The following is a 130,575-nucleotide window of genomic DNA, read 5'->3' as shown; positions in this document are numbered from 1 at the left end:
GGCCCCTCACCCGGCGTCTCGAGTCCAGAATAGCTCGTACAGCGTACGCCGGGGACCCCTCGATATCCAGAGGGGGCGGAGGGACCTCCGGCACCTCACCTTCCTGAAGGGGACCAGCTACCACCGGCCTGAGGAGAGACACATGAAACGAGGGGTTAATACGATAGTAAGAGGGGAGTTGTAATCTATAACACACCTCGTTTATCCTCCTCAGGACTTTAAATGGCCCCACACACTGCGGCCCCAGCTTCCGGCAGGGCAGGCGGAGGGGCAGGTTTCGGGTCGAGAGCCAGACCCTGTCCCCTGGTGCGAACACAGGGGCCTCACTGCGGTGGCGGTCAGCGCTCCTCTTCTGACGCTCACTGGCCTGCCTGAGAGAGGCCTGGACTGCCCGCCAGGTCTCTCTAGAGCGCTGGACCCACTCCTCCACCGCAGGAGCTTCGGTCTGGCTCTGATGCCACGGAGCCAGGACCGGCTGGTACCCCAATACGCACTCAAATGGCGACATGTTAGTTGAGGAGTGGCGGAGTGAATTCTGGGCCAACTCTGCCCACGGAACGTACCTTGCCCATTCTCCAGGCCGGTCCTGGCAATACGACCTCAGAAACCTACCCACTTCCTGGTTCACCCGTTCCACCTGCCCATTACTTTCAGGGTGATACCCAGAGGTAAGGCTGACCGAGACCCCCAGACGCTCCATAAACGCCCTCCATACCCGGGACGTGAACTGGGGACCTCGATCAGATACGATGTCCTCTGGCACCCCGTAGTGCCGGAAGACGTGGGTAAAAAGAGCCTCCGCAGTCTGTAGGGCCGTAGGGAGACCAGGCAATGGAAGGAGACGACAGGACTTAGAAAACCGATCCACAACGACCAAAACGGTAGTGTTCCCCTGAGAAGGAGGAAGATCAGTCAGGAAATCTACCGATAAATGAGACCATGGCCGTTGTGGAACCGGGAGGGGTTGTAACTTCCCTCTCGGTAGGTGCCTAGGAGCCTTACTCTGTGCGCATACCGAGCAGGAAGAGACATAGAGTCTCACGTCCTTAGCCAAGGTGGGCCACCAGTATTTCCTCCTAAGATCCCGCACTGTTCTCTCAATCCCCGGATGACCCGAAGAAGGTAGTGTATGAGCCCACCGAATCAAACGATCACGAACACCAAGCGGTACGTACCTACGGCCAGTTGGACACTGGGATGGCACAGGTTCTACCCTTAACGCCCGCTCGATGTCCGCGTCCACCTCCCATACCACCGGGGCCACCAGACACGAGGCTGGAAGGATGGGAGTCGGATCGATGGACCGGTCATCCGTGTCATAAAGACGTGACAGCGCGTCAGCCTTGGTGTTAAGGGAACCTGGTCGGTAAGAGATCTTAAATCTAAAACGAGTAAAAAACATGGCCCACCTAGCCTGACGCGGACTCAGTCTCTTCGCCTCTCGGATATACTCCAGATTTCGGTGGTCAGTCCAGATGAGAAAAGGGTATTTGGCCCCCTCAAGCCAGTGTCTCCACACTTTCAGGGCTTTTACCATAGCTAGTAACTCCCGATCCCCCACATCATAGTTCCGCTCCGCCGGCTCCAGCTTCTTAGAAAAGAAAGCACAGGGACGGAGCTTCGGTGGCGCGCCCGAGCGCTGGGATAGCACGGCTCCAACACCAGCCTCGGACGCATCCACCTCCACTATGAACGCTAACGAAGGGTCCGGATGCGCCAACACGGGAGCCTCAGTAAACCTTGCCTTCAACTGGTTGAAGGCTCCATCTGCCTCAGCCGACCACCGTAAACGCACCGGCCCCCCCTTTAGCAGTGAGGTAATTGGTGCCGCCACTTGACCAAAACCCCGGATAAACCTCCGGTAGTAATTGGCAAACCCTAAAAACCGCTGCACCTCCTTTACCGTGGTTGGAGTCGGCCAATTACGCACGGCGTTTACGCGGTCACACTCCATCCTCACCCCCGAGGTGGAAATGCGATAACCCAGGAAGGAAACGGCTGGTTTGGAGAACACACATTTCTCAGCCTTGACGTATAGGTCATGCTCCAGCAGTCGCCCAAGCACCCTGCGCACCAGGGAGACATGAGCGGCGCGTGTGGCAGAATAGATCAAGATGTCATCAATATATACTACCACACCCAGCCCCTGCAAGTCTCTGAGAATCTCATCTACAAAGGATTGGAAAACGGCTGGAGCATTCTTCAACCCATACGGCATGACGAGGTACTCATAGTGGCCTGATGTGGTACTAAACGCTGTTTTCCACTCGTCTCCTCCCCGAATACGCACCAGATTATACGCGCTCCTGAGGTCCAGTTTTGTGAAAAAACGCGCTCCGTGGAATGATTCCATCGCCGTAGCGATCAGAGGTAGTGGATAACTAAATCCCACTGTGATTGAATTTAGACCTCGATAATCAATGCACGGACGCAGTCCTCCCTCCTTTTTTCTCACAAAAAAGAAACTCGAGGAGGCGGGTGACATGGAGGGCCGAATGAACCCCTGTCCCAGAGCTTCCGTGACATATGTCTCCATAGCCAACGTCTCCTCCTGTGACAAAGGGTACACGTGACTCCTGGGAAGTGCAGCGTTCTCCTGGAGGTTTATCACGCAATCCCACCGTCGATGAGGGGGTAATTTAGTCGCTTCCTTCTTACTAAAAGCGATAGCCAAATCGGCATATTCTGGGGGAATGCGCACAGTGGAAACCTGGTCTGGACTCTCCACCGATGTGGCACCGATGGAAACTCCCACACACCTACCTGAACACTCATCTGACCACCCCTGAAGAGCTCCCTGTCGCCAGGAAATGAGGGGATTGTGAATGGCTAGCCAGGGAATCCCCAACACCACTGGAAAACCAGGTGAATCAATAAGGTAAAAAGCTGATCTGCTCCCTATGATCCCCCTGGGTTACCATGTCCAGCGGAATCGTGGCCTCCCTGACCAGTCCTGACCCTAACGGTCGGCTATCTAGGGAGTGCACGGGAAAAGGTGGGTCTATCTGCACCAGTGGAACACCCAACCTACGGGCGAGTCCGCGATCCATAAAACTCCCAGCTGCGCCTGAGTCGACTAGCGCCTTATGCTGAAGAGAGGGAAAAAACGCAGGGAAAAAAATAACCAAAAACATATGACCAACAGGGAGCTCTGGGTGAGTCTTGTGCCTACTCACCTGAGGTGGCCGAGGAGTATTCCGCCTGCCATCCCGACTCCCAGATGGACTCCTCCAGCACCGGTCCGAAGTGTGTCCTCTCCGGCCACAGTAGGTGCAGGAAGAGCCACCTCCTCCGGTCCCCCTAGATGCAGCTCCTCCCAACTCCATCGGAGTTGGAGCGGGAGAGCTGGGAGGTGGAATGGACAGGACCCCCTCTGAACGCCCGCGGGCAGCTAGCAGGTTATCCAGTCGAATCGACATGTCGATTAGTTCATCTAGAGATAGTGTGGTGTCCCGACAAGCTAGCTCCCGACGGACGTCCTCCCGAAGGCTACAACGGTAATGGTCTATTAAGGCCCTGTCATTCCACCCCGCTCCAGCAGCCAAGGTCCGGAACTCTAAAGCGAACTCCTGGGCGCTCCTCGTCTCCTGTCTCAGGTGGAACAGACGCTCACCCGCCGCTCGGCCCTCTGGTGGGTGGTCGAACACAGCCCGAAACCGGCGGGTGAACTCTGCATAATGGTCCCGAGCAGAGTCTGGGCTGTTCCATACCGCGTTGGCCCAGTCCAGGGCTCTCCCCGATAAACAGGAGACAAGGAGGCTTACACTCTCTTCCTCCGAGGGAGTCGGACGCACGGTAGCCAGGTATAGCTCAAGCTGGAGCAAAAACCCCTGGCAACCAGCCGCTGCTCCATCGTACTCCTTCGGTGGGGTGAGACGCAATGAGCTGGTCCCAGCCGATGACCCTGTGGGAGTGGGTTGTGTCGTCTGCAGGGGAGCTGTAGGGGGCGTCGGGAGACCACTCCTCTCCCATCGTTCCATCCTCTCCATCATCTGGTCCATCGCTGATCCGATACGCTGAAGTACAGCTGTATGATGCTGGACACGCTCCTCCATAGTTGGGAGAGGGGTGGTCGTGGCTCCTGCTGACTCCATAGGGGGTGCGAGCTTCTGTCAGAGCTACTAGGAGTGCTGGGTGGAATGGAGTCAAACGCAGAGAGCAAAGTTAAGGTACGTGGATTTATTTTCCAATGCACGGGAAAATCATGCCCTAACACATACGGGCACATCAGAAAAGTCCAATAACACCAGACTAAACTGTTCCGAGGAAAATAACAAAATCCACTACAAGATCCTACACCAACATAACAGAAAGTAAGCCCGCACAACAGCCAGCGGGCTACCTAACCTTATATAGCCTACCCACCAAACTAAACTCAAAACAGGTGCACCCAATCAGCCCAAATTAACAGAAACCAAAAAGAAAGAAACGATGGCAGCTAGTAGGCCGGTGACGACGACCGCCGAGCCCCGCCCGAACAGGAAGAGGCACCATCCTCGGCGGGATTCGTGACAGGTAAGGCCTAAGAGGGTTTTATAAATAAGCATCAACCAGTGGGTCTTCCGACGGGTATACAGAGATGACCAGTTTACAGAGGAGTATAGAGTGCAGTGATGTTTCCAAATCTGATGGCCTAATGGTGAAGAACATCTAGCCGCTCGAGAGCACCCTTACCTGCCTATCTATAAATGATGTCTCCGTAGTCTAGCATGGGTAGGATGGTCATCTGAATCAGGGTTAGTTTGGCAGCTGGGGTGAAAGAGGAGCGATTACGATAGAGGAAACAAAGTCTAGATTTAACTTTAGCCTGCAGCTTTGATATGTGCTGAGAGAAGGACAGTGTACCGTCTAGCCATACTCCCAAGTAGTTGTATGAGGTGACTACCTCAAGCTCTAAACCCTCAGAAGTAGTAATAGCACCTGTGGGTAGAGGGGCATTCTTTTTACCAAACCACATGACCTTTGTTTTGGAGGTGTTCAGAACAAGGTTAAGGGTAGAAAAAGCTTGTTGGACACTGAGAAAGCTTTGTTGTAGAGCATTTAACACAAAATAAATTGATGAGAGAGCTTCCTTCTGCCTGAGCTATGTTGTTGATGTAAATTGAGAAGTGCGTGGGGCCTAGGATCGAGCCTTTGGGTACTCCCTTGGGGACAGGCTGAGGCTGAGACAGCAGATTTTCTGACTTTATACACTGCACTCTTTGAGAAAGGTAGTTATCAAACCAGGCCAAAGACCCCTCAGACACACCAATACTCCTTAGCCGGCCCACAAGAATTGAATGGTCAACCGTATCAAAAGCTTTGCAATAAAAATAGCAGCACAACATTGCTTAGAATCAAGGGCAATGGTGGAATCATTGAGGACCTTTAAGGTTGCAGTGACACATCCATAACCTGAGCGGAAACCAGATTGCATACACGGGAGAATACTATAGACATTAAGAAAGCCAGTCAGTTGATTATTGATACATTTTTCCAACACTTTTGATAAACAGGGCAAAATAGAAATAGGTCTATAACAGTTAGGATCAGCTTGATCTCCCCCTTTAAATGAAGGACGAACCGTGGCTGCCTTCCAAGCGATGGGAACCTCCCCAAAAAGGAGAGACAGAAAGGAGAGAAAGGTTGGAGATAGGCTTGGCGATGATAGGGGCTGCAACCTTAAAGAAGAAAGGGTCTAAACTATCTGACCCAGATGTTGTTTTGGGGGTCAAGTTTAAGGAGCTCCGTTAGCAACTCGGACTCAGTGACTGCCTGCAGGGAGAAACTTTGTAGCGGGGCAGGGGGAAAAGAGGGAGACGCATCGGGGATAGTCGCATTAGAAGGGGTGAGAGATGAGGAAATGTTGGACGGGCAAGGAGGCATGGCTGAGTCAAATAGGATTCCTGACTTAATGAAGTGGTGATTAAAGAGCTCAGCCATGTGCTTCTTGTCAGTAACAACCACATCATCAACATTAAGGGACATGGGCAGCTGTGAGGAGGAGCGTTTATGCTCCAGGTCTTTAACCGTTTTCCGGAACTTCTTGGGGTTAGACACACAGAGAGAGACCTGCTCCTTAAAGTAACTAACTTAGGCCTTCCGGATAGCCTGAGTGCACTTATTTCTCATTTGCCTGAACGAGAGCTAGTCAGCCTGGGTATGCATGTGCAGAGCCTTTTGCCAAATGCAATTCTTGAGGTGGAGTAACTCTGCAAGGTCACGGTTGAACCAGGAGCTGAACCTGTTAAATTGTCATTTTCTTTATGGGGGCGTGTTTGTTAACAATACCACTGAGGCCTCCCGGGTGGCGCAGTGGTCTAGGGCACTGCATCGCAGTGCTAACTGCGCCACCAGAGTCTCTGGGTTCGCGCCCAGGCTCTGTCGCAGCCGGCCGCGACCGGGAGGTCCGTGGGGCGACGCACAATTGGCATAGCGTCGTCCGGGGTAGGGAGGGTTTGGCCGGTAGGGATATCCTTGTCTCATCGCGCTCCAGCGACTCCTGTGGCGGGCCGGGCGCAGTGCGCGCCAGCCAAGGGGGCCAGGTACACGGTGTTTCCTCCGACACATTGGTGCGGCTGGCTTCCGGGTTGGAGGCGCGCTGTGTTAAGAAGCAGTACGGCTGGTTGGGTTGTGCTTCGGAGGACGCATGGCTTTCGACCTTCGTCTCTCCCGAGCCCGTACGGGAGTTGTAGCGATGAGACAAGGTAGTAATTACTAGCGATTGGATACCACGAAAATTGGGGAGAAAATGGGATAAAAAAATATATAAATAAATAAATATATATATATATATATATATATAAAAAATATATATAAAAAAAACAATACCACTGAAAATATAAAAAAAGAAGGTCCAAGCGTCTTCGACAGAGGGGATCAAGCTGATTCTATCCCATTTTACAGAGGCCAGTTCACGAAGGAATGATTGCTCATTAAAGTTTTTTAGCAAGCATCTATGACAAATCAGGACAAGTCATTTCACTGTGCAGCCATTATGAACACAGGCTGTAAAACAGTGATCACTAAGGTCATTACAGAAAACACCAGACTGATACCTATCAGGATTATTTGTGAGGATAACATCGAGAAGAGTAGCCTTTTCTGGGTGTTTGGAGTCATACCTTATGGGATTAGTAATAATCTGAGAAAGATTTAGGGAGTCTCATTGCTTTAGGACTTGGTCAGGTGGGTTAAGCATGTCCCAGTTTAGGTCACCTAGCAGGGCAAATTCAAACTTAGTGTAAGGGGCCAGGAGAGAGCTTAGGGCAGGTAGGGTACAGGCTGGTGCTGTTGGAGGACGATAGCACCCAGCAAAAGTCAACAAAGAGCTATTTGAAAGTTTAATGCTTAAAAGCAGCAAATCAAATTGTTTGGGGACAGACTTGGTGGAGACAACCGAGCACGGAGGGTGATCCTTGGTGAAGATTGCCACTCCCCACCTTTGGAAGATCTGTCTTGCCGAAAAAGGTTATAACCAGAAAGGTTAACATCAGTATTCATAACACTCTTCCTTAACCACGTCTCCGTAATGACCAACACATCTGGATTGGAGCTGTGAACCCACACTTTCAATTGATCCATTTTAGGTAATAAGCTTCTAGTGTTTATGTGCAGAAAACGCAGGCTTTTACGAGAGCAGAAATCAGTGAAGCAGATATCAGAGCACAAGTCAGAATTGGGGCTAACAACTGGTAGATGATGGGCCAGGGTGTACATGCACATTTCCAGATATCATCAACAGTAATACAATCAAGGCACGGCAGAGGAAAGGGAGAGCTCTGCAGTGATGATTTATGACATCTGAATGTGCATCAGGTGGCAACAAGATCATATTGTACAGCAATTTTGTCAGGTAACATGAATACAAGCCGGCGAGAGGTGGTTAGAGCTGGATGGGAGGCCAAAAGACTGTGTAACCAATATAGAGTCAGAGTCCCGAGTGTGGGAACAAACATAGTCAACAAAGTATGCAGGAGTCATGTAATAGCAAAATAGCAAAATGCACAAGAAAAACATAAAATATATAACAACTTGGGGCTAGCCATTGTAAGTTCAGAGTCACTCGCCCCAACAGTGCTTGTGTGTTGGAGGCGAGCGAAAGCTCGGGAGAGAAGGGTGAGTGTGTTGGAGGTACCTGTACCAGACAGGGGGAGACAGGCCAGGGCAGACGGTGAACAGAGAGGGGGGAGTGTGGTGGAGGTACCTGTACCAGACAGGGGGAGACAGGCCAGGGCAGACAGTGAACAGAGAGGGGGGAGTGTGGTGGAGGTACCTGTACCAGACAGGGGGAGACAGGCCAGGGCAGACAGTGAACAGAGAGGGGGGAGTGTGGTGGAGGTACCTGTACCAGACAGGGGGAGACAGGCCAGGGCAGACAGTGAACAGAGAGGGGGGAGGGTAGTGGAGGTACCTGTACCAGACAGGGGGAGACAGGCCAGGGCAGACAGTGAACAGAGAGGGGGGAGTGTGGTGGAGGTACCTGTACCAGACAGGGGGAGACAGGCCAGGGCAGACAGTGAACAGAGAGGGGGGAGGGTGGTGGAGGTACCTGTACCAGACAGGGGGAGACAGGCCCGGGCAGACAGTGAACAGAGAGGGGGGAGTGTGGTGGAGGTACCTGTACCAGACAGGGGGAGACAGGCCAGGGCAGACAGTGAACAGAGAGGGGGGAGGGTGGTGGAGGTACCTGTACCAGACAGGGGGAGACAGGCCAGGGCAGACAGTGAACAGAGAGGGGGGAGTGTGGTGGGGGTACCTGTACCAGACAGGGGGAGACAGGCCAGGGCAGACAGTGAACAGAGAGGGGGGAGTGTAGTGGAGGTACCTGTACCAGACAGGGGGAGACAGGCCAGGGCAGACAGTGAACAGAGAGGGGGGAGTGTGGTGGAGGTACCTGTACCAGACAGGGGGAGACAGGCCAGGGCAGACAGTGAACAGAGAGGGGGGAGTGTGGTGGAGGTACCTGTACCAGACAGGGGGAGACAGGCCAGGGCAGACAGTGAACAGAGAGGGGGGAGTGTGGTGGAGGTACCTGTACCAGACAGGGGGAGACAGGCCAGGGCAGACAGTGAACAGAGAGGGGGGAGGGTGGTGGAGGTACCTGTACCAGACAGGGGGAGACAGGCCAGGGCAGACAGTGAACAGAGAGGGGGGAGTGTGGTGGAGGTACCTGTACCAGACAGGGGGAGACAGGCCAGGGCAGACCGTGAACAGAGAGGGGGGAGTGTGTGACAGACAGGGGAGACAGGCCAGGGCAGACAGTGAACAGATCGCCAGGTGGAATCCAAGCAGCAGTGCAGCAGGCAATGGGAGTAGGTGTCACACCCATTTAGGAGAAGCTTTTATTTCTGGAGGCAGATTTCTTGCCAGTGAATGCCAGTGAATGCCAGTGAACAGCAGGAGGGGGCTTCAGAGGACGCTTCAAATTCTCCTTCCACTTGTTGGGCCCAAAGGCCTCAACACCTTTTACTTCACACCTTAGTGCTAATTGAAGTTGTATCTGGTCTGTCCTTGCAGGCCTGGCAGCCTTTACTCAGCATTCAGTCCCCATAAAGTAAATTATATCATTGTAATGTACTTAATTTTTTATTTAATTTTTTCTTGTCTTTCAAAATAGCATCAGACCAAACACTAGTCACTCAGTTCCAGGTTGGATGGTGTCCTCAGGTCTCTGCTGCTTGTTCTCTACAGCACTCTACGTATAGCTTGGAAACAGGAAACCATGGAAGCAGTAATCTCTCCGGTAAATCTTAGTTCAAAATGAGGTTTTAAGTTTGGAGTTTTGATCTGGAGCGAAGGCCATGCTGAGGAAGGTAGCATCCTGCATAGGTACCTGCCGAAAAATCCAAGTTTATCTAACTCCAAATCTATCCTTTTGAAAAAAGTTGTTGAAAAATTTGAGAGCTCACAAGTACTGTGTCTCTCTCTCTCTGAGGGGGGCGTGACCTAATTACTGTAGTGTTGCGGAGATGACTGTAGAATACTGTAGTATTTACAGTTTACTATAGTATAAATCAGTGGAGGCCGCTATGGGGAGGACGGTTCATAATAATGGCTGGAACGGAGCAAATGGAATGGCATCAAACACATGGAAACCATATGTTTGATGGATTTGATACCTTTCCACTTATTCCACTTCAGCCATTACCACGAGCCCATCCTCCCCAATTAAGGCGCCACCAACCTCCTGTGGTATAAATACTGTATTCAAAAAACAAGTATATACTATAGTAATTACAATAGTGTTTTTGCGGACTGTAGTGTTTTTGCGGACAATACAGTAGAATTTTCTGAAGTATACTGCACAATTCTATAGTAAGTCTTATACATTATCGAGGGATACTACAGTGTGTAGTCAACACTGAGTTTACAAAATATTAGGAACTAATATTGAGTTTCACACCCCCTTTGCCCTCAGAACAGCCTCAATTCGTCGGGACATGGACAAGGTGTCGAAAGCGTTCCACATGGATGCTGACCCATGTTGACTCCAATGCTCAGTTGACAGCCTCATTTATCTGCTTTTATAGTAGGCCTACTGTTTGTCTACTTGCATTTATTCTACATTGATTGAAGTGTAATTAACAAGTGACATCATTAAGGGATCACAGCTTTCACCTGGATTCACCTGGTCAGTCTGTCATGGGAAAAGCAGGTGTTCCTAATGTTTTGTAAACTCAGTGTAGTGTTCTACAGTGTACTACAGTTTACTACAGAATTATATAGTAAATACTGTAGTATTCTATATTAAACTGTAGTATATTATCATATGGGTTTGCTCCTCTAATGCCTTATCTGACTCCCTCTGTCTGGTCTTTGCCCTCATTAAACAGGCCTTGAAATCTATCTGAGATAATCTAGATAATCCAACCTACCCGGTAATAATCTATCTAACTGTACCATAATCTGGGCCACTAGCCTAGTAGCTCAGACACTCTGCTGATGTCATCGGCCATAAACTGAAACTGCCGTGTCTCGCTCTCTCTCTCTCTCTCTCTCTTTCCCTCTCTCTCTCTCTCTCTATCTCTTTTCTCTCTTTCTTGGTCTCTTGCTCTCTATCTTCTGTTCTCTTTCTCCCTCTCTCTCTCTTGGTCTCTCTCACTCGGTCCCTCTCTCTCTCTTTGTGTCTCTCCCTCTTTCTCTCTACCTTCCAGAACAACAAATGCTAGCATTTCACTTGTACGCAACAGTGTTAAGGTTGGTGAGTCACTGACACAACTCTGATGTGCGCCATGTGTTGACTGTGTGTAACGTATCTGTGTCTGTGTCCCCTGGAGCCTACAGGGAGGAGTTGGGGTGAAAAGCTTTAAGTTCCTCGGCGTACACATCACTGACAATCTGAAATGGTCCACACAGACAGTATAGTGAAGAAGGTGCAACAGCGCCTCTTCAACCTCAGGAGGCTGAAGAAATTTGGCTTGGCCTGAGACCCTCACAAACTTTTACAGGTGCACCATTGAGAGCATTCTGTTGGACTGTATCACCGCCTGGTACGGCAACTGCACTGTCCAGGTGTCACAGGAAGGACAAGAAGACGACCTCAGCCACCTGAGCCACAGCCTGTTCACCCCGCTATCATCCGGAAGGCGAGGTCAGTACAGGTGCATCGAAGCTGGGGCCGAGAGACTGAAAAACAGCTTCTATCTTAAGGCCATCAGAATGTTAAATAGCCATCACCATCACCTCCACCCAGTACCCTGCCCTGAACTTAGTCACTGTCACAAGCCGGCTACCACCCGATTACTAAACCCTGTACCTTAGAGGCTGTTGCCCTATGGACATAGACATGGAACACTGGTCACTTTAATAATGTTTACATACAATTTTACCCAATTCATATGTATATACTGTGTTCTAGTCAAGTCCATCTTATTCAACTATTGCTGGGCATTTACTATTCTATCCATGTATTCTTCAGCTATACTATATATTCTGTCCACATACTGTCCATAATATATATATATACAGTTGAAGTCGGAAGTTTACATACACCTTAGCCAAATACATTTAAACTCAGTTTTTCACAATTCATGGCATTTGATCCGAGTAACAATTCCCTGTTTTACGTCAGTTAGGATCACCACTTTATTTAAAAAATGTGAAATGTCAGAATATTAGTAGAGAGAATGATTTATTTAAGCTTTTATTTCTTTCATCACATTCCCAGTGGGTCAGAAGTTTACATACACTCAATTAGTATTTGGTAGCATTGCCTTTAAATTGTTTAACTTGGGTCAAACGTTTTGGGTATCCTTCCAATAGCTTCCCACAATAAGTTGGGTGAATTTTGGTCCATTCCTCCTGACAGAGCTGATGTAACTGAGTCAGGTTTATAGGCCTCCTTGCTCGCACACACTTTTTCCAGTTCTGCCCACAAATTTTCTATAGGATTGAGGTCAGGGCTTTGTGATGGCCACTCCAATACCTTCGCTTTGTTGTCCTTAAGCCATTTTGCCACAACTTTGGAAGTATGCTTGGGATCATTGTCCATTTGGATGACCCATTTGCGACCAAGCGTTAACTTCCTTACTGATGTCTTGAGATGTTGCCACATAATATATCCACATAATTTTCCTGCCTCATGATGACATCCATTTTGTAAAGTTCACTAGTCCCTCCTGCAGCAAAGCACCCCCACAACATGATGCTGAAATCCCCGTGCCTCACGGTTGGGATGGTTTTCTTCGGCTTGCAAGCCTCACCCTTTTCCTCCAAACATAACAATGGTCATTATGGCCAAACAGTTAAATATTTGTTTCATCAGACCAGAGGACATTTCTCCAAAAAGTTCGATCTTTGTTCCCTTGTGCAGTTGCAAACCGTAGTCTGGCTTTTTTATGGTGGTTTTGGAACAGTGGCTTCTTCCATGCTGAGCGACCTTTCAGGTTATGTCGATATAGGACTTGTTTAACTGTGGATATAGATATTTTTGTACCTGTTTCCTCCAGCATCTTCACAAGGTCCTTTGCTATTGTTCTGGGATTGATTTGCACTTTTCGCACCAAAGTGCGTTCAGCTCTAGGAGACAGAAGGCGTCTCCTTCCTGAGCGGTATGACGGCTGCTTGGTCCCATGGTGTTTATACTTGCGTACTATTGCTTGTACAGATGAACGTGGTACCTTCAGGCGTTTGGAAATTGCTCCCAAGGATGAACTAGACTTGTGGATGTCTACATTTTTTTCTGAGGTCTTGGCTGATTTCTTTTGATTTTCCCATGATGTCAAGTAAAGAGGCACTGAGTTTGAAGGTAGGCCTTGCAATGCATCCACAGGTATGCCTCCAATTGACTCAAAAGATGTCAATTAGCCTATCAGAAGCTTCTAAAGCCATGACATCATTTTCTGGAATTTTCCACACTGTTTAAAGGCACAGTCAACTTAGTGTATGTAAACTTCTGACACACTGAACTCGTGATACAGTGAATTATACATAAAATAATCTGTCTGTAAACAATTGTTGGAAAAATTACTTGTGTCATGCACAAAGTAACCGACTTGCCAAAACTATAGTTTGTAAACAAGAACTTTGTGGAGTGGTTGAAAAACGAGTTTTAATGACTCCAACCTAAGTGTATGTAAACTTCCGACTTCAACTGTATAAATATATATACACACACATACACACACACACACACACACACACATACAGTACCAGTCAAATGTTTGGACACACCTACATACTCATTCCAGGGTTTTTCTTTGTTTTTACTTTTTTCTACATTGTAGAATAATAGTGAATAGATCAAAACTATGAAACAACACATATGGACTCATGCAGTAACCAAAAAAGTGTTAAATAAATCGAAATATATTTTAGATTTTAGATTCTTCAAAGTAGCCACCCTTTGCCTTGGTGACAGCTTTGCACACTCTTGGCATTCTCTCGACCAGTTTCACCTGGAATGTTTTTCCAACAGTCTTGAAGGAGTTCCCACATATGCTGAGCACTGGTTGGCTACTTTTCCTTCACTCTGCGGTCCAACTCATCCCAAACCATCTCATTTGGGTCAAGGTCAGGTGATTGTGGAGGTCAGGTCATCTGATGCAGCACTCCATCATTCTCCTTCTTGGTCAAATAGCCCTTACACAACCTGGAGGTGTGCTGGGTCATTGTCCGGTTGAAAAACAAATGATAGTCCCACTAAGTGCAAATTTGATGAAATTGCATATCGCTGCAGAATGCTGTTGTAGCCATGCTGGTTAAGTGTGCCTGGAATTCTAAATAGATCACAGACAGTGACACCAGCAAAGCACCCCCACACCACCACACCCCCTCCTCCATGCTTCATGGTGGGAACCACACATGCGGAGATCATCCGTTCACCTACTCTGTGTCTCACAAAGACACGGTAGTTGGAACCAAAAATCTCACATTTGGACTCATCAGAACAAAGGACAGATTTCCACCGGTCTAATGTCCATTGCTCGTGTTTCTTTGCCCAGTCAAGTCTCCTCTTATTATTGGTGTCCTTTAATAATGATTTCTGTGCAGCAATTCGACCATGAAGGCCTGATTCACGCTGTCTCCTTTATAATCTGTACAATCTGTAGACATTATGAGAATAGAAAGGTTCATAACCTTTGTGAAACATCACAGCACAGTTGAAAAATATATGGCAGATAGAAATCCAATATGGATAGTGTTAAGAGATAGATGGAAGGGGTTGAATGGAGCTGAAGGGTGGGACTAATAACAAGAAGATAACAAATGTAAAACATACTGTGTCCGTAAGATGTATATAGGCTCAGAACTTTTGTGAAAGAAATAGAGGGGAGAGATTAAGGTTAGAGGAAGGACAGGAGTAAAAACAAACAAAATATAACTATTGTAAAATAGACTGTGCCCGTAAAATGTATATAGTATGTATAAACTGGAATTATAATCCTAAGTGTTGTTGTTCACTAGTTTACTCCAATTAGGGGAGGGGTGATAGGGTTAGAAATTAATAAAGGAACATTTAGTTTAAAAAGATATGTAAATGTATGTACGTATATGTATTTGTATGTATGTATGTATGTATGTATGTATGTATGTATGTATGTATGTATGTATGTATGTATGTATGTGTGTGCGTATATATATATATATATATATATATATTTGCAAAAATGTATTAATATATTTATACTCCAGACTATATTTCTTAATTCCATTATTTCACTACATACTTAGATTTGTATGTATTTGTCACACCAGCCTTCGCTTTGGCTCCCCCTCCTGTCCAGCTCAGGCGTTCGGTGTCCCTGGCCTTCTAGCTGCTGCCGAACCTGCTGCTGGCAAACGCCCTTCACTTATTAACCCCGGACGTCATCATTACACACACCTGGTTCCAATCCCCAATCTATCACTGTATATCTACTCCCTCTGTCATTTGTCTTTGTTGATCATTAAAAATGTTGTTTGTTTTCCTGAGAGGAATCTCTCCTACTATTTCCTGAGTACTTTATTATTTTGCACTTTGGGTTTCGTCCCGCTTTTATATATGGTGCTTTAATAAATTCAGTAGTTCTGAACCTGCGAGTGCCTCCTCCTCTCTACACTTGTGACAGTATTGTTAGATATTACTGCACTGTTGGAGCTAGAAACACAAGCATTTCACTACACCTGCAATAACATACAGTGATGTCATAGTCTGTGAGTGCCTGGGTGTTTTGTTATGTTTGTGTGTGCTGTAGTGTGCTTGTGTGTGTGCTTGTGTGTGTTTTTGAGTGTGTGTGTGTCCAACTGAGTAATCAGGCGGGATCAGCCAATCGTGATGAAGAAAATTAACTACTTCAAAATGGAGATAGCTTCAATGGCGCTACCCATGCTGTCACAGATGCCATAATGGTACAAATACAATGATGAGGCCTCTGTGAATCTCTATGGCGCCATGAGAAAGAGAAGAATCCAGGAACCAATTGAAAGAGGAGGCAGGTTTTGGGGTGGGTTTTCCCTGGGCGGTTCTTGCCTGGTCAGGTAAGAACCGACCAGGACGCAGGTCGTAGTCAGACCATATTGCAATAAAAAACACTCACAAAATTTGAGTTTGCTATTCACAAGAAGCATTGCCTGATGTGAACCATGCCTCGAACAAAAGAGATCTCAGAAGATAAGAATTGTTGACTTGCATAAAGCTGGAAAGGGTTACAAAGGTATCTCTAAAAGCCTTGATGCTCATCAGTCTAAGGTAAGACAAATTGTCTATAAATGGAGAAAGTTCAGTACTGTTGCTACTCTGGAGTGGCCGTCCTGCAAAGATGACTGCAAGAGCACAGCACAGAATGCTCAATGAGGTTAAGAAGAATCCTAGAGTGTCAGCTAAAGACTTACAAAAATCTCTGGAACATGCTAACATCTCTGTTGACGAGTCTACGATACGTAAAACACTCAACGAGAATGGTGTTCATGCGAGAACACCACAGAAGAAGCCACTGCTCTCCAAAACACATTGCTGCACATCTAAAGTTCGCAAAAGTGCACCTCGATGTTCCACAGCGCTACTGGCAAAATATTCTGTGGACAGATTAAACTAAAGTTGAGTTGTTTGGAAGGAGCACACAACACTATGTGTGGAGAGAAAATAGCACAGCACACCAACATCAAAACCTCATCCAAACTGTAAAGTATGGTGGAGGGAGCACCATGGTTTGGGGCTGCTTTGCTGGACAGAATGCTATCGTCGACGGAAAAATGAATTCCTAAGTTTATCAAGACATTTTGCAGGAGAATGTTAGGCTATCTGTCCGCCAATTGAAGCTCAACAGAAGTTGTGTGATGCAACAGGACAACGACTCTGCCTTGGCAAACAAGGACTGGGTTAGTTGACTCAGTCACAGTAGGCCTACCCATGCACAGTATCAGAGTAGGCTGGCTATTATGGATATTCTTTGATTTATTAAAGGGAAAATATACAAAAAAATTATATTTGCAATTTTTTCCATTAGTCCACTGTTGATACAGTCCCAAAATGTTTTGCATTTCAGCAGTCAAGTTTTCAAGATATTGTGGCCTACATTTTGCATCATCATGATGATGTGGCTAGTGTTGCTTTGCTTATTGAAAGTCCAATAAAAAGACAGCTTTTCGGGATATCTCATGGTCTGACAAACACCGCTCTGGCTCTGTCACCTTTCACCGCGGAAGTGCGACATAGGCGGATGCGGTGGATTGAGACGCATCCAATGCAAAAAAGAAAATATTTCTAGCTTAAATTTACATATTTTTTAAATAAAACCTGCCAACTTTTACCCCTTTTTCTCCCCAATTGGTAGTTACAGTCTTGTCCCATCGCTGCAACTCCTCTCCTATGTATATGGGAGAGACAAAGGTTGAAAGCCAGCAGCATGCCACCCTGCAACCAACTGCTGGCTTGCTTTTGAAGCTAAGCAGGGTTGGTTCTGGTCAGTTCCTGGATGGGAGACCAGATTCTGCTGGAAGTGGTTTTGGAGGGCCAGTAGGAGGCACCCTTTCCTCTGGTTTAAAAAAATACATAAAAAATGTCCTGTGTAGGGTGCTGTCTTTCAGATGGGATGTTAAACATGTGTCCTGACTCTCTGTGGTCACTAAAAGATCCCATGGCACTTATTGCTGGGGTGTTAAGCATGGTGTCCTGGCAAAATTCCCAATCTGGCTCTCATACCATCATGGTCACCTACTCATCCCCAGTTTACAATTGGCTCATTCATCCCTTGACCCTGTGACTATTCCCCAGGTTGTTGCTGTAAATGAGAATATGTTCTCAGTCATATTACCTGGTAAAATAAGGGTTCAATAAAAATGTGTCCTCTGAAACATGACCCTGCCAAGCTGCACTGTGCACTTAACCTGGAAGCTAGCTGCACCAATGTGTCAGGGGAAACACAGTCCAGCTGGTGACTGAAGTCAGCTTGCAGGTGCCTGGCTTGCCACAAGGAGTTGCTAGAGTGCAATGGGACAAGGAAATCCCTGCCAGCCAAACTCTCCCCTAACCTGGATGATGCTAGGCCAATTGTGTGCTGTCTCCTGGGTCATGGCTGGCCATGACCGCCTGGGTCTGTAGTGATGCAGTGCCTTAGATTGCTGGACCACTCTGAAGGCCCTAAATTGACAGTTTTTATGGGGATTTTTATGCTAATTAGATTTCCGCGGGGGCGCGGACCTCGACCTTTTGAAGAAAACACATTGTAGGCGGGGTTTATGACTTTGTGGCTGTGGTAACTACTGACAACCCCCAGCTGCGTCCGCCGCTGCTGTGACTGTCCTGCCTGGCTGCCCGGTGTCTGCTACGCTGCTCCCCGCTCTGCCCTGCTCCTTCCCTGGATCCAAAGCCCGCCTCGGCTACCGAACTCCCAGTGAATGCACTAGTCAGCAACCATGACAGGCATCGCCGCCGCGTCTTTCTTCTCCAACTCCTGCAGGTTCGGGGGTTGTGGGCTCCAGTTCGAGTCTCTGGCCGAGCTCATCGTCCATATCGAGGACAATCACATCGGTGAGTTGGGGAAGGAGAGAGGTAGCATAGTTAGCTAGCTAGCCCAAAATGCTAGGCTAGAAGAACACGGTTCCATTGCATTCCGCTATGCCTGCCTGCTTGCTACCCTTTCGCTGCAAATGCAGAATAAAAAATGAGGAAACAAACTTCCCCTCGGATTTAGTGGATGGGTTTAGTTTTGCATTATTATTATGCAACAATGGCGTAAGTTGATCTATTTTCTATTAAACTAATAACGTTGTCATAGGTGGCTAGGCTAGCATAGTCTAGCCAGGCAGAGGTTTTGCATTGGTCGCTGTGTTTACGTTTAGGCCCGTGTTACAATACAGCGGAGCACCTTTCGCTGATTGAGATTTATCTCTCGCCATTTATCTCTCGCCACAACAAGTACTCAGCTGTTCTCACCCAGAAAATGCGTTAAGATAATACTTAATTGTAAATTATAATTGATTTGACTCGACTCAGTTACAACTAGAATAATAAATGCCGCTAGTTTAGTAGTAGACTTGTACCTATCAGGTAGCCTATGTTTTGTTTTTTAAGTCAGAGTTGATCATATTATTTGGTTGTTGTCAGCTGAAATGTTTTGAATTTTGTGCCAGCAAAGTTGTTTCCCCTTTTTCTAGATAGATTGTTTCCAGTCTGCAGTCTCAGGTGCTTGATTTGCAAAAATGTAACGATACAATGTTTCAACTTGTTGCAGATTACCACAAAATAAGCGCTCGTATCATTTGCTTGGCTTTAGGCGATATGTTACAGTTCAAATTTGCAGCAATCATGAATCACATTTAGACTGCGCTCATTTTATATAAAAATATAAATGGTTATTAAACATATGCCTATGTATCAGTATCGTACAACGCAATATTTTCACCATAAGCTATTGCGCATAGTTATCATAACTACGAGGCCTTAGAGGTTTAATATGCTACCAAAAACCATTTGTCCGAGTCACTTATCACAAAACAGCTGCGGCAATGAGTCAAATATTATCTCGTAAGAATAGGCCAAATCGGATGATCAATGCTATCTATGCATGAAAGATGCCAGGTCAGACAATAACATGGTGATTTACTCCAAAACACCACAGGGTTCTCAGAAGAGGAAGTCCACAAATGTGTCCTTTGGTCTGGTTGTCTCAGGAGCACGGAGGCCCCTAAATCAGACATCTTATCTAATCTTGCCCATTAGATAAAAAAATGAGTCCTTTCATCATGTGAGGTAATAACATTTAGGGCTATGTATTTTGCAACATTAATGCCAATGGTATGCCCATCGCTTATGTCCATGTGTTTCATACCAGCATAGACACATGGAGGGGGCGGGCAAGGGATGCTCCACTGAGCTGGTCTCCATGGAGACAGGCTGTCACAGAGGGGGATGGGAGCATGCTATTGGCCGAGGGGCAGCACACCTGCTGCCTCTCATACAAAGAAGGCTCTGCCCCAGCCAGCTGTGACCGTGATGTTGTTTAATTACAGGACAGGGTGCAGTGGGGGTTTTGGTGGAGATGTGGCAGAAGACCTATCATCACCATACATCATATACACACTCACATCAGCTGATGAGAGAAAGGGTCAGCTATCTATCTCAGAGAGTAGGTTAGCTCAGAGCCTAACAATATTATTATCTCTGGTAGGCTGGGCTTAGAGCAGTGAGCACGCATCCACATACTGTATACAGACACACACACATACTTGACTATTGTTGTGGGGACCTAAAATAGATTTCCATGCGAAATCCAATATTCACTAACCCTTAACTGAACCCAAACTCCTAACCCCTAAACCTAATTCTAAACCTTATTGTAACCCTAAACCTAACTCCTAAGCCTTTAGGCTTTTTTTACTATCCTTGTGGGGACATTTGGGGACTACCGGTACCCACGAGGATAGTAGATCAACACACACACACACGTTTGGTATTACTATACGTGTGGGAACCTAAAATGTATTTCTATTAAAAATACATTTGACCTAAACCTAACCCTAATTCTGACCTTAAACCTAACCCCTGAGCTTAAAATAGCCATTGTCCTTGTGGGGACCTGGGAAATGTCCCCACAGGGGAGAATTTTCCTTGTTTTACTCTACTTATGGGGATTCCTAGTACCCACAAGGATAAATACAACCCCCTCCCCCCTCCCCACACACACTCACCATCTGGCTTCTAAGGCAGCTGAGCAGAACAGGGGTCACCGGTCTGATCAGTGGGGTCAATGAGTCAACCCTACAGCTGCATCGCTACAATGACTGACACCATTAATAACACATAATCAGATCAATACTCTCGTTAGATCTGTCCAGCCAGCAAGGAGTGTGTGTTTGTGTTTTGTTGTTTGTCTTTGGTTCCTCTTGTGCTCTACCAGTGCAGTATATTCACCATTCAATTGTTAACAAATCAATAATTACAATACAGAAGATGAGTATTCTCTGTGCAGGTGAACAGACTCATTTCATTAGTGATATGCCGGGTTGTCCACCAGGACTCAGACATGTTCAGCTGCAGAGAGTGTGTAGTCCATATTTAGAGATACAGCGCTGCCATCTAGTGTCAGAGAATCTAATAGTATGCCGTTCATCATCTGCTGGAACTCCAGTACCATTGATAGGGTTTATTTGGTGGCATCATGCTAGGTTTTGTTGCAGAATTTTGAAAGGGAACTCTGTCATCAATATTAACGGGACCTCCTGTAAAGAAACCTTGATATCAAAGAGCCTTCCCACCACAGACGAGAAATATACTGAACAAAAATATAAATGCAGCATGCAACAATTTCAACGATTTTACAGAGTTCCAGTTTATATAAGGAAATTAGTCAATTTAAATTAATTCATTAGGCCAAAATCTATGGATTTCACATGACTGGGCAGGGGCGCAGCCATAGGCCCCCCCACTAGGGAGCTAGGCCCAGCCAATCGGAATGAGTTTTCCCCCCGCAAAAGGGCTTTTATTACAGACAGAAATACTCTTCAGTTTCATCAGCTGTCCAGGTGGCTGGTCTCAGACGATCCTGCAGGTGAAGAAGCCTGGTCCTGGGCTGGTGTGGTTACACGTGGTCTGCGGTAGTGAGGCCAGTTGGACGTACTGCCAAATTCTCTAAAACGACATTGGAGGCGGCCTATGGTAGAGAAATTAACATTTAATTATCTGGCAACAGCTCTGTTGGACATTCCTGCAGTCAGCATGCCAATTGCACACTCCCTCAAAACTTGAGACATCTGTGGCATTGTGTTGTGTGTCAAAACTGCACATTTTATCATGGCCTTTTATTGTCCCCAGCACAAGGTGCACCTGTGTAATGATCATGCTGTTTAATCATCTTCTTGATATGCCACATCTGTCTGGTGGATGGATTATTTTGGCAAAGGAGAAATGCTGACTAACAGGGATGTAAACAAATGTGTCCCAAAATATTGAGAGAAGTCAACATTTCTGGGATCTTTTATTTTGTCTCATGAAACATGGGACCAACACTTTACATGTTGCGTTTTATATTTTTGTTCAGTGTCTATATAGGACAAATGATCATCTACAGACATTCAGTGGCCCTTCAGGACTGTGCACGTTTGTGTTTCTAAGGTACTGGGTTGTCCTGTATGTAGGTTACATGTATGATCATGTCTTTAAGTTAGATGTGTGTGTGTGTGTGTGTCTGTGTGTGTGTCTGTGTCTGTGTGTGTGTCTGTGTGTGTGGTCAGAGAAGAGCAATGTAGTGATGTCAGCCTTGGCTAACTATGTGCCAGACTGCCAGTGTTCTGTTGTCTTTACCTGAACAAGTACATACATGCCTCGCACCTGAAACCACCCCTTCCCCTGTCCTACCTAGAGATAGAGAGAGGGGAGGAAAGAGGAGTGGAAGAGCGTGAAGGAGAGGGAAACAGAGAGGGAGAGGCAGAGATGCCACACACAGTGCTTCCTAAATTGGTAAATGTTGCTAGTACATCTTGTCTCTGTTACTCATGTATCCTGTAGGCTGTCAAATGTAACCTAGATCTAAGGTTGTTGTGTATGTGAGTCTGCTAATATAATGTAATCATAGTACAGGCACTGTATATCTGTCTGTGACCAGAAGGGGCCAGTGTAGCACTGTTTCTTTTCACTGTTGTGTTAAGCGCTTACTATTGCTTACTGACTACTGTACTGTTGCTGTTCCAACTTTGGAGTGTGTCTCTATAGTTGAAAAAGGCATCCTTTCCTGTGTTATTAGTTTGTCTTAACTCCATTTTTGGAGTAGGCATATGTGTTTTTTTCTTGTGTGATTACGTTATGTGTGTAGGAAGTGAAATCAGTGATTTAATCCAGGACCTGGATGGAGGTGGGAAGGAAGGGTGGAAGGTAGGGTACACTGTATAAGTATTTGAACAGGGTCCATGTTTGTTGTTGATGCCTGGTGTGTTGGTGGCTATTTCCTCTCTCCCCCTCTGAACTCAATGCTGAGGTGTGACATGGAAGGTGTGTGTGTGTGCTCCAAATGACCTGTCTGGGCGTAACGAGGCAATTAGTGTGTCCCAGAATGGAAAATACACCACCGCAACACACACACACCCTCAGAAGTCACAGGGCCTGAAAGCCCCAACATGCACTGGGAAGTCTAATTACAGAGGGGTGTACCCTCCCTCTCTTTCCCCACTCTCCTCCTTTTTCTCTCTTCCCTCTCTCTCCATCCGGTGCCTGCTGCTTCAGAAACACATTAAAACACACTCTGGCTTAATTAGCAGTCTGGAAAACAAGACCCGCATTCTTGGCCTGCTGTGACACACACATACACACAGTTTTGTATTGCTATCCTTGTGGGGACCAAATAATTGATTCCCATACAAAATACTATTTTCCCTAAATTTAACCTTAACCCTTAACCTAAGCCTAACCTTAACCCCAAACTCCTAACCCTAAAACTTTACCTAAACCTAACCTTAATTCTAACCCTAAGCCTAAACCTAAGCCTAAAATAGCATTTTTCCTCATGGGGACTGGCAAAATGTCCCCACTTGTCCGAATGTTCCTTGTTTTACTATCCTTGTGAGGACTTCTGGTACCCACAAGTATAGTTAAACAAAAAAATGCACACACAGGTGGGGCCTTATCTTTGACCGGTAGGAGGTAGTAGTAGACTGTTGGTCAGAAAAGCAATGTTGTGTTGGAGTTCGTAGAGTGCTGTTTGATGGGTAGCTGATTTAATGACAGGAACACTAATTTGGACTATATTTATGACTCTCTTATGCCCCCAATTTACACTCTTATACGCAGGAACACACCCATGCCACACACTGTCTTTTGGAGAGAAATGGACCAGTGTGACACAAGCTCCGTTTGATTTAGTTTTTTTGTCATTTAGCATACGCTCTTATCCAGAGCAACTTACAGTAGTGAGTGCATACATTTTTCATACTTGTCCCCCTTGGGAATCGAACCCACAACCTTGGCGACGCAAGCACCATGCTCTACCAACTGAGCCACACGGGACCACTTCTGTTGGTGGGTGGGTGTGTGTGTGTGTAAAGGTCAAAGTGGCGGTATCAGGAGTGTACTTGCTTCCTGTCCTGCTAGGTGAACGGAAGCCATAAAGTTGGGGAACATTTATTGCTCTCCCCGTCTCTGCACCTGGTTTACTTAATTCCCCCATCCCCAATGTGCTAGAGTATGTGGTTAGCTTTGGGGAGCTTGACATTAGGGCTGGGCGATATGGCCTAAAAACCATGTCTTTATTTTATTTTTTACTTATGGGAGATTGACGATATATCTAAATGTTTTCTCTAAGCGTTGTTGTACAATTTAAAGGTCAAATACACTACATTTCAAACAGGTAGCAATAATCGAACGAATTCAGGGCTTGTGACGTTATACCTAGGCTAAATACAAGCCTTCCACAACCATAAGACCCACTAATGTGATTTTATCAAAATAGTTTAACCTGTTTTTGCTGTTGCAATATTCACAGATCTGGCTTTCAAGTCTGTCTATAAAGCAGTAGTGGTGCGTGGGTAAAATCACTGAAGAAGACAAGACACTAAAAAAGCCATATTACAACCTATGTTGTGATAATTATGTTTGCTCTATAACCCGTTAGTTCATGCAAATTAATTTCTTAAAAATCATACAATGTGAATTTCTAGATTTTTGTTTTAGATTCCGTCTCACAGTTGAAGTGTACCTATGATAAAAGTTACAGACCTCTACATGCTTTGTAAGTAGGAAAACCTGCAAAATCGGCAGTGTATCAAATACTTGTTCTCCCCACTGTATTTGTTTAATCACAAAACCGGAGAGCAAACTCTGTCTGGCGAAAACCCACAAAGCAAATATTGCATACAAACAGTTATCACCTGCAGCATGGTCAAGCAAGTTAATGTTTTCGACAGTTTACTAAACTACTGATTTAGAACCACGGAGTTACCGGAAGGCCGCACAAAGACAACCGACACATTGTCTCTGCTATTCCAGCACCATTTCAACTTAAACATTTAAATATCATCAAATCAACAAGGCTATATATGGTTCGTTTAATACACTGAAAACAAACTTACAGATACCAAAAACAATTTAGTCCAATCAATGTTGCTAAATGGACGACGCCGGAGAAGATGGCTGACGTTTTACATGTTCCTAACCAATTGTGTTTTTATGTTATTTTTTTTTTAATGTTTGTTTGAACTTTTTTAAACTTATTTTGTACATATTGTTGCTGCTAATGTCTCTCATGACCGAAAATAACTTCTGGACATCAGAACTAGAGGTCGACCGATTTATGATTTTTCAACGCCAATACCGATTGTTGGAGGACCAAAAAAGACAATACCGATTAATCGGCCAATTTTTATTTATTTATTTGTAATAATGACAATTACAGCAATACTGAATGAACACTTATTTTAACTTAATATAATCCATCAATAAAATCAATTTAGCCTCAAATAAATAATGAAACATGTTCAATTTGGTTTAAATAATGCAAAAACAAATTGTTGGAGAAGAAAGTAAAAGTGCAATATGTGCCATGTAAGAAACCTAACGTTTAAGTTCCTTGCTCAGAACATGAGAACATATGAAAGCTGGTGGTTCCTTTTTAACATGAATCTTCAATATTCCCAGGTAAGAAGTTTTAGGTTGTAGTATTATAGGAATTATAGGACTATTTCTCTCTATATGATTTGTATTTCATATACCTTTGACTATTGGATGTTCTTATAGGCACTTTAGTATTGCCAGTGTAACAGTATAGCTTCCATCCCTCTCCTCGCCGCTACCTGGGCTCGAACCAGGAACACATCAGCCACCCTCGAAGCAGCGTTACCCATGCAGAGCAAGGGGAACAACTACTCCAAGTCTCAGAGCGAGTGACGTTTGAAACGCTATTAGCGCGCACCACGCTAACTAGCTAGCCATTTCACATCGGTTACACCAGCCTAATCTCGGGAGTTGATAGGCTTGAAGTCATAAACAGCGCAATGCTTGAAGCATTGCGAAGAGCTGCTGGAAAAACGCACGAAGTGCTGTTTGAATGAATGCTTACGAGCGTGATGGTGCCTTCCATCGCTCAGTCAGACTGCTCTATCAAATCATAGACTTAATTATAACATAACACACAGAAATACGAGCCTTCGGTCATTAATATGGTGGAATCCGGAAACTCATCTCGAAAACAAAACGTTTATTCTTTCAGTGAAATACGGAACCGTTCCGTATTTTATCTAAAGGGTGGCATCCATAAGTCTAAATATTCCTGTTACATTGCACATCCTTCAATGTTATGTCATAATTACGTAAAATTCTGGCAAATTAGTTCGCAATGAGCCAGGCGGCCCAAACTGTTGCATATACCCTGACTCTGCGTGCAATGAACGCAAGAGACGTGACACAATTTCACCTGGTTAATATTGCCTGCTAACCTGGATTTATTTTAGATAAATATGCAGGTTTAAAAATATATACTTCTGTGTATTGATTTTAAGAAAGGCATTGATGTTTATGGTTAGGTACACGTTAGAGAAACGACAGTCCTTTTTCGCGAATGCGCACTGCATCGATTATATGCAACGCAGGACACGCTAGATAAACTAGTAATATCATCAACCATGACTAGTGATTGTGATTGATTGTTTTTTATGAGATAAGTTTAGTGCTAACTAGCAACTTACCGTGGCTTCTTACTGCATTCGCGTAACAGGCAGGTGGTTAGAGCGTTGGACTAGTTAACCGTAAGGTTGCAAGATTGAATCCCTGAACTGACAAGGTAAAAATCTGTCTTTCTGCCCCTGAACAAGGCAGTTAACCCACCGTTCCTAGGCCGTCATTGAAAATAAGAATGTGTTCTTAACTGACTTGCCTAGTTAAATAAAGGTGTAAAGAAATACAGATTTCCGATTGTTATGAAAACTTGAAATCGGCCCTAATTAATCGGCCATTTCGATTAATCGGTCGACCTCTAATTAGAACAGCGATTACTCACCACGAACTGTCAGAAGCTTTTTTTTCCTTTAACGAGCACGACGTGAAGGACATACTGCTTTCCCGGGAACAGGCCCAAATGACCTCCCCAGGCGGAGGTCAGGCTGCCTAATGAGAATTCGCAGGCGATCGAATAAACCCCCCCTGCCTTCCTTTCTTCTAGCTAACGTGCAATCATTGGAAAATAAAATTGATGACCTACAAGGAATATTAAACTGCCAACAGGACATTAAAAACTGGAATATCTTATGCTTCACGGAGTCGTGGCTGAACGACGACATTGTCAACTTACAGCTGGCTGGTTATACGCTGTAACGGCAGGATCGAACAGCGGCGTCTGAGAAGACAAGGGGTGACAGACCATGCATATATGTAATCAACAGCTGGTGCACGATATCTAAGGAAGTCTGGAGGTTTTGCTTGCCTGAGGTAGAGTATCTCATGATAAGCTGTAGACCACACTATCTACCTAGAGAGTTTTCATCTGTATTTTTCGTAGCTGTCTACATACCACCACAGACTGATGCTGGCACTAAGACCGCACTCAATGAGCTGTATACCGCCATAAGCAAACAGGAAAACACTCATCCAGAGGCTCGGTGCTCCTAGTGGCCGGGGACTTTTTAATGCAGGGAAACTTAAATCTGTTTTACCAAATTTATAACAGTATGTTAAATGTGCAACCAGAGGGGGAAAAAAACTCAAGACCACCTTTACTCCACACACAGAGAAGCGTACAAAGCTCTCCCTCACCCTCCATTTGGCAAATTTGACCATAATTCTATCCTCCTTACAAGCAAAAATTTAAGCATGAAGCACCAGTGACTCGGTCAATAAAATAGAAAAATATTTAAGTTTTCTAGCACAGACTGAAATATGTTCCGGGATTCTTTCAATGGTATTGAGGAGTACACCACATAAATCATTGGCTTCATCAATAAGTGCATCGATGATGTCATCCCCACAGTGACCGTACCTACATACCCCACCAGAAGCCATGGATTACAGGCAACATCCGTACTGAGCTAAAGGCTAGAGCTGCGGAACTCTAACCCGGAAGCTTACAAGAAATCCTGGTATGCCTTCCGATGAACCATCTAACAGGTAAGGTGTCACTACATGACTAAGATCGAATCGTATTACACCGGCTCCGATGCTCGTCGGATATGGCAGGGCTTGCAAACCATTACAGACTACAAAGGGAAGCACAGCCGAGAGCTGCCCAGTGACACAAGCCAACCAGACGAGCTAAACTACTTCTATGCTCGCTTCGAGGCAAATAACACTGAAACATGCATGAGAGCACCAGCTGTTCCGGACGACTGTGTGATCACGCTCTCCGCAGCTGATGTGAGTAAGACCTTTAAACAGGTCAAGATTCACAAGGCTGCATGGCCAGATGGATTACCAGGACGTGTACTGTGAGTGCTGTTGGTGCTGACCAACCGGCAAGTGTCTTCACTGAAATTTTCAACCTCTCCCTGTCCGAGTCTGTAATACCAACATGTTTTAAGCAGACCACCATAGTCCCTGTTCGGAAGAACACTAAGGTAACCTTCGTAAATGACTACCGTCCCATAGCACTCACGTCTGTAGCCATGAATTGCTTTGAAAGGCTGGTCATGGCTCACATCAACACCATTATCGCAAAAACCCTAGACACACTCCAATTTGCATACCGCCCTAACAGATCCACAGATGATGCAATCTATATTGCACTCCACACTACCCTTTCCCACCTGGACAAAAGAAACACCTATGTAAGAATGCTATTCATTGACTACAGCTCAGTGTTCAACACCATAGTGCCCTCAAAGCTCATCACTAAGCTAAGGACCCTGGGACTACACACCTCCCTTTGCAACTGAATCCTGGACTTCCTGACGGGCCGCCCCCAGGTGGTAATGGTAGGTAACAACACATCCGCCACGCTGATCCTCAACACAGGCGCCCCTCAGGGGTGCGTGCTCAGTCCCCTCCTGTAATTACCGAAAATGACGAGACAGCCTATAGGGAGGAGGTCAGAGACCTGGCCGTGTGGTGCCAGGACAACAACCTCTCCCTCAACTTAACCAAGACTAAGGAGAGGATTGTGGACTACAGGAAAAGGACCGAGCACACCCCCATTCTCATCGACGTGGCTGTAGTGGAGCAAGTTGAGAACTTCAAGTTCCTTGGTGTCCACATCACCAACAAACTAACATGGTCCAAGCACACCAAGACCATCGTGAAGAGGGCACGACTAAACCTATTCCCCCTCAGGAGACTGAAAAGATTTGTCATGGGTCCCCAGATCCTCAAAATGTTCCACAGCTGCACCATTGAGAGCATCCTGACTGTTTGCATCACTGCCTGGTATGGCAACTGCTCGGCCTCTGACTGCAAGACACTACAGAGGGTAGTGCATATGGCCCAGAACATCACTGGTGCCAAGCTTCCTGCCATCTAGGACCTCTACCAGGCGGTGTGAGAGGAAGGCCCTAAAATTGTCAAAGACTCCAGCCGCCCTAGTCATAGACTGTTCTCTCTGCTACCGCACGGCAAGCGGTACCGGGGCGCCAAATCTAGGTAAAAAAGAGGCTTCTAAACCGCTTCTACCCTCAAGCCATAAGACTCCTGAACGTCTAATCAAATGGCTACTCAGACTATTTGCGTTGCCACCCTCCCCTCTTTTACTCAGCTGCTACTCTGTTATCTATGCATAGTCACTTTAATAAGTCTACCTACATGTACATATTACCTCAACTTATATTTCCCTCACTAACTTTAAGGATCAGCTTCCGAGCAGCTAACCTATCGCTGCAGCAGCTGTACATTGCCCATCTGTAAATAGCCCATCCAATCTACCTACCTCATTCCCATACTGTTTTTATTTACTTTTCTGCTCTTTTGCACACCAGTATTTCTACTTGCACATCATCATCTGCACATCTATCACTCCAGTGTTCATTTGCTAAATTGTAATGACTTGCTACTATGGCCTATTTATTGCCTTACCACCTCACGCCATTTGCACAAACTGTATATAGACTTTCTTTTTTTTTCTGTTGTGTTATTGACTGTATGCTTGTTTATTCCATGTGTAACTCTGTGTTGTTGTTTGTGTCGCACTGCTTTGCTTTATCTTGGCCAGGCCGCAGTTGTAAATGAGAACTTGTTCTCAACTAGCCTACCTGGTTAAATAAAGGTGAAATAAAAAAATTACCTCGACTAACCAGTGCCTCTGCACATTGACTCTGTACCGGTACCCCCTGTATATAGTCTCACCCTACTTGCCATCCTTTTCTATTTCATGTTAGCAATACGGTCTATGACTCTGTCATGTGGTACACTTTTACTTTTTGTTGTCATAGGCTACCTAAGTCAATCAAATGTATTTATCAATCAAATGTATTTATAAAGCCCTTCTTACATCAGCTGATGTCACAAAATCCTGTACAGAAACCCAGCCTAAACCCCCAAACAGCAAGCAATGCAGGTGTAGAAACACGGTGGCTAGGAAAAACTCTCTAAAAAGGCAGGAACCTAGGAAGAAACCAAGAGAGGAACCAGGCTCTGAGGGGCGGCCAGTCCTCTTCTGGCTGTGCCGGGTGGAGATTATAACAGTAGCTAAGATGTTCAAACGTTCATAGATGACCAGCAGGGTCAAATAATAATAATCACAGTGGTTGTAGAGGGTGCAACAGGTCAGCACCTCAGGAGTAAATGTCAGTTGGCTTTTCATAGCCGATCATTCAGAGTATCTCTACTGCACCTGCTGTCTCTAGAGAGTTGAAAACAGCAGGTCTGGGACAAGGTAGCACATCCGGTGAACAGGTCAGGGTTCCACAGCCGCAGGTAGAACAGTTGAAACTGGAGCAGCAGCACGACCAGGTGGGGGGGGAGAGTGTGAGAGGGAGAGAGAGAGAGAGCTTAAATTCACACAGGACACTGGATAAAAGAGGAGAAATACTCCAGATATAACAGACTGACCCTAGCCCCACGACACAAACTATTGCAGCATAAATACTGTGGCCCCGTCCGACGATACCCCCGGACAGGACCAAACAGGCAGGATATAACCCCACCCACTTTGCCAATGCACAGCCCCCACACCAATAGAGGGATGTCTTCAACCACCAATTTACTATCCTGAGACAAGGCCGAGTATAGCCCACGAAGATCTCCCCCACGGCACGAACCCGAGGTGGGGCCGCCAATCCAGACAGGAAGACCATATTAGTGACTCAACCCACTCAAGTGACGCACCCCTCCATGGGACGGCATGGAAGAGCACCAGTAAGCCAGTGACTCAGCCCCTGTAGTAGGGTTAGAGGCAGAGAATCCCAGTGGAGAGAGGGAAAACGGCCAGGCAGAGACAGCAAGGGCGGTTCGTTGTGTTTTTCCGTTTACCTTCACACTCCTGGGCCAGACTACACTGAATCATAGGACTTACTGAAAAGATGAGTAATCAATAAAGACTTAAAAGTAGAGACTGAGTCTGCGTCTCCCACATGGATAGGCAGACCATTCCATAAAATGGAGCTCAATAGGAGAAAGCCCTGCCTCCAGCTGTTTTCTTAGAAATTCGAAGGACAGTAAGGAGGCCTGCGTCTTGTGAATGTAGCGTACGTGTAGGTATGTACGGCAGGACCAAATCGGAAAGATAGGTAGGAGCAAGCCCATGTAATGCTTTGTAGGTTAGCAGTAAAACCTTGAAATCAGCCCTTGCCTTAACAGGAAGCCAGTGTAGAGGGGCTTGCACTGGAGTAATATGATAATTTTTTGGGGTTCTAGTCAAGATTCTAGCAGCCTTGTTTAGCACTAACTGAAGTTTATTTAGTCCTTTATCCGGGTAGATGGAAAGTAGAGCATTGCAGTAGTCTAACTTAGAAGTGACAAAAGCATGGATTCATTTTTCTGCATCATTTTTGGACAGAAAGTTTCTGTTTCAAGCTGTCCTTGAAACAGTCTTGATATGTTCGTCAAAAGAGCGATCAGGGTCCAGAGTAACGCCGAGGCCCTTCAGTTTTATTTGAGATGACTGTACAAACATCAAGATTAATTGTCAGATTCAACAGCAGATCTCTTTTTTTCCTGTGACTTAGAACTAGCATCTCTGTTTTGTCCAAGTTTAAAAGTAGAACATTTTCCACCATCCACTTATGTCTGAAACACAGGATTCCAGCGAGGGCAATTTTGGGGCTTCAACATGTTTCATCGAAATGTACAGCTGTGTGTCGTCCGCATAGCAGTGAAAGTTATCATGATGTTTCCGAATGACATCACAAAATATATAGTGAAAACAATAGTGGTCCTAAAACGGAACCTTGAGGAACACCGCGATTTACAGTTGATTTGTCAGAGGAAAAACCATCTACAGAGACAAACTAATATCTCCGACAGATAAGATCTAAACCAGGCCAAAACTTGTCCATGTAGTCCAATTTGAGTTTCCAATCTCTCCAAAAGAATATGGTGATCGATGGTTTCAAAAGCAGCACTAAGGAGAGTAAAGATGCTTGCCGGGGGGGAGGGGTCGGTTGGATACTGCTCGGGCGTAGGTGCTACATATGCTGATCGTGATGGTTTGGTGCGCTTTCTTAACTTTTTATTGAATTCCGTGTTATGCAGGCCACCTTAGGAACTACAAACGAGAGGAAGGCGGGGCTTTCATTTACTTCCTGGAATGTCAAAGGTTTAAACAAACCAATTAAGAGAGGCAAGGTCCTAGCCCACTTGAAAGCACTCTCATCTGATATTATATTTGTGCAAGAAACCCATCTGAAAAACAATTCTCATAGCAGACTTAAAATGTAGATGGGTGGGGAAAGTGTATCACTCGAACTTCTCCGCCAAAACAAGGCACAGCGATTCTGGTATGGAACGGAATTCCCTTTCTACATAACACAACTATTGCGGATAAAGAGGGCCGTTATGTGATCGTAATAGGAGAGATCCACTCTACATCTGTAACTCTACTCAATATCTATGGGCCAAACATGGATAACCCCTCTTTTTTTAAGAGTCCTTGCCCTGATTCCAGATATCTCCCATACTAACCTGGTCATTGGAGGGGACCTTAACTGTGTGCTAGACCAATATTTGGATAGATCCTCTACCCGGCGTACCCCTACCTCCTATTCAAGCGAATTCTTGAATACCTACATAAAAAAAATCTAAATTATTTGATATATGGAGGATCTCTAAACCTACGGGCAGGGAATACTCATTTTACTCTCATGTTCACAATGTTTATACCCGAATTGACTACTTTTTGGTTGATGCGAAATTGCTCCCCTATACCTGTAATGTGAGGTATCATGATATTATAATCTCTGACCACAGTCCACTCACCTTCTCCCTGAGATTGGGTGACATCGTACCAAATGAGAGGGTCTGGAGGTTGAATCCTCAGCTCCTCACAGAACCAACATTCTGTGAACATCAAACTTCTTAAGTGTAGGGGGTAGTATTTTCGTTTTTGGCTAAAAAACGTACCCATTTGAAACTGCCTATTTCTCAGCCCCCAAAACTAGAATATGCATATAATTGTCAGATTAGGATAGAAAACACTCGAAAGTTTCCAAAACGGTCAAAATTTTGTCTGTGAGTTTAACAAAACTGATATTGTAGGCTAAAACCTGAGGAAAATCCAATCAGGAAGTGCCTCTGTTTTTGAAACCTCTCTGTTCTTCTGCATCCCTATCACCCATTTAAAGGGATATCAACCAGATTCCTTTTTCTATGGCTTCCCTAAGGTGTCAACAGCCTTTAGACATAGTTTCAGGCTTTTATTTTGAAAAATGAGCGAGAACCATCACATTGCGTGAGTGGATAGGTGGGGGCTCTCAGAGTGAGTTGTGCGCAACAGAGAAAGGCGGCCATTGTTACTCCCGGTCCTATTGAAAAACCAACACTCCCGGTTGATATATTATCGAATATATATTTGAAAAACAACCTGAGGATTGATTATAAAAAAACTTTGACATGTTTCTGTGGACATTATGGATATTATCTGGAATTTTTGTCTGCGTTGTCGTGAACACGTTTTCCTGTGGATTTCTGAGCATAACGCACATAACGAACGGAGGTATTTGGATATAAAAATATCTTTATGGAACAAAAGGAACATTTGTTGTCTAACTGGGAGTCTCGTGAGTGAAAACATCCGAAGATCATCAAAGGTAAACGATTAATTTGATTGCTTTTCTGATTTTCGTGACCAAGTTACCTGATGCTAAGTGTACTTAATGTTTTGTCGAGCGATCGATAAACTTACACAAACGCTTGTATTGCTTTCGCTGTAAAGCATAATTTCAAAACCTGAGACGACAGGTGGATTAACAAAAGGCTAAGCTGTGTTTTGCAATATTGCACTTGTGATTTCATGAATATGAATATTTTCTAGTAATATTATTTGACTGTGGCGCTATGCTATTCAGCGTTGCTGATGACAATTATCCCGGATTCGGGATGGGTGGTTCAGAAAGGTTAAAGACAAAATTACATTTTTCTTTGATACCAACGACAACACAGAGACTTCCCCAGCATTATTGTGGGAAACACTGAAGGCTTATTTGAGAGGCTGTATCATCTCCTTTCAGGCTGCCAGGAGTAGGCAAAACAGAGAAAAAAAATAGATTTGGAGGGACAAATTCACTTACTGGATAGGGAGAATGCTAGCCATAAAATGTTAATATAATTAGATTCTCTCAGCTAAAATTGCTAAATCTGTTCTCTAAGCCAAGCAAATATATTTTGAGTTTGGTGATAAACCACACAAATTATTCGCCAGACAACTTAGAAAAAATGTGAGTGACCGAATGATTCACAAAGTTAAATCTGCATCTGGGGAATTACTCTCTTCCCCCAAAGACATCAATGACAGATTCCGTCAGTTTTACGAGACTCTATATACATCTAAAGCGGATCCTAATCCCTTAATTATGCAACACTTTTTGGAGGACTGGAATCTCCCTGCCCTGAACCAGGAAGATTCCAACTTCCTGAATAAGGAAATATCTCTTGGAGAAATTCGAGAAACAGTCAAATCTCTAAAGAGTGGCAAGACCCCGGGCCCAGATGGATACCCTGGTGAATTCTATAAAACATTCAGCAACATGCTCTCTCCCTACCTGCACAAAATGTTGTTTCAGGCCAATGAGGATGGAGCTCTCCCACCTACTTTGGATGAGGCGTTCATTACAGTTATACATAAGAAGGGTAAAGATCCGGAAGAGGTAGTCATATAGACCATTATCTCTTATTAATACAGACCAAAAGATTTTAGCAAAAACTCTGGCTAACAGGCTTAGCACTTTAATGGGCAAATTGGTCTATTCGGAACAGACCGGCTTTATCCCTAACAGAAACTCATTCTTCAATCTCAGGCGCCTCTTCAACATTATGTATGCTCAGAGGTTATTTAACGTGGACGTTGCCGTTATATCTCTTGACGCCGAAAAGGCCTTTGACCAAGTTGAGTGGTCTTATCTATTCAAGGTCCTACAGAAATGTAATATTGAAGATGGGTTCATAAATTGGATCCAGCTTTTATATAGGAACCCCTGTGCGACAATACTCACTAACCAATCATTGTCGCCCCGATTTAACCTTTTATAGAGGGACAAGGCAGGGTTGTGCGCTGTCGCCTATGCTCTTTGCTCTAATTATTGAACCTCTCGCTCAGGTGATCAGATCTCATGCAGCAATACACGGCTATAATACTAAAGATACTCTAAATAAGATTTCCCTATACGCAGATTACATTTTCCTCTATGTAACAGAACCCCAAGCAAGTTTTCCAGCTATTCCTGATGTGATTAATTTGTTTGGTAACTTCTCGGGATACAGAATAAATTGGAACAAGAGCGAATTAATGCCCATATGGTTGCAAAACACCTCTTGGTTAGAGCATCTTCCAGTTAAGTTATCTTCTGAAAAATTTATCTACCTAGGAATTGTAGTTACCAAACAATACTCCTCACTATTTAAAGAGAATTTCCCCTCTCTGATGCAAAAACTCAAGGCAAACATACAATTTTGGAGAACTCTCCCAATTTCTCTGCTCGGAAGAATTAATGCCATTAAATTGGTCTTCCTCCCACAACTTCTCTACCTATACCAGAACATCCCAGTATTCATACCTATGTCCTTTCATAAACAACTGGACACAATTATCAATCCATTCATCTGGGATTTATAAAACACACAGTATAGGTAAAAAACACCTCTGTAAATCCAAGATGGAAGGAGGATTGTCTACCCCAAATTTTATATTTTACTATTGGGCCGCTAACCTCCGCGCTGTTACATTTACATTTCTGTTACACGCACTTCCGTCATCCAGCTGGCTTAGTATGGAGCGTGAGTGTCACCCCTTCTCTATTGGCGCTGTGATTTTGTCGCCTGTCAATCTGGAGATGTCACTTTATAGTAACAATCCTAGTATGAATTATATTTTTATGTCTGCGTTTTGTGTCGTGCCTGCAGGGTTGAAATATGCTTCTCTGTCTTTGTTTACTTTTGTGCTATCCTCAGATAATAGCATCGTTTGCTTTCGCCGAAAAGCCTATTTCAATTCTGACATGTTGGCTGGAATCACAACCAGTGTAACTTTAATTTGTTATCTTTCATGTGTGATTTAATGAAAGTTTGATTTTTATAGTAATTTTCATAGTAATTAATTTGAATTTGGCGCTCTGCATTTTCTCTGGCTTTTTGCAAAGTGAGACAGTAGTGTCCCGCCTAAACTCAGATTTTTAGATATAAATATAAACTTTACCGAACAAAACATACATGTATTGTGTAACATGAAGTCCTATGAGTGTCATATGATGAAGATCATCAAAGGTTAGGGATTCATTTTATCTCTTTCTGCTTTTTGTTACTCCTCTCTTTGGCTGGAAAAATGTCTGTCTTTTTCTGTGACTTGGCTCATACCTAACATAATCGTTTGGTGTGCTTTCGTTGTAAAACCTTTTTGAAATCGGACACTTTGGCTGGATTTACAACAAGTGTATCTTTAAAATGGTGTGAAATACTTGTATGTTTGAGGAATTTAAATTATGGGATTTCTGTTGTTTTGAATTTGGTGCCCTGCAGTTTCACTTGCTGTTGACGAGGTGGGACTCTACCGTCCCACATGCCCTAGAGAGGTTAAAAGGTCATTTACCACCTTCACGAGTGCAGTCTCAGCGCTATGATGGGGTCTAATACCAGACTGAAGCATTTCGTATACATTGTTTGTCTTCAGGAAGGCAGTGAGTTGCTGCGCAACAGCCTTTTCTAATATTTTTGAGAGGAATGCGAGATTAGATATAGGCTGATTTTTGTTTTTAAGATTTTCTGGGACAAGGTTTGGCTTTTTCAAGAGAGGCTTTATTACTGCCACATTTTGTGAGTTTGGTACACATCCGGTGGATAGGGAGCCGTTTATTATGTTCAACATAGGAGGGCCAAGCACAGCTCATTCAGTAGTTTAGTTGGAATAGGGTCCAGTATGCAGCTTGAAGATTTAGAGGCCATGACTATTTTCATCAATATGTCAAGAGATGTAGTATTAAAAACTTGAGTGTCTCCCTTGATCCTAGGTCCTGGCAGAGTTGTGCAGACTCAGGACAACTGAGCTTTGGAGGAATACGCAGATTTAAAGAGGAGTCCGTAATTAGCTTTCTAATGATCATGATTTTTTTTGTCAAAGAAGTTTATGAATTTATCACTGCGGAAGTGAAAACCATCCTCTCTTGGGGAATGCTGCTTTTTAGTTAGCTTTGCGACAGTATCTAAAATACATTTTGGATTGTTCTTATTTTCCTAAAGTTGGAAAAATAGGATGATCAAGCAGCAGTGAGGGCTCTTCGATACTGCACGGTACTGTCTTTCCAAGCTAGTCGGAAGACTTCCAGTTTGGTGTGGTGCCATTTCCGTTCTAATTTTCTGGAAGCTTTCTTCAGAGCTCGGGTATTTTCTGTATACCAGGGAGCTAGTTTCTCATGACAAATGCTTTTTGTTTTTAGGGGTGCGACTGCATGTACGGTATTACGTCATGTTAAATTGAGTTGCTCATTTAGGTGGTTAACTGATTTTTGTACTCTGACATCCTTGGGTAGGTGGAGGGAGTCTGGTAGGGCATCTAGGAATCTTTGGGTTGTCCGAGAATTTATAGCACGGCTTTTGATGATCCTTGGTTGGGGTCTGAGCAGATTATTTGTTGCGATTGCGAGCGTAATAAAATGGTGGTCCGATAGTCCAGGATTATGAGGAAAAAATTAAGATCCACAACATTTATTCCACGGGACAAAACTAGGTCCAGAGTATGACTGTGGCAGTGAGTAGGTCCGGAGACATGTTGGGAAAAAAACACTGAGTTGATGATGGCTCCGAAAGCCTTTGGGAGTGTGTCTGTGGACTTTTCCATGTGAATATTAAAGTCACCAAAAATTTGAATATTATCTGCCATGACTACAATATCCAATAGGAATTCGGGGAGCTCAGTGAGGAATGCTGTATATGGCCCAGGAGGCCTGTAAACAGTAGCTATAAAAAGGGATTGAGTAGGCTGCATAGATTTCATGACTAGAAGCTCAAAAGACGAAAACACTGTCATTTTATTTTTTGTAAATTGAAATTTGCTATCGTAAATGTTAGCAACATCTCCGCCTTCTCGGGATGTGCGGAGGATATGGTCACTAGTGTAACCAAGAGGAGAGGCCTCATTTGACACAGTAAATTCATCAGGCTTAAGCCATGTTTCAGGCCAATCACATCAAGATTATGATCAGTGATTAATTAATTGACTATAACTGCCTTGGAAGTGAGGGATCTAACATTAAGTAGCCCCATTTTGAGATGTGAGATATCACAATCTCTTTCAATAATGACAGGAATGGAGGAGGTCTTTATTCTAGTGAGATTGCTAAGGCGAACACAGCCGTGTTTAGTTTTGCCCAACCTAGATCGAGGCACAGACACAGTCTCAATGGGGATAGCTGAGCTGACTACACTACACTGACTGTGCTGGTGACAGACTCCATTAAGCTGGCAGGCTGGCTGCTGCCTTGCATGCACCCTATCTCATTGTGGAGCTAGGGGAGTTAGAGCCCTGTCTATGTTCGTAGATAAGATGAGAGCACCCTTCCAGCTAGGATGGAGTCTGTCACTTCTCAGCAGGCCAGGCTTGGTCCTGTTTGCAGGTGAGTCCCAGAAGGAGGACCCAATTATCTACAAATTCTATCTTTTGGGAGGGGCAGAAAACAGTTTTCAACCAATGATTGAGTTGTGTGACTCTGCTGTAGAGCTCATCACTCCCCCTAACTGGGAGGGGGCCAGAGAAAATGACTCGATGCCGACATATCCTTCTAGCTGATTTACACCCTGAAGCTATGTTGCGATTGGTGACCTTTGACTGTTTCATCCTAACATCGTTGTTGCCGACGTGGATAACAATATCCCTATACGCTCTACACTCGCTGGTTTTAGCCTTAGCCAGCACCATCTTCAGATTAGCCTTAACGTTGTTAGCCCTGCCCCCTGGTAAACAGTGTATGATCGCTGGATGATTCGTTTTAAGTCTCATGACTAGGGTTTTCAATTTGTCAGAGCTAATGGTGGGAGGCTTCGGCGTCTCAGACCCCATAACGGGAGGAGGAGAGACCAGAGAAGGCTTGGCCTCTGACTCCGACCCGTTGCTTAATGGGGAGAACCCGTTGAAAGTTTCTGTCGGCTGAATGAATGACCGGTTGAGCATTCCTACAGCATTTCCTTCCAGAATCCATGAGAAAATTGTCCGGCTGCGGGGACTGTGTGAGTGGGATTTATACTACAATCTGTACTTATTGATGGTACAGACGTTGTTTCATCCTTTCCTACACTTAAATGACCCTTGCCTAACGATTGCGTCTGAAGCTGGGCTTGCAGCACGGCTATCCTCTCCATAAGGCGATCGTTCTCCTGTGTATTATGAATACAGCGACTGCAAATAGAAGGCATAATGTTAATGTTACTACTTAGCTTCGGCTGGTGGAGGTCCTGATGATCCACGTCCAGATGAAGCGTCCGGGGTGAAAAAGTTGAATGAAAAAAGTCGAGCGAGGGGAAAAAATGTAAATATAAAACGGTAATTAAAAAGTAAAAACCATAAGGTTAGCAACAAACCGCACAGCAGCACGTAAACAAGTCTACAAGTTGTGACTGGAAATGACGCCAAACAAATGACGCCAAACAATAAGTAAGATGCTTGCTAGCCTAAATTCCTCGCATGGACAACAATGAACCACTAAGTTAGCTAGCTGGTTAACGCGAGCCTACATCTAGGCCACATATTGAACTTCAATCGTCTCAGGCCAGTGGCACAACATATTCATTTATGGTTAGATTAGGAAAGTGCAGATTTAGCATGCTAGCTACTGCTGGACATCAACACAAGCCGACCAGAAATTGACACGTTTTCCATATTTTTGGGGGAGATTGCTCTGTAGCCAAATCCAAACTGGCTGCACCATGGCAACCCACAATTTGCTAATTTGCTAATTCTTTTATCATTGATTTTTATCAAGGGAGGTCAAATGCATGTTGGCATCAATCAAATGCTACATCAGCAACATGTTATACTCATTTGTTCCAGACAGCATCCTGTACATGGGCCATGGGCTACATACTGAGACAGAAGGGCACTGTTTCCCTCAGATTATTTCTCCGGTGAGATTCAGCCAGTTGCGAATTGACGGAAAATTATGAAAACACAGAGAGATTTTTTTTTTATTGTATAATTTTTTATTGGTCAAATATTTGGAGAAGCCTGGCATCCATGAATACATGCCACTCTGAAAATTCCCTTTTTAGTTACAAATTTAACAAGAACCATGCATAATACACATTCGATAATAATGACTAACTTCTTGTAGCAGGCACAGGTCTTATCAACAATCTCTCAAGCCCACGTGCTAGTGATTAGCCAGCTAATCTTTATATTTCAGTTTAGTCAACAATCTATTTACTAGCTAACAAGGTTGAACAATTGAATTGTTATGAACGCACCCTTCTGTCTGTCTCCAACTGTTTGAACAGCATGTCCACTTTGTTCAGATGTTGAAATCAAGTGGCCTACCTTATTTCTCAGAATGAGAAATAGAACTAGTTGCCAATTCCGTGTATATAATTATTTTATGCTTATTGCACATTTTTTAGACGGTCTTTGGCTATAATGCTTCTACCGGTACTTGGTACCCCAATGTCGCGACAACCTGAGCATTCATTTTACAGAATCAATGTTCATTGATACTCTCGTTTTAGTAGCGTCTGCTCTGCGCACAATGTGAGTAGTTGAGACATAAAAAGGGTATCGTTAGAAAATTTATCTTCTCTATTACAGTAAAATAATGTTTTACTGTGATTTGGTGTCCATTTGACCGATTCTGTTGGACCAAACCCCAAATGCAAATGGTGAGTTTAAACAACTTGTCAGAGAGGAAGATGTGATCTCTCAATTTTGTTTGCATGAGATGCAGGGGGAGGGGCTTGGTGTATGTGTAAACCATAGCGGAGGAGGCGAAGCAACCTCTTTCTAAAATGTATTTTGGACCTAATCTTGTCGCCTGCCTTCCCGCCTTTGGGAGAACAACTCCCATTGTTAGTGCGGAGACTTGCATCTCATCATTATATACAGATCTCAGGTGTAAATGGGAATGTGCACAGAGGAGCAAAGGACCAAAAATACACCACGAGAACAAGCAGACATAAACACTCATAAAAACAGAAAAAATAACTAAACCTTGATTCTGATTCTACGGGAATTTGGAATATCATGCAAAAACATACATTTGAATTAATCAAATTAATTAGATCTATCGCCCAGCTCTACTTGACATTCTGTTGTATGCTAGCTAGGTCGAAACACTGCATTCTGTTGATTAATAAAGCCCTTTAAAACTCTTGCATTACCTAACATTGTTGTTACTAACATTTAGAAGTACGAGATACCAAATCCGGTCACAAGGATGGCGAATTTTTGAAATTCCGTCTCCCACTAAAATATTTAGGGAAAAAATGCTTTTTGTTCCATAAGTGAGGTACGAAGAACTATCTTTAGAATACCTTACAGGCAATTCAGAATGTAGATTGAGGACCTCTACTAAGGAATGTGGTTGTTTTGCATGATTGTGTTGCGTAGGGTTAGCACAGTATTTGTATTTTATTGGTGTATTTCCTATGCTCCTACGCTGCCGTAATTGTGAAATCCAGGGCTCCCTTGTAAAAGAGACCTTGGTCTCAATTAGGGATGCACAATATATCGGTGAACATATCGGAATCGGCTGATATTAGCTAAAAATACCAACATCAGTATCGTCCCGATGTCTAGTTTAACGCCGATGTTAAAAATCGATGTCAAAGCTGCCGTGCATACCTATATAACGTAGGTACATGATGTAATGACTTCACGTAAAATTTTGCGGTTCACTTGCAACACAACATTTCTAATCTAGCCCACAATGTCTGCTGTGTGGATCGATCAGTCAACAAGTGGAACAGTCATTTGAAAGAGTAAGAAAATTGCAGCGAGACAACTCAATGGCGAAGTCCATTAAAGCCAAGACAAAGGAATTCATTGCCCTTGACAATCAACCGTTCTCAGTCGTGGGTGATGTTGGCACCGGTACACACTACCAACTGCGCTATTTTTCAGATGTTGCCCTACCAGAGTTACACAGTAATAGCGTCACTGCTATTAGCTTCACGACATACATACTATGGAACGCCGTTTGGGTCTTAGCGTGTCAAAAAGGATACAGTAGCACTGTCAAAGCTGTACAAAAAAGTCTGCAAACGCCGGCCACGAACGATGTGTTTACAATACCGCATTGGTAATAAAGCATAATTTGTTCGACCACAACTTCTGGGGTAGCTAGCTTTAGCTTGGTACCTAGCTAGCACCAATACAACCAGCCTGAAAACAATGACCAGTAGAAACTGCAGTAATTTTCATAATTCTTAGCAATGATTTAGGAATCTTTGTGAGTAAGTATTAGCTAGGTTGCCACTTGTTTGCCTATTGAAATTGAACTTCAGTTCATGAAAATAAATAGCTAGTCAGCTATTTTACCCTGTTGCCCAAAGCTCACGTTATAAGCAGCCATCTGGCTAGTGAGGCTCGACCGGACCGGGTTATGTGTTGTGAAGCTAGCCATAATAAGGATTAGGCACAATAGTGGAATTTGCGGTTTGCCTTCAAAATAAAAGTATGTAATTGACAGTGATGCAAATTAATACAAATATTAGAATTATGCCATACCTTTATTTTGAAGGCTAACCGCAAATTCCACTAATGTGGCTAATCCTTATTGTGGCTAGCTTCACATAGATGGGTCCCACCCACATTAATCAAATAAGAACTGTCTTATAAATTACGGTTATTTTAGATGATGACGCCAAGCTATATAGTTAGCTAGCTAAACGGTGTAGCTAAACGGTGTAGCTAGCTAACTATATAGGTACTGAAACAGATTTGTCGTTTTGCTATGTTTTTGGGGAAGAACATGAGATAGCTAGCTTTTTTTTAAGGACCAGCGCTGTAGGTGCACGAGAACTTTACCAGCATCATAGCATACGTATCGATGAATCGTTGTGACATATGAAATACGATTGATAGTGTAATCAATGTGTAATAACTACGTTTTTTATTTTTTATAAATGCGTAAAATTATTCTGTGACGTGCAGTCATATTCAGATCCTGATTGGTCAACAAGCTTATTTGACACATGAAATAGTGTTATTTGACGTGTATCTTTTTTGACACGCAAAGACCCAAACGGTGTTCCATAGCAAAGACCCAAACGGTGTTCCATAGAAATCCTGGTTGAGAATGAAACGACTGAAAAAATGAACAACAAAACAGCACAGCAAGTACGTAAAAGAAAAAAGTTTTGATTAAGTTTTACTAGTAATGGGGACAAAATAATAATATTTTGTTGGCATTTACGTGTGTTTGTGTCTCTTTTATTTAACTAGGCAAGTCAGTTTGCCTAGTTAAATAACATCGGGCTGATGCCGATGTTGGCATTTTTAGCTAATATCAGTCGATTCCGATATGTTCACCGATATATCGTGCATCCTTAGAGGCTGCTTTGAAGAATCTCAGTATATTTTGATTTGTTTATATTTTAATTTGTTAAACATTTTCTTGCTTATTACTACATGATTCCATATGTGTTATTTCATAGTTTTGATGTATTCACTATTATTCTGCAATGTAGAAAATAGTCAAAATGAAGAAAAACCCTGAAATGAGTACATAACCCTGTATGTGTGTCAACTTTTGACTGGTACTGTACGTCTTTTATTCTAGCAGTATAAGGAATGGCCTCCTACGGTGATAAGTACATATCGTCAGTCTCTGTGTGTTTTTATGCTTTACTGTCGCTCTCTTCACCCACCTATGACTTCTGCTCCTCTCGCTCCCTCTCTCTCTGTATCTCTCTCTCTGTATCTCTCTCTCTGTATCTCTCTGTATATCTCTATCTCGCTCTCTGTATATCTCTATCTCTCTCTCTGTATCTCTATCTCTCTCTCTGTATCTCTTTCTCTCTCTGTATCTCTCTCTCTCTCTCTCTCTGTATATCTCTCTCTCTAGCTCTCTCTCTGTATCTCTATCTCTCTCTCTGTTTCTCTCGCTCTGTTTCTCTCTCTCCCTCTCTCTCTTGCTCTCTCACTCCCTCTCTCTCTGTATCTCTCTGTATCTCTCTGTATCTCTCTGTATCTCTCTGTATCTCTCTGTATCTCTCTGTATCTCTCTCTCTCATAGAGTGTATATAGACTAAGTTAAGTGTTCTGGTTTCTGGATCTCAGCAGCAGGTAGAATGATTAAAGCACGGCAGTAAAAACCTGCTTAAGACCACCTAAGTGGACCACCTCAGACGTGTGTGTGAGAGATTCAGAAAGGGAGAGGGAGCGAGAGAGACTGCTTTTTGTGTGTGTGTTTGTTTGTCAGGTTGTATGGGTGTTTGTTGGTCTCCTTGGTGTGCTCCTGCACTGTGGGAAGTCTTCATTCTTTCTTAATTATGAGGTGTGAATGTCTGAAGCCAAAGTACTTCCAAGACCAAACACACACACACACACACACACACACACACACACACACACACACACACACACACACACACACACACACACACACACACACACACACACACACACAGAGGGAGACTGTTAAAAATGGCACAGAGAAAATCTAGCTCTGGTCATCTGTGAACCATTATACACACAACCATAATTACATACATAGACACACATTGTCTCCTCTCACACATGTATTGAGGCTCACATCAAGGCTGAACTGATACTCAGAAACACAATATATTCTAGAAGTTAAACATATTTAATAGTATGTACACTTAAGCACAGTGTGGTTGACTCATGATAAGTGCACATCAGATGAAATACGTGTAAACTCTGTCAAGTACACTGCACTGCATAGATGTGGAGCAAAAATATCAATTATAAAATTGACGCAAGTACGCAGGATCACCATTTTGCTTAGCTAATTGTGTTCTTGTGTTGCGTAGGTACTTAAGGTAGGCTTTATGAATTAGCCTGTACACATTCACAACAATCCATAGCATTGCATATGTATTCGGCTATTGACTGTATTTACACTCAGTGTAGTGGACGTTCACCCTGTTAACCACATGGTGGTAGTGTGGACTTGTGGCTTAGCACACATTCATCACATTGTACACACTCTCTCTGTCACACACATGCACACACTCACACACTCTCATGCTCACACGCTCAGTTTTTTAAGTTTGGGCTGGTGGCCCGAGGCAGTGGAAGCTCCCTCCTGCAGTGTGTGTGTGTGTGTGTGTGTGTGTGTGTGTGTGTGTGTTTCTGTGAAATTTCTAGTATATCCATCATAACCTCCAACTCCTTCCATCCCCTGTACATAACATGCTGACCAGACCGGACACGACGCGTGCGCGAGCGTTGCAAAATACATTTAGAAATTCCATGTTATTCAATTATTGCACCCACACTGCTCGCGCGCGCCAACGGGCGTCTGCAACGCCAAGGGCTAAAATAGAAGTCATTCCTATTTCTGACGCAGATCGCGCTGAAAGTCCTGCCTCTCCCATCTCCTCATTGGTTTATAGAAGCAGGTACCCACGTGCCATCTTCTCATTGGTTATGCCCACGTGGGTGATTGAAAGACGAACTTTGTTGCCGGTAGTCGTGGTAATACAATGAAAGTTTAGATGCAATCACCATATAAGTTCAAAGATGAAAAAGCCTGGAAGGTGGAGAGATGACAAGAAATGATTCGGTTGGCCATTTATGTGTGGATTAATTGTCGGAGTAGAGGTCCTTGTGCATTTCAGGTAAAATAACAACTCAATGTTTATATCCCAGGACAAATTAGCTAGCAACAGCAAGCTAGCTAAATAGGACAAATTATCGTTAGCTAACAAGTACAAGCTAACTAGCTAAATTGCCATACATGTTTAATGCTTTTCGACCTGTCCCCAAATTAATGTCATTGGTTCAGAGTTTGTTTTGATATTTTAACCTGCGTGTCGTGATCGCGTTTGGTGTAGGGGGACAAAATACATTTATGCACGATAGTGCAGCCGGTTTGGGTTCCGTGTAATCCTCTCTGTACCATGGTACTATGTACAGTGTTCTTGGTGACATAACCCTCTCTGTACCATGGTACTATGTACAGTGTTCTTGGTGACATAACCCTCTCTGTACCATGGTACTATGTACAGTGTTCTTGGTGACATAACCCTCTCTGTACCATGGTACTATGTACAGTGTTCTTGGTGACATAACCCTCTCTGTACCATGGTACTATGTACAGTGTTCTTGGTGACATAACCCTCTCTGTACCATGGTACTATGTACAGTGTTCTTGGTGACATAACCCTCTCTGTACCATGGTACTATGTACAGTGTTCTTGGTGACATAACCCTCTCTGTACCATGGTACTATGTACAGTGTTCTTGGTGACATAACCCTCTCTGTACCATGGTACTATGTACAGTGTTCTTGGTGACATAACCCTCTCTGTACCATGGTACTATGTACAGTGTTCTTGGTGACATAACCCTCTCTGTACCATGGTACTATGTACAGTGTTCTTGGTGACATAACCCTCTCTGTACCATGGTACTATGTACAGTGTTCTTGGTGACATAACCCTCTCTGTACCATGGTACTATGTACAGTGTTCTTGGTGACATAACCCTCTCTGTACCATGGTACTATGTAATCAACCCCCTGCTACAATTGACAGGTCAAGGAATATCTTTACTAATACAGCCTATTTATTATCCATATATATCCAACCGCCCTCCACACACACAAACACACACAGAGAGAGGGAGACAGACATACACCCATTTCACGACAGACATACACCCATTTCACGACAGACATACACCCATTTCACGACAGACATACACCCATTTCACGACAGACATACACCCATTTCACGACAGACATACACCCATTTCACGACAGACATACACCCATTTCACGACAGACATACACCCATTTCACGACAGACATACACCCATTTCACGACAGACATACACCCATTTCACGACAGACATACACCCATTTCACCTTACTGCATACTGATTTCCTCCATAAATCATACTTACCTGAAACCTCCATAAACAAGCACTTTCAGTAGAACTGGTGTACTGGACTGGATGTTTGCTACCAGGTTGTCTCCCATTGTGCTTCTCATGTACCATGCTGATACATTCTGAGTCTTGAAGTCTTTCAGTATGTATGTCCTAATTTAAGTTGAATCAATCTATTTTACACTAACTACCCCTTTTCTATCTCGCCCCCCTCTCTCTCTCGCCCCTCTCTCTCTCTCGCCCCTCTCTCTCTCGCCCCTCTCTCTCTCGTCCCTCTCTCTCTCTCTCGTCCCTCTCTCTCTCTCTCGTCCCTCTCTCTCTCCCCTCTCCCTCTCTCTCGCCCCTCTCTCTCGCCCCTCTCTCTCGCCCCTCTCTCTCGCCTCTCTCTCTCTCGCCCCTTTCTCTCGCGCCCCTCTCTCTCGCGCCCCTCTCTCTCGCGCCCCTCTCTCTCGCGCCCCTCTCTCTCGCGCCCCTCTCTCTCCCTCGCCCCTCTCTCTCCCGTCTCCCTCTCCCGTCTCTCTCGCCTCTCTCTCCCTCTCGCTCGCCCCTCTCTCTCACTCGCCCCTCTCTCTCTTCTCTCACCACTCTCTCTCGCCTCTCTCTCTTTTGCCTCTGTCTCTCGCCCCTCTCTCTCTTTTGCCTCTCTCTCGCCCTTCTCTCTCTTTTGCCTCTCTCTCTCGCCCCCTCTCTCTCTCGCCCCCTCTCTCTCTCGCCCCTCTCTCTCTCACCCTCTCTCTCACCCTCTCTCTCGCCTCTCTCTCTCGCCTCTCTCTCTCTCTCTCGCCGCTCTTTCCCTCGCCCCTCTCTCTCCCTTGCCCCTTTCTCCCTCGCACCCCTCTCTCTCTTTCCCTGTTCCCTCTCTCTCTCTCTTTCCCCTTTCCCTCTTTCTTGCGTGCATCTCTCTCTCGCGTGCCCCTCCCTCTCTCTCTTTCTCTCGCCACTCTCTTTCTCTCGCCACTCTCTTTCTCTCGCCACTCTCTTTCTCTCGCCACTCTCTTTCTCTCGCCACTCTCTCTCTCTCGCCACTCTCTCTCTCTCGCCACTCTCTCTCTCTCGCCACTCTCTCTCTCTCGCCCCTCTCTCTCTCTCGCCCCTCTCTCTCACCCCTCTCTCTCGCCCCTCTCTCTCCCATCTCTCTCTACCATGTCTCTCGCCTCTCTTTCTCGCTCGCCCCTCTCCCTCTCGCTCGCCTCTCTTTCCCTCGCCCCTCCCTCGCCCCTCTCTTGCCCCTCTCTCGCGCCTCTCTCTCTCGTGCCTCTCTCTCTCGCACCTCTCTCTCTCCCTCGCCCCTCTCTCCCTCGCCCCTCTCTCCCTCGCCCCTCTCTCCCTCGCCCCTCTCTCCCTCGCCCCTCTCTCCCTCGCCCCTCTCTCCCTCGCCCCTCTCTCTCACTCGCCACACTCTCTCGCCTCTCTCTCTTTTACCTCTCTCTCTCTTGCTCTCTCTCGCCCTCTCTCGCCCCTCTCTTTCTCTCACCCTCTCTCTCGCCTCTCTCTCGCTCGCCCCTCTCTTTCCCTCGCCCCTCTCTCTCCCTCGCCCCCCTCTCTCTCTCTTTCCCCGTTCCCTCTTTCTCGCGCGCCTCTCGCCCCTCTCTCTCGCTCGCCCCTCTCATTCTCTCTCCCGCTCACCCTCTCTCTCTGTCTCTGTCTCAGACACAGATCCCCGTGTTCTGGAGAAACAGGAGCAACAACAGCCCACCTACCTGGCCCTGAGCTACATCAACAGGTAACATACATACCACAGGACGCAGCAGCTACTCTTCATGGGGTCCAGCAACATTAAGACAGTTATATCCAATTTAAAATATTACAGTTGAAGTCGGAAGGTTATATACACCTTAGCCAAATACATTTAAACTCAGTTTTTCACAATTTCTGGCATTTAATCCTAGTAAAAATTCCCTGTCTTAGTTCAGTTAGGATCACCACTTTATTTTAAGAATGTGAAATGTCAGAATAATAGTAGAGAGAATTATTTATTTCATCACATTCCCAGTGGGTCAGAAGTTTACATACACTCAATTAGTAGTTGGTAGCGTTGCCTTTAAATTGTTCAACTTGGGTCAAATGTTTTGGGTAGCCTTCCACACGCTTCCCACAATAAGTTGGGTGAATTTTGGCCCATTCCTCCTGACAGAGCTGGTGTAACTGAGTCAGGTTTGTAGGCCTCCTTGCTCGCACACACTTTTTCAGTTCTGCCCACAAATTTTCTATAGGGTTGAGGTCAGGGCTTTGTGATGGCCACTCCAATACCTTGACTTTGTTGTCCTTAAGCCATTTTGCCACAACTTTGGAAGTATGCTTGGGGTCATTGTCCATTTGGAAGACCCATTTGCAACCAAGCTTTAACTTCCTGACTGATGTCTTGAGATGTTGCTTCAATATATCCACATCATTTTCCTGCCTCATGATGCCATCTATTTTGTGAAGTGTACCAGTCCCTCCGGCAGCAAAGCACCCCCACAACATGATGCTGCCACCCCCGTGCTTCACGGTTGGGATGGTGTTCTTCGGCTTGCGAGCATCCCTCTTTATCCTCCAAACATAACATTGGTCATTATGGCCAAACAGTTCTATTTTTGTTTCATCAGACCAGAGGACATTTCTCCCAAAAGTTTGATCTTTGTCCCCATGTGCAGTTGCAAACCGTAGTCTGGCTTTTTTATGGCGGTTTTGGAGCAGTGGCTTCTTCATTACTGAGCGGCCTTCCAGGTTATGTAGATATAGGACTCGTTTTACTATGGATATAGATACTTTTGTACCTGTTTCCTCCAGCATCTTCACAAGGTCCTTTGCTGTTGTTCTGGGATTGATTTGCGCTTTTCGCACCAAAGTACGTTCATCTCTAGGAGACAGAAAGCGCCTAATTCCTGAGCGGTATGATGGCTGCGTGTTCGCCTGGTGTTTATACTTGCGTACTATTGTTTGTACAGATGAACGTGGTACCTTCAGGAGTTTGGAAGTTACTCCCAAGGATGAACCAGACTTTTGGAGGTCTACAAAACATTTTGGCTGATTTCTTTTGATTTTCCCATGATGTCAAGCAAAGAGGCACTGAGTTTGAAGATAGGCCTTGAAATACATCCACAGGTACACCTCCAATTGACTCAAATTATGTCAATTACCCTATCAGAAGCTTTTAAAGCCATGACATAATTTTCTGGAATTTTCCAAGCTGTTTAAAGGCACAGTCAACTTAGTTTATGTAAACTTCTGACCCACTGGAATTGTGATACAGTGAATTATAAGTTAAATAATCTGTCTGTAAACAATTGAGGAAAAATTACTTGTCATGCACAAAGTAGATGTCCTAACCGACTTGCCAAAACTATAGTTTGTTAACAAGAAATTTGTGGAGTGGTTGAAAAACGAGTTTTAATGACTCCAACCTAAGTGTATGTAAACTTCCAACTAGTGAAGCCCAAAATAGTGAAGACATCACAGCTATGAAATAACACGTGGAATCAGTTAAGAACAAATTCTTAATTGAACTCCGGTCTCCGCGTGCCTGCAGTATGGAAGACTACCAAATGCTTCTCAAATATGCCCTCTGGTGGTCAAACTAGCTATAACTTGCATTAACAGAAAAAATGGCTGACAAATAGATAACGTGCCACAGAATGCTGCAGCAGCCTACAAGGGATGCCACAGTATGATGCAACTTTTAAAGGAGGAATAACTGTACATATGTTAACTTGGGCAATTTTTAGCACTTTTCTGGGGTGCTTGATTGTTTTCATTGCTTTACTGGGAAGCTTAGCAGAAGTAGACATGCTCATGTTATTTATGTTCGTGCAGGGTGAGCTGCACATAGTAGACTTCCTACTAGGGCGAGCGAGGGAGGGAGGGGAGGAGGGAGGGAGAGGAGGGAGAGGAGGGAGGGAGGGAGGGAGAGCAGGGAGGGAGGGAGAGGAGGGGGATATACTACTTTATTATAATTAAGTAATCTTTATTTGTAGGTGTGTGTGTGTGTAACATGTAATGTGTTTCCAGATTCATGACGGATGCGGCGCGTCGGGAGCAGGAAACCTTGAAGAAGCGGGCCACGCCCAAACTTTCCCTGTCAATCACAGGGGGTGTGTCTCGAAACAGCGTGGCCACGCCTCCACGCCACAGCAACGGCAACCTGACTCCTCCCGTGACTCCACCTATCACACCCTCCTCCTCCTTCCGTAGCAGCACACCCACAGGTAAGAGAAAGTGGACACTTATGATTAGGGCCTGGACGATACCAGTATTGCGATAATCGCTAGTATCGTGGCAAGGAAACAAAACACGAATTGAATGTAACTTTTTTATTTTAACAGCCTTAATGTTGGTAACAAACATTATGTTATCATCCAGAGTCACATGTATTTATTTTACAAGTAATAGCACACAATATATTACATACAGACAGTTTTTAAAGGACCAAAGAATTGGGTCTAATTCGGGTTTTCATTTTTGCCATGGAAAAAATATTGTGACACTGGTATCGTCTCGGCCCTACTGAAGATGTATGGCCCCTTGTGGTTCTGTGTGACGCACTGGGTAAAACATGGTGATCGCAACTCCAGGATTGTGAGTTTGCTTATCACTGGGTTCACCCATCAGGAAATGTATGCACCCACTACTGTAAGTCTCTTTGGATAAAAGTGTCTTCTAAATGGCTTTGCCTCTAGTGTTCTAGACTGAGGGTCAATGGAACATTCCTATTGGGAGTGTTCTAGACTGAGGGTCAATGGAACATTCCTATTGGGAGTGTTCTAGACTGAGGGTCAATGGAACATTCCTATTGGGAGTGTTCTAGACTGAGGGTCAATGGAACATTCCTATTGGGAGTGTTCTAGACTGAGGGTCAATGGAACATTCCTATTGGGATTGTTCTAGACTGAGGATCAATGGAACATTCCTTTTGGGAGTGTTCTAGACTGGGGGTCAATGGAACATTCCTTTTGGGAGTGTTCTAGACTGGGGGTCAATGGAACATTCCTTTTGGGAGTGTTCTAGACTGGGGATCAATGGAACATTCCTTTTGGGAGTGTTCTAGACTGAGGATCAATGGAACATTCCCATTGGGAGTGTTCTAGACTGAGGGTCAATGGAACATTCCTATTGGGAGTGTTCTAGACTACAGGCCAGTGCAACATGTGTGTTCAGTAGAGGGAGAGAGTGTTTGTGCAGTGAACCCAGTCAACACTGGTAATTACACGCCAGCTATCGCAGTGTGTGTGTGTGTGTGTGTGTGTGTGTGTGTGTGTGTGTGTGTGTGTGTGTGTGTGTGTGTGTGTGTGTTTCAGAGCCCAAAAGCAGATGTGCAATTCCTGCCCAAATGTTTCCAATCGCAGCATTAGGTCTGCGTTTACACAACCACACACACACGCAGGCACACACCCTTGTTGACATCCTTTTAACATGTGCCAGGGTGCCATCCACTTCCTCCTGCTGAGTTGAAGTGTTTCCTGTGTAATGGTGGGGGTACAGTGTGGGGTGGGGTTGTAATAGTCAGTGTGAGAGTGGAAAAAGTTGTGCACTTTTTCCAGGCAAAGCAACAAGGATACCTCCCACTTAATGATCTCTTTCAGGGAGCCAACCCCCTCCCCCTGGGTTCCCCTGACTCACACACACATACACCAAACCCTCCTCTGTCCTAGTTCCATCAAATTCCCCTCTCCCTCTCTGCTCCATGCCCCTCTCCTTGAGACAATAGACAGATGTAACTGTCTGTGTTTCCCCTATAGTTATGTTCTCTCCGTCTTCTTACTCTCTGTGTGTGTTCCCCCTCCAGGCAGTGAGTATGATGATGAGGAGGTGGACTATGAGGAGTCAGACAGTGATGAGTCCTGGACCACAGAGAGTGCCATCAGCTCGGAGTCTATCCTCAGCTCCATGTGTATGAATGGAGGGGAGGAGAAACCCTTCGCCTGCCCTGTGCCTGGCTGCAAGAAGAGATACAAGGTGCAGTACACACTCAGCCCCAGCTCACTTCACTGTATTTGGTACCTAGCTATATTCTTCTGCTATACTCTAGTCCTCTATATATCAGTTCAGTATAGCCTGTGATCTGAGTATTGGAGGTTTTCACTTCAATACAGGATCTTCCTCTAGCAATGTCAACGTTTGCAATGTTGTTCCTGGATGTTGCTTTTCGGGATCCTCACTGAGAAAATGGAAAGGGAAATTGTTATTTTTAATCCTTTTTTATTTATTTTATTTATTATATGGGATAGTAAGACTGACAGGAGAGATGGGAGGAGAGGGTGTGTTAGAACAGCAGTCATCTGGATTTAAACCCACACTTACACAGGTATTCTGGAGGCAGCGTCTTAGACCGCTAGACCAGGCCAGGGTCCTCCTGATAATGTCTCTCCCCGTCATTCAGAATGTGAACGGTATTAAATACCATGCCAAGAACGGCCACCGGACACAGATCCGTGTGCGGAAGCCCTTCAAGTGCCGCTGTGGGAAGAGCTACAAGACGTCCCAGGGCCTGAGACACCACACCATCAACTTCCACCCGCCCGTCTCCGCCGACATCATCCGCAAGATGCAGGGCTAGAGACGATCGTCGTGACAACCCCTGGTCACCCCCCACCATGTATACCCCCCCCAAACATTACCCTATTCCTCACCAGCACTACCCACCCAACGCAACCACCCCAAACCTTTTCAATCGTCAATATCCACCTCCCCTCTCCCAACCACCCAAAACATACCCCTATTCCTTCAGGCCCAACATAGGGGTGACAACTAAAACCCCTATCCCTTCTGGCCCAATCTTAGGGGTGACAACCCAAACCCCTATCCCTTCTGGTCCAACATAGGGGTGACAACCCAAACCCCTATCCCTTCTGGTCCAACATAGGGGTGACAACCCAAACCCCTATCCCTTCTGGCCCAACATAGGGGTGACAACCCAAACCCCTATCCCTTCTGGTCCAACATAGGGGTGACAATCCAAACCCCTATCCCTTCTGGCCTAGTCTTAGGGGTGACAACCCAAACCCCTATCCCTTCTGGCCCAATTTTAGGGGTGACAACCCAAACCCCTATTCCTTCAGGCCCAACATAGGGGTGACAACCCAAACCCCTATCCCTTCTGGTCCAATCTTAGGGGTGACAACCCAAACCCCTATCCCTTCTGGTCCAATCTTAGGGGTGACAACCCAAACCCCTATCCCTTCTGGTCCAATCTTAGGGGTGACAACCCAAACCCCTATCCCTTCTAGCCCAATCTTAGGGGTGACAACCCAAACCCCTATCCCTTCTGGTCCAATCTTAGGGGTGACAACCCAAACCCCTATCCCTTCTGGCCCAATCTTAGGGGTGACAACCCAAACCCCTATCCCTTCTGGTCCAATCTTAGGGGTGACAACCCAAACCCCTATCCCTTCTGGTCCAATCTTAGGGGTGACAACCCAAACCCCTATCCCTTCTGGCCCAATCTTAGGGGTGACAACCCAAACCCCTATCCCTTCTGGCCCAATCTTAGGGGTGACAACCCAAACCCCTATCCCTTCTGGTCCAACATAGGGGTGACAACCCAAACCCCTATCCCTTCTGGCCTGGTCTTAGGGGTGACAACCCAAACCCCTATCCCTTCTGGTCCAACATAGGGGTGACAACCCAAACCCCTATCCCTTCCTGCCACACACTAAAGGATCTAGTGCATGCTTTAAGTTGTTTAGACTTTGTCTTGTATTATGTTGTATGGTTTTGACATGCTATCTCTTATTTTATGAATGATATGTATCTTTATAGGCTTAGTTTTGTTGTTGTACATTTGCACATTCTTATGCTATCACAACAATTGTCCTTACTTTTTGTATTGACATAAGGTGCTAACTGTAAAAAAAAGGAGGGGAGTAATGTGAGAGAGGGATGAGGGCAAGAGGAGGAAGGAGTGGATGGATGGAGTTGTGTTTAACAGTCTATATATAGATATATAAACAATAGACGTGTGTGTATATACAAATATATATAAGTATTCATAACCATATACAAAATAGTTGCTTTATTTTATACTTTATTTTTCAATATATTTTCCAGATATTTTCTTTTGATATTTTATCGATGAGTATGTGTTTCATTCCTCAACCCCCTGAGACAACCTATTCTGTGGTGTCATAGTTCAAAGTTGAAACGGCTAGGTGACCTCAGGTCTAGATATTCCCAGCAGCAAAAAACAAACTGACTATGACTTGAATCCTAACTTGAGATCTGTGTCCAAAATCTATTTCAGTTTCTTCTATTGCTATTTAATGCACGATTTGCGCTAAAGTTACATGCAGATTTCATGTTAACATTTGGCCCATATAGAGAAACAGGGAAAGTATTGAATCCCTTCATTCCCACTGTTCTAGAAGAGTTATAGGACTGATCCCGGAATGGATTGTCCATCCTGTATTCTAGAAGGTTATTCCAGACTAGTGTGAGCAGACCAGTTGAGGCATCATACTGTATTCTAGAAGGTTATTCCAGACTAGTGTGAGCAGACTAGTTGAGGCATCATACTGTATTCTAGAAGGTTATTTTAGACTGTAGTGTGAGCAGACTAGTTGAAGCCTCATGCTCTATTCCATTTGCCAAGTATTGTTTCTGGTTTCTTTTCCATGATCATTGCCAACAGCTCTCTACTGCCAAACATTGACATTACCATGTGCCTGAGGGGGGAGAGAGACTGTCATAAGGTTTCATCTTAGAGGCGTGCAAAAGTGTCAAGGGAATACTGTCTCATTGCGCCTCAAGTGTGACTGTGTGTGCATGCTTTTGTCTTAAAGGGCGCGTGTGTGTGTGTGTGTCGAGAGATTACACCTACAACCTTTGATTGCCTTGTGTTGTAGACCACAGCATTCCAGTAGTCAGTGTGAGTTGCTTCTTAGGAGTCTTTCTGCAGTATCTGAGCTTCTAGTGTTATTCTTCTTTCTCTGTTAGTCCTCTATAGTGTTACAATTTATGGCTGTGGCTCAAATGTCACAGAACCATGTGTTACAGTGCCAGGTCACTGTGCGAGTCCCAAATTGCACCCTATTCCTATGGGCCCTAGTCAAAATTAGTGCACTATATAGGTAATTGAGTGCCATTTGGGTCGTAGATAGTGTCATACCAAGGCCTTGCCCAGTGCCCCTGTAGAGCAGGAGAGTACAGCAGAGTGGTGGAATGTCAGTGGTGCCATTTTGTCAAAACATTTCTAACCTGTCATTCAGTTCTGTGATGGTCCCCCACCACACACACAACCCCACTTTACATGGGTGTGGCGTTAAGGTCAGGGCCCGTATTCACAAAGCATTTGAGTTGGAGTGCTGATCAAATTTTCCTTTTAAAATGGTAGGAGGGGGGACCTGATCCTAGAACAGTACTCCTACTCTGAGATGCGTTGAACACAGGCCCAGGATACAAGACAGAAAGAAAATGGCAGTGAAAGAGGAAGGTAGCATCGTTGGGGTGGTGTACAGAACTTGTTCCGGACTCTGTGCCGGGGTTAACGTAGCAGCTTTCTGGCAAGGGATCAGAGACTGAGTTAGGAGACCCCTCCACACGGAGACGCAGGTCGCCATGGTTACAGTTTAAATACACTTTAACAGGGCGACTAACAGTATTAGAGTGGGGATGGGAGGATTACATTAGTCGTGTGTGTGTGAGGGGGACTATTTCGATATACTGTGTACAGTGAATGTATTGTAATGTGTGTCTTAAGTGCTTTTAAATTATATTTTCATATGTTTCCTATTTGTGCAGAGGTTATGAGTAGGGAGACCTGTGTACAACTATCTTTATATACAAGAAGCTGCTTCATAAATGTAAAACGACATTACATAAAAAGAAAAACATTAAAAAACTCTGGAGCCCAGAACTGTCTGTGGTTGATTGGTGTGTGTTGTGACCCCCAAAGACAAAATGACAATTGTATCCATTTGACAGGCGTACTTTATTCATAAAGATATTTTTAATGCACACATACAAACCTACACACTCACAAAGCTGCAACTTTGAAGCCAAAAGTACAGCACTGTGGTCACGTTGAAAGAACAGTCAAATCTCAGACAGACAGATGTCAAGAACTAAAGGAGACTCAATGTGGAGACGCACGCACAGCCAACAGAAACTGACTTGGACCCCGACAAAGGATGAGTCTCAGGTCATAGACTTAACACAGTGAAAGAGACCATAGCCAGGTGTACAGTAGTCTTCTAGAGCAGTCATATTTCCAGTTACCTTCCCTCCAACTGAAGGAGAATGTTAGCCTATCCAGAGACCAGGAAGTAAAACAATTGGCCCATCATTGTCATTACTAAAACATGAGGGAATACATTGAGGTCTCCATAATAGTCCTACTTCTCATATATATACATACATTCAGAATAATGAAGCCTTTTTAGTGCAGTCAAATTTAAACAGTAGTGCTATTTCCTGTTATATATAAAAAAAATGTCTAACATCTTTTGCTGACAAGAGTCTGACTGTCATGCTGTACATTAGTTTCCCCTAACCACAGATCTAGGATCAGATTACCCAACCTTAACCATTAGGTAAAACCCAAAACTGACCTTAGATCAATGTTTAGAGGCAACGTCAACCTACTCCCCCTCCCATCCCTGGATGTCACCTGTTTCTAGGTGTGGCTACGGAGTGATGGATCCTACGGATACTAAACACATGCAGTGATGACACTACAACCCCGAAGCAGAAAGATGACATCATCAACATGGGACGAAACCAAAGTGATCCGAACTTCTCACGCCAAGTACTTTTTAAAATTATTTCCCTAAACCGGAACTGACAAACTCCCCCTTACATACTCCTTGATGTTTTGAAAGGTAGCATTTATTTATTATTTAACCTTTACTTAATTGAAAGGTAGCATGTGAGGCCAGGATTGAAGTTAATTCCATTTAAATTCAGAACATTTAAAAGAGCAATTTTCCCCAGATTATTTTTCAAATGTTGATGTGATGACTTGTAATCTCCCCTCCTAATCAGAGTTGAAATGAAATCATTCCCAACCCCAATTTGAGCACACGTTCCTAGAATTATTATAATTTAATTCAACCGATTATTATAATTTAATCCAATCCAACCTTCCCTTTTACACACACACACACACACCCCAACCTCCCCGCTACTCCATATTGTCGAAGTTTAGCACATGGCCATCAAAGTGTGTGAGCACGTGCTTCTGGAAGAGCTGCTGATGGCAGTCGAGGGGGAACTGCTCAGAGCACACGGGACACACCTTCCAGTGGCTCTCCACGTGCTGCTCAAAGCTACGCTGCTCAAAGTGGGGTGGGAAGATCACCTCGCACAACGGACAGCGCTTGTGGACCTCACTACTGAGTGGAGGGGCATAGAAAATAATAGTCAGATGAGGAGGAGAGAGGGGGACAGAAAGATGGAGAGAGGGGGAGAAGAGAGGGAACAGCGAGGTGGTGAGAGAAAGGGAGCAGAGAGAGAAGAAAGGGAGCAGAGGGTCAGGAGAGAGGTGGAGAGACAGGGAGCAGAGGGGGAGAAAGAGGGAACAGAGAGAGTAGGGTTAGGTTTTGTGTGTGTTGGTAAAGCTGGGATAGCATTTTGTGTATTGTCTGTGTGCAGTATGTGTGTGTGTGTTACCTGGGGTCAAAACAGAAGCTGCTCCTGTTATCGTTGCGTCTGCTGCTGGACTGATGATTGCAGGCAGGCTGCTCCCCATCACCAACCTATAATATATACACACACAACATTACTGCATGCAACACACACACTCTCTCTCTCTCAAACCATGGCTGTCTGAACACTGATGACTCTCTCCAAAGGTTAATAGAGTGTTAATAGAGCTAGAGAGGAGAGGGTCATGATACCAGTGTATCAGTGAAGAGCAGTGTGTGTGTGTGTGTCTGCGATGCCCCCCTAATACACCATTGGGAGGAAGTAAGATGAAGTTGCCCATAGTAACTGATCTAAGGTCAATTTAGCATTTCCCTCCCCAAAGCTTGAGGACAAGATTTGGGGAGGATAAACTGATCCTAAATCTGCGCCCAAGGGCAACTTCTACCAATTAGCCTCATCCAGCCCCAGCGGACGTCAATCTAACACTAACGAGCTCAGAGTGGGAGACGTTAGACTTTTATTTAAAAGAACTCTATCTCTGGCCACCCTGGGGTCCTCCTGTTTTATACCCTTTACAGACTGTACGGAATGTTGCCAGTAAAATAAAGATCTGGCAATTTTTTGGATCCTAATTCATCCAGTCCCATTTATAGCACATTCCTGCCGGGACAAGCCTTTTATATCTCCTGTACACATGCTAGGAGTAGACGTGGGCCAATGTCACTTTAATAAATCCATTGAATAGACACCATCACAAAGAATGCTTGAGATTTTTCTACAACTTGATTGGAGTCCACCTGTGGTAAATTCAATTGATTGGACATGATTTGAAAAGCCACACACCTGTCTATAAAAGGTCCCACAGTTGACAGTGCATGTCAGAGCAAAAACCAAGCCGTGAGGTTGAAGGAATTGTCCGTAGAGCTCCGAGACAGGATCGTGTCGAGGCACAGATCTGGGGAAGGGTACCAAAAAATGTCTGCAGCATTGAATGTCCCCAAGAACACCGTGGCCTCCATCATTCTTAAATGGAAGAAGTTTAGAACCACCAAGCCTCTTCCTAGAGCAGGCTGCCCGGCGAAATTGAGTAATCGGGGGAGAAGGACCTTGGTCAGGGAGCTAACCAAAAACGTGATGGTCACTCTGACAGAGATCCAAGGTTCCTCTGTGGAGATGGGAGAACCTTCCAGAAGGACAAGCATCTCTGCAGCACTCCACTAATCAGGCCTTTATGGTAGAGTGGCCAGACAGAAGCCCCTCCTCAGTAATAGGCACATGACAGCCCGCTCGGAGTTTGCCAAAAGGCACCTAAAGGACCCTCAGACCATGAGAAACAAGATTCTCTGGTCTGATGAAACCAAGATTGAACTCTTTGGCCTGAATGCCAAGCGTCACATCTGGAGGAAACCTGGCACCATCCCTACGGTGAAGCATGGTGGTGGCAGCCTCATGCTGTGGGGATGTTTTTCTGCCGCAGGGACTGGGAGACGAGTCAGGATCGAGACAAAGATGAAAGGAACAAAGTACAGAGCGATCCTTGATGAAAACCTGCTCCAGAGCACTCAGGACCTCAAACTGGGATGAAGGTTCACCTTCCAACAGGACAACCCTAAGTACACTGCCAAGACAACACAGCTGTGGCTTTGGGACGAGTCTCTGAATGTCCTTGAGTGGCCCAGCCGGAGCCCGGACTTGTACCTGATCGAATATCTCTGGAGAGACCTGAAAATAGCTGTGCCCATCCAACCTGACAGAGCTTGAGAGTTTCTACAGAGAAGAATGGGAGAAACTCCCCAAATACAGGTGTGCCAAGCTTGTAGCGTCATACCCAAGAAGACTCGAGGCTGTAATTGTTGCCAAAGGTGCTTAAAGGCCAAATGACTGATTAAAGGGTCTGAATACTTATGTAAACGTGATATTTCATTATTTTTTTGTAATATTTTTGCAAAAATTTCAACAAAATGTTTTTCTCATTATGGAGTATTGTGTGTAAAACAATTTAATCAATTTTAGAATAAGCCTTTAACGTAACAAAATATATAAAAAGTCAAGGGGTCTGAATACTTTCCAAATGCTCTGTAGCCCCACTCTTCCCCTATGCACTCATGGCGAATTGCGGAGCAGTAACGAGCTTAACCATGACGCTGTTAAAAACTGTAGGTTTAAAATGGTACATTTGAACACACAGTATTTAGGAGTTGAGAAATAAAGTAGGAAGAGAACTGGGATTGTCCTCTTTTTAACAAAGGCCATTAAAACTGCTGTTTTACATGATTGCAAGAATTGTTGTGCATTTGCTTGTCAGAGTGCAAGTTTCCCTCCCTTTGGCACTCAACTTGAATGCACCTCGAGAGGAATATTTCTCACATAGAACACACATCAAGCCGACTAGGTAAATAGATAAACTATTCTACTATGGGGTTGTCAAATGTTTCTATTCATGCTGAGTATGTATGCTGAGGAAAAGTAAATGTGGACTGTTCTAGCATCTTCAAAGTATGCCTTAACAAAAAATAATAATTGGGGTTTCATATTCTTTGGTGTGGCAGAAATGATTTTACAGTGGCACAGCGCCACAGTTAAATGACTGCAGCGGAAACACTATTATACGAGATCGAGCAAAATGATTGGCCTACACTTGATTTAGGCTACATTATTGCACGGTAAATGTTTCTGATCAGTGACAGATGAGAAAACGAATAGAAGAGCTATACCACCTCTACTTATTTGCCCAGCCAGAAACCAATTAAAAGGGAAGTTCACCCATTTTCACATGTGGCCTTATTTTCGCTTTCTGCGCTTGTAGTTGATCACCCAAACCGTTTTTTAAAATATTTTGTTTCGTTTTTTTTGGGTAGAGACATTATCCAGAATGAGATTGTGATGTAATATGAGTTTGTTAGGAGTGTTTTGGAGCATTTCATGCTTTAGACACATGTTCATAGTGCATTGTAGTCAATGGCAAGTGATGTCTCAGCAAAGTGTGACAACCAATTTTCTCTGTAACACAACCAAATATATATATATTTTTTTTTTCAATCCTGTTTGGGGGATCAACTACAAGCACAGAAAGAGTGAAACTAAGTTCACATGTAAAAATGGGTGAGCTTTCCCTTTTAATTGGTTTCTATACAGATATTCAGTGAAACAAAGTCACATTGATAAGTCAAGTCACAGATCGGGAGTAAGCCTAGTCTACTAATGCCACGTTCAAAACAACTGTGAAAAATGCGAGGTCAAATCATGACGCCAGTGATCTTCAGGTCAGAAAGTCAGAGCTCTAGAAAGAGGCACTAGTTGCCGAGTTGGATGACCGTTCAAATAGATTTTTCCCCAGTCGGAGCTCCTTTTTTTCCCCGAGTTCCCAGTTGTTTTGAACGCACTGAAGTCAGAGATTTCAGAGTTCCCAGTTGTTTTGAACTCACTGAAGTCAGAGATTTCAGAGTTCCCAGTTGCTTTGAACTCACTGAAGTCAGAGATTTCAGAGTTCCCAGTTGCTTTGAACTCACTGAAGTCAGAGATTTCAGAGTTCCCAGTTGTTTTGAACTCACTGAAGTCAGAGATTTCAGAGTTCCCAGTTGTTTTGAACTCACTGAAGTCAGAGATTTCAGAGTTCCCAGTTGCTTTGAACTCACTGAAGTCAGAGATTTCAGAGTTCCCAGTTGCTTTGAACTCACTGAAGTCAGAGATTTCAGAGTTCCCAGTTGTTTTGAACTCACTGAAGTCAGAGATTTCAGAGTTCCCAGTTGTTTTGAACGCACTGAAGTCAGAGATTTCAGAGTTCCCAGTTGTTTTGAACGCAGCATAAGCGACATGCGAGTGAAGAGCTGCCTATCGCTGCCTATCAACCATCAAGAACTTCAGAGCGTAGTGCGTGCCTATGCCGCCTCAGCATTACGGCTACATTTCATACAAAGCCGTAGGCAGAACTTTACCGCAGTCATCACTAGGTCGGTTCGCGGAAATAAAAGTTCAGGCTTTGATACCAGCAACACTTTTCAGATATAAAGAAAAGGCAGAAAAAAGTTGCTGCGATGTTAAAGTCGGCAAAAAAAACGTATTGGTTTGAATGGTGTATATATGGGAACGAAGGAGAAACAGCAGGGAGAGAGAGAGGAAGAGATGGAGGGTGTAAGAGAAAAAGAGAGATAAGAAGAAGATAAAGAATATAATGAAATGGTTAGAGGGTAAAAACAGGGGACATGGAAAGGAAAGAAATATGGTAAAGAGGAGAGGGATAGAGAGAAGAAGCAGAAATAGAAAGTAAGATACAAGAGAACAAGCTAAAGTAAATGCACTGACTTTACAAAACATTAAGAACACCTGTTCTTTCCATGACAGACTGACCAGGTGTATCCAGGTGAAAGCTATGAACTCAGCTGTTAAATTCACTTCAATCAGTGTAGATGAAGGGGAGGAGACAGGTTAAAGAAGGATTGTTAAGGATTGTGTGCCATTCAGAGGGTGAATGGGCAAAAAATGTAAGTGCCTTTGAACAAGGTATGGTAGTAGGTGCCAGGCACACCGGTTTGTGTCAAGAACGGCAACACTGCTGGGTTTTTCACGCTCAACAGTTTCCCATGTGTATCAAGAATGATCCACCACCAAAAGGACATCCAGCCAATTGTGGGAAGCATTAGAGTCAACATGGCATGGGCTTTTGACACCTTGTAGAGTCCATGCCCTGATGAATTGAGGCTGTTCTGAGGGCAAAAGGAGGGGATGCAATTCAATATTAGGAAGGTGTTCCTAATGTTTGGTATACTCAGTGTACGTGGAAAAAGGATTGGCGGTGGAGGACAGAAATGGACATACAAAAACAGCAATAAAAGAGGACTAGGTCACAGAACTTAGCAGAGTGTGTGTGTGTGTGCGTGTCTGTGTATGAACTCACGTTGCGTGGCTCCTCGGGGGGGTGCTCCAGTCCGTCGGGGGGGCTCATGCTTCGCGAGGAGGGTTGGATGCAGACAACCTCTCTCTCCCAGCCTGCACCAGGGGTTGGGGGGGTCGGGGGGGTCGGGGGGGTGGCCGGAGGGGCGCATGCACCAGGAGCCTCGGGAGGGGGGCGGGGCATCTGCTCAGGGGACAGGGCACCGTCTGCCCCGTCTGGAGAAAACACAACAACCACACAGAAAACAAGAGGATCGATGTCTCTTTAGGTGGGAGATGTGGCTGGGGTTCAACAGACCAATGGGAGGGGAGAATGTAACAGGTTGACAGTGAGAGAAGATACAGCGACAAGAGAAGGGGAGATCCAGAGAGACAGTAAGATTTAAAAAATGTAGAAACCCTTAGACAAACACAGATATTGTAGATAGTAGATAGCTAGAGTGATGTTGAAATGACAGCCAAAGAGACAGACAGTTAGATTGGGGCAGAGGGTTTCACCTCGAGTGTTGTCGGTGGAGTAGGGGTTCCCGTACTGCAGCTCTGCAGGTCTCTGGGGTACCAGAGGGGGTGGGGAGGGGTCCTGGGGGTAGGGCAGGGGGTAGCGTAGCAACACAGGCTGTTTGACCTCTGACCCCTGACCCTCAGCCTCCTGCTCCCTCTGTCGGTCCTGACACTGATGCAGCTCCTGGCACGGGGACAAGGAGATGGCCACTGAGGACTTCAATCATTTGAAACAAATATCAGCACCGAATAAAACCAGGAAATCCTTTTCATTCAAATAGCTGGATAAACAAAACCAATGCAATGGGGCGTGGTTTCATCTTGACATTACTCTACTTTTAAAGTCTGAAAATATTTGACAAACTTACATTTATGAATGAAATGTCCCTTTAGGCTGGGCCACAATCTTAGATATACAGAAAATGCATGTCTGTATGTATAACTATAGCTATGTATTTAAGTGATAATGCCAGAGAAGCCGTGGTTTGGAGGATATATTGGCATGGGTGTTGTCTTGGGCCAGCAAACTGTGCCAATATATCCTCCAAACCAAGGCTTCGAGGGCATTATCACTTTTATACAATGGCTACCATCATATTAAAATAATGATTGACATATTTTCATTAAAAACTTTATTTCGATTCATTTATTCATACCATTTCATCCTTCCACGAGGATTTAGTCCTGAGGCTGCTACCCAAGCCATCTGGTAGTTGGTTCGATTGGCATCGTTGCCATTCCAAACAAAAAATGGTTGCTGTGCAGGCTTTTCCTCCTTGGTAGATAGCCAACTACACAGCCAACTACACAGCCAACTACACAGCGAACACAATCACTTCAAACTGAAGCTGGAAAGACAGCAAACTAGCTGCATTTGTTTGACCTGTTTTTCTATTGACATTTCTTTGCATATATCCATAAAAATGCTGCGAATTCATGATTTCGACTGGCAGAGGAAAGCCATCTGTCTCGTCCCGACACGTTCATTCTCGATGGGACAGTGGATATCGCATTTCAATGTTGTAATAATGTTGCAAATGTCAGAGAGACAGACAGAAAGGTTTCTACAAATCTCAGCTGCTGTAAACCAAGTGCTGGCCAAAAGCAACGGAGATAATGTCTAGCTGCTTTTTACAGTGGAGATCAGGTTGATGAATTGCCTGGCCGGGACGTGCAGTGACTTTCCAGATGGAACAGTCAACAGGCATTTCACCATCATAGCCAGTGGTAGTCTGAAATGCACAATGGCTGGAACGTGGTTTTAACCAATCAGCATCCAGGATTAGACTCACCCATTGTATAAATATCCATGGCCCTGGACTAAGTACCACAGGACGTCACATCTATGCCCCGTCTGAAATGCCCTTTCCTATACCTAGACATCTCTCCTAGATCTGAAATACCCTTTCCTATACCTAGACACCTCTCCTAGATCTGAAATACCCTTTCCTATACCTAGACACCTCTCCTAGATCTGAAATACCCTTTCCTATACCTAGACACCTCTCCTAGATCTGAAATGCCCTTTCCTATACCTAGACATCTCTCCTAGATCTGAAATACCCTTTCCTATACCTAGACACCTCTCCTAGATCTGAAATACCCTTTCCTATACCTAGACACCTCTCCTAGATCTGAAATGATCCATTGGAGCTTATGTACAATTAGGAGCAACTTCAGGGTTTTCTATCATAGAACACCAAACAGTTCTACCTGCAGTTCTATCTGAAGTCAACTGCTAGAATAATCTAGTCTTACTGTGAGAGGTGTCAAACTCCAGCCCACATAGCTCTCGAATGCTTTCTGAAGGTGCTCCCCCCTCTCTTTCCTTTCTTTCTCCTTCCCACCTTTTTCTTCCTCCCTCTCTTGATGACTTCATTAGTGCAGGGCTATCCGGTTTAACATTTAAACGAGGGTGACCGCGGGGTGAAACAGACACGAAGGCTGGCATTTCCACCATTTAATGGTTAGTGTATTAAGGCAGTACAGTACAGGGATGGGTGTATCATTAGTTGAATCTAGAAATTGGGGCAGAGGGAGGAAACTATGTTGGGGTATCCAGTGCTTTGGTAGGCTTATAACAGCTAAACACTTGCAGGCTTCAGCAGTAGCTCTATGAAAGCATTTTATACCATCTCAAACATATGACAGCTCATAGGTCCAGTGTCCTGATGTTTTAACAGCTGTGTAAACTGTGTATTTCCTGAGGTCTTATGCTATGACAGCTGTATGAATGTTCATAGTACCTCCTTGAGTTGGTCCTTCTCTCTGAGGGCCTGAGCCAGACTCTCCTTCAGCTCTGTCACCTCTATGGCCCTCTCTGCCATCTGGATCTACACAGAGGAAACGTTGGAAAAACATTAGACCATCAGACAAACATTGTACCCATTGGCCACAAGGGACAGAGAACTTACAGATTTATCCTGTAAGAACCCATTGTAAGTCATCATGTATATACCATCCTAGACATAACCTAGTCTAGTGCACTGGGGTAAATATAAATCAAGCAAAGTTTACATGGCTGTGTGTCTGGGCTCTTCTCAAACAACTACAAAGGCAGCTACTCTGCCTGACTCTCTCCGACTCCCCCTCTCTCCAACTCTCCCCCTGACTCTCTTCCCACTCTCTCCCTCTCCGACTCTCCTTCACTCCCTCCCTCCCTCCGACTACCTCCCTCCCTCCCGCCGACTCCCTCTGTACCGCCGACTCTCCCTCCCTCCCGCCGACTCTCCCTCCCTCCCTCCCTCCAACTCTCCCTCCCTCCCGCCGACACTCCCTCCCTCCCGCCGACTCTCCCTCCCTCCCGCCGACACTCCCTCCCTGCCGCCGACTCTCCCTCCCTGCCGCCGACTCTCCCTCCCTGCCGCCGACTCTCCCTCCCCCCGCCGACTCTCCCTCCCTCCCTCCGATTCTCCCTCCCTCGTCTGTCTTTTCCCCATTATCTCTTTCTACAGTATCTATCCTTTTCCCTCCTCCATTTCTCTTTCTCTCCATTGTTCTTGGTGAAGGGGGCTGCAATAGTGAAATTCTCTCCATTCCTCTCCTCCTCTTAACTCCTCGTATATCCTCCCCTCCCCTATTCCCTTCCCTTCGCCCTCCTCCCCTCCCCAGTGTGTGTGTGTGATGTAAACAGCTATAAAGCATGTGTATCTGTGCGTCTGGGGCTAGGGTTTATAACTGTGTGTATTTATATCTATCCGGAGACATTATCGAGAGAGACTACTATTTACTGCACAGATAAACACACTCCCTCCCAGAGATAGAGACTACTATTTACTGCACAGATAAACACACTCCCTCCCAGAGAGAGAGACTACTATTTACTGCACAGATAAACACACTCCCTCCCAGAGAGAGAGACTACTATTTACTGCACAGATAAACACACTCCCTCCCAGAGAGAGAGACTACTATTTACTGCACAGATAAACACACTCCCTCCCAGAGAGAGAGACTACTATTTACTGCACAGATAAACACACTCCCTCCCAGAGAGAGAGACTACTATTTACTGCACAGATAAACACACTCCCTCCCAGAGAGAGAGACTAATATTTACTGCACAGATAAACACACTCCCTCCCAGAGAGAGAGACTACTATTTACTGCACAGATAAACACACTCCCTCCCAGAGATAGAGACTACTATTTACTGCACAGATAAACACACTCCCTCCCAGAGAGAGAGACTACTATTTACTGCACAGATAAACACACTCCCTCCCAGAGAGAGAGACTACTATTTACTGCACAGATAAACACACTCCCTCCCAGAGATAGAGACTACTATTTACTGCACAGATAAACACACTCCCTCCCAGAGATAGAGACTATTATTTACTGCACAGATAAACACACTCCCTCCCAGAGAGAGAGACTACTATTTACTGCACAGATAAACACACTCCCTCCCAGAGATAGAGACTATTATTTACTGCACAGATAAACACACTCACTCCCAGAGATCAAGCACACACTCACTGCCAGAGATCAAGCACACACTCACTCCCAGAGATCAAGCACACACTCACTCCCAGAGATCAAGCACACACTCACTCCCAGAGATCAAGCACACACTCACTCCCAGAGATCAAGCACACACTCACTCCCAGAGATCAAGCACACACTCACTCCCAGAGATCAAGCACATACTCACTCCCAGAGATCAAGCACACACACAGAGCTAGAAAGGAAGGCATTTCACTGTACTTGTGCATTGAAACTGAAACACACACACCCTCACTGAGCGAGAAGTACACACTTAATCGTGAGAAACACACACATTCAGTGTAGAGGACCATGGTGATGAATGGTTAAAGAGTAACAACCAAGCTAACCTCACAGGGCTGACCTAGACACAACCTTATCAACCTGGCAGAGAGACTGGGTGTGTTTGTGTGCCAGAATGTGTGCGTCCATGTGTGTGTGTACAAATGTTGTTAAATGTGAGCATGATCGTGTGTATGTGTGTGTGGATGACTCACCCGGAATCGCTCCTCCTCATTGGCCAGTCTCTGTTTGAGCGTTTCGTTGATAGCACACTGCTCCGCCCACTTCTCCTCCATCCTCGCCAGCTCCTCCTCCACCGAACGAGTCTGTTCTTTCTCTACCTCCTCCACACTCCTCCTCTCATCCTCCTCCACACTCCTCCTCTCATCCACCTCTTCAGCACTCCTCCTCTCATTCTCCACCTCCACCCAACTCTCCATCTTCATGCTCATGAACTCACCTCCTACACTCCTGTCCTTCTTCCTTTCCTCTTCCACACTCTCCTCTTCTTTCCCTTCCTCTCCTCCACTTACTTCCCTCTCTACCTCGTCCCCATTTCTCCCCTTCCACTCTTTCTCCCCTACTCTCATGGTTTCCATGCCTGAGAATGTATTGGTGTGTGTGTGTTCCCTGTTGTTGTAACTGCGGTTAGGGACAGCAGGCCTCTCAGTGTCTTCTCTCAGCACAGCTGCAGCCAGATTGCCTGCAAACACACAGAAGTTAGAGGACTTAGTATTAAAGAGAAACGTGTGTGTGTGTGTGTGTGTGTGTGTGTGTGTGTGTGTGTGTGTGTGTGTGTGTGTCAGTACCTGCTGTAGGTGACTCTGGGCTGGGTGTCAGTGGCGCCTGTGTCGTCTCAGTAGCAGCGTTTCTCTTTGACTCCTACAGACATAAAGGGGAAATAAGTTGAGGAAGCCATTTCACACCATTGAGATGTACCCCAATGATAAACTCCCAGTCATTAGATATAATGTTTCTGTTGCTGAATCAGGCTGGGGACATAAGAGACCGCTTTGCTGCTTATGAAATGGCACCCTATTCCCTAACATTCACTATTTTTGACCAGAGCCCTAAGGGCCTTTATGAAATGTAGTGCACTATATAGGGAACATATCTGTATGGGCCCTGGTCAAATGTAGCGCACTATATAGGGAACATATCTGTATGGGCCCTGGTCAAATGTAGCGCACTATATAGGGAACATATCTGTATGGGCCCTGGTCAAAAGTAGTGCACTATATAGGGAACATATCTGTATGGGCCCTGGTCAAAAGTAGTGCACTATATAGGGAGCATATATGTATGGGCACTGGTCAAAAGTAGTGGACTATATAAGGAAGAGGGTGCCATTTTGGATGCAAACCGTCAGTGGCCTTGGGTGTGTGCCACTAGATGGCGCTATGGTGTGGTGTATTACAGTACTGTAGACAGACAGACTCACCCCCTGGGCCTCGCTGAGCTTGGCCACCTGCCTGCGGAGTCGCTGACACTCTCTGTACTTCTCCTTGTAGTGCTCAGCGGCCATGTGGAGACGCAGCTTCAGCTCCTCCACTTCTCTCTGTAGCTCAGCCTCCGCCTCAGACACCACACACCCCCCCTCACTGGAGGTCCCCACACCCTGAGAAAGAGGGAGGGGGAGTAGTTCAGCACAAATACATCTTTCAATACTGGAATTCTGTTACTAAATTTGTCTACAGCACACAGCAGTTGTACATTCCTCTTACATTTATATTCTTAAAAACTAAGAAAGATCCATCTGTGGATATCTATGGTCTCCTTACCACTTCCTGTTGGGAGGTGGTCCTCATACGGTCCAGCTGCGTCTCCATTCGCCGGCACTCGGCCTGGGCATCGGCCAGGCTGGCGCGGAGGGCGTCGACCTCCAGGCGGGCGCGGTACAGCTCGGTCATGGTGCGGTCGCGGGCACACGCTGAGTCGCGGAGCTCCGACACCAACATGGCGGCCTGCTGGCGAGACGCCTGGAGCTGCTCCTCGGCCTGGCGAAGCTTCTCCCTCAGACGACCCATCTCAGCCTGGAGAGGGAGGGGCAGACAGGTTAATACACACATTTACACACAGGTGCTGCGAGGCCTGACACACAGTAACTGCTACCTCAGAAGGGCTATCTTAGCTTACATGTGAGTCTTTCTTTTCTAAATAAAGGGGCCAATATGTGACATCAGGGTCAACATTTCTAAATGGTTTGATATACATTTAAATATGATTTTCTTCACGTGTAGTTACAGGAATAAGAGTCTAGGTAGGCACAATGAGACCGTAACTCTAGCAACAACAAAACATCTACATGTCATTCAAAAATGTCACATGAAACATGGACACTGCATGTCTGTTAGTGCTTTAGTCAACTTGTCTATCATTTATACCCATGCTAAACAGCAAAAGATAAACAGCATTTCTATATTTTGTAATAGTTTATACGATCATTTAATACAATAATATAATACAATGGGTTCTGTCAACAAAATCATTGACAATAATAATAATAACCAATAATGAAATGTTTATAAATCAGTAAAGTTTTCATGGTGTGTGTGTGAAAACTAGACATCACATTCTTGCTTCCTCTGTCCTTGTTTCCTCCACTCCTTGAAGGTGCATTGGAGCCCGAGGGGAGGAACCTTCCCTCCTCTCCCCCAATGTGCTTTGAGAGGGAGGTGAGGAATGGAGGAAACAAGGGGAGAATCTCAATTCCATTTCCTAAATTCCTGACATCCTGCTCAAAAACCCATTGATAAGAAGGTGAGATGGGAAACACAATCTAGTGAAGAAATGGGATAAGAATATATAAATATACAAATATATGGATGAGCAGTGACAGAGCAGCTAAGATGACATTTTTATTTTATCTTATTTAACTAGGCAAGTCAGTTAAGAACAAATTCTTATTTACAATGACAGCCTAGGAAGAGTGGGTTAAACTGCCTTGTTCAGGGGCAGAATAACACATTTTTACATTGTCAGCTCGGGTATTCGATCTCGTAACATTTCGGTTACTGGCCCAATGCTCTAACTACTAGGCTACCTGCCAATAGATAGTGTAGGATACAGTATATACATATGAGATGAGTAATGCGAGATATGTAAACATTCTTAAAGTGGCATTATTAAAGTGACTAGTGTTCCATTTATTAAAGTGGCCAATGATATCAAGTCTGTAGGTAGACAGCCTTCTCTCTGTGCTAGTGGTGGCTGTTTAACAATCTGATGGCGATGAGATAGAAGCTGTTTTTCAATCTCTCGGTCCCAGCTTTGATTCACCTGTACTGACCTCGCCTTCTGGATGGAAGCGAGGTGAACAGGTAGTGGGTTGGGTGATTATTGTCCTTGATGATCTTTTTTGCCTTCCTGTGACATCGGGTGTTGTAGGTGTCCTGGAGGGCAGGTAGTTTGCCCTCGGTGATGCGTTGTGCAGACTGCACCACCCTCTGCAGTTGCCCTACCAGGCGGTGATGCAGCCCGACAGGATGCTCTCAATTGCGCACCTGTAAAAGTTAGTGAGGGTTTTCGGTGACAAGCCACATTTTTTTCAGCCTCCTGAGACCATTTCTGTGATATGTACACAGAGGAACTTAAAACTTTCCACCTTCTCCACTGATGTCTCGTTGATGTGGGTAGGGGGGTGCACCCTTTACTGTTTCCTGAAGTCCATGATCATTTTTTTTGTTTTGCTGACATTGAATGTCCAATTCTGTCCAATTCTCTCAGATCTCCACAAGTGTCTAGGGGTAGTAATGGTTTCTGGACCCCAGAACACATCTGGTGTGGGGTGGACCTACAGTACAACACTTGAGGCATTTGTTGGATGTTTCATTCCATTGCTATACACACAAACAGGTGTAAACTGGACACACCCACAGCACCCTACCAGGCTGATCAGACAGACCTGCGTAGCTGGAGACACCCACAGCACCCTATCAGGCTGATCAAACAGGCCTGGGTAGCTGGAGACCTGCTGGAAACACTGAAATGATATATTTACACCTGTGCTTCATTCCAGCTAGTTAGATGTGCAACCACTGACTTACTATAGCTAGGGCATATCTCTAGTCTAGCAATTGATACTGTTGTTTAGGCTGGATATCACCATTTAATAAGATTACCAATGATTAGCTAGGACATATCAGTCAGCTAACCATTTACAGTAACAGCAGTTCATTAATAAGTAAATACACACTAATTATTATGCAGAAATTGAGAAATGTTACCTTATCTTGGCACTGTGGCCCGGTATGGGCAGCTATAAATTCATGGAAGTTTGACCTCCTACTTTGAAAGGACAGGAAGTGTAGGCTGAGCACTTGACCAGGCATTCCACATTTAACTCCACCCACATTTGAACTTCGCAATATCAAGTCCTTTTTTAAAATTTATATTCAAAAAACGAATATACAGGCCGTTTTCACATTCCCGATTGTTGTTTTCCCCAGAGTTAAAACGGAGCAATCAAAACGTACACGGACCGTAATCTTACCTCAGGAATCTTGATTTAATGTTGTCCACGAAGTAGGCTAATTATCTTAAGATAATTAGAGAAAATCTCTTTATCACTTGACTGTCATTCAGAAAGTCCTTTCCTCAATCAGCTGTTGCTTTGCAATAATTTCCCCACGTAACTAAACAGCTAGACATCAAGCGTGTATCAAACTATTAAGCATAATTATTGAAGAACCCTGTTAATGACCGTATCTATTTTGTTTTATTAATCATATGAAAGTTACTCTTTCTGTTTGAAGCATTGGATTTTGGAATCACATACATTATTTTGGATATGTGTGCATATATTCTGTGTACCGGGGTATCTGGAAATAGCCACTGGATGCTTTTTCAAAACTGTTGAAACGACTTCTTTGAAGTTTTTCAACACATTTTAATATGTGCAGCCATAGTTCCCCAGAACAGTTGAGTCAGACATGTGTTTGTTTGTAAATAGCACAACGAGAGAAAGCGGGAGCAGGTGAGTCCAGCTGTGTATTGACAGGGCTCACACTTCACATTGAAAAGGCAACAGTGTTTTTTTGCTTCAATAGATTGATCAGGGACATGCAACTATAATTAACCTTCACAGAAAATACTTTAGTGCAACACAACACATTCAGCAGAAAATAGATTGATTTTCATCAAATGCAACGCTATTTGGCAGGCAGCCACACAAGAAAATTATCTCACAATCTTTTGCAAAAATTATGAATGGCCATCATTTTTCTAATGTTTATCATAGAAGAAATGTATCCATCTACATTTCCTAATGTTTAGCTTAAAGTTAATCTAGCATAGTACTGGAGAAAAGTAGCTACACATAGAAAAGTACTGGGGAAAAGTAACTACACATAGAAAAGTACTGGAGAAACGTAGCTACACATAGAAAAGTACTGGAGAAAAGTAACTACACATAGAAAAGTACTGGGGAAAAGTAGCTACACATAGAAAAGTACTGGAGAAAAGTAGCTACACATAGAAAAGTACTGGGGAAAAGTAGCTACACATAGAAAAGTACTGGGGAAAAGTAGCTACACAGAAAAGTACTGGGGAAAAGTAGCTACACATAGAAAAGTACTGGGGAAAAGTAGCTACACATAGAAAAGTACTGCGGAAAAGTAGCTACACATAGAAAAGTACTGGGGAAAAGTAGCTACACAGAAAAGTACTGGGGAAAAGTAACTACACATAGAAAAGTACTGGAGAAGCAAGATGTTTGTTATGCATTTTCAAAAAAAAATCCTGTGATAAAAATGCAGAATTCTGCGTTAACGCAACCCTTAAGTTTGATTTACTAGTGGCTGAATGAATAAGGTGACGGGGCATCATATTGTGTGAGCTTGCTGCCATGTTTGAGAAGTCAAAGCCATTTGTACAGCTGCCACTATCTTGATTTTCTTGCTTTTTTCCCTACTTCCCGTTCTCAGCTCGTCTTCTCCTCCAAGCAGAGCAGGCAGGTCCATTGCCCTAGCAACTCCACTCCACTCAGACACAGTGTGCAGCCTACACATGCTGCTCCAGAGCAAGTACTGTTCTTCCTTCAGACAAGCATTCTGGTAACAGACACCCAATGGGCTTTTTTGCCTTTCAAGGCACCCTCTTGTGTACTAAGCCAGTAATACTGTGTATATCCTGGTATGAGAGAAGTACTGCATGACAATATAAACACCTGGATACTGCCAGACCCTAATGTGGCCATGAAAACTGTTTTCACACCATAACATAGGAAGATAGAAAATGTTACGAGGTTACAGTACACTTCCGAGATCTCCCCCAACCCACCAAAAAAGGTTTCGATACTACTCATGAATTATATTGAATGTATCTATGTTCCCCCTTTATATCTAAATGTATTAATGACTTTGTAACAGCTCCAAACAGATGTCATTACAACAAATGCTCACTGCTACCCTAATTTATAGAAAGACCCATATGAACACACACACACACACACACACACACACCCCTCCCTCCTCACCTTGTCGACAGCGTGTGTGTGCAGCTCTTTCTCCAGGCGATCTTTCTGAGTGACGCAGGCTCGGAGCCTGTCCAGTTCTTCCTGGAACTGAGCGATGGTCACCTCTCTGTTGAGCTCCACAGCCTTCAGCATCTGCAGCTCTGCACTCAGCTTGGTGTTCTCTAGCTCCGTGCTACGCAGGTGGACCTACACACACACACATGCAGAGAGACCATTATAGACACACAGACACAGAAAGACAATTATGAACACACACACACAGACATACAGTTGAAGTCGGATGTTAACATACACTTAGGTTGGAGTCATTAAAACTCGTTTTTCAACCACTCCACAAATGTCTTGTTAACAAACTATAGTTTTGGCAAGTCGATTAGGACATCTACTTTGTGCATGACACAAGTAATTTTTCCCAAAATTGTTTACAGACAGATTATTTCACTTATAATTCACTGTGTCACAATCCCAGTGAGTCAGAAGTTTACATACCCTAAGTTGACTGTGCCTTTAAACAGCTTGGAAATTCCAGAAAATTATGTCATTGCTTTAGAAGCTTCTGTTAGGCTAATTAACATAATTTGAGTCAATTGGAGGTGTACCTGTGGATGTATTTCAAGGAATACCTTCAAACTCAGTGCCTCTGCTTGACATCATGGGAAAATCAAAAGAAATCAGCCAAGACCTAAGAAAAAAATTGTAGACCTCCACAAGTCTGGTTCATCTTTGGGAGCAATTTCCAAATGCCTGAAGGTACCACGTTCATCTGTACAAACAATAGTACGCAAGTATAAACACCATGGGACCATGCAGCCGTCATACCGCTCAGGAAGGAGACGCGTTCTGCTCCTAGAGATGAACGCACTTTGGTACGAAAAGTACAAATCAATCACAGAACAACAGCAAAAGACCTTGTGAAGATGCTGGAGGAAACAGGTACAAAAGTATCTATATCCACATTAAAACGAGTCCGATATCAACATAACCTGAAAGGCCGCTCAGCAAGGAAGAAGCCACTGCTCCAAAACCTCCATAAAAAAGCCAGACTACGGTTTGCAACTGCACATGGGGACAAAAATCGTACTTTTTGGAGAAATGTCCTCTGGTCTGATGAAGCAAAAATATAACTGTTTGGCCATAATGACCATCGTTATGTTTGGAGGAAAAGGGTGAGGCTTGCAAGCCAAAGAACACCATCTCAACCGTGGCAGTATTGTCACGCCCTGACCATAGAGAGCCTTTTTACTCTCTATTTTGGTTAGATCGGGGTGTGACTGGGGGGGGGTGTTCTTATCTAGGTGTTTAATTTCTATGTTGGCCTGGTATGGTTCCCAATCAGAGGCAGCTGTTTATCGTTGTCTCTGATTGGGTATCATATTTAGGCAGCCATTTCCCCACTGTGAGCACTGCATGAACTTCACGTGTCGTGTATTCTTTATTGTTTTTTGTGCGGTTCACATAATAAATAAATATGTCGAACCGATATCATGTTGCGCTTTGGTCTGAGTATGATTACATCGACGATCGTGACAAGTATCATGTTGTGGGGATGCTTTTCTGCAGGAGATGCTGGTGCACTTCACAAAATAGACGGCATCATGAGGAGGAAAATTATGTGGATATATTGAAGCAACATCTCAAGACATCAGTCAGGAAGTTAAAGCTTGGTCGCAAATGGGTCTTCCAAATGGACAATGACCCCAAGCATACTTCCAAAGTTGTGGCAAAATGGCTTAAGGACAACGAAGTCAAGGTATTGGAGTGGCCATCACAAAGCCCTGACCTCAATCCTATAGAACATTTGTGGGCAGAACTGAAAAAGTGTGTGCGAGCAAGGAGGCCTACAAACCTGACTCAGTTACACGAGCTCTGTCAGGAGGAATGGGCCAAAATTCCCCCAACTTATTGTGGGAAGCGTGTGAAAGGCTACCCAAGACGTTTGATCCAAGTTAAACAATTTAAAAGGCAATGCTACCAAATACTCATTGAGTGTATGTAAACTTCTGACCCACTGGGAATGTGATGAAAGAAATTAAAAGCTTAAATAAATTATTCTCTCAACTATTATTCTGACATTTCACATTCTTAAAATAAAGTGGTGATCCTAACGGACCTAAGACAGGGAAGTTTTACTAGGATTAAATGTCAGGAATTGTGAAAAACTGAGTTTAAATGTATTTGGCAAAGGTGTATGTAAACTTCCGACTTCAACTGTACATACATGTGCACACACAGAGTGTATCATTTCACCTTGTAAAGGTCCCTCTCGTCCTTCTCATTCTTCAGTTGGGTCTCCAGAGTGTCTCTATCTGCTGTCAGCTTCTTTAACCTGTCTCTCAGACTGGACAACAACAACAACTGCATTAATGCCAATAATGTTCTCTCTAGTTTTCTGTACTGTATGTCATTTGAGTATAGTACTGTATCTATGGTGTTTCTCATCAACAGTCCAGTTAGTTTCCTTCTAGTCCTTTCTGTGTGACTCCCAGTAGTCTAGCTGTGTGTGTGTGTGTGTGTGTGTGTGTGTGGGGGGCAGGGTTTCCACTAGGCGGTAATAGCCGGCTCTTGGCCTATAAAAAATGAAAAGAGCTGATAATTAAAATTGGTGCCAGGCCGGGAGAAGAAAAAAATAGATTGCGAAATAATGATTTTTAGCCTATTTAAATGGTGGAAATACTAGTCAATGGAAATACATTTGACTGGCCATGCTTATCGGTCTATAGGGTAATTTGCATAATTGTGTGTAATTAAATTGCAGCGTGCGTAGGCTACTGTATAGTCTTTATGCATCTTATTTATCACACCCCTACAGCACACAGATACAGAGCATTGGAGCTGAAAAATCTGCAGCAGCAGCATCTCAAACTGCAACAGATGGCAGCCTTCATCAGTGCGTCACACACCACTTTGCAATGAGCTAGAGGCAGGACGCGTTTTGAAAACACATAGTTCATTGTTTGAAAGCTGAACGTTTTAACATGTATTATGAGGCATGTCTTACCTTGCTTCAAAGCAGCCTATTAGATCTACACCCCTCCCATGTGCACTGCCCTTTTGACAACGGTGTTTCCTGCTAATTGCATTATGGAAAGAACATGTGCATGTAGCCTACTGCCTTGTGCACATCGCTGAGCTTTATAATGTGAAGAAATAATAGTTCATCAACATTTGAAGATAAACGCTCTGATCTGTTGCCCTCATTGCTTTTTACGTATTTAAAAATAAAAAAAATTATGTAGCTTAGGCTTACTGGTTGTATGAATTTGGGCTCTATCTTCCCACAGCTGTCCCAGTCTGTTTGGAATAGGCTATTTCTCAACAAGCTGACCAATAGAATAGGTCAACTTTTCTACTATGGGGGATAGTAGATTGGCGTAGGCTAGTGATTTGGCTGTTTGTTACTCGTCTTGTTGATGAGGAAAAGTAAATGTGGACAGTTGTTCTAGAATCTTCAAAATGCACATCAGAATTCAGTATGAAGAACTACACATTGCTGCATGTTCAACATGTTCTGTTAATATGAATGACCATAATCCAAATGTGATTTCTGTCATTCTGAGCAGTGTGGGTGGACACCCTAATCAGGTTACACACCCAATGGATATGGGTCCGGCAGATTTCTCAAATGTCCGGTAAATTAAAATGTTGCCATTTCCTAACGGAAACCCTGGTGTCCTCCTCACCAGTCCAGTTCGGTCTCTTTCTGCAGTCCCCTCTGTGTGACTCCCTGTAGGTCTTCCTCCAGCTGTCTGACCCGGTCTGTGGCCTCCTGCAGCCTCCTCCTCACCTCCTCCCTCTCCTCTGACAGGCCCTGGGAGGAGCGTAGCAGCTCCTGCAACCACACCACAGGCAACTTCAGCTGTCAATCACACTGTTAACCAATCACAGGCCCTGTCGGTCAGTCCGGTTAGACCAGAGGTGTCAAACTCAATTCCTGGAAGGCTGAGTGTTTTCTGGTTTTTGTCTTTTCCTCTCAATTTGTGTTCAACTAAGACCCAGCCAATGATATGAGGGGAGTTCCTATCTAATCAATGACCTTTATTGATCAATCAAGTAAAATGGAGGGAAATGCTGCAAATGCTTGGCTTTGTATTGAGTGTGACCCTCTCAATCAAAATGCTGTGTGATAACGAATGACGAATGGCAATGTTCTGAAACAAGAAACAACCATGAGAACCAGTTGGGAGTCCTATCTATCCTGTATCTTGTACCTGGTCCTGCCAGTGATCTCCCCTGTTGGAACACGTTGAGAAGTAGAGGACATTAAATCACCCACAACACACTGCACCTGACAGACCAGCACGCCTACATAAACACCCCTCCATCGCTCAACACGCACACACACGCACTTGTGCATCAGACAGACCAGACACATCCATCAAACATACAGGTGCAGTATATACATTTCTATTTGTTTTAGGAAACACGTGCACAGTGTCACAGCCAGATGTCATGTGTAGTTCAGGTACAGCCCGCTGTCCCTGCAGGACTGTATGATTTCAACTGCAGCCGGGAGGCACTTTAGCAGCGCATAAAGACCTTATAAAACATGTCGTAAAATTAGCAGCCGCAAAATATGTACTTACGTTTTCATGGTCCAGCTAAAGGATATTTTCATCAATGCTGCACTAAAGGGCCATGGTGAATATACTCAAATGTTCTTGTGTACTGCACAACTAAACACGAGTACACACACACACACCTTATTTCATAAGAGAAACCCTTGTTGAATGAAGAATCTGACATTAATAATCTGTGTACATTTTATTTACAGCGATTTAGTACTTCATAAAATGACCAAGTAGGAAATCTCTCAAAGCTGTCTACCACACACACACATTCCTTTTACTATCCTTGTGGGGACCAAACAATTGATTCCCATTCAAAATCCTATTTTCCCTAACCCTATACCTAACCCTAAGCCTAAAATCTACTTGTTCCTTGTCTGGGATCAGCTAAATGCCCCCACCTGTCCAGATGTTCCTTATTTTACTATTCTTGTGAGGACCTCTGGTCCCCATAAGGATACTAAAACACACACACACACTAGGAAAAAGCACCAGGGGGCAGTAAGAGACTGGTTCCATATCATCAACCTTCTCCCCTTAGTTTCCTCCACTCTCCTTTCATCCTCCCTGCTTCCTCCTCTCTCCTTTCATCCTCCCCCTCTTTCCTCTAGTTTCAGTGGGTTAAATCTTACTTTGCAGGTTAAATCACATGGAAATGTTTATTCACTGAACAACACCAAATGGTACTTCAAATAAATTACAAAATTGAAGTCACTCTCAGCAGTTGTACTAAGATGAAAGATGAGAGAGTCAGAAAGAGAGAGAAACAGAGAGACGGCGAGAGAGAGCAGTGCCCCTAGTACATTGGCGTGACTCAGTCATGTTACTCCCTAAACTGGGCAGGCGCTTTCTTCACCCAGGCGGTTTTGCAGACAACCGTCTCTCATTCCACACGCATTTTAAAAGAAGTTACAAGTGGGTGGCATTGTGAGTGTGTGTGTCAGGGGGATTGAGTGTGTGTCTGTATGGGTGAATTAGAATGTGTGTGTGGGGGGAGGAGGAGTAGTCTGTGTGTATGTGTGTGGCCTTGACGTCATATTTGTTCACTCTGTGGTTGAGATGGCATTGCCCTGATGCCAGATGCCTGGGAGACCGTGTCCAGTTAGCGTCTTGGCCCAGGGAGTCAGCTCGTTAAAGAGGGACAGAGAGACAGGCACACACACACACACACACGAAACAAACAAAAAATATGACACACTGTGCAAATAAAGTGCACACACACTGCTTTGTGTGTTCAACCATAGACACAGATCAATCATAAACGTTGATGTTTTGAACCTGTGATCACTGAATAGGAACTGGCACTCAGGTTTCTCTCTTCTACTGCCTCGCTCTGTACAGTCTCCTGTGCTACGTATTTCTCTCTCCCTCCCTCACCTGGTTGTGTGTGCATTGCAGGCTGCAGGTCTCTCCCCCTCCCTCCCTCACCTGGTTGTGTGTGCATTGCGGGCTGAAGGTCTCTCTCCCTCCCTCACCTGGTTGTGTGTGCATTGCAGGCTGCAGGTCTCTCTCCCTCCCTCACCTGGTTGTGTGTGCGTTGCAGGCTGAAGGTCTCTCTCCCTCCCTCACCTGGTTGTGTGTGCATTGCAGGCTGCAGGTCTCCCTCCCTCCCTCACCTGGTTGTGTGTGCATTGCAGGCTGCAGGTCTCTCTCCCTCCCTCACCTGGTTGTGTGTGTGTTGCAGGCTGCAGGTCTCTCTCTCTCCCTCACCTGGTTGTGTGTGTGTTGCAGGCTGAAGGTCTCTCTCCCTCCCTCACCTGGTTGTGTGTGCATTGCAGGCTGCAGGTCTCCCTCCCTCACCTGGTTGTGTGTGCGTTGCAGGCTGCAGGTCTCTCTCCCTCCCTCACCTGGTTGTGTGTGTGTTGCAGGCTGCAGGTCTCTCTCCCTCCCCCACCTGGTTGTGTGTGTGTTGCAGGCTGCAGGTCTCTCCCCCTCCCTCACCTGGTTGTGTGTGTGTTGCAGGCTGCAGGTCTCTCTCCCTCCCTCACCTGGTTGTGTGTGCATTGCAGGCTGCAGGTCTCTCTCCCTCCCTCACCTGGTTGTGTGTGCATTGCTGGCTGCAGGTTTCTCTCCCTCCCTCACCTGGTTGTGTGTGTGTTGCAGGCTGCAGGTCTCTCTCCCTCCCTCACCTGGTTGTGTGTGCGTTGCAGGCTGCAGGTCTCTCTCCCTCCCTCACCTGGTTGTGTGTGTGTTGCAGGCTGCAGGTCTCTCTCCCTCCCTCACCTGGTTGTGTGTGCGTTGCAGGCTGCAGGTCTCTCTCCCTCCCTCACCTGGTTGTGTATGTGTTGCAGGCTGCAGGTCTCTCTCCCTCCCTCACCTGGTTGTGTGTGTGTTGCAGGCTGCAGGTCTCTCTCCCTCCCTCACCTGGTTGTGTGTGCGTAGCAGGCTGCAGGTCTCCCTCTCCTGCTCTCTCTCTCTGTGCAGCCTCCTGTGCTCCTCCTGCAGCTGCTGCTTCTCCTCCTGCAGGTGGTGCATGGTCTTCAACAGCTCCCTGCGCTCCTGCTGCGCCTCCTCTACACGCTGCTTCTCACCAGAGGATAGAAGAGGAGACTGTGTACCGGTAACATTTAGACAGCTATACTGTATCACTGTGTGTGTGTGTGTGTGTGTGTGTGTGTGTGTGTGTGTGTACCTCCAGCACACTGCTCTTGGTGGTCACCACCAGAATGTCTGAGTTGCTGTCATCCTCGGTAACGGTGAGACAGTCCTCGGTGGGCGTGTCCGGGCGAAACAGGAAAGGTGTGCTGGCGCCTCTGATGTCACCCGTGTGTGTGACGTAACAGAACTGATAAAACTCCCCGTCACTCTTGGGAACATAGTACCCTGCAATGGGAGAGACCGAGTGGGAAAAAGTTAGGAAGGGTGTGGCATTTTGAGACAGTATCGTCAGGTGAATTTGTTGCGCTCGTTTCGTCTAGAGTATTCATAAAGAGTATCAGAGTAGGACTAGGGATGGGCATTTGAAATGATTTAACTATTAGAATAAATCATGACTTTTTTCTGGATATCCAGATAGTTAAAATACATGTTTTAAAGATTTTTTTAATATATATTTTTTTATTCTACTTCAATGGAGACTTGCTCACTGGACTCTGGAGGAAGCTGGTGAACTACACTCTACTTGCTTCAGCAGAATGTGGGGGAGGGGCGGGAAAGGAGTAGCAGGGGCCGGTGTGTGTGACCAGGTGCGCAACTTTGGTTTTAGAAGTGGGTGGGACATTTTTGATTTATTTTTTTGACCAGTCTGATAAACACTCCAAAGCCTATCCGACCGCTCGGAGGCGTCCGCGTGGTCCTAAAGCACACTGTTGCCTCATTTTGTATCACATTCCCAATAATAAAAACTGGGGGGGGGGGGGAAATGTTGACTACATCCAATTGTTTTAAAGAAGCTAGCTAGCTACAGTAGACAGTTAAGTTAGCCTGCTAGCTAGCTAAAGTAGCAATGCTAACTGAGTCTATTTTGCTGCGCTCCTCATCCTTGTCTGCAACAACTCCATTGATATGAAACAACATTCTACCTGTTGGTTGATCATGGTATCCTGCTCCTTCTCATTCATCCAACCGAATTCCGTCATTTTAATTCCATTTTGCATTGACTAAAATCTTTATCTTCCCATGAAGCCTCTGACTGTAATGCCTTGACCGACAACAATAAGCTACAGGTGTGAAACGGGTGTGTAGGGTAATGGTGCATCCTTTTTTAATGGGGCACACTCGTAAAAACTGTCATTAAACTGTTGTTTTATTAAACTGTTAAATCTAAATGGTCCATCCTTACAGCCTATATAGCAACATCACATATATAATCTCATACAAAATCTTTTCATTGTTAAAATAGGCTACTCTCTCAAGTAATCGAATACTAACGTCCGCTCAGATATTGGAATAACCGTGCCCATCCCTTAGAAGAAGTGCTGATCTAGGATCTGGTCCCCACATGCCCATGTCATCATAATGCATTATGATCTCAAAAGGCAAAAATGAACCATAGATCAGCTCTCTGAGAGGCATTGTGAAACCTGTCTAAATCTAATGTATATAAAATCCCTTATCTTCCATCTTCTACTCATAGTAAACACATCATTCAATAAGAGTAGAAGTCCAGTAACTCAACTGCACTGTATTTGAGGTAAAGATCACTGTCCGTGATATAAACACATGCAGAAGTCACAGAGTTCCACTGACACCACAGAGACCATGTCAGCCCCTGTAAAACCAGATCATCGGCCCTCCAAGGTGTGTGTGTGTGTGTGTGTGTGTAATATCCCTAAAGAGAGCGAAAGAGAGGTGTTCAAGTCTCTGACCAAGGTTGCGGTTGTATTCCATCAATAAAATAAGGTAGCTGGTTTAATATAGGGACTGTTAAATGATGAGGTTACCTTAGTATACCACAGTGCTTCCCATGCTCGGTGTGTGTGTGTACGTTCCTAAGTAAGTGTGTGTGTGTGTGTGTACCTTGGAACACCACAGCCCTGTGTACGGTGCTTCCAGGTTGGTAGTCTTGCGGCATGGGAGACCACAGGAACGTGTAGTAATCCCTCGCTGTGTTCCAACCCACCTACAGACCCAACGCAGGAGGACAGGCTACAGCTAAAACATACACACTGCCATATTGTTCTCACACCAACACAGGACACACAGCAAGACTAGGATCTCACAAATACCTGTTACGTACCTTGTTAATCATAATACAAGAGTGGTATTGCCCAAAGCAAGACCAACAAGTCGAACAGCCCAGCAGCCGAAAAGTGAAACGTACACTATCGGTCAAAGGTTTTAGAACACCTACTCATTCAAGGGTTTTTCTTTATTTTTACTATTTTCTACATTGTAGAATAATAGTGAAAGACATCAAAACTATGAAATAACACATATGGAATCATGTAGTAACCAAAAAAGTGTTAAACAAATCAAAATATATTTTATATTTGAGAGTCTTCAAATTGCCACCCTTTGCCTGCATAAATGCACATTCTTGGCATTCTCTCAACCAGCTTCACCTGGAATGATTTTCCAACAGTCTTGAAGGAGTTCCCACATATGCTGAGCACTTGTTGGCTGCTTTTCCTTCACTCTGCGGTCCAACTCATCCCAAACCATATCAATTTGGTTGAGGTCGGAGGATTGTGGAGGCCAGGTCATCTGATGCGGCATTCCATCCCTCTCCTTCTTGGTACAATAGCCCTCACACCGCCTGGAGGTGTGTTGGGTCATTGTTCTGTTGAAAAACAAATGATAGTCCCACTAAGCGCAAACCAGATGGGATGGCGTATCGCTGCAGAATTCTGTGGTAGCCATGCTGGTTAAATGTGCCTTGAATTCTAAATAAATCCCAGACAGTGTGACCAGCAAAGCACCCCCACACCATCACACCTCATCCTCCATGCTTCACGGTGGGAACCACACATGTTGAGATCATCCGCTCACCTACTCTGCGTTTCACAAAGACACAGCGGTTGGAACAAAAAAATCTCAAATTTTGACTCCAGACCAAAGGACAAATTTCCACCCGTCTAATGTCCATTGCTCGTGTTTCTTGGCCCAAGCAAGTCTAATCTTATTGGTGTCCTTTAGTAGTGGTTTCTTTGCAGCAATTTGACCGTGAAGGCCTGATTCACAGTCACCTCTGAACAGTTGATGTTGAGATGTGTCTGTTACTTGAACACTATGAAGCATTTATCTGGGCTGCCATTTCTGAGGCTGGTAACTAATGAACTTATCCTCTGCAGCAGAGGTAATTCTGGGTCTTCCATTCCTGTGGCGGTCCTCATGAGAGCCACTTTAAAAGTTCTTGAAATGTTCCGGATTGACTGACCTTCATGTCTTAAAGTGATGATGGACTGTCGTTTTTCTTTACTTATTTTAGCTGTTCTTGCATTAATATGGACTTGGTATTTTACCAAATAGGGCTATCTTCTGTACACCCCTACCTTGTCACAACACAACTGATTGGCTCAAACGCATTAAGAAGGAAAGAAATTCCACAAATTAACTTTTAAGGCACACCTGTTAATTGAAATGCATTCCAGGTTACTACCTCATGAAGCTGGTTGAGAAAATGCCAAGATTGTGCAAAGCTGTCTTCAAGGCAAAGTGTGGCTATTTGTTTCACCCTTTTTTGGTTATTACATGATTCCATGTGTGTTATTTCATAGTTTTGATGTCTTCACTATTATTCTAATATGTAGAAAATAGGCAAAATATAGAAAAACCCTTGAATGAATAGGTGTTCTAAAACTTTTCACCGGGATTGTATTTCACAGCCGAGTTGTGATAGAAAGCCAAAGTTGAAGATGAGTTTGTTTCACATCATGCACACCAGTCATTTTCTCATTCTCATGTAACAGTAGGCTAAACCAAAATAATGTACCACATACAATTACAGGGATGGAAACATTTATTTGAAACCACAAACCCTCCCTCACTCCTTGCCAGTTCTCTCCTCTCTCCGTGGAGAGGCTGGGAGGAGGTGTGTGTGTGTGTAAGGTCTGTCAGAGGGGAGCAGCAGAGCCTAGTTTAAACAGAAGAAGACGCAGAAGAGAAAGAGGTTCTAATTTTACACACACTTCTAAATAGCGGGAGAGAGATGTAATCATATGAATGTCGCCCCCGGTCACTTGAGGAGCGCATTTTGATGTTCCTCGACCACGAGACACTTGCGTTCAGTCTGCGTGGTCAATGCAGCACATGTAACAATGTTGATGACAACGATGCTGTTTTCACTTTTCTTCTTAATATAAATCCACTAGTGTTCTATAAATTACACTATTAGTTTGTGTTTCTTACATCAGCAAACAGCAATTCGTTTTTTCTTAGCAAGTTGGGCCTAAATCTAAGGCTAATTGCTAGCTAGCTAATAAATGAACTGAGTCAGAACAAACATAACAAGCTATACAGCCTGATAATACCAGTGGTGGGGCAGACCTACAGCTGAATGTTTTTCGTGCAACAGTATCTTCTAAATCAAAGAGGAATACACAAAGCAAGAATGTTAGCTATAAAGTTGCTAAGAGAAAACATTCAATGTAGCCAAAGATTATAGGGTCCCCTAGGAAACACTTGTCAACACTTTGGTTCCTACCCTGTCACAATAACTCCTCCCTGGCATTTTAATGCGTTGTCATGTCAAACACAGTATTCAAAAGTGCCCACTATTATATTCTAACTATATAATTAGAACAATAGTTATATTTCCATGATTCCAACAGTTCACCCAAGTGTTTTGCTCTAAATCACAAGTCAAACCGCAACTGCAACATTTGGTAAAAGAATAAGGCCTAGATTGTTTGCCCATATCGTGGACCCTACATGGCAGTGTGGAAATTCTCTCAAATGAGTACAGGAAGTGCAGAAATGTATGAAAATGTTGAATTTTTGGGGGGTTGAATTGAACAGTATAAAACAATCAGAATGGAGAAAGACCCATTGAAATACATTAGAATGTATGTGTTGCTACCCTAGGATCCCACTACTCATAAAGCACATTTAGAACTTTTATTATTCAAAAACAAAAACACCGACAAATACCGTCAACAACAAATAAAATACTGTGATATGATATTTTGGCCATAGTGGCCCAGCCCTACCTTGATGACAACATCACTATTAATGAAATAACAATGTCCGCAGTGATGAGGATTGTTAGTTTGATGACAATGTTCTGTGCGAGGGTGATAATGTTGACAGTATGTTGACAGCAATTGGTGTGATGTTATAAAGTAGAGTAATGCATGTAGGGCCTACTCGGAATGCAGGTGAAACTCCATGTGATAATAATAAATATCTAACTCTTTTCAGGTGAGAACATTATTTATACCCAAGTGTGTGTGTGTGTGTGTGTGTGTGTGTGTGTGTGTGTGTGTGTGTGTGTGTGTGTGTGTGTGTGTGTGTGTGTGTGTGTGTGTGTGTGTGTGTGTGTTAGTCTAAGTCAGGGTTTCCCAAACTCGGTCCTCGGGACCAGAAAATACCCCCCAGCAACACCTATCTGTTCTCCCTGCCTCCTCCCACCTCCCTCTGCACATTGAATAACCACACCACAGCTACTGGAAACATCTCTGTAGAAGGAAATAGGCCAGGATTTCCCAAACTCGGAACTCGCAACCCCCTCTGGGTGCACGTTTTGGTTTTTCCCCAAGCACTACACAGCTGATTCAAATAACCAACTAGTCATCAAGCTTTGGCGTTAGGGGAACAACTAAACGTGCACCCGTTGGGGTCCAGAGGATCGAGTTTGCGAAACGCTGGTCTATGGGGAGGTTTAAACACATAAATTATTTGCTAATTGTATAGTGGAGGGTTGCAGGTGACTGGAGTTTGGTTTGGAGTGTTCAGACTCAGGAGTGATGTTATAAAATAATCACAGACAAAGCTGCCATCCATCACGAATTAGAGGGGTATGCACGCGGTCCGATGACATGTTAATTACACTCTTACTGCACGGGTTTCTCCCAGCTACATGCCACAACTCCACTACCTCCTGAATCAGGGGCTTTTCCAGAGGTGTGTGTTTTAAATCTTAAGAGTTGATACAAGTAAATTTAAGCATATAATTGCATTAGAAAAAAATATGTCTTAAAACTTAAATCTCATTCCAATCTTACTTTGTTTGATATATGGATAAGTGTGATAAGTGTAGGAATATTATCATGGTATCATCAAGGCCTTGTGATGCCAATCCCAGGTTTTAGAAGACAGTATCAATGACAGTATACAGCCAGTAGGGGGAGCCTGTAGCTAACCTACATACTTTGTGTCAGAGAACCTCAGGGTATGTCTGTGTGTGTGTCAAGGGTAATGTGAGTAAGTGCCCAAGCAGCTGTGCTAGATGTATGTGTCTGGAGATCTCTCAGTAGTGCAATCACACACACACACAGACAGAGAGAGAGAGCTGGGGAGGAGGGGGGAGGGGTAGTGTCATGGCACAAGAGAAAAGCATTAGAAGATAAAAGTGTGAGAAGGGTGAAAAGGGAGGGAGGAGTGTTGGCTTGAAAAACTGACATTTTTTTAATCATTTCTCCTGTGGCTGAGTTTCACTCTTTCATGCCACGCTTTTCATGGGAAAAGCCTACCACCTCTAGCTGTGGAAATACACAGCTCTTTATCACACTCCCAACGTTTCACCATGAAACAGTTTTCATTAGTGCAGATTAACCATCTACATTTTCCAATCTACATTTTCCAAATAAACCCACCATCTTTATTCCTTTTTAATTGAGCTGGGTGGATTTGAAGTAACTTCTTAAAGGATGATAAATGTTTGCTTTGTGTCTTTACGAGACATTAAGCTTCCTCGTTCACATTTCCTGTTAATTCAGTGTGAAATTTGACGGCCCGATGAAAGAGGAGAGAAATAGAGAGAGGGGGAGGGAGGGGGAAACAAAAGAAGGAGAGGTGGAAGAGAGAGAAAGTGAGAGATGGAAAGAGAGAGAAAGAAATAAGGATGTGTGTGTGTGTATGTGCAATGAGGAAAAAAAGATCTGGTTAGACCAGAGAGACAGACCAGAAAATACCCCCCAGCAACACCTATCTGTTCTCCCTGCCTCCTCCCACCTCCCTCTGCACATTGAATAACCACACCACAGCTACTGGAAACATCTCTGTAGAAGGAAATAGGCCAGGATTTCCCAAACTCAGAACTCGCGACGCCAAGGGGTGCACGTTTTTGGTTTTTCCCCTAGCACTACACAGCTGATTCAAATAACCAACTAGTCATCAAGCTTTGATAATTTGAATCAGCTGTGTAGTGTAAGGGCAAAAACCAAAACACTGAAATAGAGAAGAGAATCAGGTTGATGAAAGAGAGTAAAACAAAAACGACCTATCTTCTAGTTGGAGACATGACGAGGCCTAACGGCCAACCTTCTAGTTGGAGACACGACGAGGCCTAACGGCCAATCTTCTAGTTGGAGACACGACGAGGCCTAACGGCCAATCTTCTAGTTGGAGACACGACGAGGCCTTACGGCCAATCTTCTAGTTGGAGACACAACGAGGCCTAACGGCCAATCTTCTAGTTGGAGACACGACGAGGCCTAACGGCCAATCTTCTAGTTGGAGACACGACGAGGCCTGACGGCCAACCTTCTAGTTGGAGACACCACGAGGCCTTATGGACAATCTTCTAGTTGGAGACACGACGAGGCCTGACGGCCAATCTTCTAGTTGGAGACAAGAATCTTCTAGTTGAAGACACGACGAGGCCTAACGGTCAATCTTCTAGTTGGAGACACGACGAGGCCTAACGGTCAATCTTCTAGTTGGAGACACGACGAGGCCTAACGGCCTATCTTCTAGTTGGAGACACGACGAGGCCTAACGGCCAATCTTCTAGTTGGAGACATGACGAGGCCTAACGGCCAATCTTCTAGTTGGAGACATGACGAGGCCTAACGGCCAATCTTCTAGTTGGAGACATGACGAGGCCTAACGGCCAATCTTCTAGTTGGAGACATGACGAGGCCTAACGGCCAATCTTCTAGTTGGAGACATGACGAGGCCTAACGGCCAATCTTCTAGTTGGAGACATGACGAGGCCTAACGGCCAATCTTCTAGTTGGAGACATGACGAGGCCTAACGGCCAATCTTCTAGTTGGAGACATGACGAGGCCTAACGGCCAATCTTCTAGTTGGAGACACGACGAGGCCTGACGGCCAACCTTCTAGTTGGAGACACGACGAGGCCTAACGGCCAATCTTCTAGTTGGAGACACGACGAGGCCTAACGGCCAATCTTCTAGTTGGAGACACGACGAGGCCTTACGGCCAATCTTCTAGTTGGAGACACAACGAGGCCTAACGGCCAATCTTCTAGTTGGAGACACGACGAGGCCTAACGGCCAATCTTCTAGTTGGAGACACGACGAGGCCTGACGGCCAACCTTCTAGTTGGAGACACCACGAGGCCTTATGGACAATCTTCTAGTTGGAGACACGACGAGGCCTGACGGCCAATCTTCTAGTTGGAGACAAGAATCTTCTAGTTGAAGACACGACGAGGCCTAACGGTCAATCTTCTAGTTGGAGACACGACGAGGCCTAACGGTCAATCTTCTAGTTGGAGACACGACGAGGCCTAACGGCCTATCTTCTAGTTGGAGACACGACGAGGCCTAACGGCCAATCTTCTAGTTGGAGACATGACGAGGCCTAACGGCCAATCTTCTAGTTGGAGACATGACGAGGCCTAACGGCCAATCTTCTAGTTGGAGACATGACGAGGCCTAACGGCCAATCTTCTAGTTGGAGACATGACGAGGCCTGACGGCCAATCTTCTAGTTGAAGACACGACGAGGCCTAACGGCCAATCTTCTAGTTGGAGACACGACGAGGCCTAATGGCCAATCTTCTAGTTGGAGACACGACGAGGCCTAACGGCCAATCTTCTAGTTGGAGACACGACGAGGCCTAAAGGCCTATCTTCTAGTTGGAGGGTCATGAGGCTACATTTAGGCCCTGTGACGACTGCATAGGATGAATGCATAGCGTCTGATGAGTCAATGCACCATACAGTGTGATAAGTACTGATGCAGGGCTAAGCGAGATCTAGTGTCGCTCACCCAGTCTTTGGGTGGGGTGTAGCTTAAAGATGCCCACCGATCGTTGGGGGTGGGTTGTAAGTAGGGTAGGGTGTACCTTAAATATGCCCACCAGTAGTCTTTGGAGTGGGGAGTGATGTAGGATGTGTGTGTTTGTGTTACCTTAAATATTCCCACCCAGTCTTTGGGGTTGGGGGTGATGTAGGAGGTGAGGGTGTAGCAACACTCCAGTGCCTCCTGGGGCAGGAAGCTCTTCCCAACGTTCTGGAAGATGACATGGGCAAAGTTTGATGTTTCCATAACGCCGATGACACTGCTGGGCAAAGAGCCCACCACCTGGAACGATGACATCATATCCTGTTTGTCACTTCATTTGTCCGAACTGCAGGGAAAATTCGTAATAGAGAGAATTTGGGAAAAGAATATAGGGAAGGGATATGAAAACATTTCTGGTTGGGCATGCATATTTTCTCTCCCTCCCCCTCACACACACATACACACATATATACACACACATCAAATTGACATTTTACCCATGTACAATCAAATGTAAATACATGCTAGTGAACTGAAATGTAACATGGAAGAATTCCAAGCCTGCCTAAACATGTTAAAATAACGACATGATGGCAAACAGACTGCATGAGATCATGTCAACTAAAAACCACAATACAGGCTTCCAAAAGCTGAAGCGAGTGATCGCACAAACAAGGACGGCCAAATTTAACACAGCCAGTACAGGTGTCATTTACCACAGGCGAACGGGGAGTTGCTAACTATAGCTAGGTAGCGAGCTAATATTCCCTTGACATTTTCCAAGAGCCTGCATCTGACACAAACACACTTAAGATGATTAGCTAGATAGCTATACTGTTCGCATATATAACGTTGCCCTAACGTAACTATCATGTTCATTGACAACTGGATCGATTAAGATATCTCCGCATTAACCTTCAAGGGCCTTGTAGCTAACTAACGTCACGTTGGCTAACTGATCTGACAACAAACTAGCTTATCTTGTTAGCTAGCTAGCTAGCTAGCAATAATCTCAGTGTTAGCTATACGTCTTGCTAGCAGGCCAAATCCCCTAGCAATATGACAATCACAGCTATTTTTTCCGCTTGAATCGATTCATTACCTGTCTTACGAATCCAAACTGCGACAACGTGTGTTTTGAAAGCCAAATGTGTCAGTCCAAACGCGGTTGTGGAAATAGCTTCAACCCCCGTTGTCAAAGCATTGAAGATGCTGATGCTTTTCCTGAAATGTGAAAACTGATGGTCTCACTTCCGGGATGGGATGGTGGCGGTGCTGAGGAGAGAGATTCCATTTCCACCACGCACAAATTCCAATGATGTGATGCCGAAAAACAATCTATTTGCAAGTATAAACCAATAAAGCAATTAATGAATATACAGTAGCTATCTCTGGCAAATGTCAGGTTATTTGCCCAGTTGCTGCATCTTGCACTGGAAATAATGGAAATTGTGGAAATTGATGGAAATTGATCAAAAATGTATCACTAGCCACTTTAAACAATGCCACTTAATATAATGTATATGTATATACTGTACTCTATATCATCTACTGCATCTTGCCATCTTTATGTAATACATGTATCACTAGCCACTTTAAACTATGCACTTTTATGTTTACATACCCTACATTACTCATCTCATATGTATATACTGTACTCAATACCATCTACTGCATCTTGCCTATGCCGTTCTGTACCATCACTCATTCATATATCTTTATGTACATATTCTTTATCCCTTTACACTTGTGTGTATAAGGTAGTAGTTGTGGAATTGTTAGGTTAGATTACTCGTTGGTTATTACTGCATTGTCGGAACTAGAAGCACAAGCATTTCGCTACACTCGCATTAACATCTGCTAACCATGTGTATGTGCCAAATAAAATTTGATTTGATTTGAATAGAGCGAAATGTATGCAACACAGAGTGATGATGGAGTGAGTCGCTGGGGGTTCTAGGGGGCGGCGGGTAGCCTAGTGGTTAGCGCGAACCCCTGAGTTGACAAATCTGTCATTCTGCCCCTGAACAAGTCAGTTAACCCACTACCTAGGCCGTCATTGTAAATAAGAATTAGTTTTTAACTGACTGACTTGGTTGGGAACCACTGTAACGTAAAGTACATTTGATAGCCTAAATAGAATTACTCTACTGTACATCAGTTAGGGTAATTGAAAATATTACTGCCGGAACTATTACATTTGCACAGCATGTTTAGAAAGTTTTGTTCCAAACTATGGTTGAAACTATGGTTGATTGAACGGTTCCTCTTATCTGAAAATATTTTGTTTAAACATGTTAATGACCACAAACGATTTGCGTTTTAGTCGTTTAATTCACTAATCTTGTACCAAATGAGGAGGCTGCACTCGAAATATTGCTGTTAGCGTTTGAGACCAGTTCATTACTGTATCTTACAAACAATGTCCTGTTCAGGGGCATTAAGACACAGGATATCCCGCCTTTGCAAGATTTTCCATTGGCTGTTGCGCTCAGCTAAGACTCATGAGTGGTCCGAATAGCGCTCAATCAAAACCAACTCCCCTTTACTTCCTGGCTGTCAGCCGTCATCAATGTAACCCGGTTTTATCTAGAAGGGATACAACTTTTGTAAAAATTGACTTTTCGTAGCAGGTTCGAGAATTTACACAGAAGCTTAGGATAATTAACGTAGCAGGTTAGGATAAGTAGGTTAAGGTTAGGAAAATGGTTAGGGTCCATCAGGGTTAGCTAAAATGCAAAAACTTTTGACGTCAATTTGATAAAGCTGTAATCTTAATAGACGTGACCCTGTAAACGCCCAGGTCAAGGGGAAATAAGCATGGCTGCCTTGTTCAGCGAGTGTCGGAATCTATTGCAAAGGTGCAATACTCTTGTCGGCCTGGATCTCGGTAACGTGTTTACATGTTTTTCTATTTTCCACCATCTTTTTCCCGGTGTGCATGTACATAATAGATCAAAATGGCTATTTTTCTGCAAATCTTCTGAACAGTTGGTTACCCACTGTGTTTTTCATTTTATCTTTATTTAACTAGGCAAGTCAGTTCAGAACAAATTCTTGTTTACAATGACAGCCTACACCAGACGACGCTGGGCCAATTGTGCACCGCCCTTGGAACTCCTAATCACAGCCAATTGTGATACAGCCTGGGTTTGAACCAAGGTGTCTGTAGTGATGCCTCTAGCACTGAGATGCAGTGCCTTAGACCGCTGCGCAACTCCGGATCCCATACAATTTCCTCCCAAGTTGTTGTTAACGAAATATGAACATTTTAACTATGAACTGATTGCTTGTAACAATGGACATGGCTATACGCTCATCTCTCACATCCCTATCAGTCAATTCTTTAAAATCATGTTTCCTTTACTCTTCATGTGACCAACTGGATGGAACACAATGTTATTCGTGGCTGTAGTAACTACCAGCATGCCTGCACAAGCCTGATCATTTTAATTTATGACCCAGCTCCCCTAGGACAGGGAACTCAGTCGGAGTCTCAATTTACTGTTGACAGTTATAATAGTAGAATACAACAAGGTGCAATATCGAAATTTGGTTGTGTGTGTGTGTAGTTTCTCTTGTTCAAATAAAGTTTTATTGGTCACATGCATGTGGTTAGCAGATGTTATTGTGGGTGTAGCGAAACGCTTGTGCTTCTAGCTCCGAAAGTGCAGTAATATCTAACAAGTAATGTATAACAAATTACACAACATGTACCCAATACACACAAATCTAAGTAGGAATGAATTAAGACTATATACAAATGGACGAGCGACATCAGAGCGGAACGGCTAAGATATAGTATAGAAAACAGTATATACATATGAGATGAGTAATGCCAGATATGTAAACATTAAGTGACTAAGATACTGTAGAATAGTATAGAATACAGTATATTCATATGAGATGAGTAATGCAAGATATGTAAACATTATTAAAGTGACTAGTGTTCCATTTCTTAAAGTGGCCAGTGAACAGTCTGATGGACTTGAGATAGAAGCTGTTTTTCACTCTCTTGATCCCAGCTTTGATGCACAGTGGGTGTTATGTCATAGCCCAAGAATGTACTTTAATTAAGGAGTGTCCTATCGTTACTCCTTAAGGTCCAAGGACCTTATGTTGTTTTCAGAGGTAGGCTGGCATCTAAACGTTAATCGATTCTCAATTGCAAAACTGTTCTAGAAACATAAACCCTTTTACTTTCATAGCACATCAAAATAATTTAACTAATGCAAAATCTACCCCGACTGAACACTTTTAACCGGCTTCATCACAGTTGCAGCCGACAGTATTTTTCAGTTACAACATGTTTCTGACGGCCTTTTTCCTTTCCACACAGGTGTTCGGAGCATGCTAGATAGCTAATTAGCACAGGTGGTCGCCTGTCTTCCATAAACACACTGTAACATGGACATATAACCATGTGGGAACACTAACTCTATTTTGTGTCTATGAATGGGGTATTTTGTCAATCACTGACAGTCACTCAATTAGCCCATGTAAGCTTTTTAGATTGGTAAATTAATCGAGCCAGCTATAAACTTGTAGTAATCGTTGTTGAATTACCGACTAGAGGGCCCCCATTGATTTTGTAAGTCAGGGCAAAATTTAGCTTAGGGCCCCCAAAAGGCTAGGGTCGGCTCTGACTCCATGTGTGGGTGTGGATGTGGGTATGCAGACCTGTGAGCCATTGCGGCCCCTCATGTTGAGTTCCGATTTGTTTTGGCTCCCATCCCCATCCCTGTAGCAGGGGATTCTTCATGTTCTGAATTGTTCAGTGGGGTCTTTCTCTAACATACACTATTTTTACAAAATTATGTGGACACTCCTTCAAATTAGTGGATACAGCTATTTCAGCTACACCCGTTTCTGACCGGTGTATAAAATCGAGCACACAGCCATGCAATCGCCATAGACAAACATTGGCAGTAGAATGGCCGTACTGAAGAGCTCAGTGACTTTCAACGTGGCACCGTCATAGGATGCCACCTTTCCAACAAGTGAGTTTGTCAAATATCTGCCCTGCTAGAGCTGCCCTGGTCAACTGTAACTGTTATTTCCGTGAAGTGGAAACGTCTAGGAGCAACAACGGTTCAGCCGCAAAGTGGTAGGCCACACAAGCTCACAGAACGGGACTGCCGAGTACTGAAGCACGTAGTGTGTAAAAATCGTCTGTCCTCGGTTGCAACACTCACAACTGAGTTCCAAACTGCCTCTGGAAGCAACGTCAGCACAATCATTTCGAGTGTTTCATGAAATGGGTTTCCATGACCAAGCAGCCGCACACAAGCCTAAGATCACCATGCACAATGCCAAGTGTCGGCTGGAGTGGTGTAAAGCTCGCCGCCATTGGACTGCGAAGCAGTGGAAACGCGTTATCTGGAGTTATGAATCACGCTTCACCATCTGGCAGTCCGACTGACGAGTCTGGGTTTTTCATGGTTAGGGCTAGGCCCCTTAGTTCCAGTGAAGGGAAATCTCAACGCTACAGCATACAATGACAGCATACAACTTTGTGGCAACAGTTAGAGGGAAGACCCTTTCCTGTGTCAGCATGACAATGCCCCCGTGCACAAAGCGATTCAGAAATGGTTTGTCAAGATCGGTGTGGAAGAACTTGACTGGCCTGCACAGAGCTCTGACCTCAACCCCATCGAACGCCTTTGCTATGAACTGGAATTTCGAATGCGCGCCAGGCGTAATCGCCCAACATCAGTGCCTGACCTCACTAATGCTCTTCAATCAATCAATCAATCAAGTTTATTTTATATAGCCCTTCGTACATCAGCTAATATCTCGAAGTGCTGTACAGAGACCCAGCCTAAAACCCCAAACAGCTAGAATGCAGGTGTAGAAGCACGGTGGCTAGGAAAAACTCCCTAGAAAGGCCAAAACCTAGGAAGAAACCTAGAGAGGAACCAGGCTATGAGGGGTGGCCAGTCCTCTTCTGGCTGTGCCGGGTGGAGATTATAACAGAACTATGCCAAGATGTTCAAAAATGTTCATAAGTGACAAGCATGGTCAAATAATAATCATGAATAATTTTCAGTTGGCTTTTCATAGCCGATCATTAAGAGTTGAAAAACAACAGGTCTGGGACAGGTGGCGGTTCCATAACCGCAGGCAGAACAGCTGAAACCGGAACAGCAGCAAGGCCAGGAGGACTGGGGACAGCAAGGAGCCCCCACGCCCGGCAGTCCCGACGTATGGTCCCAGGGCTCAGGTCCTCCGAGAGAAAGAAAGAGAGAAGGAGAAAATTAGAGAGAGCCAAGATTTTCAAAATGTTCATAAATGGGGTGGCCAGTCCTCTTCTGGCTGTGCCGGGTGGAGATTATAACAGAACTATGCCAAGATGTTCAAAAATGTTCATAAGTGACAAGCATGGTCAAATAATAATCAGGAATAAATCTGTTGGCTTTTCATAGCCGATCATTAAGAGTTGAAAACAGCAGGTCTGGGACAGGTAGGGGTTCCGTAACCGCAGGCAGAACAGTTGAAACTGGAATAGCAGCAAGGCCAGGCGGACTGGGGGCAGCAGGGAGTCGTCATGCCCGGTAGTCCTGACGTATGGTCCTAGGGCTCAGGTTCTCAGAGAGAGAGAAAGAAAGAGAGAACGAGAGAATTAGAGAAAGCATACTTAAATTCACACAGGACACTGGATAAGACAGGAGAAGTACTCCAGGTATAACCAACTGACCCTAGCCCCCCGACACAAACTACTGCAGCATAAATACTGGAGGCTGAGACAGGAGCGGTCAGGAGACACTGTGGCCCCATCCGAAGATGTGGCTGAATGGAAGCAAGTCCCTGCAGCAATGTTCCAACATCTGGTGGAAAGTCTTCCCAGAAGAGTGGAGGCTGTTATAGCAGCAAAGGTGGGACCAACTCCATATTAATGCACATGCTTTTGGAATGAGAAGTTCCAATGATCAGGTGTCCACATACTTTTGGTTGTGTAGTGTATCATTAACATAACCAAAAAGTAGAATTTCTTAAACTAATAACCTACTACCTCATAAACACCAAGCTTTGTTGACAGAGCTGTGATGCTTTCTCACAGCAACTTATGAGGCTTTGACATGTTGTGGCGTGTCTGCAAAGTTGTTTCCGCGGGGCACGAGTTGAATTAAATGTAAAAGGCTTAAAAATAAAAAGCTTGCGGTATGCTGGTGCTCTGTTGACATTTCACGGAGATACACTTGTTTTTGTGAGAAATCTTTGAATAATAGGCATTTTACATTAATATGAAAGCATATAATATGAAAATACTAGCCTACATGCCATTTTCTCAAAATCAATATCTATCTTACCTCTGTTGTTTTATGCCCTCTGAATTGGAGAAGAGAGATGAATAGGTCAAGGGTGAGCGTGACAGTTAGCCTTAATTCTCTCACAGCATCAGTCTAGCTGACGCAATGCTATTTTCCTGATATTTTACCACTTTTTTTTCTCTCTGGCATCCATTGATTTAACCGTCCTAATTTTTGCCATCCTACAAGGGTAAAAACTCTAATAATTTTTTAACTAATTATGATAGACATGTTTTCTTAGAGGAGTATCAACGCAATTACCATATTATTTTTACCCATTGGATAAAATATGCATTTTTGATTGGACACCCTAATCCCCCTCTTCCTACACTATCATACCTGTGTCAATTCATTTGACATAACTATCTACATCACTTCACACACTTTACACTAATTATGCTGAACTCCAAATGCCCCTCCATCTTAGACAGAGACCTTTCTTCCTTAGCTACTCAGTTTTTGAAGAAATCTACAGTGTCTATCAACATTAGGCCTGTAAATCCAGTAGGCCTACCCCACTGTCACTAGTTTTGTCTACTTCTCTTAATCATCAGATATTGCGACACAATTGCTAAGCTCTGAATGTGTCATTTCTTCACCCTATGAAGAAAGCAGCATGTCAGGAAAAAAATGCATAGAAACATCATGTAATGTGGAAACACAGCCTGTTATTCTCCAGACCGGGTGAACATATCCAGCCTTGTCCATGCATTGGGTGTGTCCACTAAGGGAGTGTGGGTGCGCTAATATAGCTTCCTGTTAGTCAACAAGCTGTGTTACCATGTAGGCTAACTGAAGGAAGCTCTGTGTGGTTTTACATAATAGCTGCATGTCCAAAGATCACCTGTATGTTCAGCAGACCGAGTATGGTGTTTCTTGCAACTGGCTCAGACTAATCTGAGCTCATATACACTGAGTGTACAAAACATTAAGGACACCTGCTCTTTCCATGACATAGACTGACCAGGTGAATTCAGGTGAAAGCTATGATCTCTTATTGATTTCAGTTGTTAAATCCACTTCAATCAGTGTAGATGAGAGAGGACAGGTTAAGGAATTATTTTTAAACCTTGAGACAATTGAGACATGGATTGTGAATGTGTGCCGTTCAGAAGATGAGTGGGAAAGACAAAATATTTAAGTACCTTTGAACAGGTTATGGTAGTAGTTTTTGTCAAGAACTGCAACGCTGCTGGGTTTTTCACGCTCAACAGTTTCCCGTGTGTATCAAGAATGGTCCATCACCCAAAGGACATCCAGCCAACTTGACACAACTGTGGGAAGCATTGGAGTCAACATGGGCCAGCATCAATGTTCCCTCTAAGCGCAGCTCCCCAAGGACTGCTGCCCAGAAGAAATATCAGCCTGTGCAGAGAAGCACGATATTGAACTTCACTCAACTTTCCCATTTAATTAACGTTATCAACATTTCCCACTACTGTGGGAATTGCCAATATTAGCCACTTTTAACATACCGAAACAAAATGAACTATGCAAGACTTATTAGTATGCAAAACTAACTATGCAAGATATTTTCTTGTAGGCAGAACGCATCAGAGCTGCAGTATCCCTATATGCAAATAAACAATTGTCATATATGGATCTGTGCCATTCACTTTAAACTGGACTGTCTTTACAGCATGAGTAGTCGCAGGTAGGTGCGCTTGTTTTGAGATCAAAGCGAGAGCTGCATGTAGCCACGTGTACACATTTGTTCATGTTATTTGTTAGTATTTGAATTATTAGCCCAGTTATAGCTAATTTCTAGTCAACAATGGGGGAGTGGTTGCGTCCTACTAGAGCACAAAATGTGTGCATTTCAAGCCATCTTTGAAAAGCATGTCAGGTAAGAGCATGTTTTTTATATCTTATTAAAGGGGCAGTGTTGTATTTTTGAGACAGGCTTGAATAAGCTAAGTAACCAATAGGCAAAGGGTATAATAATTTGTCTGATTCTCTGTAATAATGGTATGGGAATAATAATTAACTTTATTTTGTAAAGTGGTTTCTAGCATCAAACAACACATTTTCAGTCACCTTGTCTGAAGGACAAGTGGATGAACACGTTAATGTCAAGCCCTGCAAATTTTTCTATGAAGTCTCACGGAATGTAAGCCTACATTGAACACCACACATTGGCTGCTACTGTAGACTGAATGATATTTCCATGTTAAACTATTATGGGATGCATTTTCTCCAATGTTTTTAATGTTAGGCCACTCTGATAGGCCTACATTATGATGAAATGGCCACTGTTATAACTGTAACTTAAAGCGGGTACAACCTCAGTGTTCACAATAAACGCGCACCAGAAGTTGCACAGAATTTTCGCAAAGTTCAAGTTTGCGCTCAGCAGACCTTGCACTTAGTAGCGAAAAAATGGAGGGAACATTAGCCAGCATCCCTGTGGAACGCGTTTGATACCTTTTAGTCCATACCCAGACATATTGAGGCTGTTCTGGGGGGGGTGCAACTCAATATTAGGAAGGTGTTTTTAATGTTTTGTACACTCAGTGTATGTTAACCAGCGCTGCTATTAGCTAGTCTAACCTCATTGCCAGTGACGTCTTCCTTGAGTCCTGCAAGAAGCTGCAAAATGAAGGGGCACAGGTAACACCTAGCTACAGTGGCGGTTCTGGGGGGGGGTAGGGGGGGGGGGGGCAGTGCCCCTGTGACAACAATTTTGAACCCCCTTGTGGCCCCCCTAAATGTGGAGTATGAAATAATTTTTACATAACTAATTTTTGCTATCGTTCTATTTTTACATCCGTTATTAGACAGTGGCATCGATAATGATTATGAACATGGTCTTTTGCCTGCTAATGCCTTCAATGCAGTGAAGAAAACGATGACAACAATAACGTCAACTGGCCCCTCTAACAGTACAACTGGCCCCAGCTAGGCCCCTCCAGTTGAAATGGTCTAGAACCGCCACTTCCTATCTAGTACCTATTTACGTCACCTGACCTACTCACTGTGTTGCTCTACATTACCACTGAATCAGAGCTGTAGACAAGACACACCATAATGAATGTTGACCATGCGCCATAGATCACCTGCTGGATGTCTACATGTTGAAACTCCCGGAAATGTTTAAAAGATTTACGGACAATATTCTGGTCAGTGGCGATAGGAGGATGTCTACCGCGTCTTTTCACCATTCGTCGACCTGGTATGTTTTCTCTAGTAGTTTAAAGTATTGCTCTACATTACCCATGAATCACAGCACTAGGTCAACACACACACACACCTCTACGGCAGGGAGACAAGCATAGGCCACAATACTATTATCTGTAGCCTATGTGTTGTGTAGTCTACAGATAACAGTATTTTGTGTGTGTGTGTTTGTTTTGCAGAGGTGGGACCGAGTCACAAGGTCCGAGTCTCAAGTCAAGTCCCAAATAGAACGGGTCAAGTCCAAGTCATGCATTCTAAGAGCAAGTCTAGCAGAGTCACAAGTTTCAAGTCAAGTTTAAAAAAAATCTATACATGCAACGACTTGTTCAACTACACATCTTTGTCTATTTATTGAGGGTACCAGACAACCCTTTTCATTACTTTGTCTACAACACAGTTTGATTAGTCTGTCGTTTTTAAATAGGGACATGTAGCAATCGTAAGGGCATGACATCAGCAGAAGGCAAGGCAGGTTGATGTGCTCAGAGTAGATGTATTTACAGGTCTTGGTGATCCAATAGTGAAAGACCCATATCATACAAAATATACGAGTACACAGCAAATTGGCCAGTGATAACAGGTGTTCATTTTCTTGGTGTTACATTTTTCGAGGTGACCATCTGGGCTAAAATAACTCCCAGGTGAGTTATTTTTTCCCAACAATAATAACAATATTACACATCAATACAGGGACATTCCTGTGAATACAATGAAACAAATGTAATAATAGAACACCAGGCAATGACTTATACTAATGTTTCCAACTGATTACGTTTCAAAAGTTTGAGGGATTTATAAAATTGTAACATTTCAATTAACAAAACTACAAAATAAGGATTTGTGAATATAATATTTGGCCAAGAGAATAAAAATGTTAATGAAATAGTTATGATCGGAATTACAAGGACGAGCATAATGCCTCCCAGGTGAGAGTTACTGTACAGAGGTTGGGCGGTTTACTCAGCAGTGTTGATTTAGCTTCCGGTTTTCGCTTGAAACTTCCTTTTCATCTAATTGCCAACGTTGCAGGGCAACTGGAATTGCGCAGCATTGAAAGGTAAGTAACATGTAAAAAATGTAATAAGTTAGCTGGTGGCCAACTTGTTATATCGGCTAAGTGAATAGTCGAGATCTTTGTAGCTAACGTTACATCTGCGAAGTTTAGATTTAGGAAGTTGCTAGCTAGCTAACGTGGTCAGTTAGCGCTAGATTACAATTAGCAAACTATTCGATTTGAGAAAATGTATCAAAATCCAGAAGGATCAGAGTTTGGCTGTACCGTTAGTTGATTTCAATCGTGTGCGTGTTGAGTTCACTAGGCCAACTAACTTAAACATTAGTTGTGCAGCAGGTGCATGGTGTTAATTGGGGTGTGACCTAGTGTGATCAATTTGAGCCTTATTTTGTGCAGCATGTAACTAGCTAGGAAGTGACGGTAACAACATGGCTAATATCTACTAATTTGTTCTTCAAAACGCATATAACTAAGAATGTTTGTCTGGCCAAATATTGTTAGCCATATAACTACCTAGTTAGTTATCTAACTACAATACCGATCTCAGCATATTGTAATTTAGCGAGCTAGTGCACGTGGCTAGACATCAAGAGGACACCCCTATCACATTTTATATGAACATGTCTATCTATGGTGTGTGTACTTGTTGTTAATCACAGATCAGACATTGTGTTCAAGCCAATACGGCTTGACATGTATTGGCCAGTTTCTTTCCTATAGATTTGAGTGGCGGTGGTTACTGTTTGTAGCTAGTTATAAGTTAGCTAGTTTGGATGGTTGATTTCACTGGAATATTGCCTTGCCAAGCCCCAGATCCGCAGCCAGGCAGACACCTGTTACTAGAGGTCGACCGATTATGATTTCACAACGCCGATATCGATTATTGGAGGACAAAAAAAGACTATACCGATTAATCGGCCGAATTATAAAAAATAAAAATAAATGTTTTATATATATATCATACACACACACATTTTTGTAATAATGACAATTGCAACAATACTGAATGAACAATGAACACTTATTTTAACTTAATATAATACAGAAATACACACACACACAGACACACACAGCTCTGACGTGACAATGATACTGAAAAGTCTGCTTAGGAGACAAATACTCTCAACTGTTTGAATAAAAATAGAGCCTAAGTTACCTGTGATGAATGTTGAAAACAAAAACTGTCATTTCTATATGCAGGAAATCCTATTTTAATAATGTGCATGGTAAGAATTGACGACCAAAGTGCGAGTCATAATTCCCATGACACCTTCTAGCAAAATCTGAAAAGCGGTTCCTTCATTTATTCCATAGGATATTTTTAGATTCACTTAAAATAAGGTCTGTGTTTCGTGTAGGCTTACACCACCTTGCCAATTTTATAACTGTGTAGATATCCATAGGACAAGGTAACTCTGATCAATATTGGCTAAATACACAGCTCAAAAAAATAAAGGGAACACTTAAACAACACAATGTAACTCCAAGTCAATCACACTTCTGTGAAATCAAACTGTCCACTTAGGAAGCAACACTGATTGACAATACATTTCACATGCTGTTGTGCAAATGGAATAGACAAAAGGTGGAAATTATAGGCAATTAGCAAGACACCCCCAAAAAAGGAGTGATTCTGCAGGTGGTGACCACAGACCACTTCTCAGTTCCTATGCTTCCTGGCTGATGTTTTGGTCACTTTTGAATGCTGGCGGTGCTCTCACTCTAGTGGTAGCATGAGACGGAGTCTACAACCCACACAAGTGGCTCAGGTAGTGCAGCTCATCCAGGATGGCACATCAATGCGAGCTGTGGCAAGAAGGTTTGCTGTGTCTGTCAGCGTAGTGTCCAGAGCATGGAGGCGCTACCAGGAGACAGGCCAGTACATCAGGAGACGTGGAGGAGGCCGTAGGAGGGCAACAACCCAACAGCAGGACCGCTACCTCCGCCTTTGTGCAAGGAGGTGCACTGCCAGAGCCCTGCAAAATGACCTCCAGCAGGCCACAAATGTGCATGTGTCAGCATATGGTCTCACAAGGGGTCTGAGGATCTCATCTCGGTACCTATTGGCAGAACGTTCCTAGGCCGTCATTGAAAATAAGAATGTGTTCTTAACTGACTTGCCTAGTTAAATAAAGATTAAATAAAGGTGTAAAAATAAATAATAATAATTGGCAAATCGGCGGCCAAAAATGCCGATTTCCGATTGTTATGAAAACTTGAAATCGGCCCCGATTAATCGGCCATTCCGAATAATCGGCCGACCTCTACCTGTTATATCATGGCATTTCGAACAAATGGTTGGTCCACTGCGGGGAAGACAAAGGGGAGAGGGTATAAGGGGGCATTTTGTGTATCAAATCAAATGTTATTTGTCACATGCTCTGAATACAACAGGTGTATTACAGTGAAATGCTTACTTACAAGCCCTTATCCAACAATGCAGTTTAAAAAATAAGAAATAAAAGTAACAAATAATAAGAGCAGCAGTATAATAACAATAGCTTGACTATATGCAGAGTCAATGTGCGGGGGCACCGGTTGAGGTAATATGTACATGGAGGGAGTTAAAGTGACTATGCATAGATAACAGAGTAGCAGCAGTGTAAAGTGGGTGTGTGGGGGGCAATGCAAATAGTCTGGGTAGCCATTTGATTATAGGTTCAGGAGTCTTATGGCTTGGGGTTACAAGTTGTTTAGAAGCCTCTTGGACCTAGACTTGGTGGTCCGGTACCGCTTCCCGTGCGGTAGCAGAGAGAACAGTCTATGACTAGGGCAGCTGGAGTCTTTGACCATTTTTAGGGCCTTCCTCTGACACCGCCTGGTATAGGGGTCCTGGTTGCCAGGAAGCTTGGCCCCAGTGATGTACTGGGCCGTACGCATTACCCTCTGTAGTGCCTTGTGGCCGGAGGCCGAGCAGTTGCCATACCAGGCAGTGATGCAACCAGTCAGTATGCTCTCGATGGTGCAGCTGTAGAACCTTTTGAGGATCTGAGGACCCATGCCAACTCTTTTCAGTCTCCTGAGGGGGAATCGGTTTGTGTTGTGTTCTCTATACGACTGTCTTGGTGTGCTTGGACCATGTTAGTTTGTTGGTGATGTGGACACTAAGGAACTTGAAGCTCTCAACCTACTCCACTACAGCCCTGTCGATGAGTATGGGGGCGTGCTCGGTCCTCCCTTTTCCTGTAGTCCACAATCATCTCCTTTGTCTTGATCATGTTGAGGGAGAAGTTGTTGTTGTTTCTATACAGTTGAAGTTGGAAGTTTACATGCACCTTAGCCAAATACATTTAAACTCCGTTTTTCACAATTCCTGACATTTAATCAAAGTAAAAATTCCCTGTCTTTGGTCAGTAGGATCACCACTTTATTTTAAGAATGTGAAATGTCAGAATAATAGTGTAGAGAATAATTTATTTCAGCTTTTATTTCTTTCATCACATTCCCAGTGGGTCAGAAGTTTACATACGCTCAATTAGTATTTGGTAGCATTGCCTTTAAATTGTTTAACTTGGGTCAAATGTTTTGGGTAGCCTTCCACATGCTTCACACAATAAGTTGGGTGAATTTTGGCCCATTTCTCCTGACAGAGCTGGTGTAACTGAGTCAGGTTTGTAGGCCTCCTTGCTCGCACACACTTTTTCAGTTCTGCCCACAAATTTTCTATAGGGTTGAGGTCAGGGCTTTGTGATGGCCACTCCAATACCTTGATTTTTTTGTCCTTAAGGCATTTTGCCACAACTTTGGAAGTATGCTTGGGGTCATTGTCCATTTGGATGACCCATTTGCGACCAAGCTTTAACTTCCTGACTGATGTCACATAATTTTCCTTTGTCATGATGCCATCTATTTTGTGAAGTGCACCAGTCCCTCCTGCAGCAAAGCACCCCCACAACATGATGCTTCCACGCCCATGCTTCAAGGTTGGGATGGTGATCTTCGGCTTGCAAGCCTCCCCCTTTTTCCTCGAAACATAACAATGATCATTATAGCCAAACAGTTCTATTTTTGTTTCATCAGACCAGAGGACATTTGTCCAAAAAGTATGTTCTTTGTCCCCATGTGCAGTTGCAAACCGTACTCTGGCTTTTTTATGGCGGTTTTGGAGCAGTGGCTTCTTCCTTGCTGAGCGGCCTTTCAGGTTATGTTGATATAGGACTCGTTTTACTGTGGATATAGATACTTTTGTACCTGTTTCTTCCATTATCTTCACAAGGTTCTTTGCTGTTATTCTGTGATTTGATTTGCACATTTTGCACCAAAGTATGTTAATCTCTAGGAGACAGAACGAGTCTCCTTCATGATTGGTATGACAGCTGTGTGGTCCCATGGTGTTTATACTTGCATACTATTGTTTGTACAGATGAACGTGGTACCTTCAGGCGTTTGGAAATTGCTCCCAAGAATGAACCAGTCTTGTGGAGGTCCACAGATTTTTTCAGAGGTCTGATTTCTTTTGATTTTCCCATGATGTCAAGCAAAGAGGCACTGAGTTTGAAGGTAGGCTTTGAAATACATCTACAGGTACACCTCCAATTGACTCAAATTATGTCAATTAGCCTATCAGAAGCTTTTAAATCCATGACGTCATTTTTGGGAATTTCCCAAGCTGTTTAAAGGCACAGTCAACTAAGTGTATGTAAACTTCTGACACACTGGAATTGTGATACAGTGAATTATAAGTTAAATAAACTGTCTGTAAACAATCGTTGGAAAAATTACTTGTGTCATGCACAAAGTAAATGTCCTAACTGACTTGCCAAAACTATAGTTTGTTAACAAGAAATTTGTGGAGTGGTTGAAAAAGTGAGTTTTAATAACTCCAACCTAAGTAAGTGTATGTAAACTTCTGACTTCAACTGTATGTACACCATCAAATGTTTGCAACCAAATTTTACTCAAATATGATATTGTGTGTAATTGCGTTTTGCAGGAATGCAGTGTAACATGTTGGGGAAGGTCCATTATCAAATATGCAAGAAGTTCATGAAGATGCAGCCAGGTTTCTCTTATGGAGATTTTATCAATCAATGTGAATATATGAACTGTCTGATGTATATTCTTAATTGAACCCTTGGGCTTGATTTGGGTCAGACCCATTCTGTTGCCCCCTAGATGGCTTATCTCTATGTATTCTGATTTGGTCTATCTTTTTTGTAGTACAAAATAGGTTTGGACTGCCCTCTGCAGCACAAATATCATTTTTTTTTTATGATTCCTAAACTGAGGTGGAGGAGGATGTTCTGCTGGACCTGATTGAGGCCAATCACATTGTATATAGACTTATTTTTTTTTATTTTTTTCACTGTATTATTGACTATATGTTTGTTTTTACTCCATGTGTAACTATGTGTTGTTGTATGTGTCGAACTGCTTTGCTTTATCTTGGCCAGGTCGCAATTGTAAATGAGAACGTGTTCTCAATTTGCCTACCTGGTTAAATAAAGGTTAAATAAATAAATAAATAAAAATTCCAGACTGTTTCTCACAATCAAAGTTCTTGATGAAGGTATCTTTCTACAGTCTCTCATAATGATATCAATTAACATGAATGATAGATTGGTTGCTTTGATCCGTTGTTTGTGCTCAGCCTTTTCTCTTGCAGGCTATTCAACACCTAGTTCCTCCACAGACACATTATCCTTCTAAAGTTATTTCGACCTGAGATCTCCAGAAAGGCCGTCTAAAAAAGCCAGGACAACCTTAGGAGATGAGGCCATCGACTCCACAGCAGCAAAAGAGGTATAATGACAACTGATATTGCATGTTGATCATCCCATTTCTGTGTTTGCTTTTCATGGACATTCCGACAGCATAATCCAACCCAAAATTGTTGAACTTTTTTCTCTTTTCTTAATAGATGGTCTGAGACACCCTGACTAGTAGACCTGGTGGGCAAGATGTATTAGAAGAGTACCAGACAACCAAAACATTGGACCACCGAACCAGGAGAGAGATGATTGCCATCTTAGTCAGCCACAATCATACAATGGTAAGCTTCTCCTTAGCCAATCTGGCCACACACAGTGGATCAAAACAATCGAACTATACATGAATGTTATTTGGCATCATTATGAGACTGTAGAAAAATACAGTACAACTTTGGTTATACATATTTGGCGCGTGCATGCTTTACTGTTTTTGAGCAGGAGACTTCCCACATGCTCTTGGAAGTGTGACCCTCTTTCCTTCGTATTGCTTTAATATTTTGACACTTGACCTCGCGTCGAACCATCAAGAAGAGATTTCACCCCAGTCGGGAGGCCCAACCCATAGGAGGAAGACCTGGCCCACCAGCTTGTTGGTGATGCTTGCAAGGAGGCCATATCATTCCCTGTCCACTCGGCTGATGAAAAACACGTCTATCAGAAGTTTGAGGTGTCACAGTATCGCCAGGAGTTTATAGCCCAGACAGAAGCACAGATGTCCTCAGTCTTTTCCAGGTTTCTGGACATCAAAGGATTGGATAGTGATGTAGTATGTGCTGGAATCAGAAGTACAGGCTAGTTATCTGATTGAGAACATGAGTTGTCTCATTGAGAACATGATTTTGTGTTGGTCATGAAGTTGAATTGCTCCACTTTGTTTTAGGTGAATCAGGACTTTTTGCTGATGTTCAATGATGAAACATCCTCTAAACAGCCTAAAGTCATCAAACTGGTCAAATCTTTGACTACGACCATGATATGCGTTGCCTCTTGAAGTCTGCAGAAAGCTTCCAGAGAATGACAGTGAAACCAGTAAGTGGGTTCTCTCATGGGTCGTGAAATGTTTCAAACTCAGCGACGATGTTTTATGTGATTTGGGGTGTTTGCCTTTTCTTGCCCTCAGACTGGGACAATGATATGTCCTCCCTGCTGCTTCATCTCCCACCACCAGCAGGAGGGAAGAGGACCACGGTCAGTGCCTGTGATGCTGTGGCAGACTAGTGCACTTTCATACGGTAAGATGATACAGTACTTGTTGTGTAATCATTTTTTGGGGTTGTCTTTGTCTTAACATGTGGAGAGTGACTTAAAAAGACCCTTTGTGTTGCAGTCATGCTGCAGCATTGTAGACCATCTTGATGGGAGCCATGGTCGACAGACTTACCTCCTTGCCATCAGAAGAAGACAGAGCAAGATTGACAACTACTACAACGTGGTGGACAAGAGGCTTGTTCCCTGCCAGGCAACTAGTGGTCTGTGTGCTTTTGATGTACTGTTCAAAGCCCACTTTGTCTTTAACCTGACGTATGATGATGCTCTTGTCAACTTCTACACATTAGTGCAGACAACCATCTACAACGTAGATGTAGGCAAAACAAGAGGCCCCTAGCGTGACAGTTGAGGACAAAACTTCTTTACTAGATACATGTATGTTACGGGTATTTTGTTGTCAAGCGTTGTACAGAAACAGCCAGTCATTGATATCTCATTTGAGAATTAAGCATAGCTTCTATCCCTCCACTACGTTTAGATTGGTCTGTGCTCAAGATAATTTTAGATGGGATTTTCAACATACTCAGGTTTCAGAAGACATTTCAATAGTATTCACAAGGGTATTGGCAAGTAGTTGATGCATTAAGCTTAGAAGGGCCCTCTCATGTTGCTGATTCTCCAGTCCAGTCAGAAGCTCCTAAAATGGGTGGTGACATTGGTGTCCCACATGATAACACTCAAAGGGATTGTTTTGAGAAGAATGGACAGTCTTGCTAAAGATCTGTGTGCCTCCATCATTGCCAAGTTGCAAGCTAGTGGTGTTGCAAATAGTGTTGTCAACAGTAGTGTGATTCAGAAGAGCTTACTGCTGGGCTGCACTCCCTAATTTAACAAGATGTTCTGTCAGTTATGCCTATGGATAACACCTCTACATCTGCTGTAAAGGATCGTTTTGAGAATTTTTAAAACCTATTTGCCAGTTTTAACACAGAAATCAAGAGAACAAAGTACTTCAACCAAAAATGGGGGTTTTGTGGAGCCAGTAGAAGTAGTGTTTGGAGTGATAGCAGGGTAAATAAACACACAGGCATGTATGATCCCAGTGAAAGACACTTTTGTATATATTCCTATACTGGAAACATTGACGTTCATGTGTCGCAATTCTGTAATCTGTAAGTTACTGGAAAATGCACCTAGGGATAAATCTGTAGAAGACGCGTATGAAGACTTTTGTGATGGAAGTTACTTTAAGACTCATCCCTTGTTCTCAAAACATAGTACAATTGGATCTGTAAAATATTTCTATGGTGACTTAAACTGCCAACCCGCTTGGATCCAAGCGTGGTGTTCACAAGATAGGCACCATTTATTTTGTCCTCAGGAATCTGTCGCCCAAGTTTATCTCTGCTGTGATGAATATTAATTTAGTGTCAATATTTCATTATCAAGATCTAATGGAATATGGCTATGATGCCATTTTAGAGCCCTTGGTTAAACTGGAGAGTGATGGTGTAAATTTGTCTTTTTCAACTGGCTGTGCCTTTTTTCAACTGGCTGTGCCTTTTTTCAACTGGCTGTGCCTTTTTTCAACTAGCTGTGCCTTTTTTCAACTAGCTGTGCCTTTTTATCAACTGGCTGTGCCTTTTTATCAACTGGCTGTGCCTTTTTATCAACTGGCTGTGCCTTTTTATCAACTGGCTGTGCCTTTTTATCAACTGGCTGTGCCTTTTTATCAACTGGCTGTGCCTTTTTATCAACTGGCTGTGCCTTTTTATCAACTGGCTGTGCCTTTTTATCAACTGGCTGTGCCTTTTTATCAACTGGCTGTGCCTTTTTATCAACTGGCTGTGCCTTTTTTCAACTGGCTGTGCCTTTTTTCAACTGGAGACAATTTGGGGATGCATGCAGTCCTTGGTTTCACAGTCCTTCAGTGGTCATTACTTTTGCTGGTTCTGTTTGATAGAAAAGTGTAATGCTCAGACGGTTTACAGAGAGGATGACCCTAAGATTGTCTTGGTGCTAAAAATCTATTTGAAATGCATTTGAATCAGTTGCGTTAAGACCCGCATTTGAATCCGTTGTAATCAGACCCACATCTTTGTATGGTGGAAAGAGAATTTCTAAACTAAACTGTTTGCAGCACTTCCATGTTTGTAGTCATTTTTCTGTGGACATAATGCCTGACATTCTTCAAGGGGTGGCTCAGTTTTGAGTTAAAATTGTTTTGAATGTCTCTGAAACATGCGCTTCTCTAGAATCTACCTGTTTGACTCTGGGTACTTGGTGTGCAAAAACCGTCCAACTAAAGTCAACCGAGAGAACAGTGGAAAAACAATGGCACTTAATTATATTCAAACTCTGTGTCTTGTGAGAAACGTTCCACCAGTAAATGAGAACTGGAATTTGCTGCTCATCTTACTGCAAATAATTGTTTTTCCCCCCTTTTCTTAGCCAGGGCATGAATGTGTATCTGAAGCATTTGATCATTGAATGTCACACACTTTTCAAACTGTTGTACCCACGACTTGATACCCAAACATCACTTTGATACATTACCCAGCATACAGAAGACAAATCAGTCCTTTATTACATATGTGGAGCAGGAGGAACACCTTCAAGAACATTTCTAAGTCCCTGGCAAAAAAACACCAATTTGCTATCAATGGGAGATGTGCCTCACGATTGCGACATACGGAGTGTGGACCGACAACATAATTTTCCCTGAGTGATTTTACTGGTCAGTGCAGAAAGCCATTTCCTCTACCAGCTGGGTTAAGATGGATGGCACATAGTGCAGAGGGGGACTGTTAGTTTGCAGTAAGATGGAGCATGAAATGCCAGTCTTGTAAAATAACTAAGATCATTGTGGTTGACATTATTGTATACCTGTTGCTGAACAAGTTGCATATTGATAATTTCTGTGAACATTACCATGCATTCACTGTGTTTGATGGTGTTGATGACAAAGTTTATCTGAAATGTTATAAGCCTTTTGTCCTTCAAAGTGCTTATGGTGCTGATGAGAGCCTTTGTTTGACATGATTGAGTAATAGTCAGATTATTGGAAACTTTGTCAAGAAAATTGCATACCTTGTCTTAGGACTTCCATTTGTGTTTAAATAGCAACTCTGCAAATACTCTTGTTCTCATATAGTACATGTTCTCATGCACTGATTTCTTTTTAATGTGCCTGTAATGCACTGATTTCACATTAGCCTAAATTAATGAAACAAAGCAGTCACACTACTCTTGTAAGGAATCATTTATTGCTCCTGTTTAAGTCATCTACACCTTGCAGGCTTGATTTGAGTGGGAGAGAACCAGACAACAACAAAAAAAGATTTCCTAGTGTGAATATTTATCACTTCCTGGTGTCAATTCAGCTACAGGATGCATTCTGTATACATCTGGCCCTTTGGACACTGTGTTAACTAACCTCCAAACGAGCCATACACCACTCCTTCTGTGGCCTCCAACTGCTCTTAAACGCTAGTAAAACCAAATGCATGCTTTTCAACCGTTCGCTGCCCGCACCCGCCCGCTAGCATCACTACCCTGGACGGTTCTGACTTAGAATATGTGGACAACTACAAATACCGAGGTGTCTGGCTAGACTGTAAACTCTCCTTCCAGACTTATATTAAACATCTCCAATCCAAAACCAAATCTAGAATCGGCTTTCTATTTTGCAACAAAGCCTCCTTCACTCACGCCGCCAAACTTACCCAAGTAAAACTGACTATCCTACCGATCCTCGACTTCAGTGACGTCATCTACAAAATAGCTTCCAATACTCTACACAGCAAACTGGATGCAGTCTATCACAGTGCCATCCGTTTTGTCACCAAAGCCCATTATACCACCCACCACTGCGACTTGTATGCTCTAATCGGCTGGCCCTCGCTACATATTCGTTGCCAGACCCACTGGCTCCAGGTCATCTATGTCTTTGCTAGGTAAAGCTCCGCCTTCTCAGCTAACTGGTCACGATAACACCCACCCATAGCACGCGCTCCAGCAGGTATATATATATCTCATATGGTCATCCCCAAAGCCAACACCTCCTTTGGCCGCCTTTCCTTCCAGTTCTCTGCTGCCAGTGACTGGAACGAATTGCAAAAATCGCTGAAGTTGGAGACTTATATCTCCCTCACTAACTTTTAAGCATCAGCTATCTGAGCAGCTAACCGATCGCTGCAGCTCTACACAGTCCATCTGTAAATAGCCCATCCAATCTACCTACCTCATCTCCATATTGTTTTTATTTATTTTTCTGCTCTTTTGCACACCAGTATGTCTACTTGCACATCATCTGCTCATTTGTCACTCCAGTGGTAATCTGCAAAATTGTAATTACTTCGCTACTATGGCCTATTTATTGCCTTACCTCCTCACAGCATTTGCACACACTGTATATAGACCTTTTTTCCTACTGTATTATTGACTGTATGTTTGTTTATTCCATGTGTAACTGTGTTGTTCGTGTCGCACTGCTTTGCTTTATCTTGGCCATGTCGCAGTTGTAAATGAGAACTTGTTCTCAACTAGCTTACCTGTTTAAATAAAGGTGAAATAAAAATTTAAAAAATGTATTCTCTAGAGTTGATCCTCAACACTGAAAGATGTTGCTACTTAATACTGAGGGTGTTGTTCAAATGAACCATGGGAGTGTTTTTTCTATGTCTGAAGTGTTATCTTAATGCTCAGTTTTTCAATATTAATACTACAAAAAGTGTTAAGTTAACACTTTCAAATTTGCTCTGTACATTTACCAAATGCACGGGCAATAGCCAAAAAGAAATAGCCTCTGTATTGGATTGGACCCTTTTTTTCAATTTCCGCCTAAAATGACATACCCTTCGAACTGCCTGAAGCAATGAAACACTTTTGAAGTTACTGGAAATGTGAAATAAAAGTATGGGAATATAACACAGATCTGGTAAAAGATAATACAAAACAAAAAAACATACATTATTTTTTCTGTTCCATCTGAAATGTAAAAGAGAGGACATAATATATTGCAGTTTATGTGCATTTTGGATTTTGGCCACTAGATGGCAGCAATGTATGTGCAGAGTTTCAGACTGAACCGTTTAAGCGTTACAATACATCAGACAATTTTGTATCAAGTCTGCCCAAATTGGTCAATTGATACATTTTCAAGTACATAACTATAGAGAAGATACACAAATGATATGTAATATAAAAAAAAAATACACTACCAGGAAAGTCATACATGATGGAAAAGTAACTTCCCTAAAGAAAAGACACTAACCTTCACTTATCTAGATGGCCGTGCTGAGGCGGGTGTGGGGCCAGAAACAGCAGGGGTTCAAACTTCAGAACCCAGTTCCTACATTTTGAATATAAAAATAGATTTTTATCAAACAAAACTATGCTACATGTTTTATCTCTGGGACCCTCATAACAAACCAGAGCAAGATTACGGAATGTAAGTACATTACCTTCAGATGTGAACATTCGGTGGCAGGTAGCCTAGTGGTTAGAGTGTTAGACTAGTAACCGGAAGGTTGCAAGATCGAATCCCCGGATTGACAGGGTAAAAATCTGTCGTTCTGCACCTGAACAAGGCAGTTATCCCACTGTTCCTAGGCCGTCATTGAAAATAAGAATTTGTTCTTAACTGACTTGCCTAGTTAAATAAAGGTTAAAAAAGTGAATGTATCAAACCAGTTAACTTGATAAGTTTTTTGTTGTGCACTCTCAAGCATGGTAGTTTTTCACTAATAGCTACTGTAAATTGGACAGTGCAGTTAGATTAACATGAATTTAAGCTTTCTGTCCGTATAAAACACGTCTATGTCCTGGGAAATGTTCTTGTTACTTAGTGCACGTTAGCTCAACCTTCCAGGTGCAGGGACACCGATCCCTGTCCTATCTGAACGGACACAGGTAGAGGGCAAGACTGTACAGGTTCCCCTTGAGAAACTAAATCGAATCTGTCTCTAACAGCAGCTCAAACAGGTAGGCCTACATAATATCAGCCCCCAGGACCATACAATTACCCAATTGGCAATTACAACCAATAAACTGGTTCTACAATGTAAAAGGCATTTTCCACATCCATTGGTACATCAGTCTTAATCAGACTTAATGATTATTAATGGTATTTCAATACCAGGCATAGATGGAAGAATAATTTTCTCTTATTCAACGTTATGACTCCAAAGCGTGAAGTGCAGGCCACATCGCCTATTTCTATGCGCACTGAGGCGCACTATCCTATTACGCACAACCAGAATGACAGACATAGGACACAGACACACGGAACTCCGACATAACCCAGAAAATGTGAACAAAGGAAACCATACATTTAGATAAATAAACAGAATTTCCACCGCATGAGTCTTGTGAACGTTCATGTGCGCAATAAACATCGCGCCCACTCAGCATATGAGAAATGGTTGGCTAGATCAAACTGTATCGTAGACCTGTGAAACAGAAATGTCTGCGTGTTTCAATGAATGCTACGGGGATGGAATGTTGAAACGCCAGCTAGTATAGTATTAGATGGAAAATAGATTTACCACATTGGGCCTGTGCATTTAAACGTGTGAAAGCAAGAGCAAACATTTCATCAATATTTTTTTTAAATTCTCCACTGGCTGGAGTTTGGAGAGCGCAAGTGAAGAGCCACGCCTGTGGTGCGTCTTCGCCACAGTAATAATTAATTTCTAACAAATTCCAAATGCAAGCTTCATGAGTAAATTATCAGTTTCAAGCAATTGTTACATACCAAAATACCAGTAGGCATATGCTAGTAATTGTTGCCCGATTTGCTGATGCGCTTGCAAAGTAAACCATTCATATTCTTGATCACACATTTTTTGGAGCTGCATATGTATTTATGGTAATCCTCTCTTCCTATAGTTTGACTGCACCGATCCTATAGCTGTACAGCAAATCCGCAATCTATTCGCTTGCTCACCACACGACCTGTGTTGATTGACAGTTTGCTGGTCCAATCAGTGCCGAGTGTGCGTTTCCCTAGCCAATCTGTTGCAAGTTTTTTTGCAAAGGCTTTGCTGCGGCTACTTTCTCTGGCTGTGTGAAGAGTAATCCACGCAGACGCTGTGCCCCAAAATGAGTGACAAAACATTACCAAACCTGTCCAGATAAGTTCAGGTCATCAGTCTCAAGTCAAAGTCGAGTCCCGAGTCTTGAAGCTTCAAGTCTCAAGTTATTTAATTTTCTATCAAGTCGAGTCTCAAGTCATTAAATGTGTAACTCCAGTCAGACTCGGGTCCTAGTCATGTGACTCGTGTCCACAACTCTGGTGTTTTGTGTACCTGGAGTCTGGAGGTGATGGTAGAAGTAGATGGGCTTGTATGTATTTCTCAAGTTGCGTCCTGATTCTCCACCCTTCTCTCAAAGGTGTGCACTTGCACACTTCCCATCATGGATTTACAAATGGTGAAAACAATGCTTTTAAATCCACGACGGGATTGTGCAAGTGCACACTTCAGGAAAATGGAGAATAGGGATGCAACCTATAGTATCGCTGTCAGTGTCTCTTTGTATTTCTCAGCCCTTCTTTCACTTGATTCCTCCCTGTCCAGATCCTGCACTCCCCAGTGGAGGTTGCAGATAAAGCAGAATCATCACCATGCTACCCTCCAGTTCCACTGTCATAGAGGTCTACACTGGACCCGACTGCATCCTCAAGTAAGCAGCTCCCTCTCTCTGGTCCTCTTCCCCAGAACTATAGATGTAAAGAAACTGGTGTAGAAACAGACCTGATCCCCTATAACAGACCTGATCCCCTATAACTGCCCTGATCCCCTATAACAGACCTGATCCCCTATAACAGACCTGATCCCCTATAACTGACCTGATCCCCTATAACTGCCCTGATCCCCTATAACAGACCTGATCCCCTATAACAGACCTGATCCCCTATAACAGACCTGATCCCCTATAACAGACCTGATCCCCTATAACAGACCTGATCCCCTATAACTGACCTGATCCCCTATAACTGCCCTGATCCCCTATAACAGACCTGATCCCCTATAACAGACCTGATCCCCTATAACTGCCCTGATCCCCTATAACAGACCTGATCCCCTATAACTGCCCTGATCCCCTATAACAGACCTGATCCCCTATAACTGCCCTGATCCCCTATAACAGACCTGATCCCCTATAACAGACCTGATCCCCTATAACAGACTTGATCCCCTATAACAGACCTGATCCCCTATAACTGACCTGATCCCCTATAACTGCCCTGTCCTCTATAACTGCCCTGTCCTCTATAACTGCCCTGTCCCCTATAACAGACCTGATCCCCTATAACTGCCCTGTCCCCTATAACTGCCCTGTCCTCTATAACTGCCCTGTCCTCAATAACTGCCCTGTCCCCTATAACAGACCTGGTCCCCTATAACAGACCTGATCCCCTATAACTGCCCTGTCCCCTATAACTGCCCTGTCCTCTATAACTTCCCTGTCCCCTATAACTGCCCTGTCCCCTATAACTGCCCTGTCCTCTATAACTGCCCTGTCCTCTATAACAGACCTGATCCCCTATAACTGCCCTGTCCCCTATAACTGCCCTGTCCCCTATAACTGCCCTGTCCTCTATAACAGACTTGATCCCCTATAACAGACCTGATCCCCTATAACTGACCTGATCCCCTATAACTGCCCTGTCCTCTATAACTGCCCTGTCCTCTATAACTGCCCTGTCCCCTATAACAGACCTGATCCCCTATAACTGCCCTGTCCCCTATAACTGCCCTGTCCTCTATAACTGCCCTGTCCTCAATAACTGCCCTGTCCCCTATAACAGACCTGGTCCCCTATAACAGACCTGATCCCCTATAACTGCCCTGTCCCCTATAACTGCCCTGTCCTCTATAACTGCCCTGTCCCCTATAACTGCCCTGTCCCCTATAACTGCCCTGTCCTCTATAACTGCCCTGTCCTCTATAACAGACCTGATCCCCTATAACTGCCCTGTCCCCTATAACTGCCCTGTCCCCTATAACTGCCCTGTCCCCTATAACTGCCCTGTCCTCTATAACAGGCCTGTCCCCTATAACTGGCCTGTCCCCTATAACTGGTGTTTGCAAATCTGAAGGAATCGGATTGGTGTAAGCCTCATTGGAAGGCTAGGTAGAGGTCATGGTCTCTGGACTTAGTTAACCCCCAAAAGTTGATGTCCGCGCCCCTGTTGAAATCTAATGAGCATAATAACAAATATCCCCATTAAAAATCCATCAATTTAAACAAGAAATGTCTGTTCCTCATCTGCGGTGAAAGGTGATAGAACTAGAGCGGTGTTTGTCTGACCATAAGACATCCTGAAAATCCGTCTTTTCACAAAACCGTCTGTAGCGCCCGAACAGTTTGGGCTACAAACTATTAGGACCCCTCTATGGAAAGATGACTCTCATGAACAGTTTTTGTTGTTGTTGTTGCTCTAGGACGCCCACAGGCCTCACAAGACTCGTCTGAAGGTCCCCGGTACCGCCTGAAGGTCCCCGGTACCAGTTGAACATAAATTAATGGAAGTATATATGGAGACTGTTTAGGGCCAAAAAGAAGGGGTTAAATCAGGTGTGTTAGATCAGGATCCTATTCTCTTGGAAGGAAACTGAAGAAAATGAGCCGAAACTGGGGAAGAACTACATGAACTTGTCCAATAATAAGAAATGCTACGTTTTGCTACAGTGCCCTAATGAATATGACCCTGATCTGAGAAAGTCCAGTAAAGGTCGCTAGTTCAAGTCAGTTGTTTCTGATGCGGTAGTTCCTCCGTCCATTCTAGCATGGCCAGACAGTGACCACTCTTTGTAGTCAGCGTAGAGCAGGATAGCCAGCCCATTAAGTAGGTTTTATTGTTGCTTTTGACCGGCTCTTAAAGGCAAGGCAAGGTTAACGTTTTAAGTCGTCATTTTGTTAGTCCTGTCTGATGACTCCTTGACAGTGCACAGGACAGCGTTCTCCTTAATGGCTTGAGCCGCAATGGAGAATCCCGTGTCAGTGTTTTTTATGTTGATGGAGCCTTAATGGCGGGTATCCCATGTCGGTGCCTTTCATTTAGATAAAGAGCCATGAAGAGGAGAGAAACTGGCCCCACAGGGAGTGAGAGGGTAAGAGGGGAGTTAAGACGGAGGGAGACACGTAGCTGTAAAACTCTCCCTCTCACCTCGGCCAGACCAACTGGGGGGGGGGGGGGGGGGACACACACACACGCGCGTGCACACACACACACAAATACGCAGACAGACACTGATTCACGTTTCTGCAGATACACTTTTTGACGATCCCCAACAGCTCACAGCGTGGTCGTATGCTTGCCAGCACTCATTTTCTCACACACATTCCTTACATACAACACACACCCTCTGTCTGTTTACAGGCCGGCGTCTGTGCAGTGTAGACAGCCTGTATTTAGTGTGTGCCGTCCTGTGTGAAGAGCCCTATTCTAAGGACTCTTTACTGAGCCTGCACAAACACAGGTACAGTGTTTTCACACTTCCTCTCTGGGCTCTTAGCTAAGCCTGGTTTACTGCTCTGGAATGGCAAATGATTTATTTGCTCCCCCACACACACACGTTCGGACACAAACATACACACACTTGACCGCCCACTATCTAAAGCTCATACATGCACACATACTAACATAACTGGCCTGGCCTCTAACCCCCTTGCTGAGGATGAAAGTGGACCATTGCCGATAAGCTGAACTTGGGGAGGAGAAGACTGGGAGAGAGGCCAGGAGGAGGAGGCAGAGGAGAAGAGAGAGAGATAGGGTTCAGGAGGAGGGGAAAGAGAAGAGAGAGGGGTCAGGAGGAGGGGGAGAAGAAGAGAGAGAGATAGGGGTGGGGAGGAGAAGAGAGAGAGAAGGGTCAGGAGAAGAGAGAGAGATAGGGGTCAGGAGGAGGGGGAGGAGAAGAGAGAGATAGGGGTCAGGAGGAGGAGGAGGAGGAGGGGGAGAGAGAGATAGGGGTCAGGAGGAGGGGGAGGAGAAGAGAGAGAGATATGGGTTAGAAGGAGGGGGAGGAGAAGAGAGAGAGATAGGGGTCAATAGGAGGGGGAGGAGAAGAGAGAGATAGGGGTCAGGAGGAGGAGGAGGGGAGAGAGAGATAGGGGTCAGGAGGAGGGGGAGGAGAAGAGAGAGAGAGATAGGGGTCAGAAGGAGGAGAAGAGAGAGAGATAGGGGTCAGGAGGAGGGGGAGGAGAAGAGAGAGAGATAGGGGTCAGGAGGAGGGGGAGGAGAAGAGAGAGAGATAGGGGTCAGGAGGGGGAGGAGAAGAGAGAGATAGGAATCAGGAGGAGGGGGAGGAGAAGAGAGAGAGATAGGGGTCAGGAGGAGAAGAAGAGAGAGAGATAGGGGTCAGGAGGAGGAGAAGAGAGAGATAGGGGTCAGGAGGAGGGGGAGGAGAAGAGCAAGAGATAGGGGTCAGCAGGAGGAGAAGAGAGAGAGATAGGGTTCAGGAGGAGGGGGGGAGAAGAGAGAGAGATAGGGGTTAGGGGGAGGGGGTTAGGGTTAGGGTTAGGGTTAGATGTCAGGAGATGGAGGGAGAAGAGAAGCGAGAGATGGAGGGAGGGAGATGGAGGGAGAAGAGAAGAGAGAGATGTCAGGAGATGGAGGGAGAAGAGAAGAGAGAGATGGAGGGAGAAGAGAAGAGAGAGATGGAGGTAGAAGAGAAGAGAGAGATGGAGGGAGATGTTAGAAGCTGGAGGGTAAACTTCAGGTCACCTCCCAGATGTCCCAGTGTGTGTTGTGAGGGCTTCTCTCTCTGGTAGAGTGGGGGAGGGGATTTCATATGCTGCGTTTGTCCAGGAGGTGGCACTGTACCCCAATAGGGAGCCATAGAGAGCCATGTGTGTATGGTTGTAGTGTGTCTGTGTCATAGAGAGAGACAGTCACTTGCTTCTTGTGATCTCTTGATATCAGATCCAGATATAAACACAGTCACACATACACACACACACTTAAGGCGTTTTTGACTGGTGGTCCCACCATGATCTATATTGTGAAGTCGCAACTGCACACAGACATACACACAGGCACACACACAGACACGGTGATATGCATTGACCCCTGACACACTCCTGTTTGTGTTAATGCTTATGATATCTGAGATGGTAGCTATGCTATATAAAGCACTGTCTCACACGCACACACACACACACACACACACATTTGCAATCACTTCATACACTCATGCATCCTCACAGACAGCATATGGTTTTCTTTGTTTTTTAATTTAGATTTTATTTAGATTCAAAATGAACCCTCTCTGGTCTGAGTGAGGTAGTGTGTTTTTTAAAGTTGTGTGTGTTTGGTTCCCACCTCGAGTGCGTCACTAGGGGTTTGGCAGTCGCCCCTAGGGTGTAAGACGAGGAATAATAACCTTGTTAAAAAACAACAATAATGTCCTTCTCTCTCTCTTTGTCGGTCTTGCTCTTACTGACCAGTTGTCTGGCCTAGCCCTGCCCAGCTGTGTCCTGGCACACACACACACACACATGGACACTGAAATACACACACACGCTTTCGCTCTCACAAACACACACACTTCCACCACTGTCTGGTGTTGTTAAAAGTGTCCACATGCAAACTAGACCCACAACAAAACAGGCTCTGACGTTACAGGCTCGGTCTATTGGCATGGCGATGGCAGAAATGGGAGCAGTGGCTAACGAGCGGCAGGGTCATTAGCGGTAATTACCCCGCATGCCTGTGTATAGCCTGCTCTCGGTGGGCTGCCACATCGCTAACGGACGGCGACTTTAAAAGGCTTTAAAAATGTTTCATTTTTTTCCCAACGCTGGGAACTGCACACTATCAGTGGTTGGGAGAGAGAGAGAGAGAGAGTGTGTGTGTGTGTGTGTGTGTGTGTGTGTGTGTGTGTGTGTGTGTGTGTGTGTGTGTGTGTGTGTGTGTGTGTGTGTGTGTGTGTGTGTGTGTGTGTGTGTGTGTGTGTGTGTGTGTGTGTGTGTGTGTGTGTGTGTGTTGGTTACGCACGCGACTGCACTGCACTAACATTGGTGCGACCGTGGGAGCTTAATGTCTTTGTGTACTGTGTGTCTCAGACAGTGCAGGTTTGCTGTGTGACCTGTGTGTGAAACCTCTACCATGTAGTCCATTGCGTTCTGCATCAGGCCACTGGCAAATCACCACAGCTAGCCATGGTCCAATTAAGACAGTGGCAAAAAGAAAGCATATTAAGAACCTTACAGAGGTCTAGGGTAGGGAGAGAGAGAGTGGGAGAGAGAGGCCTACTGTGCATCATAGTCGTGGGTAGTTGGCTGGGCCTGCTGTCAGTGATGACTAACTAACCAGCACTGGACTTACTATATTAGCATAACAAGCCCTTCACTAGGGGGACCAGGGGGACAAGGAGAGGCTGATTAGGAGGGTAGAGGGGGGAGGGAAGGAGGTAATGGAGGAGAAGGAGGTAGGGCAGTCAGGGATGAGGGAGGATAGGGGGTGAGAGGAGGGGCGTAAGGGGGTGGGGGTCTGGACTCCAGATGGAAGCAGACCCACAGCAGCTGGGGGGCTGGCTCTTTCAACGTAGTGTGTGTGTGTGTGTGTGGTGTCTTTCTCTGTGGGTGTGTAAGCCTATTTGTCAGCTGGTGTATGTGTCAGTCTTACTATAAAGCTCTGTCCATCAAATTCCCCTAAACCTCACCCTGTATGTCACTCATCTTAAGAACATTTGCAGTGTGTGTGTAGCTCCTCTATATCAGGGCTGTTAATTAGGGATCATTATCAGTCTACCTCAAACTTAATGGGTCTGCTTTGGACCAGAGGGATTGATTCAGGAATGATCTCGCTCTCTCCTCTTCCTCCACCTTTCCCTCTCTCCTCTTCCTCCACCTTTCCCTCTCTCCTCTTCCTCCACCTTTCCCTCTCTCCTCTTCCTCCACCTTTCCCTCTCTCCTCTTCCTCCACCTTTCCCTCTCTCCTCTGTCTCCTGCCATTGACCACTTTCCCCTCATGGAATAGAGCAGGCACTGATGATGATGGGAATGATGAGGTCAGGTCAATGAAGAAGCACTGTGAAGAGAAAGTCTGCTGTTGCATGTCTTTCAGCATCATTCTCTCAGACTTTCTCCCTCTGTGCTTCAGTCTCTCATCGTGTGTGTTTGTGTGTTTTCTCATGACATCTGTGCGTGTCAGTGTGGGGTGGTTCTCAGGCTTGCGCTCGTTAACGCAGCAGATAAAGACTCTGTTTTTAACATGAAGGACTAGCATTAGCGACTTTGGCAGATAAACTGTTGAAAGTGCTGATTTTTTATGTGTGTGATTTGGGTTAGCACTCTCCCTCTTCTCTCTCCATTTTAGTTAGTTAGTTGATATCCGCAGAGTATTTTTATGGAGGTTGTTTTTTTATATCTCCTATTGGGTATAGTTATATCACTGGGCGACATGAGGCTGCACTGAAGGCCTGTAAACAGTCTGTCTCTGCCATGGGGTTTGGGGAGGGGGTAACGTTAAGAAGCCTCACTGAGGAACTTTATCAAAGCGTTTAGAACTCTGACAGAAATGTTTCCACTAGAGCTTTGTCTCCCATGATTACAATAAAGATCGCTTATCAACCCCGTTAGATTTCCTGTTGTGTACAGCTAGTCAGTTTCTCTCAATAATTAAATAATGAGTCATCCATTAGGCTAATGTCAGAATGCTGAGATCTAAGATACTCTGTATATACCAAAGTATGTGGACACCCCTTCACATTAGTGGATTCGGCAATTTCAGCCCCACCCGTTGCTGACAGATGTATAAAATCGAGCACACAGCCATGCAGTTTACATAGACAAACATTAGCAGTAGAATGGCCTTACTGAAGAGCTCAGTGACTTTCAAATCAGATGAAATCAAACTTTATTTGCCACATGCGCCGAGTACAACAGGTTTAAACCTTACCGTGAAATGCTTACTTACAAGCCCTTAACCAACAATGCAGTTCAAGAAAGAGTTAGGAAAATACAGTTGAGGTCTGAAGTTTATATACACTTAGCACCCCCACAACATGATGCTGCCACCCCCGTGCTTCACAGTTGGGATGGTGTTCTTCAGCTTGCAAGCATCCCCCTTTTTCCTCCAAACATAACGATGGTCATTATGGCCAAACAGTTCTATTTTTTTTCATCAGACAGGAGGACATTTCTCCAAAAGTCCGATCTTTGTCCACATGTGCAGTTGCAAAGCGTAGTCTGTTTTTTTTATGGCGGGTTTGGAGCAGTGGCTTCTTCCTTGCTGGGCGGCCTTTCAGGTTATGTCGATATAGGACTCGTTTTACTGTGGCTATAGATACTTTTGTACCTGTTTCCTCCAGCATCTTCACAAGGTCCTTTGCTGTTGTTCTGGGATTGATTCGCACCAAAGTACGTTCATCTCCAGGAGACAGAATGCGTCTCCTTCCTGAGCGGTATGACGGCTGCGTGGTCCCATGGTGTTTATACTTGCGTACTATTGTTTGTACAGATGAACGTGGTACCTTCAGGCATTTGGAAATTGCTCCCAAGGATGAACCAGATTTGTGGAAGTCTACAATTCTTTTTTTGAGGTCTTGGCTGATTTCTTTTGATTTTCCCTTGATGTCAAGCAAAGAGGCACTGAGTTTGAAGGTAGGCCTTGAAATACATCCACAGGTACACCTCCAATTGACTCAAATTATGTCAATTAGAAGCTTCTAAAGCCATGACATAATTTTCTGGAATTTTCCAAGCTGTTTAAAGGCGGTCAACTTAGTGTAGGCAAACTTCTGGCCCACTGGAATAGTTATACAGTGAATTATAAGTGAAATAATCTGTCTGTATACAATTGTTGGAAAAATGACTTGTGTCATGCACAAAGTAGGTGTCCCAACCGACTTGCCAAAACTATAGTTTGTTAACAAGACATTTGTGGAGTGGTTGAAAAACGAGTTTTAATGACTCCAACCAAAGTCTATGTAAACTTCCGACTTCAACAGTATAGACAGGGGGTACCAGTACCGAGTCAATGTGCAGGGGTACAGGTTAGTCGAGGTAATTTGTACATGTAGGTAGGGGTAAAGTGACTATGCATAGATAATTAACAGCGAGTAGCAGCAGTGTAAAAACAAATAGGGGGGGTCAATGTAAATTGTCTGGGTGGTCATTTTATTAATCGTTCATCAGTCTTACGTCTTGGAGGTAGAAGCTGTTAAGGAGCATTTTCGTCCAAGACTTGGTGCTCCGGTACCGCTTGCCATGCGGTAGCAGAGAGAACAGTCATTGACTTGGGTGACTGGAGTCGTACATTTTTGGGGGGGGGCTTTCCTCGGCCACTGCCTAGTTTATAGGTACTGGATAGCAGGAAGCTTGGCCCCAGTGATGTACCCTCTGTAGCACCTTACGGTCAGATGCCAAGCAGTTGCCATACCAGGTGGTGATACAACTGGTCAGGATGCTCTCGATGGTGCAGCTGTAGAACTTGATAGTTCATTGATGATGTGGACACCAAAGAATTTGAAACTCTCGAACCGCTCCACTCCAGCCCCGTTGATGTTAATGGGGGCTTGTTCGGCCCGCCTTTTCATGTAGTCCACGATCAGCTCCTTTGTCTTGCTCACATTGAGGGAAAGGTGGTTGTCCTGGCACCACACTGCCAGGTCTCTGACCTCCCTATAGGCCGTCTCATCGTTGTCGGTGATCCGGCCTACCGCTGTTGTGTCGTCAGCAAACCAAATGATGGTGTTGGAATCGTGTTTGGCCATGCAGTCATGGGTGAACAGGGAGTACAGGAGGGGACTAAGCACACACTCCAAAGGGGCCCCAGTATTGAGGATCAGCGTGGCAGACGTGTTGTTGCCTACCCTTACCACCTGGGGTCGGCCTGTCAGGAAGTCCAGGATCCAGTTGCAGAGGGAGGTGTTTAGTCCCAGGGTTATTACCTGAGCTGTAGTCAATTAACAGTATTCTCACATAGGTGTTCCTTTTGTCCAGGGTAGTGTGGATTGAGATTGTATCATCTGTGGATCTGTTGGGGTGGTATGGGAATTGGAGTGTGTCTAGGGTATCCGGGATGATGCTGTTGATCTGAGCCATATCCAGCCTTTCAAAGCACTTCATGGCTACTGACGTGAGTGCTACAGGGTAGTAATTATTTAGGCAGGTTACCTTCGCTTCCTTGGGCACAGGGACTATGGTGGTCTGCTTGAAGCATGTAGATATTACAGACTCGGTTAGAGAGACGTTGAAAATGTCAGTGAAGACACTTGCCAGTTGGTCCGTGCATGCTTTGAGTACACGTCCTGGTAATCTGTCTCGTCTCACCCCGCTGCTTTGTGAATGTTGACCTGTTTAACGGTCTTGCTCACATCGGCTACCGAGAGCATTATCACACAGTCGTCTGGAACATCTGGTGCTCTCATGCATGCTTCAGTGTTGTTTGCCTCGAAGCGAGCAGAAAAGACATTTAGCTTGTCTGGTAGGCTCACGTCACTGGGCAGCTTGCGGCTAGGTTTCCCTTTGTAGTCCGTAATAGTTTTCAAGCCCTGCCACATATGACGAGTGTCAAAGCCGGTGTAGTAGGATTCAATCTCAGTCCTGTATTGACGCTCTGCCTGTTTGATGGTTCGTCTGAGGGCATAGAGGGATTTCTTATAAGCATCCGGATTAGTGTCCCACTCCTTGAAAGCGGCAGCTCTAGACTTTAGCTCAGTGCGGATGTTGCCTGTAATCCATGGATTCTGGTTGGGATATGAAAGTACAGTCACTGTGGAGACGACATCGTCGATGCACTTATTGATGAAGCCGATGACTGAGGTGGTATACTCCTCAATGCCATTGGATGAATCCCAGAACATATTCCAGTCTGTGCTCACAGACAGTTCTGTAGCTTAGCATCAGCGCCATCTGACCACTTCCATATTGAGCGAGTCACTGGTACTTCCTGCTTTAGTTTTTTCTTGTAAGCAGGAATCAGAAGGATTGAATTATGGTCAGATTTGCCAAATGGAGGGCGGGGGAGAGTTTTGTATGCGTCTCTGTGTGTGGAGTAAAGGTGGTCTAGAGTTTTTTTTCTTCCTCTGGTTGCACATGCTGGTAGAAATGAGGTAAAACAGATTTAAGTTTGCCTGTGTTAAAGTCCCCGGCCACTAGGAGCGCCGCTTCTGGATGATAATTTTCTTGTTTTTCTTGAGTGCCGTTTTAGTGCCAGCATCGGTATGTGGTGGTAAATAGACGGCTACAAATAATATAGATGAGAACTCTCTTGGTAGATAGTGTGGTCCACAGCTTATCATATGGTACTCTACCTCAGGCGAGCAATACCTCGAGACTTCTTTAATATTAGACATTGCACACCAGTAGTTATTGACAAATAGACACACCCCCCCGGCCCTCGTCTTACCAGACGTAGCTTCTCTGTCCTGCCAATGCATGGAAAATCCCGCCAGCTCTATCTTATCCGTGTCGTTGTTCAGCCACGACTCGGTGAAAATAAGATATTACAGTTTTTAATGTCCCGTTGGTAGGATAATCTTGATCATATACCATCCATTTTGCTTTCCAGTGATTGCACGTTGGCCAATAGAACGGATGGTAGTGGAGGTTTACTCACTCGCCTCCAAATTCTCAGAAGGCAGCCCGACCTCCGCCCCCTTTTCCTCTGTCTTTTTTTCTTCACGCAAATGACGGGGATTTGGGCCTGTTCCCGAGAAAGCTGTATATCCTTCACGTCGGACTCGTTAAAGAAAAATGTTTGTCCAGTTCGAGGTGAGTAATCGCTGGTCTGATGTCCAGAAGTTATTTTCGGTCATAAGAGACAGTAGCAACAAAAAAAGAAGTTAGAAAAACTAACAAAATAGCACAGTTGGTTAGAAGCCCGTAAAACGGCAGCCATCTCTTCTTGGCACAGTCATAGGATGCCACCTTTCCAACAAGTCAGTTTGTAAAATTTCTGCCCTACTAGAGCTGCCCCAGTCAACTGTAAGTGCTGTTTTGGAAACGTCTAGGAGCTACACTGGCTTAGCCGCGAAGTGGTAGGCCACACAAGCTCGCAGAACGGGACCACAGAGTGCTGAAGCGCGTAGTGCGTATAAATCGTCTGTCCTCGATTGCAACACTCACTACCGTATGCTACAGCATGCAATGATATTCTAGGTGCTTCTGTGCTTCCAACTTTGTGGCAACAGTTTGGGCAAGGCCCTTTCCTGTTTCAGCATGACAATGCCCACATGCACAAAGTGAGGTCTATAGAGAAATGGTTTGGAAGAACTTGACTGGCTTGCACAGAGCACTGATCTCAACCTCATCGAAAACCTCTGGGAGGAGCTGGAATGCCCACTACGAGCCAGGCCTAATTGCCCAAAATCAGTGCCTGACTTCGCTAATGCTCTTGTGGCTGAATGGAAGAATGTCCCTGCAGCAATGTTCCAACATCTAGTGGAAAGACTTCCCAGAAGAGTGGAGGCTGTTATAGTAGCTAAGGGGGCACCAGCTCCATATTAATGGCCATAATTTTGGAATGAGATGTTCGACGAGCAGGTGTCCACATACTTTTGGTCATGTAATGTACCTGCAGGGCCCGAGTTCCCTCTTCAAGTGTGTGAGCTCTGGTAGGAATCAGCCACGGGCCGTATGTATCAGGCGTCTGATAGTAGGAGTACTGATCTAGGATCAGATCCTCCACCGTCCATTGAATATCATTCATTGTGATCTAAAAGGTAAACTGATCCTAAATCACTCTTACTCTGAGACTTGATACATATGGCCCCATGTCCTAATGCTGTCGGTAGTGCTATAGGAGTGACCTGTAAAGGGGTTTCTACAGAAACACTGTCAAATGTGTCATTCACTTCTAATGCGTGGGAACAGCCACCGCGTGTGTGTGTTTATACAACCTCATACTCAGACATGTAGTTTAATTGAACCCTACCACCAATTAAAGTGCCTACTGCTTTACACAGCCTCGTAATCCCGTGGATATTGCCTCAGAAGCCCGGGCTGACGTCTCCACCATGGCCATCACCTGTCCCTGATGCTACACACATACACAAAGATATACACACACACACACACACACACACACACACACACACACACACACACACACACACACACACACACACACACACACACACACACACACACACACAGACAGACCACTTCAAAAAGGGCTCCAGTTTAAAAGGCTATAAGACTAATGAATTGCTTCAGTTAATTATTTGTCTGTAATGAAACAAGAGCAAATTAATTCAGCTCTCGTTAGAACATGACAGAAACCAGAGTTCACTCTGATCTTCTTCCCCCTTCTCACCCCAGCTCACCCTCTCTCTTTGAAGGAGAGGAGACAAGGAAAGCAAGCTTCTTTAAGCCTCCCAGTCATTGAATCTACCTCACACCATGTTTGACTAGGAGTGGCTTTGGCTGTCCCCTTTCTCTAACGGTCATTAATACCAACGCCAGCTCACCGTGGTCTAACCGTGGTTGTACCGTGGTCAGGCTGGTTCGACATGGCCTCCGGGTTTAATGTTGGCCAGCTATTACTTGTCCCTGGAGCAGGATAAGAGGGACTCTTGTCTGCTCTTTCCCAAGGGAATTGTTTCTCAGAGAATAAAGGCTCAGCTATCCTGGTCTCGGTCTCTATTTACCATTCTCCCTTTCCCCCTCTCTCTCTCTCTCTCTCTCTCTCTCTCTCTCTCTCTCTCTCTCTCTCCCTCGCTGTCTCTTTCTCTCGCTCTCTCTCTCTCCCTTTATCTCTCCCCCTCTCTCTCCCTCTCCCTTTCCCTCTCTCTCTGTCTCTCTCTTTCTCTCTCTCTCCCTCCCTCTGTCTCTCTTTCCCTCTCTCTCTCTCTCTCTGTCT

The 130,575-nt window shown here is 44.4% G+C and overlaps 2 protein-coding genes and 1 long non-coding RNA gene across 12 annotated transcripts; 2 read left to right on the top strand and 1 right to left on the bottom strand.

The window, feature by feature from the left end:
• The first annotated feature begins 18,161 nt into the window (after window positions 1-18,161).
• LOC129820123 (juxtaposed with another zinc finger protein 1-like) lies at window positions 18,162-57,330 on the top strand. Of its 2 annotated transcripts, none has more exons than XM_055877024.1 (5): window positions 18,162-18,430; window positions 49,152-49,224; window positions 51,492-51,688; window positions 53,266-53,435; window positions 53,860-57,330. In XM_055877024.1, the coding sequence occupies exons 1-5, from the start codon at window positions 18,316-18,318 to the stop codon at window positions 54,034-54,036; spliced, it is 732 nt and encodes a 243-aa protein (XP_055732999.1). In that variant the 5' UTR covers window positions 18,162-18,315; the 3' UTR covers window positions 54,037-57,330. The 2 variants fall into 2 exon arrangements, with proteins under 2 accessions (XP_055732999.1, XP_055733001.1); XM_055877026.1 differs by lacking the exon at window positions 18,162-18,430 and adding an exon at window positions 18,454-18,634.
• Window positions 57,331-57,381: 51 nt separating this feature from the next.
• On the bottom strand, window positions 57,382-92,603 carry LOC129820122 (tax1-binding protein 1 homolog A-like). Of its 7 annotated transcripts, none has more exons than XM_055877020.1 (17): window positions 92,438-92,603; window positions 91,462-91,681; window positions 84,219-84,321; window positions 82,393-82,583; window positions 82,125-82,283; window positions 78,876-79,024; window positions 77,443-77,533; window positions 75,196-75,381; window positions 70,502-70,753; window positions 70,162-70,338; window positions 69,530-69,602; window positions 68,936-69,408; window positions 66,698-66,784; window positions 64,449-64,668; window positions 63,955-64,166; window positions 59,085-59,170; window positions 57,382-58,807 (listed from the first exon to the last, which is right to left on the bottom strand). In XM_055877020.1, exons 2-17 carry the CDS (start codon window positions 91,651-91,653, stop codon window positions 58,597-58,599), a joined length of 2,862 nt encoding a protein of 953 aa, XP_055732995.1. In that variant the 5' UTR covers window positions 91,654-91,681; window positions 92,438-92,603; the 3' UTR covers window positions 57,382-58,596. The 7 variants fall into 7 exon arrangements, with proteins under 7 accessions (XP_055732995.1, XP_055732992.1, XP_055732994.1 ...); XM_055877017.1 differs by having other exon boundaries at window positions 68,936-69,423; window positions 92,438-92,602; XM_055877019.1 differs by having other exon boundaries at window positions 57,382-58,804; window positions 68,936-69,423; window positions 92,438-92,602.
• Window positions 92,604-102,791: 10,188 nt separating this feature from the next.
• Window positions 102,792-113,000, top strand: LOC129820121 (uncharacterized). Of its 3 annotated transcripts, none has more exons than XR_008754155.1 (6): window positions 102,792-102,879; window positions 108,428-108,579; window positions 108,698-108,829; window positions 109,429-109,577; window positions 109,669-109,780; window positions 109,876-113,000. It is a non-coding gene; the product is annotated as an uncharacterized LOC129820121 (long non-coding RNA). The 3 variants fall into 3 exon arrangements; XR_008754156.1 differs by lacking the exon at window positions 102,792-102,879 and adding an exon at window positions 108,310-108,346 and having other exon boundaries at window positions 108,470-108,579; XR_008754157.1 differs by lacking the exon at window positions 102,792-102,879 and adding an exon at window positions 108,317-108,346.
• Window positions 113,001-130,575: the final 17,575 nt, after the last annotated feature.

This window comes from Salvelinus fontinalis, chromosome 22 (assembly GCF_029448725.1).
Source record: "Salvelinus fontinalis isolate EN_2023a chromosome 22, ASM2944872v1, whole genome shotgun sequence".
Classification (NCBI taxonomy): Eukaryota; Metazoa; Chordata; class Actinopteri; order Salmoniformes; family Salmonidae; genus Salvelinus; species Salvelinus fontinalis.
Note: the sequence above shows the minus strand (reverse complement) of the source record. Positions and strands in the feature narration are given on the sequence as shown.

Coding starts and splice junctions, on each gene's coding strand:
- LOC129820123 (XM_055877024.1), top strand. CDS start 18,316: ATGACAGGCATCGCCGCCGCGTCTTTCTTCTCCAACTCCTGCAGGTTC. Junction 18,431..49,151: donor TATCGAGGACAATCACATCG/GTGAGTTGGGGA, acceptor TCTCTGTCTCAG/ACACAGATCCCCGTGTTCTG. Junction 51,689..53,265: donor CCGTAGCAGCACACCCACAG/GTAAGAGAAAGT, acceptor TTCCCCCTCCAG/GCAGTGAGTATGATGATGAG.
- LOC129820122 (XM_055877017.1), bottom strand. CDS start 91,653: ATGATGTCATCGTTCCAGGTGGTGGGCTCTTTGCCCAGCAGTGTCATC. Junction 70,339..70,501: donor CCACCTCCCAACAGGAAGTG/GTAAGGAGACCA, acceptor CCTCTTTCTCAG/GGTGTGGGGACCTCCAGTGA. Junction 64,669..66,697: donor AGAAGGACCAACTCAAGGAG/GTACTATGAACA, acceptor AAATGATTGAAG/TCCTCAGTGGCCATCTCCTT.